Here is a 144,179-nt window from a genome sequence, read left to right on the forward strand (position 1 = left end):
ATGCCAATATCACAGTCGAGGGAATTCCCTTTCTGCTCATGATCACGTGTATCACGAACAAGATATTTAGTGAAATCCATGCATATTCATTATCCAAACTACTCTTTGAGACTGAAAGCCGAGAAGGAATGAAACATCAAACGTGTAGGCTCGCTCGCCTGTTTTTTGTCATCTCGCCTGGGTTCAATAAATTTCATGTCTTCGGGTTTCATTTCTAACCTGTATTTTAACAACTGTGTCTTCCCGTTCTCAGGGAACTAATGTTTGAATCTGACAGTAACTGACCATGTCATTTGAAACAACCGCCTTCTCCCGCACATATTTGTTCGGGTTTCGTTACAGTCTGACTGGGCCGACACAGCTACGCTGATTCATACAGTTTGCATATCGGTTTTTCAATTTATACCTCAATGAACAAAAGAAAATCCACAGTCATTCCTTAAATAATACTACCCTAGTTTTGTCAGAGAGAATGAGTATCATCCCAAACTGGGTTCCACAAAAGATATAGCTTGGGGGAAGTCAAGTGATATCTTGTGGGACATGAACGCTGCAATGAAATTGCACCACAGTGCTCAGTGCTCAGCTAATTAATCGTGACATCCCCTGTGTTAAACTGTTTGTGAATTAGATGAAGTAATTGGCCAACATAGTTCATTCTGGCAACAAGAGATCGATCATTAGAATTCATCAAGAATCCGAACACAGACAAGAACAAAGGCAAGAAAATTGTGTCATTGTTTGAGAACTTCTTTTGAGGAACTCTCTATTTCTTTTCAATACAAAATGCTACTTGTATGTAAGTATTTGTATACCTTCTCACGTTTTTATAAAATATGCATATTACCGTGTGCATCCCATACAACCTCTCACACATGTTCACTTGTATTCACACAAAATTAGACACCCATTACATGCACCACCACACCCCAGGTACACAATAAATTACCCCTTACCTTTAACATGGAAGTGCATTTTTACATGAATCTGCTGTTAGGATATAGTCGCGACATTACCAAGCAGGCACGGGACATTGTTTTAGTATGGAAATTTGGTTGATCTGAGGTTGCTATTTTGACATACACTGTATCAACATTTGTTCAACATCAATGTCATATTATAAGAAATTCATTTCCAAAACCAAAACCTTGTAACAGGAGATGAGCGATACCCCTAAAAGAAAGGTGATGTAAAAAACCCTTCCCGAACCCAAGATGTGGATCCTAAATAATTCTAGTATACATCTGATCAACGTTTCCTTTATCAGGGAGATGTCTGGAGAACCAACCAGCCATAGCAGTACAGCATTGTTATGCTGCCCTCATGAAGTCTACTACATCATTCTGGTGCATTTGCACAACATGAACATGACTTCAAACGATGTAGTCCTGGTCTCATACGCCATACAAATCGCCGTCAACAATGATGAGCTGTGTTCCACCATGAGTTCTGATGCTTGTTATACCATTACACTTCCACTCCTGATGACTTTGAGTATCACAAGAGTCCCTGAAACGGCATGTAGATGCTTACATGACCATCAGAACGGTTAAGATGAAACCTGATGTATCCGTGAACAGTATTGTGTATCTAAGTCTTGATTGCTGAACCTCCGAAGATGCTGCCAATACAATGCTAAGTGTGTCTGACGGTGACGTGGAAGCGAAACTAGGCGTAATACTGAATGTCATGATCAGTGGGCCGTTCAGTCACTTTAGTTCATGTTAACAACAGCTTGCACAGAATCCTCTCATTCCACACTTACACCATGATCAGGAAACAACCAGTAATTCTGCAACAATCCTCCTCTCTTTCGACTTTCTCCAGCCACCCGGCTACCCTCTTGAACTTACCAACATTTGATATGTATATGAAAAGTCAAATGCCGATCAAAAATGAGTCCCAGGAAATTGGCTTCCTCTACAACTTTGATAGGATTGGTACCTAAAAATAGGTCGGGATCTTTATGGTACTTGGACTTCCTTCTAAAATGAATACAGTTGACTTTTGAAAATTCAAAGCCATTTTCAAGTGACCATTTCTGAATTTTATTAAGACATAACTGTAGTTGTCTTTCTATAAGTCTGCATATTTATGCCACGACATGAAATATTGAAGTCTTCCACAAAAAGTGACCCATTAAGTGAGTCATTTAACATTTTGGAGTGATTGAGTGAGTATGGTTTTTACGACGCTTTTACCAATATTCCAACAATATCACGGCAGGGAACACCTGAAATGTGCTTCACACATTGTACCCATGTCGGGAATCGAACCTGTGTCTTTGGCGTGACGAGCGTACACTTTAACCACGAGGCTACCCGACCGCCCCTTTAAAACTTTGGAAAGGCTATTGATCTTTATGCTAAATAAAGTAACAGATAGAATACTGCCCTGTGGGACACCCTGATCCTGATTATAATGGCCAGACACGAACTTGAAACTGTCTGCCTGTTAAAAACTTGGATACAAACTGAGGCAAATGACTTCTCAATAAAAAATCATGTAGATATTTAAGAATACCATGAATCCACGTCGTATCGTATGCTTTTTGAAGATCGAAAAAGATAGATACAGCAAGTTGTTTGTTGACAATGGCACTTTGGCGTACGATTCTAAACATACCAAATGATCAAGGGTATATCTGTTTTTACGGAAATCACATTGAATATTTGTAATGAGGTTGTTGGTTTCCAGGTACCATATTTAACGATTATTTACAATCTGTTTTACAAACGCAGCTTGTTAATGATATTGGTCTATAATTTGATGGATCAGAATGATCCTGTCCAGGTTTAGGTATGACATTATGCCATGATGGAGGAAAATCCCCGAAGTCCAAATCTGATCCCAAATGTCTAAAAGTATCCCAAGACATGACTGAGGTAAATGCTTCAGGAGTTTATAGTGTATATTGTCATCTCCTATCGCAGTATCATGAGCTTGGCCAAGGGCAGTATGTAGCTCATTGAATGAAAACACTTCATTATAAATCTTCATTATTATCTGAGGCAAAATTAATATTTTTCTTTTCATCTTGTTTCTGGTATTTCTGAAATTTTGGAACATAATTTGTTGATGAAGAATGTCTAGTGAGTGTTTCGCCAACTTATTTGCGATATCAGTTTTATTTGTTAGTAGACGATCACCATTTTTGAGGTGCTGAACGCTAGATTTGGAAAGTTTTCCTTTAATCCTTTGAATCCTATTCCACACCTTGGACACAGGTGTTCGGGAATTGATCCTTGAGACATAAATTCTCCATGACACATGTCTATTCTGTTTGAATGTATGTCGTGCTTTAGCATTTGTAATTTTAACATGATTTAAATTATGAACAGTTGGGTTTTCGGGGAAATATGTTTCAGCCTTTTTCAAATTCTATTCATGTAGTATCGAACCATGGTTTTCGTATATGTGGATTTGCAGAGGACTTTGGTATCATTTCATCAGCAATTTCATTCAGTTGTTCCGTGGACAACTTAATAGGGTCAGGAGCATTCCTCAAAATGTCATGTGTTAACTTGTCAGCACAGAGGTTTTGAAATATAGACCAGCTGTTGGCCTTATTAAAATTCCACCGTAATGATGGCAGAAAGTCAGATGGATTATTTGTTTTCAGAATTGTAGAGAAATGGTCGCTTCCACACAAATCATCATGGACCGACCAAGTAAATTCATTTAACAAGTTAGAATCTGATAGCCACAGATCTAACGCAGAATATGTCCTAGTAGCAGAATGTAAATATGTATCGGAACCATCATTAAAAATACATATGTTATTATTTGGGATAAGGAGTTTCCCTTTAGAATTTAGATTGATGCTTCTCCAAAAGGGATTACAACCATTCAGATCACCTATTATGATACAGGGTTTAGGAAGCTGATCATATAGAGATTGTAGTTCAGAATGGTTAAGATAAGAGGAGGGAGGAATATAGAGAGAGCACAGAGTAAATGCAATGTGCAAAGTAAGACTTATTGCATATTCTTGGAGATTGGTATCAAGGGACTGTGAATCACATCCTGTCGCACCAGGATGGAAGATCCTCCAGTGGCTCTAGCACCCGGAGAAGAAAATGAATTATATGAACTGTACTGACGTAAGTCAATTGTCTTTGTTTGCTTGAGATATGTCTCTTGAAGACAAATTGCAGATGGCTTAAAATCCTGTACCAGTAATTGAATTTCATTAAAATTTGTCTTTAGACCTCTGCAATTATACTGAATTAGGGAGTTATAATTGTTCATTTTACTGGTGGTGATAGCACTGGAGATCTACTTTTCCCCGCCAGGCGTGACTTGCTTCTGTTGCGAGCTCGGGGATGGGGGGAGAGATCCATGTCTTCCAGTATCTGAAATGTACTAAAAACCTGCACAGAGTCACGCGAACCCTTTGGCACTCGATCTGACTGTTTTAGATAGTCTACATTTTCACTTGGATTTTTCACAATGGGAGATGAAATTCTTGATGGAGGATCAGTCTGAGATTCAGTCCTCTACAAATCCACACATACAAAAACCATATGGAAAACCATAGCCTCATCTGCATTTGAAGTTGATTTGATAACTGTCTACTTCTCTGTGTTTGCCAAGGTGATGTCAGTGTGACATGCTACAGACTTAACTGATTTGGTAATCGGGCGAAGAAACAACTGCAGAGTATGACATACAAGGTTTTGTAGGGTAGGTTGCATTTAATAAATGTTTGGCTTCATGATAAGTACTACTCTTTTGAATTTTGATTTTGTTTATTTCCTATTCATGCTTCCAGACTGGACATGATTTTGATGAAGACGTATGCTCTCCCAAGCAATTAACACATTTTGGAGATTTCAGACAATCTGAACCTTCATCTGCGACTTCACATCAGAAGCATTTCATGCGATTTCTGCAAGATTATGCACCATGGCCAAACTTTTGACAGTTGTAATTAACATCGAAGTGGATTCTGTATATTTTGTTCCACCTCGATATTACAATAGCCAGCTGGTATGGATTTTGGGTGCTTTGGCTGTGGAAATCAAAGTAGGTAAGTATTTGTGTTAACAGTTCACTTATTTCTCTTAGATGTAAAGCGTTTGACATGTGTTACAACTTGACTTTCTAATTCTGTAACTAGTACGGATTCACTCACGTCAGACAGCCAGTGGTCTCAGTCTCTAATAATGCATTTGCTGCTGTTGAGAGATGTATGCGGTGAAAATGAAACTTCAGAATTCACCAGGTGCTTCTTGGTCAGAAGAGTTGCATATTGTTTAGCCGTTTTACATTTGATCAGAAGAAATCCTGATCTGATCTTTTTATCAGCTTGCACATGCCCGGCGATGCCATCAATTGCTTTTGATGTGGCAAATGGATTTAATCTTGGTGGTTAACGATCAGTTGAAGATACCACCAAAAATCTACTCCACGTATCAGGTGATCTGTATCCTCATCAGAGGACAAACACACATCCAATGCTCTTTTCAAAAATATATTTTGTGCAAATAACATTTATTCACAGGGCTTGGCTAATTGAAAGTACCGGGCCCATCCTACCACCCGTCTAGGGGAAGTAAGGGTCATAGTGGTGTATTGGGCAAAGAAACCCTATTCCTGGAACCAGTGCCATCAACCACAGGATTCCCGTCCTCCGCCGAAACAGTGGCGCAACCCATGGCAAACAGGTTGCCTAATTAGTCGCCTCGTACGACTTATAGAATTATATAATAATCTTGCAACTGGCCAATACGACATTGTTTTTGTTGGTTACACAGCCATGTTGGAATCGTTGGTAACACAATGGCTGATGCTGCAGCTAAACAAATATCGATTACACTTACACTGGTTGTCAGTCCAGATTTGAAGAGGTCACATTAAGATGATGTCGTATTGGTCATACCTGATATACTCATTATCACGGTGACAAAAATCGCCTCACTAGTCTGCCATGGGAATCGACTTAGACCCGCATGTCAGGCAGTGAATAGCAGTGGTCGGGATAGAAAAAATAATACAAACAGGTGGCTTGTAATCATAGTTTATTTATATAGGCAATCAAACTCAAGTAGGGGTTACAACAACAGGTATGTAGGACCTGATAGATAAACACCTGAGTATGGAGCTAATTGACAAACTAACAACTAAACAGGCTGTTCTAACCAATCTCACCGGACGCTAGACAAGACAATGGATATGCTAACGTCTACGTCTGACAGGAATTCACACCTTGAGACAATGAGCTGTGACCAATTAACATAAGCTCTTAATTGGACCAATTAGCGGGGACTCAAAAGGACGGGATAATTACCTCTAAGGGATAATATGTGGATTTAAAAGAACTACAACGCTTTAAGCGTAAATAAGGATTTTACCCAAAATATCTTCCCAAAGTACTGTAAGATACAAATAGGTAGTTCTATGATCTTACAAGTACAAATAACCCTATAATAAAATGTAAGAGCAAGCAGAATAGTCTACGAACTTACAAAAAGGGTATAATAAGGGGTAAGATAAGCAAATGTGGGTATGATAAAAGTTATCGAAACATTTACAGTTCAGAGAAAGTTCAAGATCTCACCAAATCCCGTGAAAGAGTCCTAGGTCTGTCCAGCAGTAAGACAGCAGTGAGCAGCCAGCAGCGTGACCTGAGTCCGCCGAGACGTTACTGATTTACTTAAGATTTGAGTCGGCCTTTGAAAGAAAGAGCCTCTAATTGACCATCACTAATTGGCCACTTAATTAATTAATTAACCAATGGGAGATAAGTCTATTTACGTTGGCTAAGGCTAAACAACCCTGTCTTGTGAATGAGAGTGTGTTTTCTAGAACATGGTTTTTGTAATATAACTAAAATTATATTATGAGTATATACACATATGAACTATGAGCGTATAGGTCATAAATATACACTGATATAAAATATACAACAATAAATATTCAAATGAAATTGGTAGGGACAATAAACAGCGAATACACATGGGCCAAATATGAGTTCAGTGACACAAAATCATGAATTACATACAAAGTTGAAAAGTGACAATAAAAGCAAATACATATGAAGGTAGAGAATACAATTCTCTTTCAAACTGTACAATTACATATAATATTGACTGAGAAAATTGGAAGAGAAATGACGCTAATTAGCACAGCGTCACACTCATGACTATTTATTAAAAGGTGAGGATTCTCTACTCTGCATCCCCTGTAATGAAAGAATCACAGTCAAGCATGTCCTGCTTGACTGTATTGATTTTTCCATTACAAGGATCAATGTTTCAAAGTTTCATCACTGAAGGATCTTTTTAACAATATCAGCTCTCATTCAATCCTTGGATTTTTAAACGAACTAGCATTGTTAAATAATTTTTAAAGTTCATGTTTTGTAATGATTAATTGATATATTTATTGGCAGAATAAATTGGATAACTAAGATTGGATAACTAAGATTGGATAACTAAGATTGGATAACTAAGATTGTTAGTGGCTGTACCTCGAAGGGGGTTGAAGTGTAAAAGGATTGTCCCCTGGAAATGGTACGTAAGTCCACGTCATTCACAGTATATTTATTATTGCGTTATTTATAAAATTCACCCCCCAAAAATGTGACATTTTTTTATGGTTTCCGGAATGTTTCCGGAAGGTATCAGGGCCAGATTCAATGTGGGAAGGTTTCCGGAATATTTCCGGTAAATGGAAACCTTCATTATTTTGCTGTGTGAAGGATGTTGTCATCTCCTTTATCCATGTGTGAAACATAAGCTCCTTTACTCATGGGTAGCTCTACCACATCGTTACGTCCCTTCTCTGCTGCAACCATGACCAGTGCAATCTTCTGCCATCCTCTACTGTTGATGCCCACCATGTCCTGTTAGAGGACATACTTCACCACCTCCACATGTCCTCCCCGACAGGCATAGTGGAGGATGTTGTCAACCTGCATATCCTCGAGTGAGATGTTACCTCCTTTACACACAAGAAACATAACCATTTCTCTATGTCCCTCACCAGCTGCCAACATCACAGGTGTTCTACCAATCTGCTCTCCACAGTTAATGCCCAACCGTCCCTGGGACAAGATGCGTTTCATCCTTGACAGCACCCCAGCGTCAGACGCTATGGAGTTCACAGAACGATGGTGCTGTAAAACAATGGTTTACTCTGTACTCATTTTGGACAACATTTTAAAAGGAACAAGACTGAAGTTGGGGGACAATATTTAATGGCGAGAAAGCAAGGGTCTATGTTTACCGTATATGTTTATTTGGTGTCCACTTAGACAACAACATGGAAACATTTCATAAATGCATGCGGTATTGAATGGTGTGTTGCTGCAAAGCTTTTTTGATAATGGCACATGGAGGACACATACAAATGTCGCTTCCGTTTCTTTAGACATCAAAGGATCGAACATTCCAAAGGAGAATTTGACAAGCCTGAACAGGAACCACATGCACAAAGAGATGAAATGGCTGTAACACACAAGATGTATGATCAAGACTACAGATGAAATCCAACACATGAACATATCTTGGGCTGCAAATCATGCTCACAACGACCAATGCAAAGACAACATCGCTTCTTTATTAGCTCTTCTTTCTCTGTTCCAGAACTCTGGAGAGCTGCTCGAAGATGAAAGCATCAGCCATGGCACTCTTTAATCGGGACTGCATGAACGCATTCTAAACCCCATGACAAGCTAAAAACTTATTAAGGCAATTTGTATCCCAAAAGACTATGATCTTGTAGCGTGTTTGTTGTCCTGTAAGCCACTTTTGGATACTGATCCAGATACCAGTCGTTCTTACTCGCGAACTGTAATTCGAGGACTCTACCGCTTCCAATAGATAGACGGAATCTACTAAGAAAGTGCGTTACCACAGTGGTATATGGTGGTATTCTCTGACAATGTAAATATTTTCATGTAATTATCCTTATGTTATACCTTGTAACTCTCCTATGAGGGAATAGTATATATATATGAACGTATCTTGGGCTGCATATCATGCTGACAACGACCAATGCAAATCCAACATCGCTTCTCAATCAGCTCTTCTTCCTCTGTTCTAGGGTGCCGTTTCACAAAAGCCTCTTAGTGCTACGACCTCCTAAACCACGTCCTTAACCACGTCATAACTTTTAAGGTCGTTTCACAAAGACATACCTCTTAGTTTACACAACGTCGTAAAATCACCCTAAATCACCCGACAGACCTAGGGCTCTCCTAGTGTATACAATATAATACATGCTGTTACAGATATTCATGTAAACCACATCTACTGAACCCAGCCAACTCCAGTGAGGAGGGGTACAATAGGGCCCACACTGATACCCGCAACACCATAGAGAGGGCCTTTGGAGTATGTAAATCAAGATTTAGGTAAGTATATACATGTTATTTGGGGGGTTCTTTATCAAAGTATTCTTGAATGACTAATGTATATTTACAGTAATTACAAATGCAGCGAGTGATGTCAGATTCTGAGACACAAGATATTCTACAGGTGCTTGCACAAATCCTCCGGGTGCCTGTTATTTGAACCTGAAAAATGCATAGCTGTCATCACTGCATGTATGCAGCTTCACAACCTGGCAGTAAGCCTGAGACTTCCAGTTCCCCACGACACACCTGACACTGGTATAGGAGGTGATGAGAACCACACAGCTCATCAGCAGGCCCCTAGTGATGATGGAAATCAAGTCAGGAGACTTCTCATCCAGTCTAGATTTTCAAGTATGACAAAAACACACAATCTATTTAGAATGATTAAAGTTGCTTTTATCATACATTTATTTCAATATTTCTAAAGGTCCATGTATTGAAAGCGTTATGATTGAAGACAGCAAGCTCTTGCTGTCCATAGTTTGCATGAACTGATTTTTTTTCTCTTTGAGCCTCTCCTGCTGAATTTCTCCGAAGGACCTCAGCTCGCACAGAATGCCCTCAAGGATTTGACCTTTCCTGTCTTCATGTAGTCATCCCCTTTATCTGACAAACAGATGATTTATTCCATCCAGTGTGACAACTTTGTTAAGAGGGTCATTCACTGTAGGACACCAGAAAACTATGTCTGAAGGAAATTTTATGTCAAAATTTTAAGAATTATTCAAAATAATAATTGTTAAGTGAAGGTTCATATTATTATTTACCTTGAACTGATTGTGATATTCTATTCCTTATATTTCCACCAGCAGCTCTATAGAATGGGGTGGCTTGATTGTTTGATGCCGCTGTAACATAATTATACATTCCATGTATTTACATTGAAAGGATGGCTGAAAGAGAGTGGTAAGTGGTGTTCAGGAAACACAACTTCCTGTCACTGATTACTGTGAATTAATATTTTCACATTAATATGACTGGTATATGGTCTCTGAACTACGGTGGCCCATACCTGCCACTGCTGAGATCATTTTTCACTGTATGCCTCTATATTTTATCTCACATGTACATTTTTCCGATATTGCTTATTTTAGTGTTTATAAATAGTTTTATGGTTCATCCGCCTATTTGACGAGATTCCCCTTTACCCTTTTGTACATGACACTTAAAGGGGCACTGATCTAACGGACTGGTTGTTGCCTTTGTTATTGTTTTCCCCCCGAGAGTACCCGGATGATACGCAACGCAACTGAGCGTGACCAGAGACTGGGGTACCGTCTGCAAGGACAGCTTAATAAACTTGGAGGCTGGAGGCAATACTTGTTTTACGCATTTGTGAACACTGATTGGTTAACTGTAATCTATAAAGATTTCGACAAAGGGCGCATGTTAATTCATTTCTTCAGCCTAAACAAACAGACAAAAAGAACAAGGGAGCTCATCAGATGTCGTCATTTGGAAATACCCCAGATGGTTATAGTTTAATACTAAAAACAGTAGCCATGCAGTGAAAGCATTTTCGGATTTCGGCTTGCGTCGATAATACGATTACTACTCCCTTGTTGTCATCCACGTTTTCTCGTATAACCCTACACTTGTGTATTTGTCGTCATTCACTTGATGCTCAGTTAATGAATTTATTACAGGTACAATTAGTGGTAGCACCACTTATATTACCTGACAAAGGTTCCCATTTGGCATTTATTGTGTCTGGGGTAATTATTCAATCAAAATCCAGGTTTGAAGTGAGGTGAAATGTGTGTTATGTAATATGCACGTGGCAGCCCAGCAAGAGATGAATGATCAGTTGATTTACTTTTTTTTGTAAATCAACGGATCGTTCCTAGTCATCAAAGGATTAACAGAAAATACGTTGATTGATTAATCACTGTTATCTTGCACAGTGGATATGTCAAGAGTGAGTGTTTACATGTCTAGGTTTACTAAAACAAAGGGAATACACTCATATCATGGCGCGAAGTGCCGATGTAAAAACAACATACTTTGTTCAAAGGGTTAACTGATAATACGTTGATTGATTGATCATTGTTATCTATCACTCAATGGAATTTTTAGGAACCGTGGACGCTATGAAAATAGTTGTCACGTGGGCTTTCTCAGCCGACCATTGAGACTTGACACCTATGTAAAACACCTGAAACAATCCAAGCGATCAGTTGAGAAACGAACACGGGTTATAATATCCCGAAACGATTTATATCTTTTAAAATATTTGATTGTTACAGAGACACGTGACATCGAATAAGTTTCTTTGTACAGCTGCAGACGAGTGGGATATTGTTCCTTTGTGTGGATATTCACGGATACATTCCTCGAACAAGGAAGCTGCCTAAAACGTATACACATAAATTTGGTAGGTTGTAATTATGATATCTGCATTTTGTTTTCCTTCATTTGAACCGATTCGTTCCTGTTTCTCTACGTCTTGGTTGGGAAATTCTTCAATGCGCGATAGACGTTGTTGTCACAGGTCTTTTCCTTTGTAAGCGTGTATATATTACCGTCAATTTGTAAAATGTGATTCTCTCAGGCAATTTATAAAATGTGTAAATATTTCAGTCATTTTGGCTAAAAAATCTGTCCAGATTGATCAAGACGATCAAAAGGGCCTACAAACATCACAACAGATTATTATGTAGGATTAAAAGCCAAACAACTTAGAAATGTACTTTTCAACGTTACATTTTCAGTCTCTTGGTGATGACATTAAACATCAAAATGTTTGGAATTCGTTGTCATAATAATACAGATGGAAATGTTTTTCAGTCACTTTGTAAAATAACTGAATATTTAGACGTTTAATAAATTTGTTACACATTTGACAGTAAAAAAATATACACACTATAAAAAAAAGCATATGCTCAGGTGAAATATATACTTTGTGTTGCAAGTCAAAATAGTGTAAACGAAAATCGCAAAATTACCAAGCAAATGACTTATCAAAACTTCGTCACCATTACCGATGCTACTCACAAAGATACCTACATTTCCTTATTATCTCGAAAACTGTATTTCATTTTGTTGATCATTGTGACCATACGCCCTTATTACTATCCATAAAAGTGACTAATGCGCTTACGAATGGCGCAGCAGAGGTCGCGAACTAGTCTAGATTTCTGCTATACATCCGGGTATTTACTGGGAAAAAACAATAACAAAGGCAACAACCAGTCCCGGGGAATTGCGTTAGATCAGTGCCCCTTTAAGCAGTGTCCTGTTACTGTAAACAGATTAGATTCAAATTCCAAACTGGTGATGTCTATTCAGACTAATGCTTAGTCTTTAAAACTCTATAGTTTTGAAAGAAACAAGTAACTCCATTTAAATTGAAGAGGAACCCCAGTGATCTTGGAGATTCCGAGATGAACCTATTCTATGGCTATCTGGCTGCCACCCAAACCGATCCAAACGGGACCGAAAGCTTGTTGTATGCTATATATGGAAGTGGACCAGAATTATACATTGTATTCCGGACGATTGTGTTCTTGCATTTCTTTTTAAGTCAAGAAAAAAAAGACTTAAAAGGAGAGTTGTTGAATTTAATTATGAAATGTTGCCTTATACTAATCTGGACGTACTACTCATTGTAATAATTTTATGTCATCCTCTATATATTGAACAGCATTGAAAACGCACCACCATGAAAATGGATGTATTTTTATCCGGGCTTAAGTCGTATGAAAACATATAAGTGAATGAGTAATATACGACGTTCTGGACGAAGCATGAAGAAGAACAGCTCGTCAAAACACATTCCTAATTTTTTGGTGAGCGAAATCGCCAAAACGCAACAAATTGCGTGAAGACATGGAAAACGTGTTTTGTTTCACGGGAAGCATGCAGAATAGGGCTATAAAAGACAGACTTTTAAAAGCCACATCACTTGTTGCTGCAGACGTCAAGGGTAACTGACACAAGAAATGCCAAGATTAACAGCAGAGGAACGTGAACGTGCCTTGGGCATGCTTCAAGTTGGTACGTCAAGTAGATTTGTCGCACAACGGTTTCAATGCCATCATTCAACAGTCCCCAGGCTACTGAGCAGAGACCCGAAGACAAGAACCACCAGAGATCGACCACGTCCGGGTCAACGTCGTGTAACTACACCACGTCAGGATCGCCATATTGTCTCCGCTCAGCAGGGCTACGTGCTCGACGTCCATATGTTGGACCCATACTCACTGATCAACATCGAAATGAACGTCTGCGTTGGTCCAAAAGGCATCGTCATTGGACATTGCGGCAGTGGCATGGTGTGCTGTTCTCTGATGAGTCCCGTTTTCATTTACGGAATGCTGACGGTCGACTGCGAGTGTGGCGTCGACGTGGAGAACGTTACCACAATGACTGCGTTGTACAGACAGATCGATGGGGGGAGGGAGTGTCATGGTGTGAGGCGGCATCAGTCATAACCATCGAACAGAGCTCCATGTTTGTCGTAGAAGAGTTAATGCCCTTTACAACAGGAATAACATATTTGCAAATCACGTCATCCCATTCTTTCATCAGCACCAGGATATGCACACCTTCCAGCAAGATAATGCAAGAGCGCACACAGCACAGTACCTAGCGAACAATAATGTGCCTATGCTTCCATGGCCAGCCCTGTCACCCAATCTATCGCCAACTGAACATCTATGGGATTACCTGGGTCAACGCCTCTCACGTCGTCCGCAAGAACCTGAGAGAACTTGAAGATACACTACGTCAAGAGTGGAATCACAAGGGAAAATTCCAATATATACAAAATATACAATTTGTATATATTGTAAATCCAAAAATATACAATTTTGTATATATGGTATATCCAAAAATATACAATTTTGTATATATGGATAGATTTTACCACTGCTTTACTCTGTTCCTTTTTACTGGATTCTCACAATATGTGGTTGATATTGAAAATATTACTAATAATACCGGACAGTATTATTGCATGTGACAAATATACTTTAAAACTATGTTTATTATGACAACTATATTTGGAGTGTTATGAAATAATTGGCATTTATTCATGTTGACAGCATTTTACATAATAAAGAAATAGAAGATTTCAGCAGACTTTTGTAACTGTTAGATATATAATACGTCCGCCTACTGTTTACAAATAAGATGATCTATACATACAAGTAGTTCAGAGTAGTTTTAAACAGTGACGGTAAAATAAATTTATCGTGAATAGCGGCAAATATGAATATATACAATTTAATATATATGTTTCTGTTATGTCATGGTATGTTGATTCTGAATCTAAAATATTGCTTGATATTGTTTGCCAAACAGTTGTATGTACTGTCCATCGTGATACTTCTACTTAAGTATATAAAAAAGGATGTTTGTTTAGACATGCGTTCATTGTAAACAACGCCGTGTTTTCGTTTGCTGGTTAGCTTTTACAGGTCAAAAGCAAAGTTAATCGCATTACTTTCGTGACGCATTTTAGGCCTGTCATACAGTTCCTGAAACAAATATATCCAATACAGCCGATGCAAGTCAATCATATTTGGCAAGACTAGATTACTGCAGTTATATAAACTAGTGTCCAAAAGAAACGATACCACCTGTTTGCAACGACATAAAAGAAAAACTAAATGCAGAAGTTTAGGATTGGTGTTATGCTTTTGAGAAATCCTTTCACAACATCTGTACAAAAATTTCATTTCAATAAAATCTGTACATACAATATGACAAGCCTTTAAAGATGGGTGGGGTCGAAAAATGAACATTTCGTTAGAGCACTGATCACAGAAACAACGGGAAATGTCACACCACACGTCTCAAAGTCAAGTCAGTAGCGGGTATGTCCACCGTGAGCATCAATACATGCCAGAACACGCCTACGGACTGATGACGTCAAACGTCTGATGACGTTGGGAGTGATGCGTTGCCATTCCTCGAGGAGACATCGTTCCAAGTCCTGGACGTTGACTGGAGGCACACGGCGACGTCGGATTTGCCGATCGAGGTGGTCCCATAAGTGCTCGATGGGATTCATGTCCGGTCAACATGCGGGCCATGGCAAAACCTGTACGTTGGCGTTGGCAAGGAAGTTCTGTGTCAATCTTGCTGTGTGTGGCCTTGCATTGTCATGTTGGAAAAGGAGTCCACGATGCTGTTGCTGAATAAAGGGCACCACAACAGGCCGTAGGATGTCATCAAGATAACGCTGTGCATTCAGGTTTCCACGAATTACGACAAGCATCGTTTTGACGTCACCACATATGCCACCCCAAACCATTAACCCTCCACCTCCAAACGGCCGGACCTGCTGGATACAGTTAGGCGCCAAACGTTCACCAAATCGTCGGTATACAAGCTGCCTTCCATCGTTTCTGAAGATGAGGAATCTGCTCTCATCAGAGAACATAACACGTGCCCAGTCCCGCCGTTGCCAACGTCAAACTCGCCTGGCCCAGATCAGTCTGTTGTTCCGGTGTCGAGGCGTCAGGAGCGGTCCGCGGTAGGGATGACGTGGCCGGATACCATACTGCCGTAGTCTCCTGTAGACGGTCTGTCGACTGATCCTGTGTCCCAGTGCTGTAGCCGCCGTGGACGTCGCTGTTACGGTGCGGTTCCTCAGGTGTAATACCCGGATGTAACGATCTTCACGGGGCGTGGTTACTCGTGGTCTTCCACTCCTGGGCCTGTCTGATGTCTGACCTGTCTGACGTAACCGCTGCATCAACCTGGTGATAGTGATGCGTGCGCAGCCAAACCTTCTGGCGACGTCGACGTGTGACGCTCCTTGTTGGACCATTCCAACGGCTCTCTCTCTCTCGATGGCTGTCAAACGTGGCATATCTTGTGTTCTTTTTGTTGCTGTGATATCAACGTGTCTGATCAGCCGTTTTATACAGTTTTTCTGCACGTGCAGAACATGCTAGGGAGGGAAATGTCACTTTCACGAAATTTACGTTTTTTCCCGGAAGTGATCACGTGTTCCCGGTATTTTTTATCGACTATGCTGTGTTAGGGATGTGCACTACGAATTGGCATGTTTTCATACTTGACAATTCACTCAGTAAAAAACAATTTTGAAAATAAGTTGGTATCGTTTCTTTTGGACACTAGTTTATTTTATCAATATAATCAAACAATTGTTTATATTTTTGTAAAATATGTTCATTTCAGAAACTAGATGTTAGTCTAGCCAGCGGTCTAAACTCGCATTAATTTGGTTACACGTTTCATGATTTACAGTATTCGTGAAGAATATGTAACAATTAGCCACAATTAGAGCCTTTGGTAGGAGTATAGGGAATGATAAGTATAGACCTGCTAAGAATTTCATGATATTCATGCTAGCTCAAAAGAAACTTTGATTTATGTTTGTAGTACACCCCAAAAAGAGGGATAACACAAGTGATATATTAAGATGACATACAACTTATACATACTTACGTGTATAAACTACTATCAAACAGTGAGGATAACAGGTGTTTGCATAGAGGTGAGCGTATCCTGCACCACCGGTGGAACAAACACACGCAAAGGCAAGTTAGTTGTTAAACCCGAAAAACACGGCAACAATTGGCACAAGTCAAAACAGAGAATTTCATCGGACATAACTCCATTTGCTACTTCTGTAGTAGTCACCAATCAACCCATTTATACTTCCAAAAATAGCTTTAACCCTTTTAAAGCTTTTGAGAAATTCAACAGTATGGGTTTGGTCTGCCAAGCAAGAAGCACAAATGGGGCATGTTTCGGCCAATGATTAGAGTATTCTTGCAAGTCTAAGGGTCCAACAGGAGTTATTTCTGCGACATGCTATTTCAACACCCAAAATTCAGAGGGATACATATGAAAAGAAAAATTGAAATAATACAACTAAAAATTCCTTCCAGGTGAAGGCTATCACTTGAAATCAAATAAACAAAGCAGATTTTAGTCAATGACACATCTCTTGGTAACACTCAGACACTCGCTACATCTACGACAAAGGCAGCAGTTGCTTGGTCTAATGACGTCGGCACAAGCCCTCCCCCAGAGAGGTCGACTACAACTACGGCTAATTCAGCGCATCCTAACACTGTGTCTTTATAAGGAAGATTCCTTACATGTACACATATATGCTCACTCCCTCATGGCATTCATTCACCTGATGATGGAGTAAGCATATACTCCGAAACGTTGTGTTCATCATAATAAAGAAGTTGACATCCATATATTCTCTTCCTTATGTGAATCACTTCTAAATGCCTTTCAAAGAACTGTATCTTCAGATAGACGATTGTCGGTCCCGATTTAGCCCCCATTGCCCCTGTACGGCCATCTACAATGGCGGTTATCCAAAACGAACGTCTGCTCAGGAGGTCCCCCGGAAGCCGGCCTACCGACACACAACTTGTTCGTGGATGAGTCGACAGTGGGGTTGGGGAGCTCACCTGCAGTATCAACAAACTTTAGGACGTTGGTCAGCAATAGAATCGACCCTTCATATCAACAATCTCAACAATCTCGAATTCAAGGCGGTCAATCTAGCGATCTCTCATTGGGTACTACGATCATCTTACCTGATGATACAGTCCGACAACGCCTCAGTCGTATTGTATATCAACAAGATGGGTTCGACCCAGTCAACTTCCCTGTTGGCTCTGACGATGGACTTTTATCAACTGCATTGGGAATCAACGCCCGAGCTCGACACATTCTGGGAATACGCACTGTCATAGCAGACTCCCTGTCCCGCCCGGATCGACCATCCTCGTCTACACCAAAATACCTTCGAGGAGATTTGGCACCTCTACCGCCACCCAGAGGTCGACTTGTTCACCACCAGGTTCAACACACATCCCCCCAGATTCCTCACTCCATGTCCGGATCCAGAGGCGTGGGAGTGCGACGCTCTGGCCATATCATGGGAGAATCTCAACATCTACGGGTTTTCACCAACAAAGCTTCTACCACGGCATCGACAAAACAGTTACAACTGATTCTAATCGCGCCTTACTAACCAGCTTGCGGCTGGTTCACCGTGTGGGTAGACCACGCAAGGGGAAACTATTATCCACATCCCCTTGCGAAGAGATCTTCTCCATCAACCTCACTCCATCCATCGCTGGACACCCTACATCTATCGCCTGGCTCACTTACTGAAGTCCTTAGCCGCTGAAGGGTACTCAAGGTGAGTAGCGAACACCATCGATGAGCCTCAGTGAGGTTGATGGAGAAGATCTCTTCGCAAGGGGATGTGGATAATAGTTTCCCCTTGCGTGGTCTACCAACACGGTGAACCAGCGGCAAGCTGGTTAGTAAGGCGCGATTAGAATCAGTTGTAACTGTTTTGTCGATGCCGTGGTAGAAGAGTTGTTGGTGAAAACCCGTAGATGTTGAGATTCTCCCATGATATGGCCAGAGCGTCGCACTCCCACGCCTCTGGATCCGGACATGGAGTGAGGAATCTGGGGGGATGTGTGTTGAACCTGGTGGTGAACAAGTCGACCTCTGGGCGGCGGTAGAGGTGCCAAATCTCCTCGAAGGTATTTTGGTGTAGACGAGGATGGTCGATCCGGGCGGGACAGGGAGTCTGCTATGACAGTGCGTATTCCCGGAATGTGTCGAGCTCGGGCGTTGATTCCCAATGCAGTTGATAAAAGTCCATCGTCAGAGCCAACAGGGAAGTTGACTGGGTCGAACCCATCTTGTTGATATACAATACGACTGAGGCGTTGTCGGACTGAATCATCAGGTAAGATGATCGAAGTACCCAATGAGAGATCGCTAGATTGACCGCCTTGAATTCGAGATTGTTGAGATTGTTGATATGAAGGGTCGATTCTATTGCTGACCAACGTCCTGAAGTCTGTTGATACTGCAGGTGAGCTCCCCAACCCACTGTCGACTCATCCACGAACAAGTTGTGTGTCGGTAGGAAGGCTTCCGGGGGAACTCCTGATCAGACGTTCGTTTTTGATAACCGCCATTGTAGATGGCCGTACAGGGGCAATGGGGGCTAAATCGGGACCGACAATCGTCGATCTGAAGATACAGTTCTTTGAAAGGCATTTAGAAGTGATTCACATAAGGAAGAGAATATATGGATGTCAACTTCTTTATTATGATGAACACAACGTTTCGGAGTATATGCTTACTCCATCATCAGGTGAATGAATGCCATGAGGGAGTGAGCATATATGTGTACATGTAAGGAATCTTCCTTATAAAGACACAGTGTTAGGATGCGCTGAATTAGCCGTAGTTGTAGTCGACCTCTCTGGGTGAGGGCTTGTGCCGACGTCATTAGACCAAGCAACTGTTGCCTTTGTCGTAGATGTAGCGAGTGTCTGAGTGTTAATGGTACAAGTCGTTGTATCTTTATCCATCTGTCGGGAGGGACGAACATCTTACCGAGATCGGTGTCGAGAAGTGCTCCAACGAACTGCAGTTGACGTATTTGTTGACAGGGAGTTCGTCGTAGTCTGTGGATCGCTGTTAGACTGTGAAGAACCAGCGGACACGTCTACACGGCACAGACAATGGTTACTTCGACGCCTGCATGGCGTTCTCTTCTCTGGCGAGTCCAGATTTCACCTCAGGAACGAAGACGGACGTAGACGGGTATGGCGTCGCCGTGATGAACGCTGTCACGAACATCGTTTTCTGCGGACTGATGATCGATGGGGCGGCGGAAGTGTAATGGTTTGGTGCGATATGATGTTTTGAACCTCATTTTGTTTATCTTTCAGCAGTTAATCCTGACAGTTATTTGCCTATGAATGTATCTTGGCATGCCAATGAAACATGGTAGACATGATTTGGCCTTTTTAGATAGTGTTTACACTACTATCACTATAAGTTCCAGCTGACCTGATATAACTAGGGAGAGAAGTTCACATGGTCCTGGTATTAGATTGTTGTGTTCAACATGTTCAATGGAAATCAACCTCATAGTCATTTCATAGAATAGGTCTTCAGCAACCCATGCTTGCCGTAAAGGCAACTATGTTTGTCTTGAGAGGCGACTAACGGGATCAGGTGGTCAGACTCACTGACATGGTTGATGCATGTAATTGTATCCCAATTGCGTGGATCGATGCTCATGATGTCAATCACTGGATTGTCTGGTCCAGACTCGATTATTTACAAACCGCCGTCATATAGCTGGAATATTGCTGAGTGAGGCGTTAAACAGTAAACAAACAAACAAAGCATTATCTCCCGATCTATCGCTCATGGAGCCCATGGGACGGCACATGGCACGTCAAGCTCAAATCGCCAACGTTAGAGAGCTCGCACTTGTCCTGCAACGTGAGTGGCGTAGGACCACAAGCTGTTATCGAGACTGACACTGTCCATGAGAAGGCGCTGTGTGGCATGCATTGCAACCAGGGACAGTCATACCCGGTACTGTTGTCTTTGGGTTCCATTTCCTCTACATTAAAACTGTGTACTTTCCAATGACACTTGTCATTACCAACGTGGAACTAAGTTATCTGAGTGTGATTGTAGTATCAGCCAACACCATATCAAATTTGGTATGGCGTCAATTTCACTTTTTACCTCTTGTGCGTTTCAGTATATTTTGGGAATGTCTGCTCTGGTAATTTTTTGTCAACAAAGTTCTTACGTTGACATACACACTAGGGCTCCAGGGGACCCGCAATTACTCGTTTCAGGCGTCTTAACAGGAAATATAAGAGCCGTGTAAACCCCCTCCGTTCAAGATATCAACATGTACACATAACAATATGATAGTTTGGTAAGTGAGTGAGTATGGTTTTACGCCGCTTTTAGCAATATTCCAGCAATATCACGGCGGGGGACACCAGAAATGGGCTTCACACATTGTACCCATGTCGGGAATCGAACCCGGGTCTTCGGCGTGACGATCGAACGCTTTAACCACTAGGCTACCCGACCGCCCCGATAGTTTGGTAAACAATTTTTGTATCGATGGGAATATAAATAACAAACAGCAGATATTGTTGGGTACAGGGAATTCATTGCCGAGTACCATATTAACATTTAATAGACTATTCCCGATTTTGAGTAATTTTGCAAGTCATCGTTCTCCTTTGGAGCGAAACAGACTGAGGAAGGCAACAGAACCTTCAGAGGGCCTTATAGCGCGGTCACCTTAACTGACATTACAATGTGCATTCGCAGGACACTCCCCACCAAACAAAATAGCTTCGGGCAAATACTACAGCTACGTTCATTGTTTGTTGTGTGCGTCTTGCGTCTTGGGGTCTAACCACGTGGAATAGCCCCAAGACATAAACACCTTATTGCATAACGTCCACTTAACAGGTGCGCTGAAGTTTTCTTATCAACAGCCTGCTGCCCCAACCCCGGGCTGTCTGAGGGCACAGGACAAAAGTGGGTGCGGTTTTAGTTGGCTGCATATTTGGTTTTAATATGCGTGAAATTGCTGGTGCCCCTGATATGAATTGGGTGGTTGTAGATTAAACTATACACATAATCATCATAACATATGAACATAAATTTGTCTTTATTATCATTATTTATTATTCGTAGAAGAAAAAAAAGTTTAAAATTAAAATTATTTGGAAGATATAGCCAGATGTTGTTGTTTTTAAATTCGAAATTTGTAAAAAATTGTAAAATTTGTACCGGGAACATTGTATTGTGTATATTATAATTGGCGTTTCTTTACTTTAAGTATACAATGTCAATTAACGCTGCTTTTTCTCATGTGATCATTACAGCTTTGAACCAAAACCAAATGCCAAGTATAATTAACAAGATACGCTTCTTATCCAGGATCGTATTGACGTAAGCCTCTACTCTTTACATCGACGGTTGACACATTCGACTGCCCACTAAATCCATTAACAGATACACGCAGTGCTGTCGCGAGTTCCGAAACATCCGTGACTCACCTGTGCACACCTGTGCGCATGCGCGGTTGTTGATTTACCTGCATGTTTGAAGTGTTGCGGAAAGGAATTCCCGTCTGAGGTGGGGCTTCTTTGAACTGTAACGACAGACACAACTTTTCCATACGTTACACAATCTTTAAGCAAGGTAAGTAAGTACTAATGTTTAAGACGATCTACCTGTATTTACTTTATATTACACCTGGCCCAGGTGACCTATTTGTGTGTTTTGATAATCAGTGTTCGCCATGTCGTATTATTTGCGAAGCGGATCTCCCTGTATCAATATAATTCGCTTGCAGTGTAACCGGTTCTCTTGATGATAACAATTCTGACGAAATAGTATTTGTTTATACTAGATCTTGGTAATTCATAATACAATCGCTTCTTCCATGTTGAAGATTAGCATCAGCGTGTTTAGTAGTAGACAAGTTGGAAATGAAAACAAACCAATATGACACCCTTTTCGATGCCCAAACTTACAGTGTAACGTTGTGGTAAGTTTGTCTTGGGTGTACCCATTATACTTTAATGTTTGGTGTGTTTTTTGATCAACAGGTTCAGAATGTATAATCAGATTATTATTTTTATTGTCAAGACCTCGTCTTTAAACCGAGTCTATGAATGACCTCACTTGCATAGTGGAAAGAATTCCTATAGTGCCCCAACCTGCCTCCCCTTCATTAAACACCTGTTGTGTACATAGGTAATATGATTAAAAAAACCAGGTTGTGAGAACAAAAGGGATTCTTACCCAGAAAATATCCATTTTTGCTAGAGTAAGCAAGATCACGAACATGACGAGGATGCATTTATTGGTACAAGAGTGATTAAGCTTGAACGTAGTCTGTCATCTGGTCATACAGACCCTGAAACAAATATATCCAATACAACCCATGCAAGTCTATAATGTTTGGCAAGTCTAGATCATTGTAGATTACTGCAGTATCTAAAAATGACCAAAGTCTCTGGGCTCCTTTTTATTATATTTTTCTGCAAAATATGTTCATTTCAGAGACTAGATGTTAGTCTAGCTTGAAGTATGTGAAGTAACAGTTGTCCATTTCCTGACTTCAACTCTTACCAATTATATTATGTCATCAATCCCACTTGCCTGGATCGATGCTCATGATGTCAGTCAGTGGATTGCCTATTCCAGACTCGATTATTTACAGACCGCCATCATATAGCTGGAATATTGCTGAGTGCGGTGTTAAACAGCAAACAGTGAGTGTCTAGTCAGCCTAGGTGTTGACAGTCTCACCTCCTTTGAAAAGGTTTTGGCACAAGTGCTTGGAAGTCAAGAAATATAGGCAAACCTACTCTGAAATGATGTTTGCAAACAAACCCCTCCCAGGGACAGGGTTCACCTCCCTTATGGATAGATAACTTGTTGCACACAATCACGTTGGTGAGGGCTGGGCAGGTGCAATACAGGCGCAGGAAGCCAGGCAGGTTACCACATCTTGGGCTGCATGGTGTTTCAGCACTCCTGAAAACTGTCATACCAATCTTCGACAAAACATATTGTGATGCGGTCTAAATGTGTCAGTATGAGGAAATAAATGAGTGTATTTCTTTGTGATTTGTCTATAATGAATGAATTAGAATAATCTTGATACAGCTAATCTCAGAGAAATACTATTTCAAGTATGCCATTATTACCCACCACTCCAACCCTAGAGTAAGCATCACCATGGTTACAAATGCAGCGCCTACTTGTGATGCTACATGGATTTTAGTCTTCTAGAAATAAAGGGGAGTATGAAAGTAGAAGAAAACAAATCTGTCTTTCAATGGCAATATATTGCAATATGTATCAGGAAATATTGCGACACAAATTCCAGGCAATAATTTAGAAAATGAGACATAAATGCCTTATTACTGGTCCTGTCTCCAGTGAAAATTCATCTCTACAAAACCATAACATTAGCTGAACAAAATGAATGTTTTCCCAACAGTGGTATGGAGTTCCACCATTCATCTGCTTTCCTCCCACATCACACAGACTCACTTTGTTATAGCTACAACTGACCGCCTCCATGGTCTAGTGGTACTTGTAGAGCATCAGCCCCAAGAGCCAAGGGTCGGGGTTCGATCCCCGGCTGCGTCATACCAAAAGAGGATACACGATGGTACTTGTTGTTATCCTGTCTGGCGCTTGGCATTATTAAGGGACTAAAACAAGGACTGGTCAGCTCGGACTCAGTATACTGTGTCTGAGTGGGGTATTCATGTTAAACTGCGGCATGGTATCTCATTGGGCTAGCACTATAAAATCGGCATTAAAACAGACTAGTACAAGCAAGCACAGACATGTATGCACGTCGCTATGTAAGTGCAACAATCTTTAACACAATGTCAAACCCTATTTCACCTCACCTATATTAGCATAAAAATATCCGTCATTCCAGTTGCACAGAACTCACTCTTCTAAATAAGTCAATCACACATTTCAGCATGACTACCCCAACGCCCGGAGACAATGCGGAGATCTACCGCACGACATCGAAGCAGGTGCTTGTGACCCGTGACCCGGTCTTCTCCCACCCAGCAATCTATCAGGGTCACTTCATCGGCCCTAAGCCCCACTCCTACATGCCGCTTGCCGTGGTTGTGACCATCCTCAACCCCCTCATTGGGCCCTTCGCCATCTTCTTTGCATGTAAGTATCACCACCATCGCGGGGCTACTTGGGCCAGGCCGTTGTTTTAGTGTAAAAATTGGCCTTGATTTTGAAAAGACAAACTGTTTGGATTAGAATTTTTTATGTTTTGAACATCATTTTGTTTATATTTCAGAAGTTAATCATGACAGTTTTTTGCCTATGAATGTATCTTGGCATGCCAATGAAACATGGTAGACATGATTTGGCCTTTTTAGATAGTGTTTACACTAAAGTTCCAGCTGACCTGACATAACTAGGGAGAGAAGTTCACAATAATCCTGGTATTAGATTGTTGTGTTCAACATGTTCAATGGAAATCAACCTCATAGTCATTACATAGAATAGGTCTTCAGCAACCCATGCTTGCCGTAAAAGGCAACTATGTTTGTCTTGAGAGGCGACTAACGGGATCAGGTGGTCAGACTCACTGACTTGGTTGATGCATGTAATTGTATCCCAATTGCGTGGATCAATGCTCATGATGTCAATCACTGGATTGTCTGGTCCAGATTCGATTATTCACAGACTGCAGTCATATAGCTGGAATAAAGCAGAGTGAGACGTTAAACAACAAATAAACAAACAAAACGAAAGTGGTAAACATGTGAGACCTGGATCATTTCGGGCTTTCTTCCCGCTGTAAGCTGACGCTGCGATATATCTTGAATACTGTTCAAAGTGGTGTCAAACCTAACTCCCTATTCACCCTTGTTCATTAAACTGTTTCTCTTTCAGACATGTCAATCCGAGCTTATGGACAAGGTGACCTGAAGTACTCCAACAAGTGGTCCCAGTACGCCTTCATGATGGGGATGATAACGATAGTGGCGTCCGTCCTCATATACATCACCATCGGTTTCGCACTCAGTCCTATGGGCATAAGGGGAAGCTACTCTCTGTGATTGCTGGATGGAGCGTGAACAGTGTGTATATATTGACAAAGACAACATATTGACGAAATTTATATTTTGCTGTAGATATTGGCTGAAGAAAGTTTCAGGAATCTTGTGACAGTGTAAGATTGTAGTAATTTTATTAAGATACTTGGAAGTAATTATCAAATATAAAATTAAGAATTTGAATGGTGCTCATTTTAACATGACTTGTGGGGATCTATTTGATTAAGTTTGGGGTCAAATAGAATGGTTACAGTGATATCAAGTGATAATGTGGGAAGGCTAGACAAAGCTTGTTTCGACCTGTTAGTTGGTCACAATTTGAACATTTGAGGTGTTTCTGGATGTAGCAAAGGAAATGTGTACATCTTAAAAGTTCTCGTAGTTTTAATGTCAGTCATGAATTGAGTGTTACCATGGTTACTGCAATATATTTTTTAATCAAAATGTAAAAGCAAAAGGATCAGTATGTTCAATATTGTCAATTGCCTGTTTGCTTAGTATTCTTAAAACATGTTTCCTGAAAACTCTGATTATGGACTGTTTTCTTTGGTCAGAAGGCCAAGATGCAGGGAACAAATAAGTAAGAAAATGTCAGTATCCTTAAAATGCTCTTGAAGTTTAGGCACGAACGATATAGCTTCATTCAAACACAGCATAATTTTACTCTGCCAAATTTGACAGATTCATGTCTAAAACAAGGAGATGCTTTGGTCCACACCTGGCCCATGGTAGAATTAATTATTATACTTTGTATTATTTTATTTTTTATCAACATGTATTGTGTAGTTTTCTTATTGACAACATGTTCACATGACTGATCACCAGAAAGTATCTTTCCTATAGTTGGTATGGCTAGCTTGAGATTGGAGCCTCTCAATCATTAAATGACCTTGCCAAACTCCAGATTGTCATGACATTTTGCATACCCCTCCAGCAGTTTAATACAGAATTGCATGCATATTTATCATGTTCATTAGCGAAAATGTTAAACACAGTATTGTACATTAACAACTTTTATATTTTATGTATTTCATCAATACATTTTATTTGCCATGTTTACATTTAGTAATAGTTTTTTGTAAGCCAATATGAAGTTTTACACAGTGCTTTTTATTTCCATGTGTTGATATAATCTTCGTTATCATTATCATATACCACATTTGTCCTCTATCATACGATGTGTCACATTATAATGTATACCTTTTCTTTTTGAAAACTTAAAAATAATTAAGTAAGCAATATTCATGATATTTGTGAGTGTTATTGGAAGATAATTTCTTCTAACCATGGTAACTAACAGCTTTTTAGTGGTTTCCCTAAGATTTGAAAGTTGACTGAAGCATCCTCAGAAAAGTCTTATGAGATCTGTGATAAGCTTCCTTGATGTATTAACTGTCCAAGGCACAGTTACACTGTTTCTTTTTTCCGGTAATTGAAAGTAATTTACCGGTTAAATAGGTCATGCTCCCTATCAGACCAATTGCATGTACAGGTATTGTTAAGTGCTGCTGTTGCAGTGAACCGCTAAGTGTTTTACTGAGCGGTGCCACTGAGTTATTTATAGACAAGTGAATACTTCGAACACATTCCAGATATGCATATGTCCACTTGGGGATAACTGAATTAGATATGTTCATCATGCATGTTGTTTCACCAAAGCGTAAATAGAGAATCTCACCCGAGTGTCTTTTGATATCAAATATATCAACACGAGTTGATAAAAGTGGAAAAATTCCGAGGCTTGCCGAGGATTTTTGCCACTTTTATCAATGAGTGTTGATATATTTGATATCAAAAGACACTTGGGTGAGATTTTATTTATCATCTAACATCATTCTTCCAACTTTTTCAGTTTGTAGACAGTAATAAGCAGTGTCTTAAGTGTAAAAAGTACTGCTAACAGCTGCAGTAGCAGAGCCATTAGTGATGTCATTTGATTTTGACGTCATGGTAACCAATGACGTCACAATGGTCTGCAAAGCATTGTGATGCAATTTCATTGCAGCGATATCTACAGTGTAGATATCGCTTGATCTCACCCAAGCCATATCTCCTGTGGGAGCCAGTTTTGGATGATAAAGTACACTATTCCTTGGCTTTCTTTTTCAGTAGTGGGACCAACGTTTCTATTTCATCGATTGTATCATATTCACGATAATCACTGCATACCGATGTAGCATGTCATGTTTTCACATTCCGTGCCTTCACGATCATTTTGTTAGATCTGTACAAGTCCCATGTAAATGCCAGTGGTAATAGACTGATATTGTAAATAAAACATATCCTTATATAACTCGGTTGTCTTTGTCTATAAGTGTTTGTTGTTTTAACATCGCACTCAGCAATTATTGAGCTATATGATGGCAGTCTGTAAGTAAACGAGTCAAATCCAGTGATTGACATCATGATCATCTACACAATTGGGATACGATGACATGCATCAACCAAGTCCGTGAGCCTGGCCACTTGAACCCATTAGTTGCCTCTTGCGACAAACAGTCGCCTCTTACGACAAGAATGTGTTGCTGAAGACCTATTCTACCCCGGATCTTCACGGGCCGGGCTTCAGTGAGGGCATGATAACCCAACACCAAGGACAAGATGGGACATGATAACCTAGTATTTCCCCAAGTTGTCTTCCCCTAAGTACTCCATGTTCATACTCACCAGCCATTGCTGAGTGCGGCGTTAAACAACAAAAACGCAAACAAACAGTGTAGGCCCATATCGGGCTGTACACGCCATGAAAACATTGGATTGATTTCAGTGTTTATTACAAAAGTTCATGACATATGTACAAGGAACATACAATAAATCTACAAAACATGCAGTAATCTGACAAAGTCCAGGTGATGTCTATTCACCCTCAGCATGCACAACACCAGACAAATACACCTTTAGGACAAGCACATGCATTTTCAACTGGACTCACTTCAAAGCAAACACTTTTCAGAGAGTATTTTTCTACATGGTCAAAACAAGTTTGTTGATTTGTTATTGACACCGAAAGGCAATCAAGGCTGTTCAAGTTACTATGCAACCAAAGTAACATCTCTCTATTATACAATAAGTGGGAATCTGTTCCTGAACAATAACAGAGACCACATCTCATTTAGCTTCATGTTAACTGATGGTATCTGGGTACTGGGTACTGGAACCTACAATTGGCTTCAGTTGTTACCAGAGTAATGTAAAGATGTTTGTAACACTGGAACAGGGAACACGTGTCTGGAAGCAAAACATTCACCTGACACGGTCATTAGGAAACTAAATGCCAGTCTTACAAAATGTTGCAATTGTTTCAAGAAAGTTTTTATATGAAATTTGTTACAAAACAATTTTACAAAAATGAGTAAAAGGAAAGTTCACAAAAATTCTTTCCTTCCATCAAGTTTGTAAACTTAAGAAATAAAAAAATTGCCGGGTCATAGGTGTTCAGACATCACACGTTTTCGGGCGGCCATGTTTATCGCAATTACTCGTGTCATAACAAGGGGTGTGGCGTCACACAGACATTAATCATGAGTAAATACTCAAATGATGGCCCGTTTTTAAAATGAAGTCCTATTTTAAAAGTGAGTGAGATGTTTTACAGTTGTTTGAGTGATCAACAAGAAAATTTCAAATGGTCCTTAAGCATCCGAAAACCCATAAAACGGTGATATTCAAAAGCCATTAGGAATTGAGAAGTAAAACGTTTTGTTCCACTTAAATCCTTTCATAACACCAGTTCAATGAAACTTCTAAGTGATCACTTGAAAAAATATATTTCAAATTTATTAATATTTTACTGAGTTTTTTAACAAAACTGCGCGGTAAACTCAGAAATGCTTTACCACAAATAATACCGATAAAGAAAGGGATCTATATTATAAATAACTTGGCCATCATGCAAAACGAGAGTTGAATCGTGTTGCTCTATCTTCACAGCAGGGAAACAGATCTATAACAGAGAGGCTGGCAAGACAAAGGTGTAAAGGATGTGATTAGGGCTGGGACGGGAACTCGGGACGGGTACTCGGGTCGGGTGGGTACTGAGAAGGACCTGGGTACCCACAGAACTACCCGAACCCATGGTTGGTCATGTGATACCTTGTTTAATGCCAAAAATGTTCTTAAACCAAATGGTTACACTACAAGTCACTAATGTTCCCATTTCTTTCTGACTATGCACCCAGGCTTATATATGTTTGAATAAAGATAAAACTTCAGTCAACATCAGTGTATGCATGACCAGCATCTAAACACATTTTGTCCAGAGCTACAGTCAAACTATTCCCAATCGGACATTTGTACCTATCTCTTGTGACCTACAGCAGGTACCCGGGTAGGGTCGTGGAATAGGTGGGTGGGTACCCAGGTAATACATTTGGACTCGTCCCAGCCCTAGATGTGATGAGAACAACTCGAGTCCCTGAAAGAATCTGCTGGTAAAAGTTCTGTAGCAGATTTTCTTAAATTCTTGTTTCATTGTTAGAAATAATAATCTGTCCTTACAAATAAACATTTCCACATAAATAGAGCTGTGGACTTATTCAGGGACAAGCGTTATCGCAAAATAAATAAATGCAAGCATACACATGAAAACTAAGACAAGAAATGACTTCAAAATGCAAAGCTATGTTTTAGTGTGATGACAAACAGCAAGGTGTTATGTATGTGTCTGTTTAACAGACGTTTGCATCATGCATGTTTTCATCTTCCCGAGGCTAGAGAGTTAACTGACTTTAAAAGTCCAGTTTCCACCCTTGCCGAACTAGGCTGGTATTCATGGGCTCTATCGCAGCGCCACCAGTGGCTATTACGAGCTATGTCCCTTCTGAGCCTCTCCTTTAGACCAATCAGATTCCACCTCTCGTATCACTTGCATTTGCTTGAAACAAAACAGTGGTGCCCAGTCAAGACGATCTGATCGATAATCAAGGTCTATGTTGTGATAAAACAGGTCTTACATCTCGCAATGCGTGAGCACCTTGATTAAAAACATGAAAAGATTTGGAAAATATCTGTTGACAACGAGTTGGCGGTTCACATGCTTTGCAAATCCTGCAATCGACCGAAATCTGCAGGACAGTTTACGAACTGGATTTCGATTTCGATCAACGATTTTGATTGGACTATGCATAGACTCGTTAGTCCAGCCAAAATGTAACTCCAGAATACCAGCAGGTCAGTTAACTCCCTTGCCTTGGGAAGATGGCATGTTTTATAAAGTACACAATTCAAAATGTTGCTGTAATAGTACTGGCATATTATTAACATCCTTGATGATCTTGTTCATAAATGAAATATAGGATATTGACATATTGCAATGATCAGACAGGCTTTAACAGACCTTGAAGTTTAAGGTCCCTCTTGAAATGCCTTGATTTCATTGTAAACCTTGAAAGCCTTAAAAATCACCAAATAGCTTTAAAAGCTTTACATTTGTACAAAATGTCATACACTTGTTTATTAAAGTATCAAAATTCAAGACTTAATACTTTATTTGTTGGTTGTGAAAATAAATCTTGTTGGAAATTTCGTACTGCTTTTCATGTCTGATTAATATATAAAAGCCTTGAAAAGGCCTTGAATTTTGGTGTTCCCATGTCTGTATGAACATTGCATTGCCATCACTCCATGTTCAGCTGGTGCTGGAGGCAATGACTGTGAGGCCCAAAGTGATGAACTTTGTAGAAATCTTAACACTTTGGTGAAACCCACATGAATTAGGTTGATGCAGACAGACGTAGTGTCATCATCAGGCCAAACTGGGATTCAAACCCACAAGTGGATCCTAGCAGCTAAGGGAGGCAACTCATGAAGAAATAACAACTCGATACAAATACAAATGCACGAAATAAGTTTGCTTACAAGACAAGTCTACTGTGTCTGAAGTAGTGCATTATGACATGAGTTGGTGAAATAATACAGCTGTGAAAATCCTTCATAATATTTTGACCAATTATGAACATTATTATTCATATTACTTCAACATATTCTAAATTGTCCAGCTCCTATCATCGCACAAATAGTGGGACTAGGGTCAATCTGTTAAGTCTCTTCTAAACCAAAGGTGGGCTTCTTACCAAACACTAGTACTTGTCAAACACTTAACACCTCACACTAACATATGTCAACTAAAATCACTCCCTGATCTTGGTCTAATCTTGACATAACCACCTGAGCTCTAGACGTGAAACAATCTGAGCTCGATGTGAAACCACCTGAGCTCCAGACCTGAAACCATCTGAGCTCCGGACCTGAAACCATCTGAGCTCCAGACATGAAATCACCTGAGCTCCAGACGAGAAACAATCTGAGCTCCAGACTTGAAACAATCTGAGCTCGATGTGAAACCATCTGAGCTCCAGACCTGAAACCATCTGAGCTCCAGATCTGAAACCATCTGAGCACCAGACATGAAATCACCTGAGCTCCATACATGAAATCACCTGAGCTCCGGACGTCTAACCACCTGAGCTCTAGACATGAAATCGCTTGAGCTCCGGACGTCTAACCACCTGAGCTCTTGACATGAAATCGCCTGAGCTCAAGATGTCTAACCACCTGAGCTCTAGACATGAAATCGCCTGTATCCTAGGAGTTTAACTATCTGTGTTGCAGACTTTCCGCAGAATAAACAAGAATTTGTCCACCGCAATGTTGATTGACTATGATAGTAATCTCCCCATTAAAAGTCTTCAACAGCTTGTTCATACATCCCAGGTAACAGACTGTCATCCAGGACAAGGGACAAGTCATCCAACCTGTGACTGGATGGACCAACACCCAAGACACTATCAGCATTCCATATATACATTCAAGCTGCTGCAATCCACACTGGATAGAATATAAATATGGAATCAAAGAAATATGGATCTAAACCCCAAATTTTACGACCATTCAGATTTTGATTGGTTCCTGAGCTGGGGAGAAGACCTATCCCGACAATTTCTGAAATGCTCTGCTATCCTGAACTATTGAATTTTTCTCAGTCCCATATATCTTGGTCCACTTTTCAAATATTTCTTTATTCATCTACCTTATATTGATTGTCTCCTGAAAACACCTTGCATACAGAGTGATATGCAGAATAAATCAGTTCTCTGCTGATAACATCTTGTAGTCAGAGCTGTAGGTAGAATAAATCAGTTATCTCCTGATAACATCTTGTAATCAGAGTGGTACGCAGAGTTATCTCCTGCTGAAATCTCATTTACAGAGTGGTAGGTGGAACAAATCAGTTGTCGCCGGCAGACATCTTGTACACAGAATGATAGGCATTTCTCAACAAGGCGTAGGGGAAGCATGACTCTAGCAGATCCATTGTCAGGAATGGTGATTCTTGGACAATCTGGAACAAAATATTTTCATTACAGCAGTTTACAGTAAAGAGAAAAACAAACCATAGTTACAACACATGAAACGGTTAAAAAATACTCTTCAAGTTGCCCCTGAATCCCAACAAAGGGAGACAAGCATGGACTGCTGGGGACCTGTTCTGTCTCTGAATACCTACAGGAAATCAAGCATGAGCTACTGGGGACCTGTTCTGACCAGGAATACCTACAGGAAGTCAAGCATCAGGTTCTGACCAGGAATACCTACAGGAAGTCAAGCATGAGGTACTGGGGACCTGTTTTGACCAGGAATACTTACAGAAAATCAAGCATGAGGTACTGGGGACCTGTTCTGACCAGGAATACAAACAGGAAAGCAAGCATGAGGTACTGGGGACCTGTTCTGTCTCTGAATGCCTACAGGAAGTCAAGCATGGGGTACTGGAGACCTGTTCTGACCAGGAATACCTACATGGAGACAAGCATGAGGTACTGGGGACCTGTTCTGACCAGGAATACCTACAGGTAGTCAAGCATGAGGTACTTGGGACCTGCTCTGTCTCTGAATACCTACAGGAAGACAAGCATCAGGTTCTGACCAGGAATACCTATAGGAAATCAAGCATGAGGTACTGGGGACCTGTTCTGACCAGGAATACCTACAGGAAGTCAAGCATCAGGTACTGGGGACCTGTTCTGACCAGGAATACCTACAGGAAGTCAAGCATCAGGTACTGGGGACCTGTTCTGACCAGGAATACCTACAGGAAGTCAAGCATCAGGTACTGGGGACCTGTTCTGACCAGGAATACATACAGGAAGTCAAGCATGAGGTACTGGGGACCTGTTCTGACCAGGAATACATACAGGAAGTCAAGCATGAGGTACTGGGGGCCTGTTCTGACCAGGAATACCTACAGGAAGTCAAGCATGAGGAACTGGGGACCTGTTCTGACCAGGAATACCTACAGGAAGTCAAGCATGAGGTACTGGGGACCTGTTCTGACCAGGAATACATACAGGAAGTCAAGCATGAGGTACTGGGGGCCTGTTCTGACCAGGAATACCTACAGGAAGTCAAGCATGAGGAACTGGGGACCTGTTCTGACCAGGAATACCTACAGGAAGTCAAGCATGAGGTACTGGGGACCTGTTCTGACCAGGAATACATACAGGAAGTCAAGCATGAGGTACTGGGGGCCTGTTCTGACCAGGAATACCTACAGGAAGTCAAGCATGAGGTATTGGGGACCTGTTCTGGCCAGGAATACCAACAGCAAGTCAAGCATGAGGTACTGGGGACCTGTTCTGACCAGGAATACCTACAGGAAGTCAAGCATGAGGTACTGGGGACCTGTTCTGACCAGGAATACCTACAGGAAGTCAAGCATCAGGTACTGGGGACCTGTTCTGACCAGGAATACATACAGGAAGTCAAGCATGAGGTACTGGGGACCTGTTCTGACCAGGAATACCTACAGGAAATCAAGCATGAGGTACTGGGGACCTGTTCTGACCAGGGATACATACAGGAAGTCAAGCATGAGGTACTGGGGACCTGTTCTGACCAGGAATTCCTACAGGAAGTCAAACATGAGGTACTGGGGACCTGTTCTGACCAGGAATTCCTACAGGAAGTCAAGCATGAGGTACTGGGGACCTGTTCTGACCAGGGATACATACAGGAAGTCAAGCATGAGGTACTGAGGGCCTGTTCTGACCAGGAATACCTACAGGAAGTCAAGCATGAGGTATTGGGGGCCTGTTCTGACCAGGAATACATACAGGAAGTCAAGCATGAGTTACTGGGGACCTGTTCTGACAAGGAATACCTACAGGAAGTCAAGCATCAGGTACTGGGGACCTGTTCTGACAAGGAATACCTACAGGAAGTCAAGCATCAGGTACTGGGGACCTGTTCTGACCAGAATACATACAGGAAGTCAAGCATGGGGCACTGGGGACCTGTTCTGACCAGGAATACCTACAGGAAATCAAGCATGAGGTGCTCGGGCCCTGTTCTGACCAGGAATACCTACAGGAAGTCAAGCACGAGGTACTGGGGACCTGTTCTGACCAGGAATTCCTACAGGAAGTCAAGCATGGGGTACTGGAGACCTGTTCTGACCAGGAATACCTACAGGAAGTCAAGCATCAGGTACTGGGGACCTGTTCTGACCAGGAATACCTACAGGAAGTCAAGCATCAGGTACTGGGGACCTGTTCTGACCAGGAATACCTACAGGAAGTCAAGCATCAGGTACTGGGGACCTGTTCTGGCCAGGAATACCAACAGGAAGTCAAGCATGAGGTACTGGGGACCTGTTCTGACCAGGAATACCTACAGGAAGTCAAGCATGAGGTACTGGGAACCTGTTCTGACCAGGAATACCTACATGGAGACAAGCATGAGGTACTGGGGACCTGTTCTGACCAGGAAAACATACTGGAAGTCAAGCATGAGGTACTGGGGACCTGTTCTGACCAGGAATACCTACAGGAAGTCAAGCATGAGGTACTGGGGACCTGTTCTGACCAGGAATACCTACAGGAAATCAAGCATGAGGTACTGGGGACCTGTTCTGTCTCTGAATGCCTACAGGAAGTCAAGCATGGGGTACTGGAGACCTGTTCTGACCAGGAATACCTACATGGAGACAAGCATGAGGTACTGGGGACCTGTTCTGACCAGGAATACCTACAGGAAATCAAGCATGAGGTACTGGGGACCTGTTCTGTCTCTGAATGCCTACAGGAAGTCAAGCATGGGGTACTGGAGACCTGTTCTGACCAGGAATACCTACATGGAGACAAGCATGAGGTACTGGGGACCTGTTCTGACCAGGAATACCTACAGGAAGTCAAGCATCAGGTACTGGGGGCCTGTTCTGACCAGGAATACCTACAGGAAGTCGAGTATCAGGTACTTGGGACCTGTTCTGACCAGGAATACCTACAGGAAGTCAAGCATGAGGTACTGGGGACCTGTTCTGACCAGGAATACCTACAGGAAGTCTAGCATCAGGTACTGGGGACCTGTTGTGACAAGGAATACATACAGGAAGTCCAGCATCAGGTACTGGGGACCTGTTCTGACCAGAATACATACAGGAAATCAAGCATGAGGTACTGGGGACCTGTTCTGACCAGGAATACCTAAAGGAAATCAAGCAGGAGGTACTGGGGACCTGTTCTGACCAGGAATACATACAGGAAGTCAAGCATGGGGTACTGGAGACCTGTTCTGACCAGGAATACCTACATGGAGACAAGCATGAGGTACTGGGGACCTGTTCTGACCAGGAATTCCTACAGGAAGTCAAGCATGAGGTACTGGGGACCTGTTCTGTCTCAGAATACCTACAGGAAGTCAAGCATGAGGTACTGGGGACCGGTTCTGACCAGGAATACATACAGGAAGTCAAGCTTGAGGTACTGGGGACCTGTTCTGTCTCTGAATACCTACAGGAAGTCAAGCATGAGGTACTGGGGACCTGTTCTGACCAGGAATACCTACATGGAGACAAGCATGAGGTACTGGGGACCTGTTCTGACCAGGAATACCTAAAGGAAATCAAGCATGAGGTGTTGGGGACCTGTTCTGACCAGGAATACCTAAAGGAAATCAAGCATGAGGTGTTGGGGACCTGTTCTGACCAGGAATACCTACATGGAGACAAACTTGGGTGCTGGGGACCTAATGATAAGGGAAATGTGGTACATTTGGTCAGTTTTATGGATTCCAAGTATTGAGAGAGATGCACACGGGGTATATAAGGGGTAAGGGTACATACCAGGTCCAGCAGGAGGTAGACCGACTCTCTCTGTTTGATGGACTCCTTGTCCTGCTCCTGGCCCAGACGCAGCAGGCTTGAGGATGCCAGCTGAATCAGACGTCAGAGTGATGCCATCACACAGTGTCAACAACATGTCGTTCGTTCGTTCGTTCGTTTCCTTCATTTGTGAGTGAGCCATGTAACAATGGGAGACACCACACTGGTGATTCAGATTTTCACTGACTTCAACAGACATGATTCAAATCCTATCAGACAATGTAGAACAAGAAAAGAAAGTATTTTCATCTTATAAGGGTCAGGGGATCTGCAAACAGATAAAACAAACAGCTATTGCCTGAAGTGATGCAAAACATGAGATGACAGTGCACAGAGACTTACTGCAAGGAATTCCTTCAGTCTGTCCTCAACGTCTCCGGGGCCGTAGATGGTGAACAGTGCTCCAGCCAGGGAGTTGATGCCCTTGGCTAAGCAGTGGCTGTTGTTTCGGTGGCCTGAGAGACAGATATAGTTCATATCTAACAGTTTAGCTATGCAGTATGACTGTCGACCTAAAAGGCTTAGAACAGGTAAGTACATTTAGACACTGTTGGCAAAAACTATGTGGGCCTCACATATCAGTCTCATCTCTGTCTGGTTGTCCTAAACTACAGGCAAAGTTAAAACTTTTTTGAACAGATTTCGAGAACATGCAATAGATGTGATCCAATAAAAGATTGTTTAAGTCGACGTTACAACTTAAGTGGTCTTCTATCTTAACACATAGTTTGAGATAGGATATTTACAGATTGTTAGAGTCGTGATGCCGGGGTCATCCCTGTCCCCCCCCACTAAAACTTGTAGATAGACATGAAGTGAGAGTTCACTGACCTTCTAAGTGAGCCCTGTACTTGGCTGCATCTCCCTTGGCCAGTTTGGGAATTGACACGGCAATAAACACCATGAGTAGACAGGCCAGCGTGTACTCATCCTCCGCATGCTCTGCAACACAGAGAGTGAGTGAGTGTGTTTGTTTGTTTGTTAATGCCGCAATCACCAATATTCAAGTTATATTATGGCATGACAATTGATGTGTGTAATTGGGATACGATGACATGTGTCAACCAAGTCAGCGAGTCACCAAGTCGTACTTAGGTTATTACAAAATTAATTTACAAAATTTGTTTGTTTTGTTTGATTGTTGTTTAACCCCACACTCAGCAAAATTCCAGCTATAGGAAGGCGGTCTGTAAATTAGCGAGTCTGGACCAGACAATCCAGTGAACATCGATCTAGGAAAAGATGACATGCATCAACCAAGTCAGCAAGCCTGACCATCGATCCCGTTAGTCGCAACTTACGACAAGCATAGTCGCTTCTTACGGCAAGCATGGATTGCAGAAAATCTGTTCTAACCCGGCTCTTCACGGGTAGAACCAATAAAGAACAAAAGTACTTTGACACAGTATTTTAGTAATATCATGGCGGCTTAATATGGGAAGAAGGCCAGAAGTGCTGCAGCTATTTACTTCTTTAGTGAAACCTACAAGCTTTCGTATGACTATGCGATGTAACTCCAATTCAGGGCAAATTTGGAATTCAAACAACAATCATAGGATTCTGGCATGCTTAAGGGATGTAACTCTTTACATAAAATTGTGGCGCCTACAACAAAATGGACACTCAAACAACAAAGGTAGTGTAGTCTCACCTGACTTGAGAGTACGGAGGGCATTGCAGAGGGTGGGATCGACGGCACACGTCAGGCCAGCAGAAGACGCCAACTCGTTGACGACCTACGTATAACATGTATAATTTGTCAGTGATATCATGCTGATGTTCATACACTACTCCACAAGGAAATCCTCCTGTTGTGCTAAGCAGTATGTTGTCCTCGGCCCACAAAACTATCAGGCTATGTCTGTTGTAAGTCTATCATGCCTACGTGAAGTATGCGCATTACGATAGTTACAGCACTACAACTGTTTCATGCAAGTAGCCCCTTACCTTAAGGCTTGAACAAATTAAAGAATTGGGTCTCAGGCAATGGCTTTTGAAAATATAGTGCAGGCGGGCCGTGTATTTTTTCTACTAGTACGTAACCAAATAAACAGCTGTGTAACCAAATAAACAGTTGTGTAAAATCACCCTGTGAAAGGGCCTCCCTACATAAATGTATTCCTTGATGAGTAAAATACTGGAATACAGTCTTTGACTAACGCCGGACTTGGAATATTTAAGGATTTTTTTGCTTGTTTTATATAATGAAAATAAAAACAAAATGTGCAGGAACTTTATGATGATGCGGGCGGTGCCAGAGAACCAAGACTATTATATTTTTTAGCCTAAATAACTAGTTTATATTTCTCTACAATACTATGAACCATAAAGACTCTCCTAATCCCCATAAATGTTTTGTTCAAATTGTTACAGGCACAAAATATTCCAATTTACTTTAATATTCCAATTTACAATGACACAATCTGCCCAAATTCAACAGGTATTCTTTTAAATAAAGTTCATATTTGTCACAAATTTTCATTTTTCAAATACTATTTTGAATAACAAAGGAACATTATTCAAGCTTTGGTCATTGGTCTGGTAGTTTCTGTTGGTGCAACAGTTCCATAATATATACCAAAGTTGATAAGGATGGTAACTTGAAAAAGTAATTCTAGAAAGGACACAGGTGTAGGCATGGGAGGAGTGTCTGGTTACATGAATGTGTGGTGGGAGGTGACAAGTAAAGACTCATGGAAATCAGGAAATTACCAACAAATGTTCATACTGACCCTGAAAATACTTTTGTTGAGAAGAGTTCTTGGGTCAGTGAAAATGGACAGACAGGCGAAATCAGAGAGAGTGAGTGAGTATGGATTTACGCCACTTTAGCAATATTCCAGCAATATCACGGCGGGGTACACCAGAAATGGGTCTCACACAATGTACCCATGTCGGGAATTGAACCCGGGTCTTCGGCGTGACGAGCGATCGCTTTAACCACCAGGCTCCCCGACCGCCCGCAAATGTTCATGGACCCAATACATAAGCTCACACTGACTTTATCAAAATGAGCTAAAACTAAATGAATTTATTTACATTTTCAAATAACAGTTTAAAAAAATTATCTTCTATTAATGTTATTTAAGATGCTGTTATTTTAAGACAACAAATATATGTGAAAAAATAGAATGAACGACTCCATCTGAGCTACATTCTTAAACATTATAATTCTATAGTCCCTCCGATGTGCAGATAATGTAGTGAAACAATGTGACAATGTACTGAAATACACAGCGATGAAGCTATGTAGTGTTTCGGTGAGCTAGTTACTGCGATGTAATATGCAATGATGAAATGTGCATCCTGCTTCTTGTACCCGGAGACAAGTGACAGTACTCTGTCCGGACATCATGGTACAATTTGGACATGGGAATGGCAGGACGGTGGTACCGGGGTACATATAATTCTTGAGAATGCATCTATGCATCGTTGAATCATTTTGTTTTGGTTTGTTTGTTGTTTAACGCCGCACTCAGCAATATTCCAGCTATATGCAGGTGATCTGAAAATAATCAAATCTGGACCAGATAATCCAGTGATTGACATCATGACCATCGATCCACGCAATTGGGATACGATGACATGCTTCAACCAACTCAGTGAGCCTGACCACCCAATCCTATTAGTCGCCTCTTATGACAAGCATAGGCCCCATTTACAGCAAGCTTGGGTTGCTGAAGACCTATTCTACCCCGGATCTTCACGGGTCTTGTTGAATCGTCACACCATGTCTACAAATTACTCAAATATTGTTGATACCCAATGGGGTTAACAGCGTTAAGTGGTATTTTCATCACAACACATTCACAGAAACCCCAAAGCATGGGCTCCCTTGACTCCAATAAAACACATGCTGGACACCAGGTGTCGATGTTTAACATTGTGACATCACACATGTACAGCAATCTTGTCACCAAAGTCCCATTCCACAAAGCGATCACAGTGCTACATTACCATCAGTCAATGTTAGTGTTTGGAAGTTCTAGCATTACTCGCTTGATTCCAATGAAACACAAGCCGGACACCGGGTGTTTGGAAGTTCTAGCATTCCTCGCTTGATTCCAATGAAACACAAGCCGGACACCGGGTGTTTTGAAGTTCTAGCATTACTCCCTTGATTCCAATGAAACACAAGCCGGACACCAGGTGTTTGGAAGTTCTAGCATTACTCGCTTGATTCCAATGAAACACAAGCCGGACACCGGGTGTTTGGAAGTTCTAGCATTCCTCGCTTGATTCCAATGAAACACAAGGCAGACACCAGGTGTTTGGAAGTTCTAGCATTCCTAGCTTGATTCCAATGAAACACAAGCTGGACACCAGGTGTTTGGAAGTTCTAGCATTACAGCTTGAAGATCACTTGGAGGGATATTATCATGAGTAGAGTTTGTCAGTGCTGGAAAAAGCAACTGAGAGTATCACATTGCTTGATTTAAAAATATTGAGTGAGTGAGTTAGATGCAATTCTTTTTCAGCCAGTATTTCAGTTACAGCATGGCTATCAGCTTGCCGTGAGAGAGAAGCCAAACACTGAGGGGATTGTTGTAGAGTAAAGTGCTACATCTCAAGGATAGCATCAGGTTGTAGAATGGTGAGTGATCACAAGCAGGAGAGACTATGTCAGCAGAAAACATATGGAGGTACATATTTAAGCTATATATTTTCCAAGGGGCCAATTGAGTTTTCATGGAGATTTCGTTTGTTTGTTTCTTGTTAAACGTCCCACTCCAGCAATATTCCAGCTATTTGATGGTGATCTGTAAATAATCATGCCTGGACCAGACAATCTAGAGATTTATATCATGAGCATCAATGCACGAAATTGGGATACTGTCACATGCTTCAAGCAAGTCAACGAGTCTGACCACCCAATCCCGTTGGGAAGCTGAAGATCATCTCTAACCTGGATCTTCCTGGATCTCATGGAGATGTAAACATGGTAACCTTTGGTAATAGTGTGACACTAACATCAGAATTGATTAATCACTACACATTCTACTGACATATATAAATAAATATATTTATGATTAACCTGAAACAAGTTTACAAAGATGTCTGGCGACATTTAATGGTATGTCTGCTACACACTGGCTCATAAAAACCTGCAGTCTCCTCGACAAATGGGTCTTTACCAACTCTCAAGGTAGAGGCAGACGGAACAAGAGGCAGACGGAACAAGAGGCAGACGCGACATGAGGCAGACACGACATGAGGCAGACGGAACAAGAGGCAGACATGCCATGAGGCAGACACGACATGAGGCAGACGCGACATGAGGCAGACGCGACATGAGGCAGACGCGACATGAGGCAGACGGAACAAGAGGCAGACATGCCATGAGGCAGACACGACATGAGGCAGACGCGACATGAGGCAGACGCGACATGAAGCAGACGCGACATGAGGCAGACAGACACAGCAGGAGAGGATGATATGAATATGACGTTGATGTTGTAAAATAGCTGCACATACCTTGCTTTTGTCGTGTTTCTATAATCAGAGTGAGTTAGTTGGGTCTGTCACTTACAGTGTCGTGAAAGTTGCAGTGACTAATCATGTGACTACTGGTCTCCACGGTTTAGTGTTGGCTGTGGTCTTCCCACATTTACCCTGGGGATGTCTAGACCCAATGGTGAACTAAAGGGAGTTGTTAGTCTGCTCAGTCCCTGAACCATATTATTTCCCTTTCATCCAGCCCTTACTGTAATGCTATAGCCCTATATGAAGCAAGTCTAGAATCCCCCATCTCACTGGGGCTCCTTTTCAATTTACATGGTTCCATAACAATGATACATTTTCCTAGACCGAGTGTTAGTCTAGTGAGTTGTGTTCTACGCCAATTAAAGAGACGTGACACTGGCTTGAGAAGTTTACCATTAGCGCAGGTGCTGGCAAACCATCGATTTTATTCTGGACAATATAGGATAGGATCATGGCATGTCAACATCTGTAGCGCCTCAGTTGACCTAGCCATCAGCCCTTAGTGACAACAGTTGACAAAATACTGATGGAGACACGGTCGAGATTAGACATGGCCCCAAGTCTACTGACTGGGCCAAGCAGGAATGACAGTCCGTTTCCACCAAAATGCAGTTTTGTACACAACACTGGTCCATAATTAGCTGTATTGATTACAATCCTAGTGTCTACCTGCTGTTGGCATACATGCACAGTCTGACTCATCTCAGTATCATCAATTCCGTATTGGTACCAACAAGTAACTACTTCAAGCACCATTGTAGTCATCAAATCATTAATCTAGTAACACATAGTCAGGTCAAACATTGTTACCATCAAATATACATTTAGTCGTCTTTTATAACGAGCAGATGGTGCATCTATTTAGCCAAATGTCCTCACATTTGTTTGTTTGTTGTTTAAAGCTACATTATTCCAGCTTTGTAACAGAGACCTGAATATAAACGGAACAAAACAATGATTGATATGAAGCGTCCAACACTGTCCGGTACAAACAACCAAGTATGACATCCTGATCCATTTAGTTGTTAAAATGCCGCACTCAGCAGTATTCCAACTATATGAGGCTGGCCTGTAAATAATCGAGTCTGGACCAGACAATCCAGTAACTGACATCATGAGCATCGATCTACATCATTGCAATACAATGACATGCATCAACCAAGTCAAGGAGCCTGTCCCTCCAATCCTGTTAGTTGCCTCTTACGACAAGCATGGGTTGCTGAAGATCATTTCTAAAACGCAAATTCATTGATACGCAAACAACATGACAAAATACATTAAAACTACAGTTAGTCAGTCACCTGCCAGTGAAGTACTTTGAGAGCAGTACATTTAGCCAATTCCAGTCTTTTACCACTGTCTCTAGGCAAATTTGTGATCTTTCTATCTGAGACACTACTTAAAGACACTCACGACATCCAAATAACAACACCAAATGACGGTCCCTAGATCAGGTGAGCTAACAACAGTTATGTGGGGTTGTAAGTTTACTATCATCCTCTACATCTCCAGGGCTCGCATGGCAGTAAACCTACACTCATCCATGGATCCATTCCTGTGGTTATTGCGATCTCAAATTACCTGCCATTGATTTTCATTATCCAATTTGATTGGCTAAGCTACTAAGGCTAACGGACCAATCAGAATTTGAGTTACAAACCAGCCTCAATGATGTGTTGGCCACAGAGGGCAGTCACATTATTTAGGATAGAGTTTGCAAGAAATCAACATTGAAAAACTCACAGGCAAAAGAAAGCCTCAAAAACTTTAGATGGAAAGGACATCTTCATGTCCATTAGTACTGGTGGTGGCTTTGATTTCTAGGCAATAAGAGTTACCTCCCTTACCCATTTCCTTTTTCATTACCTTAAAGATTGATTGGTCGGTAAAATGTAAATGAAAATCAAGGGCAGGTAACTTGAGATCAGGAGAACCACGGTGATGCATGCTGGGGTTAATGTAGCTTTACCGAAATGTGAGCTCTGGAGAAATAGAAGATGGTTTAACGTCATATTATATACAACAGGACTAAATACCATTAGACACATTCATGTTTCTACCCATCACACATGATAGTCACTACCGTTAGATACATTCATCTTTCTACCCATAATACAACAGCCATGTGATAGTAACAAGGTCAAGGTCATGCAAAACTGGAAGAAAACCAAGTTATTCATAAATGACAATGAGAATACGAAATCATAATTTGTAATCAAACTAAAAAACAAAACACTTAAACCAACTAGAATAAAGTCGAGTAATGTTCCACAGTGGTTGAGCAATGAGGATAACTGAAGAGTCAAAGAATACAAAAACCAAACGTCACACTCCAAAACACTCAGTAGGATTTGAACAAACCTGGATTTTCAAAGAGGCAGGCTGCAGCAAGGAATTAAACATTAGAATATACCTTCCCCAAATTTAAAGAATCGATGTTTCTGATTGGCTGGGAGGAAGGCAGGAGGCTACTCAGGCTCCTCACAGTGATAGCCTGTTTGCGGAGCTCTCAAAACTATCGCTGCCACCAGTAAAAGTTCCCCCCTGTGATAGGTGGCTACAACCATGCTTGGAGTTGAACTCACAACCGACTGACCGTGAAGACTGCCGTGACTCGAATACTCTTACCCCTGCTTTATTATTTTCTTTGTTTGTCAATTTGAATCTCTGTTTCATGCCAGCTATCATGTAATAGGTATAGTAAGAGTGTAAGGGGCAAGCTGTTTGATTTTCCATTCGTCTGCAATCTCGACCCAATCTACAGTAATCAAACAAACCAAAAGGTAAATTCATCTTGGAAATATGGTCAGTCGTAAACCTTTTAAAAAATAACTATGATGGCATTCGCAAGGACATAAACAAAAGTATACACGTTACTTCCTTTGGGGGTTAGAGGGCAAATTTCAAGATTCTTGTAACGACCGCGCCCCAACTGGTGGCAGCGATGTTACCGAGAGTGTAACAAAGGTGTCACACACTGCGAAGGAGCTTGGAGGCTACAAGGTCAGGGGGAGTAACTCTGTTGCTACGGAGGTAACACTGCTGCAGCATTTTAAATGTTTTAGCCATTATTTTGAGAAAAAAACTTTCACAGGGTATAGAACTAAGATATATATTTTTATAAATCTTATTACGTATTGTTGAAGTGTTAAAGACATATAAGACGGCCAGGCATCTGTTTCTTGGCTTGAAAGTCCAGATAAAACGGCAATCGTTATTTAAGTAAACACCAAAAGATATTCAAGGCAAAAGTAACTGTAACCATTTTCTTTTTTGATCTAATGAGTTTTTTCAGAAGCACATTAATCAATACTTCAGTTTTTCTTTGAAGATTTAAAGTCTACTGGTGTCTAATTTGATTAAAGACTGGACCGACAGGTCTTCTCAAGATACATAATTATGTTTTTTCCTCCTTGAAAATAAATGGGTAAACGTCTGGGGTTTGACACATTTATACACAATAAAACAGCATCAAGCCTCCTTGGTCTGCCTATACACATGGTGTGTTGTCAGGTCTTAGTGTTCACTACCATGGAATGGAAGTTGCCATTTTGAAACTAGTGTCATAAAGATCGAGAAAGCAGCTTTCTGATTGGATGACGTCGACTTCCTGTTAGTCATTTTCATTGGTTGATCAAAGTTCTTGAAAGGTCGGTCTGATTTGACCTATAAGGGGATGTCTTCAGATCTTTCAGTAGCAGTAGCATAGCGAGAACTAAGATCAGAGTTTAGGCTTATTGGGTACCCTGTAGATTGATCTGAAGTCTATAAAGCCATTCAGTCTGAATCAATATCGCCTTTATTTATCACAAAAACATTTTTACATGATTACAGTTACCACTGCAAGTTAACACAACCATAACTTTCATTTGTGAACTGTCAATGTGACCTGGAAATCATATTGATTCCTTATTTGTTCCTTATCAAGTCCTTATTCCTCTACTGCAGTGATGAAATTCACGGACATTTGATTAGCATCCTCCTCTCAGAAGTTTCTATTGAGAACAATCCAACATCACAATCATTCACTATTCCAGACAAGGAGCGACAGAACTAAAACTATGAACGTAAAATGACAGCTGTCATAATAGCCATAGTTAAATCAGGTGATAGGGAGTCAAAATAAATTGCCCCAAATAAATGTGATAAAGTGTTCCAATAACTCCAGGCACTGAAGGCAGGACAGAGTGAGAAGGATCACCTACCATGGCATCCTTCGTGTTGGGCACGTAATGGTGGAGGTCCTTCACCGAGCCCATCAGGAAGGGGATGCGGTCTCCCAACACCTGAAGAACAACAGCAGTCAGTCAGTGAGAGCAGACTATTGCTTAATTCCACATCAGCCATCTTTAAATAAAAGCCACAAAGCCCTTTCCATAGTCATAAGGTCTTCGGCGTGACGAGCGAACGCTTTAACCACTAGGCTACCCGACCGCCCCCATAGTCATAAGAATTCTCAACTGAAAGGGGGCGGTCGGGTAGCCTAGTGGTTAAAGCGTTCACTCGTCACGCCGAAGACCCGGGTTCGAATCCCGACATGGGTACAATGTGTGAGGCCCATTTCTGGTGTCCCCCGCCGTGATATTGCTGGAATATTGCTAAAAGCGGCGTAAAACCAAACTCACTCACTCACTCAACTGAAAGTGTTAATTGTACGGTTTCGACTATATCATGAGTTTATGAATGGTGATTAGTTGTCTCACTGTGGCAGTGTGGGTTTGAATCCCTGATGGGACTAAAACCAAAAACGTGCTAGAATCTGTACTTTACTAAGAAAGTGTTATCCCAAATATAACATTTGTTATATGTTTATGAATGACTATCAAATAGTGATGATACCAGGTGTTCGCGAAAAGGTGAGCGTACCCTGCCCCACCGGTGGCACCCATCACAAACACAAGCAAAAGTAGGTGAAATTAAATCATTTTGGCAAGAGACGTCAACTAATTGTTTCACGCCATCATCAAAAAGAAAGAAAACGATGTTACATTTCAGTAAAGTTTCAGTCCAATATCACAGGAATATAAAAAAAAGTGATTTTCAAAACCCAAATCTACATCTCATTGTATAGGTTCAATTGTTTTTAACAAAGCATTCCAGATTAGATAAAGCATACACAGTTGGGGCAGCATATAAACGTGTATTGTGCATCGCTGGTACATTGTGAGTATCTACACATTGGGGGGAAAGCCTGACCACCCAATCCTCACAGTCGCCCCTTACGACGAGCAGCTGGTACATTGTGAGTATCTACGCACTGGGGGGCAAGCCTGACCACCCAATCCTCACAGTCTCCCCTTACGACGAGCAGCTGGTACATCGTGAGTATCTACACATTGGGGGGCAAGCCTGACCACCCAATCCTCACTGTCGCCTCTTACGACGAGCAGCTGGTACATCGTGAGTATCTACACATTGGGGGGCAAGCCTGACCACCCAATCCTCACTGTCGCCCCTTACGACGAGCAGCTGGTACATCGTGAGTATCTACTCACTGGGGAGCAAGCCTGACCATCCAATCCTCACAGTCGCCTCTTACGACGAGCAGCTGGTACATCGTGAGTATCTACACATTGGGGAGCAAGCCTGACCATCCAATCCTCACAGTCGCCTCTTACGACGAGCAGCTGGTACATCGTGAGTATCTACTCACTGGGGAGCAAGCCTGACCATCCAATCCTCACAGTCGCCTCTTACGACGAGCAGCTGGTACATCGTGAGTATCTACTCACTGGGGAGCAAGCCTGACCATCCAATCCTCACTGTCGCCTCTTACGACGAGCAGCTGGTACATCGTGAGTATCTACACATTGGGGAGCAAGCCTGACCACCCAATCCTCACTGTCGCCTCTTACGACGAGCAGCTGGTACATCGTGAGTATCTACACATTGGGGAGCAAGCCTGACCACCCAATCCTCACAGTCGCCTCTTACGACGAGCAGCTGGTACATCGTGAGTATCTACGCACTGGGGAGCAAGCCTGACCACCCAATCCTCTCAGTCGCCTCTTACGACGAGCAGCTGGTACATCGTGAGTATCTACATTGGGGAGCAAGCCTGACCACCCAATCCTCACAGTCGCCCCTTACGACGAGCAGCTGGTACATCGTGAGTATCTACATTAGGGAGCAAGCCTGACCACCCAATCCTCACAGTCGCCTCTTACGACGAGCAGGGGATGCTGAAGATCAATTCTAACCCGGATGTTCACAGTGGTGGCGGCAGTGCCCACTTACGTCTCTGAGAGCCTCCTGCGCCAGTCCCCGGAACGCCAGCAGCACGCCGACCATAGTCATCCTCATCAACACAATGTCCACATCTGGGGAAGCACATCAGTCATCAAACACACTTCACTGGTACACAGCCATTACCAAACAATTCTTGAAAATATGCTATTAGAAGGACAACTACCTACAACCAAGAAACTGATCCCAACATAGGAAACTGATTTTAAATTGCTTTGATATAACATATAAATAATTACTTTTAAGCCTTGTATTGTAGAAAAGAAGGAAAACTGATACAAAGTGTATATTTATATTGACAATATGGCATAATAAAGAATATTGTTTTATTCTAGACATTTCATTTTGAATACAGACTTCAAAATTGATTTTAAGGATAGCAATTTTTTTATTAAGTTTATATTTATCACAACCTTTAGAATAACTTCAATATTCATTTGATCCAAAGAAAAAGATACATGCAATTAAATATGTAACTAGTATCAATGTCAAGGACAGACATGACACCGACACGATTGGACAACAGATGTTCATGCAAATGGTTGACATTAGTCATGAGGGATGTAGCACATTTTCAAGACAAGGTTTAATAAGTTAAACATCTTATTATTACAACAGTAAAACATGCGGAAATAGAACATTTCTTTCCTGAATATTATGGCACACACGAAAACACTCATTCATGACTCACTATCAGCTGACAATACATATCTCCTGTGATTTATTATAAACATAAGAAACACCAATGGAAATATTTGAGGAAATCAAATATTAAAATGGTATCGAAAAGAAAGATATGTGTAAATCAATTTCTTATTTTACAACAATAATCCCCTTTCACAATATCACACATCTCTACATGATCAGTCCGGATCTTGTAAAAAGATCTTGTTTTTTTAAGAAAAATAAAGTTTGTTTGTTTGCTGTTTAACGCCACACTCACCAATATTCCAGCTATGTGATGGCGGTCTGTAAATAATCGTGTCTGGTCCAGACAATCCAGTGATTGATATCATGAGCATGGATCTAAGCAATTTGGAGCCAATGACATGCATCTACCAAATCAGTGAGTCTGACCACCCGATCCCGTAGTCGCCAAGCATAGTCGCCTGTTATGATGAGCATAGTCGCCTGTTATGACAAGCATAGTCGCCTGTTATGACAAGCATAGTCGCCTGTTATGACGAGCATAGTCGCCTGTTATGACAAGCATAGTCGCCTGTTATGACAAGCATAGTCGCCTGTTATGACAAGCATAGTCGCCTGTTATGACGAGCATAGTCGCCTGTTATGACAAGCATAGTCGCCTGTTATGACAAGCATAGTCACCTGTTATGACGAGCATAGTCGCCTGTTATGACGAGCATAGTCGCCTGTTATGACGAGCATAGTCGCCTGTTATGACAAGCATAGTCGCCTGTTATGACAAGCATAGTCGCCTGTTATGACAAGCATAGTCGCCTGTTATGACGAGCATAGTCGCCTGTTATGACGAGCATAGCATGGGTTGCTGAAGGATGGGTCGGCCACATTTCAGCTACAGTTATCAGTGACGTGTTCAGTGAGTGAGTGAGTGAACATTGTTTACCCCATCATGTCCTCACTTCTTAATAATGTCTATTTTCATGAGATAAATAACTACAAGTTACTAAATGCAGCCTGAAACAAGAACGGGGAATACGACGGGGAGATTACATGTTGAGTCATGAAAATGTTATTCAATGCTACAAAAATACAAAAAAAAGAATGATAAATAATATTCCATAGCCATGCTCGTAACAAAAATTGGCATTCATAATAAATATTCTGGGACTAAAAACAAAAGGAAAGAGTTGACTTGAACAGCTGAGAACCATGCTAACACCAGCTCCCCTGAACACAGCCTACAGGCTGAAGAGACTACACAGCAATGTGCATATTTAGCTGTCTGGACACACTGTGTCACAACTCAGACACGAGCGCTGAAACTGTCACATGCGCGAACACCTGTACATATCTGATAGAAGTTTCATTTTTAAATTCTTATTTTAAGGCCTGAATAAAATTGCTGTCTGAATGACCTGCCTGTATTTTTCTATGTAGCGAAACAATTGTTATATTTAACAAGATGAAGATATTTTCTGATTCCGTATATGACCGTACGTAAGCCGAATTTTGAAGACCAGAAAAAAGATTCTGTAGAAAGAGGTCGGCTTATGTATGGGTAACACTTTCATCACATTCTTTTTCTGTTGGTAACAAACATTAAGGTGTCAGTAGCGGTAATATGATCCTGGTCGCTGTAAATTACGGTGAGTTGGAAAAGCAGATCTTATGGAAGGGGGCAAATGGAAGTTGTAAGTACGGGATGGACACCGGAACTAATGTAAATATAATTGAATGAAAGTTTGATCAAAATTAAAAAAATAGATTACATAGATTAGTAAGATGAGTCCAGATATACAAGTAAACACTTCTTATTACTGACGGTGTAACGACACGATTAACATGTGCAATTCAATACAGATTTGTTGATAGTCTACAGAGCTCCAGATAAGCTTTTGGTGTTGTGGGTATTTTACCCATGCATTTTAAAATCATTGGGTATCAGTAATTCTATCTGGGTATTCAAATTTCTGTTACCCACTGGTTTTACACATGTGGGTATTTAAGTTAAATATTCATCTAGTCCCTGCAAACTGGTGTCGTGTGGGTTCGAGAGCTTTATAGGACTCAAAAATACCACGATACTTCCACAAGAAAGTGTGATGGCAAATGATCATGATGTAACTGTCATGGTGGAGTTTGGCAAGGTTGACGGAATGCCCGTTTATAATTTCAAAATAAGGTCCTGATTTGCTAATCGAATACGCAGGGTTACTTCACAATATTTTGATGATACGCACAAGTTTTTTTTTTGTAGCGTATCTGTAATGTTCGTTGCGTATTTGATACGCTTGGATTTTGTTTAACTGCATTTATCTGCATTTCTGATGCGTATTTTACGCAGATACGCAGCTTATCTGGAGCTCTGGTCTATTTCCGATGACAGATCATGACGAGACATAGTTTTAGGTTGGGGGTCCGCTTATCTCACATTTTGATACAGATTTCAAGGACTAAGTTAATATTCGGCTTATCAATGAGATCGGCTTATCTACGGTCATATACGGTGGTGGCTTATCTATGAGATCAGCTTATCTACGGTCATATACGGTGGTGGCTTATCTATGAGATCAGCTTATCTACGGTCATATACGGTGGTGGCTTATCTATGAGATCGGCTTTTCTACGGTCATACACGGTGGTGGCTTATCTATGAGATTGGCTTATCTACGGTCATATACGGTGGTGGCTTATCTATGAGATTGGCTTATCTACGGTCATATACGGTGGTGGCTTATCTATGAGATTGGCTTATCTACGGTCATATACGGTGGTGGCTTATCTATGAGATTGGCTTATCTACGGTCATATACGGTGGTGGCTTATCTATGAGAACGGCTTATCTACGGTCATATACAGTGGTGGCTTATCTATGAGAACGGCTTATCTATGGTCTTATACGGTGGTGGCTTATCTATGAGATTGGCTTATCTACGGTCATATACGGTAGTATGTTTTAACCAGTTAGAAGCAGGTAAGAAGAAAAGAAAACTGTGACAGATCTTTGAATAACTATGGCTTGTTTCTGTCAGCTCAATATTTACAGAACACTACATTTTACTGAGTGAAAGTCCCACAATAAAGTTTGTTGTGAGTTTGCCAAATGGAGACTGTACAATCTGACCGTGGTGGCGCTGACGGTGTCTGACGATAACTCACAAGGAGTCATGTTAAAATGCTGACCAGGAAATAATGGAAAACTTAAAGATGCACATTTTAAACAAGGAAGGAAGGATGGTTCGCTGGCGGAAATCAAAAACACCAAACAAATGACAAACGGTTCTTGCTGCCAAAACCTGCTGTCGGACTTACCGCTCGGCGCGTTCTTATGTGATGCTAACGGAGAAAGCAAAACGTGATGTGATGGAGATGAGGATATAGAAGACAACAGGGTAACAGCATGGAAGCAAACAAACATGGGTCTTGGTCTGCATGGTTTACAAATTCTCATAGAATAGATTGTCATAGAATTTCAAAACAAGGGGAGATAAACATAAGGAAATAACAGAGAAAGAAAGATTGAGAGAATGAAAAGAAAAATTAGATAGATTGTTGAAATAGTAAAATGTGAGTGAGTGAGTGATGAGTGAGTGAGTGAGTGAGTGTGTGAAATTTAACGTCACATCGGCAATATTTCAGCCATATCGTGACGAGAGTGAGTGAGTGAGTGGGTGGGTGGGGGCAATGCTGGCTAATTGTTTAGATGGATGAAAGGAATGAAAAGTGAGTGAGTGACTGGCTGGGAGGGAGGGTGGTTGTCTGAATGAGTGCCTGGCTGGGTGAGGTGAAATTGGGTTTAACGTCGCGTCCAAGATTATTGCACTTATATAGCGACGACTGGCTGGGAGGGAGGGTGGTTGTCTGAATGAGTGACTGGCTGGGAGGGAGGGTGGTTGTCTGAATGAGAGATCGGCTGGGAGGGAGGGTAGTTGTCTGAATGAGTGATAGGCTGGGAGGGAGGGTTGTTGTCTGAATGAGAGCTTGTTTGGGAGGGAGGGTGGTTGTCTGAATGAGAGATCGGCTGGGAGGGAGGGTAGTTGTCTGAATGAGTGATAGGCTGGGAGGGAGGGTTGTTGTCTGAATGAGAGCTTGTTTGGGAGGGAGGGTGGTTGTCTGAATGAGAGACTGGCTGGGAGGGAGGGTTGTTGTCTGAATGAGAGCTTGTTTGGGAGGGAGGGTGGTTGTCTGAATGAGAGACTGGCTGGGAGGGAGGGTGGTTGTCTGAATGAGAGACTGGCTTGGAGGGAGGGAGGGTTGTTGTCTGAATGAGTGATAGGCTGGGAGGGAGGGTTGTTGTCTGAATGAGTGATAGGCTGGGAGGGAGGGTGGTTGTCTGAATGAGAGACTGGCTTGGAGGGAGGGTTGTTGTCTGAATGAGAGACTGGCTGGGAGGGAGGGTGGTTGTCTGAATGAGAGACTGGCTTGGAGGGAGGGTGGTTGTCTGAATGAGAGACTGGCTGGGAGGGAGGGTTGTTGTCTGAATGAGAGACTGGCTTGGAGGGAGGGTGGTTGTCTGAATGAGAGACTGGCTGGGAGGGAGGGTTGTTGTCTGAATGAGAGACTGGCTGGGAGGGAGGGTTGTTGTCTGAATGAGAGACTGGCTGGGAGGGAGGGTGGTTGTCTGAATGAGAGACTGGCTGGGAGGGAGGGTTGTTGTCTGAATGAGTGATAGGCTGGGAGGGAGGGTTGTTGTCTGAATGAGAGACTGGCTGGGAGGGAGGGTTGTTGTCTGAATGAGAGATCGGCTGGGAGGGAGGGTTGTTGTCTGAATGAGAGACTGGCTGGGAGGGAGGGTGGTTGTCTGAATGAGAGACTGGCTGGGAGGGAGGGTGGTTGTCTGAATGAGTGATAGGCTGGGAGGGAGGGTTGTTGTCTGAATGAGTGACTGGCTGGGAGGGAGGGTTGTTGTCTGAATGAGTGACTGGCTGGGAGGGAGGGTGGTTGTCTGAATGAGAGATAGGCTGGGAGGGAGGGTTGTTGTCTGAATGAGTGATAGGCTGGGAGGGAGGGTTGTTGTCTGAATGAGTGATAGGCTGGGAGGGAGGGTGGTTGTCTGAATGAGAGACTGGCTTGGAGGGAGGGTGGTTGTCTGAATGAGAGACTGGCTTGGAGGGAGGGAGGGTTGTTGTCTGAATGAGTGATAGGCTGGGAGGGAGGGTTGTTGTCTGAATGAGAGACTGGCTGGGAGGGAGGGTGGGTTGTTGTCTGAATGAGTGACTGGCTGGGGGGGAGGGTGGTTGTCTGAATGAGAGACTGGCTGGGAGGGAGGGTGGGTTGTTGTCTGAATGAGTGACTGGCTGGGAGGGAGGGTGGTTGTCTGAATGAGAGACTGGCTTGGAGGGAGGGAGGGTGGTTGTCTGAATGAGAGACTGGCTGGGAGGGAGGGTGGTTGTCTGAATGAGAGATCGGCTGGGAGGGAGGGTGGTTGTCTGAATGAGAGATCGGCTGGGAGGGAGGGTTGTTGTCTGAATGAGTGACTGGCTTGGAGGGAGGGAGGGTGGTTGTCTGAATGAGAGACTGGCTTGGAGGGAGGGAGGGTGGTTGTCTGAATGAGAGACTGGCTGGGAGGGAGGGTGGTTGTCTGAATGAGAGACTGGCTTGGAGGGAGGGAGGGTTGTTGTCTGAATGAGAGATCGGCTGGGAGGGAGGGTGGTTGTCTGAATGAGAGACTGGCTGGGAGGGAGGGTTGTTGTCTGAATGAGAGACTGGCTGGGAGGGAGGGTGGTTGTCTGAATGAGAGACTGGCTTGGAGGGAGGGAGGGTGGTTGTCTGAATGAGAGACTGGCTGGGAGGGAGGGTTGTTGTCTGAATGAGTGACTGGCTGGGAGGGAGGGTTGTTGTCTGAATGAGAGATCCGCTGGGAGGGAGGGTTGTTGTCTGAATGAGAGATCCGCTTGGAGGGAGGGTGGTTGTCTGAATGAGAGACTGGCTTGGAGGGAGGGTGGTTGTCTGAATGAGAGACTGGCTGGGAGGGAGGGTGGTTGTCTGAATGAGAGACTGGCTTGGAGGGAGGGTGGTTGTCTGAATGAGAGACTGGCTTGGAGGGAGGGAGGGTTGTTGTCTGAATGAGAGACTGGCTGGGAGGGAGGGTTGTTGTCTGAATGAGAGACTGGCTTGGAGGGAGGGTTGTTGTCTGAATGAGAGACTGGCTTGGAGGGAGGGAGGGTTGTTGTCTGAATGAGAGACTGGCTGGGGGGGAGGGTGGTTGTCTGAATGAGTGACTGGCTGGGAGGGAGGGTGGTTGTCTGAATGAGAGACTGGCTGGGAGGGAGGGTGGTTGTCTGAATGAGAGACTGGCTGGGAGGGAGGGTTGTTGTCTGAATGAGAGACTGGCTTGGAGGGAGGGTGGTTGTCTGAATGAGAGACTGGCTGGGAGGGAGGGTGGTTGTCTGAATGAGTGACTGGCTGGGAGGGAGGGTTGTTGTCTGAATGAGTGACTGGCTGGGAGGGAGGGTGGTTGTCTGAATGAGTGATAGGCTGGGAGGGAGGGTTGTTGTCTGAGTGAGAGATCGGCTGGGAGGGAGGGTTGTTGTCTGAATGAGTGACTGGGTGGGAGGGAGGGTGGTTGTCTGAATGAGAGACTGGCTGGGAGGGAGGGTTGTTGTCTGAATGAGTGACTGGGTGGGAGGGAGGGTGGTTGTCTGAATGAGAGACTGGCTGGGAGGGAGGGTTGTTGTCTGAATGAGAGACTGGCTTGGAGGGAGGGAGGGTTGTTGTCTGAATGAGAGACTGGCTTGGAGGGAGGGAGGGTTGTTGTCTGAATGAGAGACTGGCTTGGAGGGAGGGAGGGTTGTTGTCTGAATGAGAGACTGGCTGGGAGGGAGGGTTGTTGTCTGAATGAGTGACTGGCTGGGAGGGAGGGTGGTTGTCTGAATGAGTGATAGGCTGGGAGGGAGGGTGGTTGTCTGAATGAGAGACTGGCTTGGAGGGAGGGAGGGTTGTTGTCTGAATGAGAGACTGGCTGGGAGGGAGGGTTGTTGTCTGAATGAGTGACTGGCTGGGAGGGAGGGTGGTTGTCTGAATGAGTGATAGGCTGGGAGGGAGGGTGGTTGTCTGAATGAGAGACTGGCTTGGAGGGAGGGAGGGTTGTTGTCTGAATGAGAGATCGGCTGGGAGGGAGGGTGGTTGTCTGAATGAGAGACTGGCTGGGAGGGAGGGTTGTTGTCTGAATGAGAGACTGGCTTGGAGGGAGGGAGGGTTGTTGTCTGAATGAGAGACTGGCTTGGAGGGAGGGAGGGTTGTTGTCTGAATGAGAGACTGGCTTGGAGGGAGGGAGGGTTGTTGTCTGAATGAGAGACTGGCTGGGAGGGAGGGTTGTTGTCTGAATGAGTGACTGGCTGGGAGGGAGGGTGGTTGTCTGAATGAGTGACTGGCTGGGAGGGAGGGTGGTTGTCTGAATGAGAGACTGGCTGGGAGGGAGGGAGGGTGGTTGTCTGAATGAGAGATCGGCTGGGAGGGAGGGTTGTTGTCTGAATGAGAGACTGGCTGGGAGGGAGGGTTGTTGTCTGAATGAGAGACTGGCTTGGAGGGAGGGTTGTTGTCTGAATGAGAGACTGGCTTGGAGGGAGGGAGGGTTGTTGTCTGAATGAGAGACTGGCTGGGAGGGAGGGTGGTTGTCTGAATGAGAGACTGGCTTGGAGGGAGGGTTGTTGTCTGAATGAGTGACTGGCTGGGAGGGAGGGTGGTTGTCTGAATGAGTGACTGGCTGGGAGGGAGGGTGGTTGTCTGAATGAGAGACTGGGTGGGAGGGAGGGTGGTTGTCTGAATGAGAGACTGGCTGGGAGGGAGGGTGGTTGTCTGAATGAGTGACTGGCTGGGAGGGAGGGTGGTTGTCTGAATGAGAGACTGGCTGGGAGGGAGGGTGGTTGTCTGAATGAGAGACTGGCTGGGAGGGAGGGTGGTTGTCTGAATGAGTGACTGGCTGGGAGGGAGGGTGGTTGTCTGAATGAGAGACTGGCTGGGAGGGAGGGTTGTTGTCTGAATGAGAGATCCGCTGGGAGGGAGGGTGGTTGTCTGAATGAGTGACTGGCTGGGAGGGAGGGTGGTTGTCTGAATGAGAGACTGGCTGGGAGGGAGGGTGGTTAAGTGGTTTCACTGGGTGGTTGGAAAAGGAGAACAGAAAAACAGAAAATGAAAAAAGGGCAGAAGGAAAAGACATGATATACTGGAGGCAGAGTTGACATGGACAGTGTAAGTCTTCTATAACGCAACAAGTCAGTACAAAACATAACACAGCAAAGGAGCTTGATAGTAACTTTGTTGTATGTATGTGCCTCACATGCTACTAACCAGTACACAATGAAAACTCTATAGTCCAGATCCTGAGGTACTGGACACTACGTTTTGTAAGGTGCACATAATCAGGTCTTGTGACTCATCCAGAACATTGCAGGGATTTAGCTAGGAATCCAAACAAAGACCATTTGGCAACAAATAATTATTCTGCTCAAACCTGTGACTTTTACAAAGCTCATATTTTGTCCCATACAAAGATATATTGACATTGCCTTCAATGCAACAATCTAAAACAAAGCATCAAACCCTCTCCCTCCTCATTGGTCCTGCTACCAGTGAAATACAAGTCTCCTCTACCAAGCTCTAACATTAATTATAACTATAGTACAAGTCTCCTCTACCAAGCTCTAACATTAATTATAACTATAGTACATGAAGAGGGAAAATATGTACTGACATTTGCTGCAGATGCCTAATATCGGCCTCTGCGCAAGTCTAGGAAATCCCTGCAATGCAAGAAGTTCTGGATGATTTTACTGCAATCGTTACACCTAGAATAATGAGATGGCATTGTAATACCACTTTTAACCTCAAAGGAGAAAAAAGATAGAAAATTTTGTTTTGGAAGAAATCTGTTATAATCTTAGTGGAACATACAGAATGAAACGTGACAGAACCAACTGGTGAACGTTACATGTACAGTATCACTAACACAGACAGAGACAAGACAGTGACAGATGGAATCTCAGATATAAGCCCATTCTGTGTACAACTACACTTACCATTTGAGATGTATTTACATGCAATGGTGGACATATCCTTGGTTACTCATGGTTTTGTCTCTTTATTATTATGGACCCATTCGCCAACATAGTTTGATTTCAGTCTGGTTTAAAAGACGAAACGACAAAAATCAAATCAAATTACAAAGATCGTAATTGAGATATCACAGTACTCGGAATGTGAGCTGTCTCAAAGGCAACGTCATGCAGAATATTCACTTCACTCTCACTGTTTTGATATTCATTGAAACGTCTTTTCGTCTTTACTACTGATTGAAGTTAACTTTCTCAGGCCATGCTCACAAGGACATGAGTTTGAATGTGAATCTATGCCAAACTCGCATACAGGACAGGTGTTTTGATTAGTTTTGACAGGGTCCTGGAGAGTTAGAGCTACGAGAGATGGAGATTGTGACATCAGTCTGTCATGAAGCTAAGATGGCGAATGGGTCCACGTGCTCGTGTGCATCATCATAGGATGGAGAGAAGTTGCAATGAATTATCGAGGATGTGTTGGACAATCATCATCTGGACACGTCATCACAGAATATCATCCATACAAACGTGATAGAGGGGGATCTCAACTCCTGGATGTGGTCAGAGGTTACGTATAAAATCTAAATCTGTGTACTCCACTTCGACAAACTACAGGCCATCTTGTGTTCTGATGAGATCTCCTGCTCTTAGGTTTCCATAGAAAACAAGTGAGTGGCATTATATTTCCACATTATTTCAGTTTTATCATCCTGTTTGTTTGTTTGTTTGTCTAACGCCGCACTCAGCAATATTGCAGCTATTGACGGGTCTCTAAATAATTGAGTCTGGACCAGACAATTCAGTGATTGACATAATGAGGTTTGATCTACTCAGTTGGGATACAATGTCATGTGTCGCCCCAAGTCAGCGAGTCCGACCATCCCATTCCGTTATCCGCCACTTATGACAAGCATGGATTGCCGAAGTCCAATTCTATCCTGCATCTTAACATGGGTTTTTCATCATGATGACATGTCAGCTTTATATGGAAGGGAAGACAAACAAAATGCATGTTCATGGCATCTGCCACTCTGGTGAAACAGGTTGCCTTCTGACCAAGGATCATATTCAGGGGAACTTGGGGAAACCTAGATAGCAGATCCTGGCAAGGCTAAGGGAGACAATCCCTCATCACTGGGCTTGACCACAATAAATATGATGGGAAAAGTCACAACACTTTGAACAGGGAATCAATTTCTGGACAGAATGACCTTGAGTGTGACCTTGACCTTGAATGAAACATTGCAAGCAATTTGGACTGTACTGAGAGTAAATAGTTCCTACTTATAGTAACTATGAGCCCAGGGCTTATACCTAGATGACAGTACAGGAACACAGACACAACAGTGTAGAAATAATGTAAAGAGGGAAAGAAAGGGAAGGAGAGAGAGAAGGGAAAGTGACGGTAAAATTCAAGAAAAATTTGAAACATCAAATTTAGAAACTATAAATACTGTTCTTCAAATAAAAGAAATATGCAGGATCTCAAGTTTGGATTCCATCAATGAATTATTTTATCCAAATGTGTTGCTATTTGTTTGCTTTTATCTGAGTTGATCAGTCACTGAAGTCGAGGCTGTGAACTCACTCAAGTCTTAACCAGCTTCTCCAACAGAGAGACTCACAGGAACACATGCACATCCTGCCTCTTGGCGTGACTGATCAACCTTTCTGTTGTCATGACTACAAATTGGACAAACTGACAAAATAATGCAAGCTTCAGTGGCAGTGTTATTTTAATTTTCTGTACTTTTTTAAGATGTTCTTAGGGGAGAGAAGGGTGTCTCAAGTCACAGTCAATATTCTAGCTGTATCACGGCAGCTAGGGAATAACTCAGTGTGAGAACGGTGTACCAGTGGTTGATAGCATGAACAACAATTTTCACTGTCAAGAGTGAATGACACAATTCATTTTACTTTAAAGAAAGTCTCATTACATCATCAAAATCAGAATATAGTTAATCTTATTAATATTAATTACTATGGATCATATCAAATTATTAATCTATGAACAGCACATTATGGAATATTTCAAATTGACGCAAACAACATCCAGTTGACTTTTTCAAAACAAGAAATCGGAAACTAATTCTTGATAATAATATGCAATATGACAGATGAAACATTTTTACCTTAAATAAAACCATTCACTAACAAATGAGTCACAAAATGTTTCAGTCTGCGACTTTAGCCACTAGTCCAAAGCCTGAGCCTAGTAAAATTCTGTTCGGTCTAGAATATCAGGTAATACATGCCATATGATAGCACTTAAATGTACTGAAAATTATGTTAAAAGTTTGGGCTAATGGACTGAAATGGTTTTGTCACAGACTGTTTAATTATCACAATACAGAAGTCAGAATTCTACACTAACATCTCCCAATTCGGAGATGATGAGTGACAATGACATCCAATATTCAACACTGCCACTGAAGCTACACGGATATATTAATGACACAGCCTTACTTGAAACGGGCTTCGTCTCTACATGATGCATAAAGACAAATCACACATGAGCCACTGACAAGAGAGACCTCTACAAATGTTACTTCTAACAGAGCACAGCTACTCCCATTCATCAGTAACTTCGTTAATTTTGGGGTTAAGTATGTGGCTTTCATCTCATTATCTTTCCAAGGACATGTCTATTTTCAGCAACGTTTATTGAATAAATGCTCTCATAAACAAATACACCAACATATATTAGGCCAATGTCAGTTTGAAATGAATATTTGGTAAAGGAGTAATTTGGTAGTAATCCAGAAATTCACTTATCCGGACAATATTGAGAAAATGCAAGAGTCTGGATAAGTGAGGTTCGAATGTAAAAATATATATAGGAAAATGCTGCTTAATTTAGTTGCTCAAGTTATTGAATGCTGGCTTTTAAATCAAGTTGCAGAATTTAGTTCTGCAATGTCTAGAGACAATTGATGCCAAATGTAGAATTGTATAAAAACAAGTCCCTGAACCCTGTTACAGACGAAGGGTGGATACAGAGAGGAGAGCCACATGTTTCTCCAGTCAGTCTACACGTAATTACCAGCGTTATGTCCTGAAAGTGGAATAGCTCTACTGGTCAGCTTAAGTCCTGCACTTTACATGTAGTCACGATTACATGATTCATCTAGATACTTATCCTCATAACACGATGTGTGCTGAATCAGTTCTCCCATAATCACGTTTACCACAACAAGCATCAATCTGGAACCTCTCTCTCGGCCAGACATATCTCCGGAACCCAATACAAGGACATAATCAGAATTTCACTGTGTCAGTGATTTACAAGTGAACCTTGTCAGCAAATTTTGAAAAATACTTCGCTATTCTGTTCAAAATTGGGATTTTTGTAAAGCTCTGATAATAAATATTCTTATTTCCAACATCTGTTTGTTTCTATTTGTTTTTAAACTACTATCATGAATATTGCAAGAGACTTTTTTATGCTCAAGAGCTTAACCTCAAATCAGACAACTTTTATATTTTGCCTTGCACGTTTTGGTGTACTGAACAAGGAAATATGCAAAACAAGAAATAAAATTGGTCTGTTCTAAATTATCATATCAGTATCCCGATGTAAACTTATCGTGAGATCCCTGTATATTACAAATCCATCCATCGTGTTCATCAGTACTCAGTGAAGGTCCTGCAGCTGACACTGACTGGGCCTATTGATCATCTACTCTGAAGATGTTTTATATAGATCTGTAGATAGATACATCCAAATCTTCATCACAGAACACCCCTGATACCCCTATACCCTGCACTTGTATACATACAGCGTTCAGGTCATGTGAAGAATTGGAGATTTAGTACTATCATTCATGTGAAGTTAACATAGAGGATATTTGTCTTTTCTTGTCAAACAACAAGCTTATTGCATCAAGAGATCTCAGAAATTGATATTTTAACTTATTAATTTTGTTAATTTATTATGTTTTTGTTTGTTTAACGCCACACTCAGCAATATTGCAGCTAATGACGGTGGTCTGTAAATAATCGATTATGGACCAGACAATCCAGTGATTGGCATCATGAGCATCAATCTACACAATTGGGATACAATGACATGCATCAACCAAGACAGCGAGCCTGACCACTGATCCCGTTAGTCGCCTCACCTATTTTCTACCTGGATCTTCACAGGTCTAATTTATTATCTATTTTCTTAGCTGAGGCAAACTGAAAATAGTTTTGACATTAAAATTGAGATATCATTGTATGCCAGAACTCCATTCAGTATACATTTTATTTATTTCTAGTAAAATATTAATTAATAGATCTATGTCCAGATAAACATATTTCATCACAAGATACCAAGGTGTATTTTAACAGTGAAGGTGCAGTAGGGTAACCACATTGTAATATATGGAGGGCACAAGCCTAATCTCTTACTTTGCAGTTTCCTAGACAGCTCCCTCATCGTTTCGGGTTTATCAAAGCTGGTCCGGAGCTGGATCAGCACGTCCTTGTTGATGATTACAAGTTTCTGCAACACGAGATATTCAATTGACAGAGAAATCAGTCATGGTGAGTCAGCATTTTGGGAGAGGAGAGCCCAAAGTGGCATTTACCAAATACAACCCATGAGTGAGTGAGTGGTTTTAACGACGCTGTTTGACAGTGTATACTGACAGTGAGTTGAAGCCCTAAGCCATGCAGGTGTTAGACATGTACCACCTGGTGCTGCTGGTGATCACACTCGCAAGAGACTGGTTAATATAACCCCGAGTCCATCACCCTGAGGCAAGGGAGTTAACTGACTATAAAAGTCCAGTTTCCTGGCTTGATCTTAGTGCCACCAGTGGCTATTAAGAGTTATGTCCCTTCTATGTGGAAACTGGACTTTTACAGTCAGTTAATTCCTTTGCCTGGGGAAGATGCACCCAGTCTGGCCACAGTTCAATCTGCACTCACGACAAGCATGAGGTACTGGTGACCTACTTTGACCTGGAATCCCTACAGGGTGATAGAGTACAAGGATCAACCATAGAAGCGTGTACTTTCACCCACTGTTTACTTGACACCGAGCTGGGACCCTACATTAATCTGCTCTCACGACAAGCATAAGGTGTATCTTTCCCCATACGGTGGTACAGTAGTCGACCTGTTTCATTGTGTTACCTTGAGTTCGTCCACCTGGCTGGCGATGTTTAGCATCAGTCTCTCGCCCATGTACTTCATGCCGTACGGCCCAATAAGCTCTGCCAGCGCTCGTAGCTCTGAAATATCATGTGACATGATGACCACAGCAGTATGTACGATGAACATGGCACCATGGTTTGCATGGGGTGTCTCCCAGACAGAACAATACCTGGACTGCACTCATCGTGACTGCCCACTCTATCTGCCTGATGTGACCCCTCCTGCTGAAGGTGCTGGACATTGTGACTGCCCACTCTATCTGCCTGATGTGACCCCTCCTGCTGAGGGTGCTGGACATTGTGACTGCCCACTCTATCTGCCTGATGTGACCCCTCCTGCTGAGGGTGCTGGACATTGTGACTGCCCACTCTATCTGCCTGATGTGACCCCTCCTGCTGAGGGTGCTGGACATTGTGACTGCCCACTCTATCTGCCTGATGTGACCCCTCCTGCTGAGGGTGCTGGACATTGTGACTGCCCACTCTATCTGCCTGATGTGACCCCTCCTGCTGAGGGTGCTGGACATTGTGACTGCCCACTCTATCTGCCTGATCTGACCCCTCCTGCTGAGGGTGCTGGACATTGTGACTGCCCACTCTATCTGCCTGATCTGACCCCTCCTGCTGAGGGTGCTGGACATCGTGACTGCCCACTCTATCTGCCTGATCTGACCCCTCCTGCTGAGGGTGCTGGACATTGTGACTGCCCACTCTATCTGCCTGATCTGACCCCTCCTGCTGAGGGTGCTGGACATCGTGACTGCCCACTCTATCTGCCTGATCTGACCCCTCCTGCTGAGGGTGCTGGACATTGTGACTGCCCACTCTATCTGCCTGATGTGACCCCTCCTGCTGAGGGTGCTGGACATTGTGACTGCCCACTCTATCTGCCTGATGTGACCCCTCCTGCTGAGGGTGCTGAAGGACAGTGATGTGTTTGTTTGTTTAGTGCGGCACTCAGCAATTTTCCAGTTATATGATGGCGGTTTGTAAATAATCAAGTCTAGACCAGACAATCCGGTGATTTATATCATGAGCATTGATCCACGCAATTAGGATACAATGAGATGTATCAGCCAAGTCGGCGAACTTGACCACCCAATCCCGTAAGTCGCCTCTTACGGCAAGCATAGTCTCCTCTTACGGCAAGCATGGGTTCTTCCCCGAATCCCTTCCCGAAACAATCAGTCTCTTACATCAGAGTCGTATCTTGTGACTCCCCGAACACCACCCCACCCCTGATCCCCACCCCTATGCAATCACCCCGGGGTCAGGCTCCTGTACCTGTCAGATCAGCGTACTCCTCAGCAGCAAATGGCGCCGCTCCGTCCGAGGACAAGCTCACAAATGCCTTCTGGCTGGGGGAGTAGACGATCTGGCCGATGTTGACCGTCACCCGGCGCAGGAGAACCTCCAGATACCTGCAGAGCATCGTGGGATATATCAGTACTTCCTCATTAATATGGACAAGGCCGAGAAATTGATTCATAGATTAAAATCTTAAGACACCTCACATCATATTATTGTCCCCTGGTACCCACAGACCAAACTCACTATGAGCACACACTGTTACCCACAGACCAAACTCACTATGAGCACACACTGTTACCCACAGACCAAACTCACTATGAGCACACACTGTTACCCACAGACCAAACTCACTATGAGCACACACTGCAGCTAAAGGGCTTAAACAAAACATAAGAATTGGTTCTCAGGCAATAACTTTCCAAAATATAGTGCGGGCAGGCGGTGGCCTTTTTTTTGTATGTGTGTGTGTGTGTGTGTGTGTGTGTGTGTTCAAACTACTATGTAACCAAATAAACAGCTGTGTAATCAAATAAACAGTTGTGTAACCAAATAAACAGCTGTGTAATCAAATAAAAAGTTGTGTAATCAAATAAACAGCTGTGTAATCAAATAAACAGCTGTGTAATCAAATAAACAGCTGTGTACAATCCACCAGGGAAAGGGCCTCCCTACATAAATGTATTCCCTAATGAGTAAAATACTGGAATACAGTATTTGACTACCGTTGAACTTGGAATATTTAAGGATTTTTTTGTTTGTTTTTATAATGGAAACAAAAACAAAATGTGCAGCGAACTTTATGATGATGGGGGCGGAGCCTGAGAACCACGACTTATTTTTTTTAGCCTAGTGCCACAAAACTTCCATAGAAAAACAGTATGATTATCTCCGAAGTAAGTACCCTTTATATTTCATTCTAAATTCGAAACAGTGATCAGACAGTGATAATAGACGAGAACCCAGCACAGCTGATTTCTACTACAACTGTACAAATGTTGACACGGTACATGTATTTACCAGTTTGTATAGTTGGATGTAACGGTCTTCTCCCCTGTGCTGTCGGTGGCCTGCGTCTGCTGGGGGAGGACATTGTTAAAGACTCGGGCAATGTCGATGTGAACTGAAATGACATCATCCACTCTGTGAATCTGTGAGTTTAACACAGCATTGTGTGTGACTTCATGTTAAGATGAAGGTCATGTAGGTGATAGACAATTACCATTTTGGTGTAACCCATGTGCCTGGCTGTTGTCCATTAGTCAAAGTTGGGAAAATATTGGCTTGAACCCACAATTAGCAGACACTGACAAGCTAAGGGAGGCCACTCTGCACAGCAAGGTACATCACATTAAGCAAATGTCCAACATCAAATCAAATGCAATGGCTGAATTTCCAGACTGAAATGTAAGCAAGATATAGCTATGGTCTCTTGTGTTAGAGACATATTTATATGCATGTTTGTACTCACCATAGTTCTCGATACTCTGGAGGACATTCATGTAGGCTCGCACGCCGTTGAGGAGTTCTGAAGGTTTGGCAATCTCACTGGTCTCTGGGTTGTACATCATCATCCCAACAAGGGCTCTGTGAGTGAGGAGGGAAACAAGCAATGTAGAACTTTGTTACCATGGTTACTGGTCAAATTGAGGGCAGGAAACTAAATTTGAACCACTTCCTGGGGCTGCATGTACAAAGTAGTTTGTTTGTTTGTTTGCTGTTTAACACACTTAGCAATATTCCAGGTACATGACGCAGTCTGTAGATAGTCGAGTCTGGACCAGACAATCCAGTGATTGATATCATGAGCATCGATCCTCACAATTTGAACATAATGACATGCATCAACCAAGTCAGCGAGCCTGACCACTCGATCACGTTAGGAACCTCTTATGACAAGCATGGTTTGCTGAAGACTTATTCAAACCCGGATCTTCACAGGTTACAAGGTAGTAATGATATGTCATAGAGTGAGTGAATGAGTGAGTGTAGTTGTACTATGCTGGCAGCAGTGTTCCAGGTACATCACGGTTGCCTGATGACTGATCACATCACCATTGTGACCACTTGGTCGGCTCTAGGACCCATGCCAAACATAGTGGGGATCTAATCTGCCCTGGGTCCAAGAGGGGCACAAACCAAACAAGCAGAGCTCCAGATAAGCTTTTGGTGTTGTGGGTATTTTACCCATGCATTTTAAAATCATTGGGTATCAGTAATTCTATCTGGGTATTCAAATTTCTGTTACCCACTAGTTTTTACACATGTGGGTATTTAAGTTAAATATTTAAAAACACTATTCATCTAGTCCCTGCAAACTGGTGTCTATGGGTTCGAGAGGACTTTTTATAGGACTAAAAAATACCACGATACTTCCACAAGAAAGTGTGATGGCAAATGATCATGATGTAACTGTCATCGTGGAGTTTGGCAAGGTTGACGGAATGCCCGTATATAATTTAAAAATAGGTTGCTGATTTGCTAATCGAATACGCAGGGTTACTTCACAATATTTTGATGATACGCACAAGTTTTATTTTTGTAGCGTATCTGTAATGTTCGTTGCGTATTTGATACACTTGGATTATATTTTACTGTGTATTTCTGCATTTCTGATGCGTATTTCACGCAGATACGCAGCTTATCTGGAGCTCTGAACAAGTCATTATTGCATATATGTATGTATTTACTTGTTGAATCTCGTCTCGAGATGCTGGAGGAAGAACTCCCTGGGCACGAAGCCGTGTTCCCACACGGTGATGATGTTGCAGTAGTTGAGGGCGTAGCACAGCTCTGTCAGCGCCATGTGTAGCTTGTCCATCCTTGGGGGATCAAACAGGAAATGAATTCTCTAACAAACATGACGACAAATTCTACAGGCTACCATGGTTACTGCACTCACTTAACACCTGGGGTCACCTGGTGAGCAGTGAGTGAGGGACTTAAGGTCCATGTCGCATTTCAGTTACGAAGCCATACAGTGCATTGTGGGTCATGATTAGGATTAGTTTCGAACCATCATGGCAGCATGACAAGGGAGGCAACTCTGTAAGCAAATAGACCAGAGGACAATTGCAGGTCTGATGTTCACAAGGACAATAGTAAGTGAGCGTAGGATTAGTGAGTGAGTGAGTTATAATTTTACGTCGTATCAGCATTATGTCAGCCATATAACGCCAAGCATTGGATTAAGCCTCTTGGACAATATTTCAGTTGTTTCCCAAACCTTTTCCCAAGAATGGCTTGTGCACACTACACACAAGAAATTACAGTATGCAGTTTCCCAGTCCATGTTTATTCCCATTTTCAAGCAAGAAAATATTTACATATTCCACGTCTCGAACACATGACCTCAACAGTGAAATGCTACAATACTTAAAAACAATGCGATCCAACATAGCGTGCAGTTATCTCCCTTTACATGCTCACTGCTTTACTGTGCATCTCGAGTGTTATGGTCATGGTGGCAATAGGAGTAAATGTGCTTGTTTTGCTGTTTGCAAATTTTGTCAATGAAAACATGAAATTTACGATGAAACATCACGACACATAATGATTTATTAATCCAATGGTATTTGTGTACTGTAGGCCAGACAATGTTTCATAGGCAGAGAGTAAGGTTACAAGTGTATTTGTCTCATAAAATAAGCCAGAATTTTGTCCCCGATCTTTGGGTGATTTAGTTTTAAAAATACATAATGTCATGGCAAATATCATAACTGAAAAGAAATTTCAATACAGTGATAAGAAGGCTGAAGACTTTTTATCTCTCACAACTAATGTTCATTTCAAAGCAAGTTCATGGTGAGTTGATGTGATTTGCCAATCAGTCCATACACGATTTCACCGAAATTAATGTAAAAATTAAGTGAAATCTTGGATAAAAGTAACATAGTGGATTACAAATGTAAGTCCAGATATACAATGAACACTTTTATAGCCAGACAGTGTAATAACAGGAATAACTTGCCTAGTTCAGTACACATTTGTTGACATGTTACTTTCGGTGTTGTGTGCTTACGATAACGTGTTTGCATTGTGAAATAAAATCGAAACTTGTTTGCATGTACTATGCACACACTGGTAGTCAAACAGAAGTCAAAGACTGTATTCCAGTATTTTACGCATCTAGGAATACATTTATGTAGGGAGGCCCTTCACAGGTTGATTAGTTTGAAGTTTGAACAACACAAAACAAAAAAGGCTGTCCGCCTGCACTTTATTTTCAAAAGCCATTGCCTGAGAACCAATTCTATTATTTTTAATCCTAATTAACTAATATTGCAAAGACCAATGTCTGTACACAAATGTAACTCCTCATCAAGCCACTACATCACCTGGTAAAGTTCTCCCTGTTTTTGCGGATGCTCTCCTGCCCTGGTTTCTCGGGCTCCTTGATCTCTCGGTTCTTCTTCTCCTTGTTCTTCTTGCGCTGCACGGTGTGGAGGATGGCGGCTGCGCTGTGCTTCGGCAGCAGCTGCACAAACAACCACAAACTCAATCAGGGAATCACAACAACAAAGTCAGGCAAGGGATCGATAATTATTAGATTTTCATCCAAATTTAGTTTATTGCACAAACAACAAATGCAATTTCACTGAAGAGAAGTGGAATTTTTAGACTTTCATCGAAAATTTAAAAATATGTCCAGAGGGAAGCATTATATCAATCATAGTTTAATTATTTGTAAACAAAGTGTTAGAGACGTCTGTGTACATTAACCGTTGATGGATATTTCATCAAGTTTAAGAAAATACTTTAAATAAGCACATTCCAATATTTTTAATATTTGGTAAAAAGGTCACAAAAATGAAATTAGGCTGCTCTTTGTATTAAGGCATGAGGTAATTAAACACAACAATGCCATTGTTCAGGTTCAAGATGGACTTGAGCGCAAACATGTCAGATGCTTGAAAACATTTACGTTGTGAGTCAGCATATAAACATGATAAAGAAAGAAACATACGTAACAATTTACTTCATCTGTCGTTGCTTGGTAACATGTTTGGTATCAAAATGAGAATAAAAGACCTGCATGCACGCAATAGCAGAATTTACTGACGTGAAAAAAATTTCCTGATCAATTTTAGGTTCAGATATGTGCAATAGGATTTGTAAATATTATCAGAACATTTCAACTGATAGCTATGTTAAAAAGTGTGCCTTTTAATTTTTCTTGACTTATTCTTAGGACATTTGTATTTGTATTTTTTTAAGCACATTTAATTGAACGAAAATATGATCTTATTTGATTTTTAACAAAAAACACATTGCTGCAGGAGAAATTGGCCATCCTTACCAGCTAACATCTCATTGTCTGCTACTCACCTTGTAGCTAAGCATGCACTGTTCCTCACAGATCGCAGTGATGACCTGGTTGACCTCCTCCGACATCTCACGCAGGAACCAGTGGGCGTACTGGACGCTGGTCGTCCCGATAGAGTGCCGCTGTAAACAGAAACCGGACATGAATACCACGTACTGGACACTCGTCATCTTGATAGAATGCTGCTGTAAACACAAACTGCACATGAATACCACGTACTGGACACTCGTCATCTTGATAGAATGCTGCTGTAAACACAAACTGTACATGAATACCACGTACTGGACACTCGTCATCTTGATAGAATGCTGCTGTAAACACAAACTGTACATGAATACCACGTACTGGACACTCGTCATCTTGATAGAATGCTGCTGTAAACACAAACTGTACATGAATACCACGTACTGGACACTCGTCATCTTGATAGAATGCTGCTGTAAACACAAACTGCACATGAATACCACGTACTGGACACTCGTCATCTTGATAGAATGCTGCTGTAAACACAAACTGTACATGTATACTACGTACTGGACACTCGTCCTGATAGAGTGCCGCTGTTAACACAAACCGGACATGTATACTACGTATTGGACCCTCGTCGTCCTGATAGAGTGCCGCTGTAAACGCAAGCTGTACATGTATACCATGTACTGGACGCTCGTCATCCTGAAAGAGTGACGATTGGGTTCAACATCACATTCAAGATTATTGCACTTATATAGCGACATACATGCACATGTGTGTGTGGCTGCTTGTACTAGTCCAGACTAATGCTGATTTTATAGTGCCGGCCCACTGAGATACCATGTTGCAGATTAACATAGATACCTCACTAAGGCAGTACTTCTTTTATCCCCTAATGCCAAGCTACATGGAGGTAGGAACGTATGAGGAGACTGACCTCCTCGGGACACAGCGGGTGGGTGGCGTTCATGAAGTGGCCGCAGATCATGGGGAAGATGATGCTGAAGCGGTGCTGGGCCGGGAACTCCATACACTGCTTGAACTGGTGCTCGAACAGGTTCGTGTAGAAGCTGCAACACACAGTATCGGGTCTGAGGAATTCAGTTCAATATTTACATGGGAACTTCTTTAAACATGATTAACCTTACACAAAAAAGTTTAACAAATCATCAGCGATCATCAATAAAGTATACTTTTGGAACGAAGTCAGCTTGTCTGTTATCATCATAATTTCCTGTTGTCTATTCTTAGTTCAAGGAAACATTTCGCTTAGCTTCAAGGTTAAATATCTATTTGTAACAACTTAGCCTCAAACCAAAGTGAAACATTCAAATCGAAAAGAGAAAATTATGACCAAACTTTGTGTGAATGACATGTAGATCTAACCAAATTACTTCAGAGTTGACGTCATTTAATATGTCAGCTATGAAATTACACTACACTGAACATGATGTTGAAAGAATAAAAACAAGGTAATTTTCTTACATTTTTTTAAATTGTTGGAAATTTGGACTGACCAAATATGGGGGGATACTGGTAATGGCAGTTTCAAAGCCCAGCGGAAACACTGCACTGAGATAGAATACTGGTTTTCAGCAACCCATGGCTACTAACGGGATTGGGTTGTCAGGCTCCCTGTCTTGGTTACCGCATCGTCATGTTCATCATCCAATTCATAATGATAGACATGTCCAGCCATTAGAACAGGTCCACCCCATCAGCAGATGTCATACCCCTACCTATAGGAACAATTTGTGTTCTTGTCTTTTGTTTAATGCCACAGTCTGCACTTTTCCAGCTACTTGACGATGGCCTGTAAACAATGGGAGTCCAGACCAGAAAATCCAGTGATTGATATTGTGAACAATGACCCACGTCGCTGGGGTATGATGACATGGATCATTCGAGTCACCGGACCTGACTACCCGATTCCATCTGGTCCCTTTCAAAACCAGAGAAAGTTGGTGAGGACCTATTCTAACCCGGAACCCCATGGGGTCACACCAAGACGACACAACACTTACCAGTATATAGAGAGGTCGCCTGTTTCGTTGAGCAGCTCGTCCAGGGCGTCGACCATCTTGGTGTGGAAGATGACGGTGTTGAGGTGGCGGGCCAGGTCGCGGTGGTCCTTCAGGATCAGCCCCGCTTTACTCATGCTGGTGTACGACTGGAACCAGGCCATACTCATCATGTCAAGAGGACTGTTCCAAAGTTTTAAAATTAAGGGGGTTCTAGGTCTTCTCCTATAGTGTTTGAATTCTACTTATTCTAGGGACACAAAATCTTTCTCATTTAGCAAGGACCCAATGAATCATGCTTAATTTCAAACACTGGTTCCATATGTTAAAAGATAAGTCAGTTCATATCAAAAATATAAACACAAGTGGATTAAAGTTTAAAACTCTGACGCTTGCATTAATGGTTACTGTCTTTGTTTAATGTCACACTCGGCTATATGACAGCAGCCTGTAAATAATGAAATCTGGACAAGACAATTCAGCAATCAACATTGTGAGCAACGGTATCCATGCCATCGGGGTACGCTGACACGCAATCAGCCCAGTCACTGAGTGGATCCCCTGATCTAGTACGTCGCCCAGTCACTGAGTGGATCACCTGATCTAATACGTCCCCCAGTCACTGAGTGGATCCCCTGATCTAATACGTCGCCCAGTCACTGAGTGGACCACCTGATCTAATACGTCGCCCAGTCACTGAGTGGATCCCCTGATCTAATACGTCGCCCAGTCACTGAGTGGACCACCTGATCTAATACGTCGCCCAGTCACTGAGTGGATCACCTGATCTAGTACGTCGCCCAGTCACTGAGTGGATCACCTGATCTAGTACGTCGCCCAGTCACTGAGTGGACCACCTGATCTAATACGTCCCCCAGTCACTGAGTGGATCCCCTGATCTAATACGTCGCCCAGTCACTGAGTGGACCACCTGATCTAATACGTCCCCCAGTCACTGAGTGGATCCCCTGATCTAATACGTCACCCAGTCACTGAGTGGACCACCTGATCTAATACGTCGCCCAGTCACTGAGTGGATCCCCTGATCTAATACGTCGCCCAGTCACTGAGTGGACCACCTGATCTAATACGTCGCCCAGTCACTGAGAGGATCACCTGATCTAGTACGTCGCCCAGTCACTGAGTGGATCACCTGATCTAATACGTCGCCTTGTCACTGAGAGGATCACCTGATCTAGTACGTCGCCCAGTCACTGAGTGGATCACCTGATCTAGTACGTCGCCTTGTCACTGAGTGGATCACCTGATCTAGTACGTCGCCCAGTCACTGAGTGGACCACCTGATCTAATACGTCGCCCAGTCACTGAGTGGATCACCTGATCTAGTACGTCGCCCAGTCACTGAGCCGATCACCTGATCTAGTACGTCGCCTTGTCACTGAGTGGATCACCTGATCTAATACGTCGCCCAGTCACTGAGTGGATCACCTGATCTAGTACGTCGCCCAGTCACTGAGTGGACCACCTGATCTAATACGTCGCCCAGTCACTGAGTGGATCACCTGATCTAGTACGTCGCCCAGTCACTGAGCCGATCACCTGATCTAGTACGTCGCCTTGTCACTGAGTGGATCACCTGATCTAGTACGTCGCCCAGTTACTGAGTGGACCACCTGATCTAATACGTCGCCTTGTCTGACCAGCACAGGTTGTGGGGGACCTAGTCTACTCTATAATGGATGATGGTTACTGAGTATTGCAGACATCCATGTTGAAGGGATGAACTCACCTGCAGCCGAAACCAGTCCAGACGAAGTCCGCGGAAGTCAAACAGCTCATTTTCTTCAACTGATAACATACATAACAACATATTACAGAGTTATGGATCATGAATATTTTGTGGATATTTTAATGAAATTGTGTGCTCAGTCCTCACTACAAAAAACATCCCTCATAAAATTCATCTGTCCTAAATGTTTTTGTTCAGTATATGTAAACATTTCTGACAGTGAAATATGGGGTTTTATAGTGCTCGCACACTGAGATACCATGCCACAGTTTAACATGGATACCCCACTCAGACACTGACTCCGAGCTGACCAGTCCTTGTTTTAGCCTCTTAATGCCGAACACCAGGTAGGGTAACAACAAGTACCATCTTTTAACATCTTTTGGTATGAAGTGGACAGGTATGGAATCACCAGCCTTCTGGTCACTGGACAGACGCTCTATCCACTAGGCCACGGAGGCGGTCAGTAGGCAGGTGGGCCCAGACCAACAGGGTTTCAATGACAAAATAGAAGAACTGACAGCTTCACTTAATAACATGAAAACAAAATTTATACAAAATCAACATTCGCGACACAGCGGATCCAGTGGGGTGAATACAGTTCTCTTTCAAGACACCTTACATCCACCGATCCTGTGTGTTGGTTCACGATGTCAGTTGTGTATAGTGTGCATCACTTCACCATCCTTGACCCACATTTGCTTTAAATTAATGAAAATCTATGTTAAATACGAAGTTAATACTTTCTGGGTTACAAACAGAAGAGTGTGTCCCTGATCTTGCTCACCTTGTTTGACTGACAGGGCAGATATTGTGTTGTAGAAAGACGACAGAATCACAGATTCATCTTCTGGGCACATTGCAAGATTCTGTTACAGACAAAATACGAGGTGAATATGAATCAGAAAATTGAGACTCAGTGCACAGGGGAAGGTATTCATGGTTCGGATCCACTAATTACCACTGGGAATAATTGGCCACCAAAATGAACACCATACAAGACTTCCAACACAAGTATCCCGAGTAAAAAGCTACATGAAAGGGCTACTATCACGGCGATACTATTGTTTGCATTTCCCCATCCATATAAGGTATGTCAGAACATGTGATGATATTGCCATTTCTTGGCAACAAAAAGATCTTGTGTCTAACAGTAAATATTACAGTGAACACAACTTATTCAATTTACTGTATGTGACCATCCATGAGATAAGGGACCTTACGAGTGAAAAATCACATTTTGACTTCTTATTATATTCTAAAACTACAGTATCTTCGGATCGAAAAATACAACCAAGCGTTAGAAATTGCTACTAGTCCTGTAGTGATTGCCAAACTAACCAATAGTTCAGGTGGCATAAGGACCAGTAGAAATTTGCCATTTTTAGCTGATATTTTTGAAACAATGTTTTGATTACATGACAAACCTACGAGGGAAAAACAAGATATTTGTGTACAGACGTCACAGCACAATCATATCCTAGCACCTATAAGATCTCTTTTCTCCTGGTGTCACATTTAATGAATATGATGAAAAAGAGCTTCTTAAAAAACCCAGCTAAAAAAGCATCTAAAGAATGTGCTGATGGACGTTGAACTTAATGAACATAGTAGTACAAACAGTTTCAATCAATAGCTGGACCTGTGACTATGTGAGGTGAACAAGGACTTGCCTGGATGAGCTGATTGAGATAGACCGCGTCGTAGCCCATCAGGTATTGCACATAGTAACGCTGTATCACCTGGTTGTATTTCTTCACCAGCCCTGGCAATGTGTAGAAAACTTTGAAATATTGTTGTATGACCATCAGCTATTTCTACAATCACTGTATTGTTGTAATTAGTTTTAGGAAGCAGCATGTAGTACAGCCTTATGAGGGGCGGTCGGGTAGCCTAGTGGTTAAAGCGTTCGCTCGTGACGCCGACGACCTGGGTTCAATTCCCAACATGGGCACAATGTGTGAGGCCCATTTCAGGTGTCCCCGCCGTGATATTGCTGGAATATTGCTTAAAGCGGCGTAAAACCATACTCACTCACTCACTACAGCCTTAAGGATTGATAGACAGGCTAGTAATGGCCATTTGCTTTTGTCAGTTGGTGGGACAAGATGACCCAACATGAAAGATTGCATCTGTTCCAGGCAAGGGAGGTAACTGACTACAAAAAAACAGTTTCCACACTTGCCGAACTAGGCTGAGTTGTAGTGCCACCAGTGGCGATTACGATAAATGTCTCTTCTGTGTCTCTCTTATTGACCAATCAGATTCAACCTCTCATATCACTTGTATTTGCTACAAACGAAATAGCGGCGCCCACTCAAGATGATCTGATCAATAATCAAGGTCAAAGGTGCAATCACTTGAGCATCTTGATCAAAGTCATGAAAGATTTGGAAAACACCTGTCGATGCCAAGTTGGTTCACATGCTTTGCAATTTTGAGCCTAGTTCGGGAAGAGTGGAAACACACAATGTCACATGGTAGCAGTTGTTTAATTGGTGTATTAAAGTCACAAACTGTTTTGGATCTACTGAATCTTCTCCTCACCTTTCAGTTCCTCCATGTAGAACAACAGTTCCGGGAGCTGTCTGGAAAACAGGAGAAATCAGAACAAATATGACATAAACTATAATTTCAAACACTGCCACATCACTTATGTTGAAATTGCAAATAATGTTTGGATTGTCAGATTATGTCCAGTGTTCTGAATGTGCCTTAATTGTCTGGGTTCTGACTCCTGAATACACACCTGTCGTAGAAGTCCTCCTGGGACAGCTTGATGTTGTGACGTTTTGACGGCGGGTTGACGACATGTCGCAGCAGCCAGTGGATCTCATCCCGGGCCATCGACAGCCCTTGTACCACGAACATGCCCTGAACACAAACACCATGTCAGCTGTAGACTCTATCTCCCCTATAACCTCCCTTACACACAAACATCATGTCAGCCATAGACTCTATCACCCCCTATAATCTCCCTTACACACAAACATCATGTCAGCCATAGACTCTATCACCCCCTATAATCTCCCTTACACACAAACACCATGTCAGCCATAGACTCTATCTCCCCTATAACCTCCCTTACACACAAACATCATGTCAGCCATAGACTCTATCTCCCCTATAACCTCCCTTACACACAAACACCATGTCAGCCATAGACTCTATCACCCCCTATAACCTCCCTTACACACAAACACCATGTCAGCCATAGACTCTATCTCCCCTATAACCTCCCTTACACACAAACATCATGTCAGCCATAGACTCTATCTCCCCTATAATCTCCCTTACACACAAACATCATGTCATCCATAGACTCTATCTCCCCTATAACCTCCCTTACACACAAACATCATGTCAGCCATAGACTCTATCTCCCCTATAACCTCCCTTACACACAAACACCATGTCAGCCATAGACTCTATCTCCCCTATAACCTCCCTTACACACAAACACCATGTCAGCCATAGACTCTATCACCCCCTATAATCTCCCTTACACACAAACATCATGTCAGCCATAGACTCTATCTCCCCTATAACCTCCCTTACACACAAACACCATGTCAGCCATAGACTCTATCACCCCCTATAATCTCCCTTACACACAAACATCATGTCAGCCATAGACTCTATCTCCCCTATAACCTCCCTTACACACAAACACCATGTCAGCCATAGACTCTATCACCCCCTATAACCTCCCTTACACACAAACATCATGTCAGCCATAGACTCTATCTCCCCTATAACCTCCCTTACACACAAACACTATGTCAGCCATAGACTCTATCTCCCCCTTTATACAGACATTGCTAGATACAGTGAACGTTAATGTTCGGTAATAAGATATTGGTGGATTGTGAATGTTTATGTTTGGTAGTGAGACATTGCTAGATACAGAGAACGTTAATGTTTGGTAATAAGACATAGGTGGATAGTGAATGATATGTTCGATAATAAGACATTGGTGGATAGTGAACGTTAATGTTCGGTAATAAGACATAGGTGGATAGTGAACGTTAATGTTCGGTAATAAGACATCGGTGGATAGTGAACGTTAATGTTCAGTAATAAGACATCGGTGGATAGTGAACGTTAATGTTCGGTAATATGACATCGGTGGATAGTGAACGTTAATGTTCGGTAATAAGACATAGGTGGATAGTGAACGTTAATGTTCGGTAATAAGACATTGGTGGATAGTGAACGTTAATGTTCAGTAATAAGACATCGCTGGATAGTGAACGTTAATGTTCGGTTATAAGACATCGGTGGATAGTGAATGTTATGTTCGATAATAAGACATTGGTGGATAGTGAACGTTAATGTTCAGTAATAAGACATCGGTGGATAGTGAACGTTAATGTTCGGTAATAAGACATCGGTGGATAGTGAATGTTATGTTCGATAATAAGACATTGGTGGATAGTGAACGTTAATGTTCAGTAATAAGACATCGGTGGATAGTGAATGTTATGTTCGATAATAAGACATAGGTGGATAGTGAACGTTAATGTTCAGTAATAAGACATCGCTGGATAGTGAACGTTAATGTTCGGTAATAAGACATTGGTGGATAGTGAACGTTAATGTTCGGTAATAAGACATCGGTGGATAGTGAATGTTATGTTCGATAATAAGACATAGGTGGATAGTGAACGTTAATGTTCAGTAATAAGACATCGGTGGATAGTAAATGTTAATGTTCGGTAATAAGACATTGGTGGATAGTGAACGTTAATGTTCGGTAATAAGACATCGGTGGATAGTGAACGTTAATGTTCGGTAATAAGACATCGGTGGATAGTGAACGTTAATGATGGAACTGAGGCATAGCTAGATTCACAGCCTCCACTGTATCATTATTCACCTTTGGCCCCAGCAAGCCAGGCTGGTCTGAAAACACCAGGGACAGTTCTCGCAGCATGGTCCGCAGGAACTTCCGCCGCTCACGGTGCACCGCGGGGCTGAAATCAAAGTAGGAAGTCAAGACCCCGTGGTTACCAGCATTGTGCATGTGATATTGTGTCACATGCACAAATTACATAAGCCACACAGTTTGCATATAGTGAAATGTTAATATCGAATTCTCCCTAAATTAAGGTTTTGTATCGATATTGACATACTATCATGGTTGATCATATTTTCAATATCTGTTTGCATGACTCACTCAGTCCTGTGGTTTAACATGACCTGGGGCCCGTTCCACAAAGCGAGTTTATTGCTACGATGATCGTAAGCCTTCGTTAAAGTATGGGTGTTACTATCAACTTAGAGCTAAGCTCGCTTTGTGGACAGGGCCCTGGGCATGATGCACTGATGCCAAAACCTCAGCCATTATAAATGAACCATGCCATCATAAGTAAGCGTAATTTTTAATCTATGATATCTCAGTGAAACTTCTCAAATTTATCTCAAATTTATATAATCATACATAATTGTAAAGCATGTGATTCTATTAATTGAATTATATGCATTTTTTCCAATTTTTAATCCAATTGTAACTGACAAGTCCCTGCCGAAAATATAATAGTTATAAATAGAACAGGCAGTTGCCAGGCAACACTAGTTCAGGTAGCTGTAGTCGTGTCTTGCCATGTTGTTTACAGAATGGACTCCACGAGTCCTCCTACATGTTTTTCCTGATACACAGCTCACATTTTGTTGTGTAAACAGCTTTTATCAAACTGCATCCCTGTTCACAAAGCAGTAAATGGGTCCCAGGAAGGGGCTGACTGACAACTTTCTGAATTCTGTGGCAAAAATATTTGACTAAAGAGTACCGGTACGTGGAGTTAGTTTTGGAGATCGATGCTCATGATGTTAGTCACTGGATTGTCTGGTAGAATTGACTGACTGATTGCTGTCATGTAGCTGGAGTATTGCTGAGTGTGGCGTTAAACAAAAAACAAGCATCTTGTTGCAGTACTCACGCTGTCTGTAGAGCCAGGGTCTGCAGCTCCTTCACTTCTGTCACCCGCTTGTGCTGGATGTTGTGGCTTAAAAACGTAAATCCTACTATAAACATCTTCCTTCAGATCAGTAGCATTTTTAAATTCTTTAAAGATGGACATATACCTCCCCTTAGATGATTGTCAATAATGACTGTCTGTATGCACTATGCTCCTCCATCAAGAGTCCTGTGGCAAAATGTTATCATATCAGTACCCAATAGTCTTGATAACCAACAAATATCAAATTGTAAAAGGGACTTCAGTCAATGAAATTTCACTGCATATTCTGGATTTCTTGTAATGCAGCCCCCAGGACGTACCCCTTCAGACTGTCGAAGAAGTTGACGACGTAGCTGTGTATGTGCAGCACCTCGTCTCGGCACAGCTGGATGATGTAGGCGGAGCTGAGGGCCGTCTTCCACAGGTCCCACGCCTTCGCCTCCGACACATGTTGGTAACACAACATCAGCCCAACTGAAACACAGACATAAAACCAACTGAAACACAACCAACATAGGCCTGTATGAAACACAACCAACATAGGCCGGCCCGAAACACAACCAACATCAGCCCGACTGAAACACAGCCAACATCAGCCTGACTGAAACACAGCCAACATCAGCCCAACTGATACACAACCAACATCAGCCCGACTGAAACACAACCAACATCAGCTTGACTGAAACACAGCCAACATCAGCCCAACTGATACACAGCCAACATCAGCCCAACTGATACACAACCAACATCAGCCTGACTGAAACACAACCAACATCAGCCCGACTGAAACACAACCAACATCAGCCTGACTGAAACACAGCCAACATCAGCCCGACTGATACACAACCAACATCAGCCCGACTGAAACACAGCCAACATCAGCCCAACTGATACACAGCCAACATCAGCCCAACTGATACACAACCAACATCAGCCCGACTGAAACACAACCAACATCAGCCCGACTGAAACACAACCAACATCAGCCTGACTGAAACACAGCCAACATCAGCCCGACTGATACACAACCAACATCAGCCCGACTGAAACACAACCAACATCAGCCTGACTGAAACACAACCAACATCAGCCGGCCCGAAATACAACCAACATCAGCCCGACTGAAACACAACAAACATCAGCTGGCCCGAAATACAACCAACATCAGCCCGACTGAAACACAACCAACATCAGCCGGCCCGAAATACAACCAACATCAGCCCGACTGAAACACAACAAACATCAGCCGGCCCGAAACACAGCCAACATCAGCCGGCCCGAAATACAACCAACATCAGCCCGACTGAAACACAACCAACATCAGCCAGCCCGAAACACAACCAACATCAGCCCGACTGAAACACAACCAACATCAGCCCAACTGAAACACAACCAACATCAGCCGGCCCGAAATACAACCAACATCAGCCCGACTGAAACACAACCAACATCAGCCCAACTTAAACACAACCAACATCAGCCCAACTGAAACACAACCAACATCAGCCGGCCCGAAATACAACCAACATCAGCCCGACTGAAACACAACAAACATCAGCCCGACTGAAACACAACCAACATCAGCCGGCCCGAAATACAACCAACATCAGCCCGACTGAAACACAACCAACATCAGCCCAACTGAAACACAACCAACATCAGCCCGACTGAAACACAACCAACATCAGCCGTCCCGAAACACAACCAACATCAGCCCAACTTAAACACAACCAACATCAGCCCAACTTAAACACAGCCAACATCAGCCCGACTGAAACACAACCAACATCAGCCCGACTGAAACACAACCAACATCAGCCAGCCCGAAACACAACCAACATCAGCCTGACTGAAACACAACCAACATCAGCCCGACTGAAACACAACCAACATCAGCCCGACTGAAACACAACCAACATCAGCCTGACTGAAACACAACCAACATCAGCCCAACTGAAACACAACCAACATCAGCCCAACTGAAACACAACCAACATCAGCCCGACTGAAACACAACCAACATCAGCCCGACTGAAACACAACCAACATCAGCCGTCCCGAAACACAACCAACATCAGCCCAACTTAAACACAACCAACATCAGCCCAACTTAAACACAGCCAACATCAGCCCGACTGAAACACAACCAACATCAGCCCGACTGAAACACAACCAACATCAGCCAGCCCGAAACACAACCAACATCAGCCTGACTGAAACACAACCAACATCAGCCCGACTGAAACACAACCAACATCAGCCCAACTGAAACACAACCAACATCAGCCCGACTGAAACACAACCAACATCAGCCGTCCCGAAACACAACCAACATCAGCCCAACTTAAACACAACCAACATCAGCCCAACTTAAACACAGCCAACATCAGCCCGACTGAAACACAACAAACATCAGCCCGACTGAAACACAGCCAACATCAGCCCAACTTAAACACAACCAACATCAGCCCGACTGAAACACAGCCAACATCAGCCCGACTGAAACACAGCCAACATCAGCCCGACTGAAACACAACCAACATCAGCCCAACTTAAACACAGCCAACATCAGCCGTCCCGAAACACAACCAACATCAGCCCAACTTAAACACAACAAACATCAGCCCAACTTAAACACAGCCAACATCAGCCGTCCCGAAACACAGCCAACATCAGCCCAACTTAAACACAGCCAACATCAGCCCGACTGAAACACAGCCAACATCAGCCCGACTGAAACACAGCCAACATCAGCCCAACTTAAACACAACCAACATCAGCCCAACTTAAACACAACCAACATCAGCCAGCCCGAAACACAACCAACATCAGCCTGACTGAAACACAACCAACATCAGCCTGACTGAAACACAACCAACATCAGCCTGACTGAAACACAACCAACATCAGCCCGACTGAAACACAACCAACATCAGCCTGACTGAAACACAACCAACATCAGCCCGACTGAAACACAACCAACATCAGCCCGACTGAAACTCCATCTCTCACTCCTTAAAATACAAATACTTCCTACACAATGCTAGTAGGGGTGAAACGATACAGCAAGGTCATGATATGTATCCAGTGTTCGCGGTAGGTTTTTGTACAGTGCGTGCGGAATGAAATAATAAATTTTCAATTCAAATATTTCACGTGTGAAGTTTTTATTTCAATAAAATCAGTAATCAGTACTAGTACAGCTAATAATTATGACCAAGCTTTAACTTACGATCCAGTTTTGATAAAATGAACGTTCAATCATTGATAAAATAAATATGACTGTTGTTAGCACATGCCCATGTGTCGAAGTTTTCTTCCGTCGCTTTGTTTATGATCGTTCATTTACTGACTACAGTATTCCCTCGTTATTGCGCCCTTCAATATAGCGCTAACTCGGTTATAGCGCGCGGTAAAGCATGGCTCCCAAAATTTACAAACATTTTCAATAAACTCAAGTTTTCCAATGACACGATGTTTTCCCCCATCTCAGAAAACATTATCAGCTGATCACCACGATCACGTAACACCGGAAACACCAGTCAATAAATCCGAACAGAAGTACGCAATTTAATCCTGTTATAATAATATCTGGTAATATAAAAAAATGTTCATTGTTTATCTGGACGAATGTTTGCAATATATTTTTTAATTATATTCAAAATTTCATTCAATAATTTCGGCGAAATCGTATGCGAAGTGATCGGTAGATCGCACAACTCACCGTTATTAACAGCAACCACGGTCAGATTACCGCTATTGACGCCTTGAAACGAACTTTAGTTGCAAGAGTATGGATACACATATCATATATGCCGTACCATGACCCGTTAAAAGTCATATTTTAGGCAGTTTGACAATTAAATGTCAAAATAACAATTTCGCAATCAAAATACATGTTGCGCGGGAAGTCCCTACGGTGACTGGTCAAAATCGTTACATACGTCAAAATATATATCCTGCATACAATCTGTACCAAAATGCCATGCTTGTGGTTCCTATAATTTTTTTAAGTATATATGGCGGAAGCTGCAACTAAAATAACACGTCATTGGAATATATTATTCCTGATAAAATAATAATTTCGGATACAATTTCTTCCGACCATTGCATCAAATTTCTTTAGAGTTGTATGACTGGGTACGTTTTAACTGAATCACCGGTAGATTGGGAGGAAACGTGTGCACAGCTGATTGCTATTTCCGGCTTAGTTTACGAGAAAATACACACGGTAATCTTAATCTCTGCATATAAAACAATGCCTTTGAGAGCAGGAAATACATTTTAAATGGTATATCATCATGTCTAGTGATGTTTTATATCAAATTTCATACTTTTATTGACCAAGTTTGTTACAGATATATCTGCTTATTCACCTGAAGGGATTCGATGTGTTTGGTTTTTTAAAGCGCAAATTATACTTGATAAATCGATAAATAAATGTATTGCTTGTAAGCTGGGTTCTGATTGGATGAAACGATCGACTTCCGGGGAATTCCATCTATAGTAACAAATGACGTCCTGTGTCTGAGATAAGTTATTCCGTTTTCCAAAGACCATATGTAGAAATTTAAAGGACGCGATTCAAAGCGCCATCTGGCCACATTCTATTTTTAGCAATGGGAATTTCAAGGTTTTGATTTATTTTCGTCTGAACATCGTAAGCAGGCTATCAGCTTTCAATAGTTTTGTTATTTTATGGTATTAATACAAAATTAAGTATATCACAATCTGTGCGTGCAAAACACGCATGCAAAATATTTTTTGCGTGTTTATATGATTTTAATGCGTGGAAAGCGCAGGTTTCTGTGTTAACGCGAACACTGGTATCACGATACATCTTATCACAAGGAAACATCTCCGCAATAAATATTTCAGAGCAGGATCAAGAGGAAAAAGCTAGCTGTAGCCACATTTTCGAAGCTGCTATTTTTAGTAGTGAACTTATTACAACACATTTTGTGATATCTGACGGAAAAAAACGCTGATGTTGGGGTCATTAAATGAGTAGTAGGTAATTTATTTTAGCAAGTGTGTAGTCTTGCATCGATACAGTAAAAAATGTATCATGCATCGTATTGTCGGAAACTCACGATGTACCGGTGTATCATTTCCCCCCTAAACGTGACAGGGACTACAAGTTCAGTGGACTAAATGCTTCTAGACGCACTCACATATAATCCACCGCTCCATTATGTCCAGCGAATGGTATTCACACTGAATCTGAAACACACAACAAACAGGAATGAAAAACATACTCAGCTGATGTAGTTATTGCAGCAAATAGACTGTGACGATAGTGATGGCTTGTCACAATGTAAGTCACAAATCAAGGAATGTCAGCTTAATACTGAAGACAAGTCTGAAGGAACATATCGGGAGTACCTAGCATTCTCAGTGGCCAATATTCGGCACCTAATATGAAGTAAATGTTGCTAAAACTCCCCAAAGTTCAGTTACAGATACCCTAACTCTATCATAAGTCTTAACTGAATATTTTATAGCTTTGCACATGTGACTTGGTTTGACACTATTGCATATAATGCTGTGTTAGAATACCTTTAAATGCAAGAATATATTATCTTACAATATTTGGGCACATAGTTTAAGATCCTAGACTCTGACAAAGCGAAAATTATAATCAGGATAGTTTGTGAGTCAACCCAAAACAAGTGGATCCTGACAAAACCAAAGGAGGCAACTCAACACAGTGGTAAACTAGATGATAATGGTGATAACCAGTGATTACCCACCATGTCTGTGTTAGGGACAGTGGACATCTTTGAAGGTTCCGACAGGAGGCTAAGGAACTGATGGTTCCGCATCTGTTCTGCGGGGAGGTTCCGTCGAGGGTAGACGTCGTGCAGCGACAGCAGTGCTGGCATCAGGAACTGATCAACCAAAATAAATGTGTCCCATCATTTCAACTTTGCAAGGAACAGATTAAACAGGTCTGTCAAAATTCGCCATTAACATTAAAGGATACATAACATCACTACTTGAAGTTTCAGTGGTCAGCAGTCCTTGTTGAAGTTAAACCCCATTTTACCTCACCTCACATTCACCACATTTCAACTCACATCAAAACAGCATTTCACCGTATCTCACACTAAACAACATTTTACTTCAACTTATGTTAAACCCAATTTCACCTCACCTCACCTTAAACCCCATTTCACTTTACCTCACATTAAACATCATTTCACGATAAACCCCATCTCACCTCAAGATAAACCCCTTTTCACCTCACCTCATGTGCCAACCCATTTCACCTCACCTCACATAAAACCCTATTTCATTTCATGTTAAACCCCATTTCCCTTCACATTAAACCCCATTTCACCCACGTTAAACCCCTTCTCACTTACCTCAAAATAAACCTCATTTCACCTCATGTTAAACCCCATCTCACCTCACCTAACAGTAAACCCTCATTTCACCTCACAATAAACCCCATTCCACCTCACCTCACAGAAAACCTCATTTCACCTCACCTCACAGTAAACCCCATTTCACCTCACCTCACAGTTAACTCCATTTCACCTCACCTCACCTCACAGTAAACCCCATTTCACCTCACCTCACGCTGTGATAAAACTGGAATAATGTTAAAAGCGGCGTTAAACCCAACTCACTCACCTCACGATAAACCCCATCTCACCTCACCTCACCACACGTAACACACGGACAACATGTGCTGCAGTATGTGCAGTGTTTAACTCACCCGGGAATGTGGCACAAACTCCTCCGATAACTTCTTCATGGGCATGTCATAGTCCAGGAACATCTGGCCTAGACGCGGGTACGCAAGGTCACTGAAAGAAACACCAACTGGTTAATTGAGCATTCATAAGCAGGTGAAAAGAGCAGCCTTCATATTGCTTTCTTCAGGTCAATAAAAACAGGCATAGACCTCATAAGTCTACACTTGTTTTAATATATAATAAAGACACAAAGGCAGATTTAGGATATGAAACTTTAATAAACAAGTTTCAAGCGTTCATATTTTCTTTTTATAACAGTCAATAATATAGATATAGATATAGATATCTGATTGTCTTAGGTTTGGGGAATACAATTTCTGGGTAATTCCCATTCTATTTTCAGTAGCTCAAGTCATTAACGTAAATTGTCATCCCTTTAGATCAATATGAATATCTGTCAAATGACACATGATCGCTTCAAGGCTAATATATATGCATCACAGAATAATTTTGTTTAAAGCTGCACTCAGCAACATTTAGGGTATGCGCAAAGAGCCTTTAAATATCCAAGTATGGACCAGACATTGATGATATGATCATTGGGGAACAATGACATGCAATCAACGTGGCCACAGTACCAGACATCCTGGTCCATTAAGTCACCTCGTAGTTGCTGCTGCTGGTTTGTCGTTTAACGCCGCACTCAGCAATATTCCAGCTATATGATGGTGGTCTGTAAATAATCGAGTCTGGACCAGACAATCCAGTGATTGACATCATGAGCATCGATCCACGCAATTGGGATACGATGACATGCATCAACCGAGTCAGCGAGCCTGACCACCCGATCCCGTTAGTCGCATCTTACGACAAGCAAAGTCACCTTTTACGGCAAGCATGGGTTGCTGAAGACCTATTCTCCCCTGGGTCTTCATGGGTCTCGTAGTTGCAGTTGCTGGGTGGGGACTAATTTTAATTGGGAATTCCCATGAATCACGACACTCTCTAATCTAGCTGGTATGGAATCCAGGACCAACATATGATAAACTTTAAAAGAAATCATTACAGTTTACAGTAAGGCTGGAACAATACACCAACTGTGTGATCCGATATGTATCACGATACACCAACTGTGTGATCTGATACGTATCACGATACACCAACTGTGTGATCCAAATGTATCACAATACATCAACTGTGTGATCCGATACGTATCACAATACACCAACTGTGTGATCCGATATGTATCACGATACACCAACTGTGTGATCCGATATGTATCACGATACACCAACTGTGTGATCCGATATGTATCACGATACACCAACTGTGTGATCCGATATGTATCACGATACACCAACTGTGCAATCTAATATATATTACGATACACCAGGTGTGTGATCCGATAAGTATCACGACACCTTGCTCACGATCCGATACATTTTCTGATACTTGCATGTGCACTTATATGTGGTGTGTAAGCCATCTTTTTCATAGACAGGATCGCCAAATACCTGGACCACTAATGATTAACGGTTGGCAGTGTCAGGTATGGCGCAATGGAAAATTTTCAATAATCATTTTCACGAGTAATTAGTGTTTGGTGTAACTTTATTAAAGAATACATTTAAAGGTAAGAATCAGTACATTTTACTTTGTATGTGACTGTGATCAATGCTTGTATCGAGAAGTAAACAATTGTGAGACACCGATGCATCATCCCACTACAAGTATACTGCTCAGCTATGGGCATGTGTGGCTTCTGGTAAACAATAGTATTATCATCCAGGAATAAGAACCAGGTCGATTCAAGACTGTGATAATTATGGCTGTGACGATTCACTGATACCTACGATATCATCAATATTTAGGTACACACGATACTTGAATCGTCAGTTTGTAAGATCGTGATATGCTATAAATAGAACATGAACTAATAGAGTGACCTCCGATCAAGGCAGAAGTAGCATAGCGCCACCTATAAGCATGGCATAACACGAAGATGTTGTAGCTGAGGACGTGCCGACTATCTGTTACATTTTATAGCCATCCCCTCATTTAAAGCTGTTTTGTTCTTGTGGTTTTCTTTGTTAAAGTTTTTGAGATAAAAATAATTATGTATGAAGAAAGAGGTTTAGCAATGTTTAGAGCTGCATTTCAGTGATTTCATAATTTTTTACTGTTTGATGAGGAGTCTTATGATACCAGTAGTATCATCAGTCCGTATCGTGATAGGAATTGTATCACAAGATACCAGGCGATACTCTTCTATAGTGATAATTGACCTGAGTGACATCTACTGCGTTTGCTGGTTAACAAACTTCGTCTGTCTTTAACGAGGGACTACTAATACACCAAACACAGAGATCAAGGCTGTATCATACCCTTTTCCATGCAGGAACTCATGCGCCACATTAAACAGACCCAGCACCGTCTTCCGGTCCTCCACCTTGGACACCAGGATCATGATTGACACGTACGTCGATATCAGGTCCAGGTAGTTCCGTGTCAGGTCAAAGCTGGACGTCTGCGACAAGAAGGGCACTGGTTTAACACGGTTTGGGCCAGTGATGTCACTGCATGTCAGCATAATTAATGATCAAAGTGATGCTTCCCCTTTGGAGAAATCCTAGAGAATGGGTATGGTGTTAAGAAAACAGAGATCATAGCTGGGACAAATCTGAGAGTTGAAGCCATAATCAGCAGATCCTTGAACAGCCAAGGGAAGCAACTCTGCTCTGTGACTTGCATCAATCAGAGGAACATGACAATCAACATGTCATCTTTATGATACATGTACAAAGCCCTGACACAGCCTACCAGTGCCTTCTTCAGGTCATCAAGTTATGTAGTTTTTCAGCATAAGAGACAGAAACGATGCTTGCTCAATGATATTGATACAATTAGAACAGAGCCTGGGAATAGTCTTCTCATATCAAATTTGAAGATTTCCTGTCATCCCAGCATCCCGTGAGCTGATACTTACAATGTCCATGTGTACTTGACAGGCATCAATAGTGGTCAGCAGGTCCACAACATGGTCCTAGGAGAAACAGAACACACTTGAACACATCTTTTTGTTACCATGGTCACAGAACATTGAACTGGGGGAGGGACATCTTCCAAAGGCAAGGGAGATAACTGACTGTAAAAGTCCAGTTTCTACCCTTGCCGAATTAGGCTGGAATTGTGGAGATATATTTTGGCTGGACTAACGAGTCGATGCATAGTCAAATCAAAATTGCGAAACAAAATTGACATTCAGTTCATAAACAACATGATTTCGATTAATGGCGGGATTTGCAAAGAAGTGTACAGTCAACTGGGCGTTGACAGATCATTTCAAAATCTTTTTATGTTTTTAATTAAGGTGGTGTTTTATTGTCAGTTAACGTCCTTCTTTCGGGAAGACAGGCGAGGGAATCCAAAACACACTTAAACACATGTTACTGTCACACATGTAATGCTAGTGTTCAAAGTGTCATCCCAAATGAAGAGAAAATCATAGTTCAATATTCTTAATTATTACCCACAGGGTCAGAAATAAGTGAGTACATAAAACTTGTATGTGCACTGGGGCAATTATAACTTCACACCCGCCAGTGTATTGTTTACATAATCCGAACAGCATTGTTGACACCAATCGATTGTTATTGTGACAAATGGTCGGAATGACGTCACACTAGATAAGAAAAAATGTCATAGCTGAAGAATATTGAAGTCATTCGACAACTGTGGTTTTGAAAGACAGTGGTTGTGATAAGTGCATTTTTCTAAAAGGGAGCTCAAAAATATTAAGAACTAATGGGTAATAAAGAAATGTTTACATTCACATGTGTGTCTTATTGACTTTACGAAACTTGTGTGAGCATTCATGTATTACCAACGCTCTCGTTCACGAAATACAAGAATTCTGACACTCAATTAGTAAATCAGTATAATCAGCTTGTATGTCAATCGCTATATCCTTAATAAGGCCATACCTTCTACTGCCACATGTAAAGGGGGAGGTCGGGTAGCCTTGTGGTAAAAGCATTTGCTCGTCACGCCGAAGACCCGGGTTCGATTCCCGACATGGGTACAAAGTGTGAAGCCCATTTTTGGTGTCCCCTGCCGTGATATTGCTGGAATATTGCTGAAAGCGATGTAAAACCAAACTCACTGACTCACTCCCATGTGTAAAGGTCGCCTACCTTGAAGTCCAGGATGTCCACAAACGTGTAGTAGTACAGAGAGAGGGACTTGGTCACCTCACTTTTCATTGTGTTGACGACATTCAGCTGAAACCAACAACAGTAGACATCATGGGTGTCAATGTGATACAAACAGTGCCATTGCACAGTAGCTCAACTGCAAAAATGTCAATAGTTAACAAACAAAGACAGCCACTACCATGTCATCATAAGGAAAATCATACATCATTGTACATAAAAGTTCAGCTCCCTCTGTCTGGCAATTTCAGAGGAAGAAGTTTAAAGAGGCAATATTCATTTTTGGAAAATTTCACAGTATGGTTAAAATAAGGTCAGAAAATATTGCAACAACCATTATGAATGAGTTGAAACCCACATCTCGGAAAAAAACTACCAAATCTAATAACATATTATAAAAAAATGGTCATGAATAGGCCAATGTGTTTGGAATGGTGGCCAATCCATCTGACAACCGAATCCATTTATAATATTAACAAGCATAGGTTGCTGAGGACCAATATCATGAATATTGTTATTGCACTTAGATAGCATCGTCCATGCACTTGTGCGTGTACTAATGTACGCATGTGTAACTAACTACTAACCTTGTATTATAGTACTAGCCCACTGAGATACCATGTGGCAGTTGAACATACATCACCCACTCAGACACAGTATACTGACTCGGAGTCGACCAGGCCTTGCTTTATGCCCTCATGCTGAGAGTCATGCAGGGTAGCAAGTACTCACATCTTTGGTATGACGCGACTGGGGATCAAACCACCTACCTTTGACTATCTGGGATACCACTAGACCATGGTGTAGTTTTATACATGTTAAAGCATTAAGAATATTGTCAAGTGTTAGAGTTACCTGCCCCTGTTTGATGTCATACTGGGGGAACTTCCTCAGAATGCTCTTGATGGCTGAGTCCATGGTCTTGTCAGACAGGAACGGTGGCTTGTTGTCATTGTTGCCAAGCATCTGCACAAGTAACAAAAGTTAACATTCTGTAACATACTGGAAGGAGTTCATTGATAAATAATCTTCCACTGATCCATCGTACGATGATGCTGACCAAATGTTGTTTTCCCTTGAAAAGTGAAGTAATCTGATCGAAGGTGCTCAATGTAGGGAAAATTATTTGTTTAAGGAGAAGTGTGTCAGGATTCTACTGATTTAGAATGGACATAAAACAATGCAAAAAAGGTATGGCTGTTTTTTAACACTAATCAAAGTCAGAGATTGTTGGTTACAAGTTACATATTGATGACATCTTTTTATCATGTAATACTACATTAGTTCTGAAGACATGTTGGTTAATCATGTTAACAAGAACAATTCTCCAAAACGCACCCGGAGCTAATATAGATTGTGTTTCACTGCAGTCACAAACTGTTCTGAAGACATGTTAGTTTACTCTCAGCCAATTACATTTAGCATTAGATATTTACTTCCTTTTAACATGTTTGATTAAAAGCATTTTCATCTTTTAGTCCCATAATAACAGATAATCCCGTTTAGTTCCTTGTAGATCTTCCATTATTTGTTAGTAGGTATTCTGTTCCTGGTCATTTCACAGGTGAATAATCATGATCATGATGATAATCCAAATAAAGATTAGTTTTCATTTAAGTTAGACCATGCTCATAAATATTTAGTTCCACTGTGCAACAACATTCAAAGTTTAGAATATCAAAGGGTGAGTTTCTTCTAACTATATTCAAATCGTCATCCACGGGACCTACAATATGCCTCTGAGCAACAATACGATATCAGTAAATTCCTTGAATTAACAGAAGCCTGCCACATGGCGCCAGTCTCGGATTTATATGTCCATGCCTAAGACTCCCAAACATTATCAGAGAGGGCCTGGACTCGAGAATACCTGAACCAAGTTAAATGCCTGGTTCATACTAGGGCTGGGAATATACACAAACTGTACAATCCAATAGTATCATGATACATTGCTCACGGTCTGATACGTATCATGATACATTGCTCACGATCTGATACGTATCATGATACATTGCTCATGATCTGATATGTCTCATGATACATTGCTCACGATCTTATACGTATTATGATACATTGCTCACGATCCGATACGTATTATGAAACATTGCTCACAATCTGATACGTATCATGATACATTGCTCACCATGCTCATGATTCAATATGTATCATGATACATTGCTCACGATCAGATATGTATCATGATTCTTGCATGTGCTCTTATCGATGTTGCGTAAGCCAACTTTTTCATAGACAGGGTGGCCAAATACCTGGAACACTGATGATTTACAGTTAGCAGCGACAAGAATGGCGCAATGGATGAAAGTATATATAAGTTTTCCCAACTAATCTTCACTACTACTTAGTGTTTGATGTTACAGTAAGAAAACCAAACATTTAAGGCAAGAATCAATATCTTTCATTTAGTGTGTAACTGTGAGCAATACTTGCATCGAGATCCACCGATCCACCAATGCACATGATGCATCGGTGTATTGTCCTGCTCTTAGCATGACTAGTGCATACCTGGGTACATCATCACATGGACATTATACCTGATATAACTAGTGCATACTGGGGTACATCATCACATGGACATTATACCTGATATAACTAGTGCATACCGGGGTACATCATCACATGGACATTATACCTGATATAACTAGTGCATACCGGGGTACATCATCACATGGACATTATACCTGATATAACTAGTGCATACTGGGGTACATCATCACATGGACATTATACCTGATATAACTAGTGCATACCGGGGTACATCATCACATGGACATTATACCTGATATAACTAGTGCATACTGGGGTACATCATCACATGGACATTATACCTGATATAACTAGTGCATACCGGGGTACATCATCACATGGACATTATACCTGATATAACTAGTGCATACCGGGGTACATCATCACATGGACATTATACCTGATATAACTAGTGCATACTGGGGTACATCATCACATGGACATTATACCTGATATAACTAGTGCATTCCTGGGTACATCATCACATGGACATTATACCTGATATAACTAGTGCATACTGGGGTACATCATCACATGGACATTATACCTGATATAACTAGTGCATACCGGGGTACATCATCACATGGACATTATACCTGATATAACTAGTGCATACTGGGGTACATCATCACATGGACATTATACCTGATATAACTAGTGCATACTGGGGTACATCATCACATGGACATTATACCTGATATAACTAGTGCATACCGGGGTACATCATCACATGGACATTATACCTGATATAACTAGTGCATACCGGGGTACATCATCACATGGACATTATACCTGATATAACTAGTGCATACCGGGGTACATCATCACATGGACATTATACCTGATATAACTAGTGCATACTGGGGTACATCATCACATGGACATTATACCTGATATAACTAGTGCATACCGGGGTACATCATCACATGGACATTATACCTGATATAACTAGTGCATACCGGGGTACATCATCACATGGACATTATACCTGATATAACTAGTGCATACTGGGGTACATCATCACATGGACATTATACCTGATATAACTAGTGCATACCGGGGTACATCATCACATGGACATTACACCTGATATAACTAGTGCATACTGGGTACATCATCACATGGACATTATACCTGATATAACTAGTGCATACCGGGGTACATCATCACATGGACATTATACCTGATATAACTAGTGCATACTGGGGTACATCATCACATGGACATTATACCTGATATAACTAGTGCATACCGGGGTACATCATCACATGGACATTATACCTGATATAACTAGTGCATACCGGGGTACATCATCACATGGACATTATACCTGATATAACTAGTGCATACCAGGGAACATCATCACATGGACATTATACCTGATATAACTAGTGCATACTGGGGTACATCATCACATGGACATTACACCTGATATAACTAGTGCATACCGGGGTACATCATTACATGGACATTATACCTGATATAACTAGTGCATACTGGGGTACATCATCACATGGACATTACACCTGATATAACTAGTGCATACCGGGGTACATCATCACATGGACATTATACCTGATATAACTAGTGCATACCGGGGTACATCATCACATGGACATTATACCTGATATAACTAGTGCATACTGGGGTACATCATCACATGGACATTATACCTGATATAACTAGTGCATACCGGGGTACATCATCACATGGACATTATAACTGATATAACTAGTGCATACCGGGGTACATCATCACATGGACATTACACCTGATATAACTAGTGCATACTGGGGTACATCATCACATGGACATTATAACTGATATAACTAGTGCATACCGGGGTACATCATCACATGGACATTATACCTGATATAACAAGTGCATACCTGGGTACATCATCACATGGACATTACACCTGATATAACTAGTGCATACCTGGGTACATCATCACATGGACATTACACCTGATATAACTAGTGCATACTGGGTACATCATCACATGGACATTATACCTGATATAACTAGTGCATACCGGGGTACATCATCACATGGACATTACACCTGATATAACTAGTGCATACCGGGGTACATCATCACATGGACATTATACCTGATATAACTAGTGCATACTGAGGTAGATCATCACATGGGCATTATACCTGATATAACTAGTGCATACCGGGGTACATCATCACATGGACATTACACCTGATATAACTAGTGCATACCGGGGTACATCATCACATGGACATTATACCTGATATAACTAGTGCATACCGGGGTACATCATCACATGGACATTACACCTGATATAACTAGTGCATACTGGGTACATCATCACATGGACATTACACCTGATATAACTAGTGCATACCGGGGTACATCATCACATGGACATTATACCTGTTATAACTAGTGCATACCGGGGTACATCATCACATGGACATTACACCTGATATAACTATGTGTACAGAGCTCATCATGTACATTTCAAACAACCACCCCGTCCTTACTGTGTGTTCATGATGTTGGAATAACCATAACTCTCCTTTCATGTTTACAAAGCTGATAGTAAATTTAATAGTGATTAAATAAAATGTAAACTTCGACAACATGTGCACAATGCAACAAGAAGTCCCAAGGAAGCAGGTTAAGGCCTACAATAACCAACTAAACATGCTCAACATTGAGTCAATTAGCATGACGAGAGGCAGCTCTAAGTCTGGTACTGCAACACTGATTTAATTTATATATTTATAACATATCAGCATATTATCAAAGTTATGTAGTTTACATTTAGGGTGTAGTGCACTTTACTGGGAGCACTTTACCGGATTTCAGGATCGTAAAGGGGTGCCTAACCGTAATGATGTGGTAAAGCCTTTACTAAAGACTAAGAGGTGTTTGATGGGCAAGTAGTGCCCAACCCTAAAGATCGTGAAGGGGTGTTTCATTGGAAAAGGGATCCAAGGACTAAGGATAGACTTGGGGGTAACATAACCTAACCCTACATGCCCTAAGGATAGAAGAGGCACGCAAGATCTGTGAAATCAAGAGCCTGAGCCAATTTGAGCTAGTAAACCAGAAAATTGCTTTTTTACCTCCATTTGCCTGAAGGATGGCTTTATTAATCACGTAATCAAACAGGTTAGTTTGGCTAATATATTCCTTTTTCTCTTATTATCAGGTTTGGGTGTGACCTGGTGACACTGTGACTAATCGTCTGTTCATGCTAATTGAAATGCAAATTACTGATCCTGGTAAAGAATATATGAGTGTTATCATGCAATACATTCTGTACAAATGCATGTACGTATGTGAGCAAAACTGTACAATTTGTCCAGCGATTCCGATTACAATTAATAAACTACATTCAGCATGTTCAGCCATTCTCTTCAGTTTTAAATAATAACAAATGCTAACAACATGAACAAAGTTGAACTTACTATTAATTTTTACATTGATCCCGGAAATGAATCACATGTCAAAGAATTGCTGGTGCATGTCCCCAGCTGTCAACAAGCCTGCTAGTTTTAGAGAACTTGCAGATTACTCGGTACATTATTATGGCCCAATTATTATTTTGATAATTCTTACCTTTTTTATGTTGTATATTCGTGTGAGCATGCCTATCCCTCGATCGTTGAGGATAGTTAGCTTTTCAGCTAACTTCTGCTGGCTTGGAATCATTGCTCGCGACATTTTGGAGCGTCGTTTACTGGTAATATCCTTCCTTGTGTCAAATAATCGATCACTTCCTCAACATTTGACAGCCATTTTTGTCCAAACCCATTTCCGGTCAAGGGAGATAATTTCTTCCGCACCATTGAAGCGTCCCTAAAATATATTTAGTTCACTTGAGCCAGTGACCAGAAAAAGCCTCACGCTTTAATGATATGAATGAGTAAGGTTTACGCCGCTTTTAGCAATATGCCAGCAATATCAGACAGAAATGGGCTTCACTCATTGATCCCATGTCGTGAATCGAACCCGGGTTTTCAGCGTGACGAGCGAACGCTTTAACCACTCGGCTACCCGACCGCACCTTTAATGATATGAATCACGGTTAAGAGATAGTAAATGTGTTCATGGAATGAAAACGTATGTGAGAATCTAAACTTGAATATGTTGTCCTCCCTATCAATGCGTTTGGAACTGCGGAGCGTTTAAAACAAGAATGTGATAGCTGTAGCCACGAACGTTGTCTGAAAGAATTGATTGATAGTCGTTACTAAGAAGTTGACGGATGACAAAGTGGACACAATTTATGGATAACAACTTCTTTAATACTGTAAAGGCGACGTTTCGGTATAGATCCTTATACATGTATATGTAATGTACTATGGGTCGGACGGCCAGGAATTCTGAATAATCTGAATCAGAATCTGGAGACGCCGCGTGGGGAGCACGAGTCAGGAAAGGGTCCTAGAGACCCATGTTCGCCGTGCCCAAAGAGTGAAGAATGAGGATTGGATGGTGCTCGCTAATGAACAGGTCGCCGTGGTGATATAAGTCGTATACTGATGAACACGGATATAAAAACAACAACATTAGTTCACTCACCAAATGAAAATGAAATACCTAACGACAATCCCTTCGTTGGCGTATCTACAATGAGAGATTTTAAATGGCAAGTCCAACACTGACAGCGGCGACACAACGCGATCCCCAAGGGGGTGGTGTTTGCTCTTGGGGCTGCTTACTTAATTTGGAGAACAAATTTGGAATTTTGAAATGTGCCATGCAAAAGGTGGATTAAATGGAGTTTGTGTGATTTTATAGGTTTAGAATTTTAGGGTTTATTCGCAGCTTGTTTGTTGTACTTTGTTAGATGTGGTCGAGTAGGCCTGTTTTGATTACATATATGCCTGGTGCTTAAAAGGTTTGTAAGTCATTTTGGGTACCGTTGCTAGTGTTATTTGATTGTTGCAGTTTAGTTTGGATTGGAGTGTTGTTCTGTGTTGCTGGTACTGTGTGCAATATAGTATTACGTGTTCAGGAGTTTCTTTTAAGTTGCAGTTGGGGAATTTACCAGTTTGGTGTTTTTTTAATTTGGTGTAGGTGGGATTTTAACTTAGTGTGGCCTGTTTGTAGTTTAGGTATTACTCTGTCAATTTTTGGGGTTTTATGATGGATTTGTTTAGCGGTTTTTGTAGCAGACAGGTGTTTAGTTTGCAGTCAGATTTCTGATAGTTATTTTGCCACTTTTGGAAGATTTTCTCCTTTGTGATACTATTAATTTCGGTTTTTTAATATTGGTAGGTTGATGCTTACTTCTTCTAATTTTAGTACTGATTTGGCTGCTATGTCTGCGTGTTCGTTGCCAAACACAGGCAGCGGTAAATCACTTTTATAAGAAGGCGTACCAGTCGTGGATGTTGACTTTGTGAAACGGACTCTGGTTGGACTATCGACATGTGCTATAGTCTAGCACAGGAACGAGGGCTTGATGTGGCAAGGGTGGGAACACTTCTTTGATAAAGAGGCTAGTGGGCGCTCTTGCCTCGGGAAGATGTAAATACCCGTGTTAGTGGATGTCACCAAGGCGGTAAACGTAGTGGATGTCACCAAGGCGGTAAACGTCTAAGACCTGCACCAGTTCAGGGGATTGCCTAAAAGTCGGGCCAAGTAAAGTCGGGGCGGGCCGTGCCAGCGGGTAATACCAAAAATGGATTGTAGAATAATAAAACGAAACATGCAGATCTAGGCGGATCTCAAATGTCCACAAACGTATTGTTTTGCTCATTTAATTGATTTTGAATCAATATGCATCTCCAACAATGAAAAGTCAGCGTCTTGACTGTGTGTTTTCTTTGATGAGGTCCGACTTGGCCCGGGTTGTCAAAATCAACTTTAAACTAACAGATGTATGATCAAATGTGTTTACATCTATAGACTAGTGTTAAATCTACCTATATACCACTTTATAGTGTCTCAGTTTGCGGTATTTAACGAAAACAAGATGCTCAAAGTGTAGCCCTTTTCCCTCTACATTCTCAACACAGTCTCTATCAGAAATGTTGCGTCCGACTTGGCCCGGGCTGTCAAAATCAATTTAAACCTTACAGATGTATGATTAAATGTGTTTACATCTATAGACTAGTGTTATATCTACCTATATACCACTTTATAGTGTCTCAGTTTGCGGTATTTCTCGTGTTAATTCATTTTTGACATCTCTGATGAAACTACAAGGCCAATGAATTGAATTTTTGCGTGACTAATCACAGCAATGGTGTCTCTAAAATTATGGTATAATTCTGATTCAACTTTAATTATGCCAACCACGGCGGTCCAAATGTCATTTTTGCCCCCCACTGTTTCTGCGTGTATATCCTCAAATTAAATGGTTTCGGACATCTTACATGTCAAGGTTTTCACACTTGCTGAACTGGGCTCGATCGTAGCGCCACCAGTCCCTTCAGTGTCCAATCAGATTCCACCTTTCATATATCACTTTTATTTGCTTCAAACAAAATGACAGCACCCAGTCAAGACGAGCTGATCGATAATCAAGATCTGTATTCTAATAAAACGGGTATTTTGAGTATCTTGATTAAAAGCTTTGGAATATTTGGTCGACACTCAGATGAAGGTATAATCCTTTGCAAACCCTGCAGTCGATCGAAATCCGCACGTTAAAATCAATGTTGTCCACGAACCGGATGTCTAGGTCGTTGCGAGATATTGATTGGACTATGCATAGACTCGTTAGTCCAGCCATCCGCGACCAACGTTGCTCTACTTCATACAAGTAGAGATTGCTGCAGAGCATCAATAGCTCCCCGCAATATAATGTTATGTGCAGAGGAAGGAAGTGTAAGCTATGGGAGGAGAGAATTGGTGTAAAGTACAAATTGGTTGTTATTAATGTAGTTATCTTTGGAAAGCACAATAAAAGAAACAGTGTCTTTAATTGGCCAGCACAAAGAAAACCCAGGCAAGAAAACTGGGCCTGTCAGGCAAAACTTGATATATACCCACTATTAGTACCAATAAAAAAAATCCTATATAGATAACATAACAAATGTCATTCTAAAGCATGCTTTTGCAGAAAATATCAATATTTCTGGTCAAAATGTTGGTTGGGTTAAATAAAGCAAACTTTTAAAATAGTAAACACAAAAAATGTAATGAATCCACTCTAAATATACTTCAGTTCAAATGTAAAAATTCACGCAAACATTAATGGATTCCCATTTATCTAGCAGCAAGTTAGGAACATACAGTTTGGTCACGTTATCTATAAATATTGAAAATTATCTTACATATTGTAAAAACAAAGGCCATAGGTCACTTTTCTCAAAACTTCGTTTAAGTAATCACAAACTAAAAATTGAAAAAATTGTAGATATACAAAAACCCCAACCCCATTTGAACAACGTCTCTGTGAAACATGTGATGTCTCAGAAGATGAACAACATTACGCACTGACTTACATAATACAACCAAGAAAGAGAATCACAAATAATCCCCAATCATGATAAAGAATTTGGTACACTCTGTTAAAAGGAGCAGATTCTTAATAAGTTTACCAACAGTTATCCAGAAACAACTTCCAAGATCTGTTAGCATATCAACAATTACAAACAAATTCCTTGTACATGTATGTACAACATTACCATAGTTTTGCTCAATTCTCATATTGTTTCCATATCATTATAATACACTTGTTTTTTAAATAAAATTGTTATAATGTACCTCCTTTGAGTGTTGAATGTTCCTGTGTTTTTTAATTGTCGTTTATTGTGCATGTATTTTGTAGTTTGTGATTGTGTAATATTGCCACTGTTTCTTCATGGAATGTTCCGCAATACATATCACATCTAAAACATCTTTGTTGTATAATAGTTTCTTACAGTTTTTTACGGGGGCAAAGTTGGCGCAGTCGCCGAAGGCGCTGCAATTCGCTATGCAGAGTTGTGTCCCTTGAGCACGCCAGAAACCTATGACAGTGTGTTTGAATCTCGTTTCGCCCCGATTTTGCTGTCAGCACAAAACCCTTGCTCGTTGGTTTCACCAAAGTCGTAAACGTCTAAGACCTGCATCACTTCAGACTTTCCTCCCACATCAAGCTGACACGGAGTACTATTCAAGACGGCGTTAAACCCAACTACCTCACTCACTCTTGTGTATGGTTGCGTTTGGTTAACTGGGTTTGTGTTGTGATTGCTTCCGGCTTAGATTTGAAATTTGTTTAGAAGAATGTTCAAGCCAAACATCGTGAAGATATCATGCAACCGTATTATCTTTTTGGAAAATAATTGCAAACTACAGACCAACCTGTTGATTTCCTATGTATCCAGAAGCAAAGAACATATACGGGTGTATGATGTCTGCTGGAAGTTAATTTTTTTTGTCAAAGCAATAAACCATGCAGAAACGTAAACCGCCGCATGAAACGGTATGTACCATACATTACATACAGTGAGGTATTTAAAACAATGCTGTGCTAATCCCAGCCCACAAACGAACAAAAAGAGATTAACCAGGTCAGATCCGACTGACGCGGCATTTCAATTTATGGCTTCGGATCAGATTATATACGGGCGAAATATACACACGGAACGTTCAATGACACTGCACATATCTCCCAACCTCAGCGGTGTCATATGCGATATGAGGTCTGACAACAGTTGATCTTCATGGCGGGCAATAGATGTTACCTTTACGATCCGCAATTTCATTTATAGATCCGCAATTTCATTTATAGATCCGAAATTACAGATTAAGCGTATTGCGAAACCAAATAGATCCGAATTTAACAGCTGGGACGCCATTTTGTCACGACATCCTGCTTTGTTTCTTGCTCACTCACTCTTATGCGATATGGGGGTCTTTAGTTAGCGATTTCGGATTCCGGATTTCTGATCAGTTTTGATACGAGAAGATTATTAATCTGAGCATGGTGATTTTTCTTCTCGGATCCTAAAACGTGCATTAGCGACCGGTGAGGTAGACAGTATAAATACGCTTTGCAAGAGCCGTTAAGAAAATAAACAGTCACGTTAATAGGATCATACACGTTAAAAGAGATCGCCCCCCAAAACGGCGACATGTATATGAACGAATCCAGACAATACTGTGAGTGAGTATTGTTTGACGCCGCTTTTTAGCAATATTCAAGCACTATCACAGCAGGGATACCTGAAATGAGCTTCGTGCACCCATGCGGGCAATCGAACCCGGGTATTCGGCATGAGGAGGGAAGGCTTTAACCACTAGGCTACCCGACAGCCCTTCAGACTAGACAAACCAATGACTGATATAATGAGCAAAATGCATAGGGACCGATGACACGCAAATCTAACCTGGAGTTCATAACCCAATTTACTATTGGTCTGGCACAATAATGAAAACCTTGAAATAGGTTAACTGTTGATGCCATGTCAGCACATGTCAAGAACTAGCAGAAAATGGCAGAAATGTCAATATCGGGTATTACCCCGAAGGACACGGATCACTGCTTCTAGACGTCTCTGCATTCCTTGGTCCAGACATTGGATTTGATGTTGAGGAATCCTTTGCCATTCCTGGTGTGAAGCAGTATCTAGTTCATTGATATTCTGCACTGGTGAATCTGTCGCACATATTTCTACACCCAAGAATGTTCCATAGGACCATATGTAAAGTTTTCAGATCCATCTGTCGCTGTAAAATGAATCATGCTGAATTTATGGACATGGAACATTATAACACATAATTATATTATTATTGACGCGGCATGCGAACTGTGGATATGAACAATGCAACCTATGTGCAGTTATGTTTACACAAATGTTTCTGCCCAGTACTCTCCCTTTTTACTTCTTAGGGTATCATTCTTCACGTGCAAAATGTGCAGCATGTGCAATGTTCCCAACACTGTCGATACTATATGATGCGTGACAAAGAGCACCATTGCACAGGCCAACATATTTTGGATCTAAGCATATGTACAGTAAATACATACAGTATTGCCTCAAGTAGCATGTTTACACACTGTTGTGTATATGTACAGTAAATACATACAGTATTGCCTCAAGTAGCATGTTTACACACTGTTGTGTATATGTACAGTAAATACATACAATATTGCCTCAAGTAGCATGTTTACACACTGTTGTCTATATGTACAGTAAATACATACAGTATTGCCTCAAGTAGCATGTTTACACACTGTTGTGTATATGTACAGTAAATACATACAGTATTGCCTCAAGTAGCATGTTTACACACTGTTGTGTATATGTACAGTAAATACATACAATATTGCCTCTAGTAGCATGTTTACACACTGTTGTGTATATGTACAGTAAATAAACTAGTGTCCAAAAGAAACGATACCACCTGTTTGCAACGACATAAAAGAAAACTAAACAATGCAGAAGTTTAGGATTGGTGTTATGCTTTTGAGAAATCCTTTCACAACATCTGTACAAAAATTTCATTCCAATAAAATCTGTACAACCAATATGACAAGCCTTTAAAGATGGGTGGGGTCGAAAAATGAACATTTCGTTAGAGCACTGATCACAGAAACAACGGGAAATGTCACACCAAACGTCTCGAAGTCAAGTCAGTAGCGGGTATGTCCACCGTGAGCATCAATACATGCCAGAACACGCCTACGGACTGATGACGTCAAACGTCTGATGACGTTGGGAGTGATGCGTTGCCATTCCTCGAGGAGACATCGTTCCAAGTCCTGGACGTTGACTGGAGGCACACGGCGACGTCGGATTTGCCGATCGAGGTGGTCCCATAAGTGCTCGATGGGATTCATGTCCGGTCAACATGCGGGCCATGGCAAAACCTGTACGTTGGCGTTGGCAAGGAAGTTCTGTGTCAATCTTGCTGTGTGTGGCCTTGCATTGTCATGTTGGAAAAGGAGTCCACGAGGCTGTTGCTGAATAAAGGGCACCACAAAAGGCCGTAGGATGTCATCAAGATAACGCTGTGCATTCAGGTTTCCACGAATTACGACAAGCATCGTTTTGACGTCACCACACATGCCACCCCAAACCATTAACCCTCCACCTCCAAACGGCCGGACCTGTTGGATACAGTTAGGCGCCAAACGTTCGCCAAATCGTCGGTATACAAGCTGCCGTCCATCGTTTCTGAAGATGAGGAATCTGCTCTCATCAGAGAACATAACACGTGCCCAGTCCCGCCGTTGCCAACGTCGAACTCGCCTGGCCCAGATCAGTCTGTTGTTCCGGTGTCGAGGCGTCAGGAGCGGTCCGCGGTAGGGATGACGTGGCCGGATACCATACTGCCGTAGTCTCCTGTAGACGGTCTGTCGACTGATCCTGTGTCCCATTGCTGTAGCCGCCGTGGACGTCGCTGTTACGGTGCGGTTCCTCAGGTGTAATACCCGGATGTAACGATCTTCACGGGGCGTGGTTACTCGTGGTCTTCCACTCCTGGGCCTGTCTGACGTCTGACCTGTATGACGTAACCGCTGCATCAACCTGGTGATAGTGATGCGTGCGCAGCCCAACCTTCTGGCGACGTCGACGTGTGACGCTCCTTGTTGGACCATTCCAACGGCTCTCTCGCTCTCGATGGCTGTCAAACGTGGCATATCTTGTGTTCTTTTTGTTGCTGTGATATCAACGTGTCTGATCAGCCGTTTTATACAGTTTTTCTGCACGTGCAGAACATGCTAGAGAGGGAAATGTCACTTTCACGAAATTTACGTTTTTTCCCGGAAGTGATCACGTGTTCCCGGTATTTTTTTATCGACTATGCTGTGTTTGGGATGTGCAATACGAATTGGCATGTTTTCATACTTCACAATTCACTTAGTAAAAAACAATTTTGAAAATAAGTTGGTATCGTTTCTTTTGGACACTAGTTTATTATGAACAGGTTTCATCGTAGTATCCTAAGCAAGTTACGCTTCGGCACATTACCCTTAGAAGTTGAAATTGGTAGATTTGCTAAACCTATCACGCCTTTACAGGATAGAATTTGTAAATTATGAAATGATAAAGCTGTAGAAGATACATTTTCTCATTAACTGTCCATGTATGTATGTATGTATGTATGTATGTATGTATGTATGTATGTATGTATGTATGTATGTATGTACACTACTGTCTAGAAGTTCATTCCCCTAACACGCGTTGAGAACGCGTGTAACACGCATGTGACACGGATGTGCAACGGGTGTGCAGCGCGTGTAACACGGGACCGAGTTCCAGTTGAAGTTGACAAATTGATCAAATGAATAGTGAGATAAAACAAACCAGTGAGATGTGAAATTTGAGTTAATGAGCGGCCATTGAGCTGTGTTCACCAGACCGTAAATACAAGGTCGGCCCGTCTTAATTAGTGTTCGGTTGCTAGACTTTTATGGCATGAACCATTCCACTAGGGTCCAGTCTAGCCATTGTGGCTAGCCGACAGTAGAACAGTAGTGAATTTAGATGCGAGTTTATTGCTAGGGGAACCCCCGTGTTGACACGATTGTCGCGGGTTGGTAAATGTTCGCCATTAATAAAATGATTGTTTGTGGATTGCGAACATATTCATTTGCCCACATGAGTCATTCCACTTGATTGCAAATATAACGTTTTTCGTTCGCCAAATTTATGCTTTAGACAGTACAATTAAAGCGTGGGTGGGGGTCAAGCGTGGGAAGGCACGGCGTCGGCTGGCAAGCCTGTGTGGCTAGAAGTCTAGCGGCGGTATCCTTGTACTAGTCTCTTGGTCAGCTTCTCTTCCTGGGGGTCGGGATTCTGGTAGAGACTCTTGGCAAGGAGGGCGGCGGTATTGGCGACGAAGTGGTTAGAGGTCGGTACGCCACTACTCTGGAAGAAGTGGTACAAGTCTGTGTAGTTTGTGATGTCGTACTCGATGTCCTGTCCCCCCTTCTTGTGCACCATGACGAAAGGGACTCCTTGTTTGGCGTAGAGCTGTTCCTTTGGGGTGTTGACCTGGTCAGCCTGGAGATCCGGCCGGGCCTGGTAGTGGTTGATCAGAATGTCTGACTTTTCCACCAGTAAATAAAGTTCTTTGGTATGACCTCTTTTATCCCTGCTGACGTTATCCTAATGTTCAATTTCAGTCTGGCTCACCAAGCGTAAGAAAGCATTGTACATGTTTTGATAAACCACACTGATGCAATTAAGCAAATGAATATTTGCTGTGGGCAAATATCTATTTTCTATATATATTTGGGGATTGCCTTAAAGTCGGGCCAAGAAAAGTCGGGCCGGGCCGGGCCAGCGGGTAATACTAAAAATGGATTGCAGAATAATAAAACGAAACGCGCATATCTAGGCAGATCTCAAATGTCCACAAACGTATAGTTTTGCTCATTTAATTGAGTTTGAATAAAAATGCACCTTCAACAATGTTATTAACTGATAATTATGACTACATACCGTGAGTCTCGTAGAAAAGTCAGCGTCTTGACTGTGTATTCTTTGATTAGAATGCTTCTCACCGACCTTAGCGTGTAGGGGTGTGATGTCCTGGGCAGGAAACGACAGTGTTTTGACTACTCTTCTTTCATTAATTAACGTGTTAAGGTAATTTACCTTTACTAATTCGTGTTAAACCAACACAGGATGTTTTCTGGAAGTGGATATTCGCGAATGTCAAAAGACTGACACGACACGTGTTAATAACTGTCCAAGCAGTTCTAAAGTTCCTAACATTATTTATATCTAAAGACTGGTATTATATCTAATTATTTACCACTTTATTGTCTCATATTTTAGTAGTTAAAGAACACAGAGCTCAAAGTGAAGCCTTTTTCACTCGACATTCTCAACATAGTCTCTATCAGAAGTGTTTCGCTTGTGTTGGGTCCGACTTGGCCCGGGCGGTCATAATCAACTTTAAACGCACAGATGTATCTTCAAATGTGATTAAATCTATAGACCAGTGTTATATCTACCTATACACCACTTTATAATGTCACAGATCGCAGTATTTATAGACAACAAGGGGCTCAAAGTGAAGCCCTTTTCCCTCTACATTCTCAACATAGTCTCTATCAGAAGTGTTTGGCTTGTGTTGGGTCCGACTTGGCCCGGGCGGTCAAAATCAACTTTAAACAGACACATGTATCTTCAAATGTGCTTAAAGCTATAGATTGGTGTTATATCTACCTATACACCAATTAATAATGTCCAGGTGTAGCGCATTTAAAGAAATCTGCGCCGTTAGAGTGAAGCATTTTTACTGTATTTTCTTAATAAAATCCAAGTCAGAAATGTTCGGTCCGACCTGGCCCGGGCTGTTAAAATCAACTTAAACTTCACAGATGTATCTTCAAATGTGATTAAATCTATAGATTAGTGTTATATCTACCTATACACCACTTTATAATGTCACAGATCGCAGTATTTATAGAAAACAAGGGGCTCAACGTGAAGCCCTTTTCCCTCTACATTCTCAACATAGTCTCTATCAGAAGTGTTTGGCTTGTGTTGGGTCCGACTTGGCCCGGGCGGTCAAAATCAACTTTAAACAGACAGATGTATCTTCAAATGTGCTTAAAGCTATAGATTGGTGTTATATCTACCTATACACCAATTAATAATGTCCAGGTGTAGCGCATTTAAAGAAATCTGCGCCGTTAGAGTGAAGCATTTTTACTGTATTTTCTTAATAAAATCCAAGTCAGAAATGTTCGGTCCGACCTGGCCCGGGCTGTTAAAATCAACTTAAACCTCACAGATGTATCTTCAAATGTGATTAAATCTATAGATTAGTGTTATATCTACCTATACACCACTTTATAATGTCACAGATCGCAGTATTTATAGAAAACAAGGGGCTCAAAGTGAAGCCCTTTTCCCTCTACATTCTCAACATAGTCTCTATCAGAAGTGTTAGGCTTGTGTTGGGTCCGACTTGCACGGGCTGTCAAAGTCAACAGATGTATCAAATGTATTAACATGTATACAAAGTGAAGCATTGTTTCGCCTTAGCCAAAATTCACCATAACCTTATAGATTTAAACGTTGTATATATATGTTATTTTAACTGTAACCTTTTGATTGAAATCCTATTCTTTTGTAAAGGAAAATAACTTACACGTTTAGAGGCCTCCCAATCGTAAATCCTTGGTAGAAAACGATTGACAAGGTAGACGTTACCCATAAAATCGTGTCTACCTTGTCATCCGTCAACTTCAACAAAGAGAAAACAAATGTTTCAACTGTTAGATGCATGGACGTAACACATCCTTCGATCACTGTAGTGGTCAGTTTACTGACCCGGTGTGTTGACATTTGTCATCAGCAGGTTGTCAGTTACTGACCATACCAAACCACACCACGTGTTTGTGTCTACGTAAACATACCAATTGTGTTTTTTAGATCACAGACCCCTACGTATGAAATGAGTCCTTTAAAATTGAAAGAAACGCCGGAAAGGATTATTCCAAATAATGAGATACTGGCAGGCTGCGTAGACGGGGCGTAGTTGTTGGCATCTAATTGTGTCACTATTAGTACGATGCATGTACTACATGCCATTCCACTTCCCGTTATTAGTTATACAATATTAATAATTCCAAAATAAGTGAGTAAATGCTTTTGACTTCCCCATTCTCGAGATTAATCTAAGCTTGTATACCTTGTTTGATCTCATTGTAGTGTAAGTTTTGCAGCTATGTTGCTGAATAAATTGTAACTTAAGCTGTTTATTCCAACAACAGATAACGTGTGTTGAAGTCTTGGCATGTTTATATGGTGTCATAAGCTATGATCTTTAGTCAAACGTGTTTTGAATTTATAAGAAATGTAAAAAACACTATTTCAAGACTCACACATGTTCCTTTTTTATGCTGATTCAGAAAACGCAACATTCATATTCATATTCATTGTAATGTGAATTTTAAACATGTGTTTTAACTTTCTCAATTATGTTTTGCCATTTTACGCAATATTTGTTCTTACATCAGGTGTAGACACTTACGGTTTCTTTCCCGAACGCAAATAATAATCTCAGACGATAACTAAACTGTAACTAGGAATATACCGATGCGGGTTGAGAATGCATTTACAAAACTGATTCACATGTACTCATAAAACAAAGGCATAATATTTCCAATTGAGAGTTATTCGTAACGTACTACTGGTTAACACATGTGAACACATCTCAATGTTGAAGATTATCGTGAACTGTTAGTATTTGTACTTACATCTGAGGTACCACTTAGGGACCAGGTTTTCGTACCTTAACATATGCACATGTACATCTTTTTTTGCAAGAAAAACACTTCCTGCACCCGAACTTGAGTTGATAACATTAATGTTTGGTTTCACAGTTCAAGCATCGTCTCAAAATACGCTAATTTGATTATTCGATTATACTGGAGAAACGTTTTTGCCTTACTTCAAGTCTTGTGTCTCATTGCGTCCGTATATGCACGTTAAGTGTGGTATTAATCCAAATTACACCTGTACCCAGCTTGCTTAATTGCCCCTTGCTTAATTGCAATCAAGTAGGTGTTGCGTAATCAATCAACCATTTGCCCTTAATTAGCTGTCTTGAGCTGTAGTTCATAGCAGACCGTTTCATTGATAACTTATGCATTTGGTGTGGCTAATTAACAAAACCCATTTATTTTCTTTTGAACTTACGTTAACATGTTTGTCCTAAAATGCTTCCAGAATACTTTTGTAAGCTATGATAGTGTCGTGTCCCTCGCAAATACGAAATAAAGTTATAACATATCGCCATATTGGTATGAAAGATACTATTCCATAAAACATACTATCACTGGCCACTGACAAACATTAGCAGTATTAGAATAAGTTAGTGAGTGAGTGAGTACGGTTTTACGCCGCTTTCAGCAATATTCCAGCAATATCACGGCGGGGGACACCAGAAATGGGCTTCACACATTGTACCCATGTTGGGAATCGAACCCGGGTCTTCGGCGTGACGAGCGAACGCTTTAACCACTAGGCGACCCGACCGCCCTATTAGAATAAGAAACATAATTAAATACAGTATGACGTATAAGCATACAGAAAACTAAGAGAGCCCAAATTACTTCAGTTTCTGTACTGTACTTGGGTTTACCTCCTTTTGCATCCTGCGTATCATTCTACCCGTCGGATCGACTTGAACCGGGTGGTTAATCATCTTAAACATCACGACTGTAAAAACAAAGTTCCTAGATATATATAGAACTTTAATTTACGGCGTCTTTTAACCATCACGGCCATAATACTGAGTGGTCCAAGTCAGGTTCAGGAGAAGTGTGTTTTCACAGTACGAGCTTTGTCGGAAATGGCTGCTCGGAGATGCAGCATGTATTCTCGCGGTATGGCAGATTACAACTGTCTCAGATAGTCCTGTTTTCCTAAACACACAGATAATAGAAGCATTAAGCAGGGTTGAGGGAGAGGTTTATCCTGAAATCCAAAGTGTCTCACCTTACCTTCTCCAAGTGTTACCCTATATAAGTGACGAGGTAGCGCACTGACATCTGACAAACAGGACAGCTAAACAAGCAATACACCATAGGCATATTCCTCGACTTCTCTAAAGCTTTCGATATGGTATGGCACCACGGGCTAATACAACAACTAAAAAAAAATAGGACTAAAAGGCCAAATAATAAACTTCATCCAAGATTTCCTAAACAATCGCAAAATTACCGTGGGTATAGACCATACGCTATCGGACCAGTGTCCCCTAGAAAATGGCACTCCCCAGGGCAGCATTCTCAGCCCAACCCTATTCAATATAATGATAAATGATCTATTCGAGGGCTTATCCCCTAAACTAAACACTTCAAAATTCGCGGATGATGGAGCCCTATGGATCCGCACTAAAAGCATTAAAATGGCAGAAAACTTAATCCAAAAATCTCTAAATAAAATACAACAATGGGCAGACAAATGGGGCTTCTCCCTTAACTCAGATAAAACAACAGGAGTAGTATTCAAACATAAAAACATGAAACCTGCCTACCCAAACCTCCAGCTAAACAACCAAACAATCAAATTCCAAAAACAAACCAAATTCTTAGGACTTATTTTCGATCAACACCTCACCTGGGAGGCTCACGTCCAAAACCTAAAAACTAGATGCAGCAAAGACCTTAACACATTAAGATGTCTCACCGGCTCTAACTGGGGAGCCTCCAAAGATACCCTCCTCTCACTATATACAACACTAATTAGATCAAAACTAGACTACGGCTGCGCCATATACAATACCCTAAACCACTCTCTATCTAAAAAACTTGACTCAATCCAATACCAAGCCCTTAAACTAATTACACGCACCCAACATGGCACCTCCTACACCTCACTTCAGGCCCTTACAGGAGAAATGCCACTAAATCTACGTAGGGAACATCTTAGCCTTAATTTCTGGGCCGCGTCCCAAACAAACCCTCTCATCCAAAACCTAATTAACCAAAACATTAGCCCAAGAAACCAAGCTCTAGCTCGCAAACACCCCTTACTCACCCCAATATCCCAAAGAATAACTAACTACCTCAATGAACACCAAACTCAAAATCTTAAACAAAACTGCAAAAAATCAAATATCTTCACCCCTAAACTCAAAATACCCCAAATAGACACAACGCTAACTAACCAAATAAATAAACAAACCGACCCAAACATAGCTAAAACAACCACACTTTCATACATACACGAAAATTGGCCAAATTGGTGTCACATATACACGGACGGATCTTCAGACCCGATCTCCAAACACACAGGTTTCGGAGTCCATACCACACAACCAGTTATATCCACACAATCTTACCGACTCCCAAACAACCAATCAATATTCACGGCAGAACTTATGGGCATGGCCTCAGCCCTGCATAACCAACAATCAAAAAACCACAAAAAAATCCTAATTCTCACTGACTCGCTTAGTGGACTACAAGCCCTCCAAAACAAAAATACCAAAAAACGACCTAAATTAATAAACCAAATACTTAAAAGCTCCAACGACCTAACAAAAGCAGGCAAACAAATAACCTTCTTGTGGATCCCCGCCCACGCAGGAATTTACGGCAACGAAAGCGCCGATAAAGCAGCTAAATTATCTCTCAAAATACCAGAAATAAGCCTAAACCTACCCATCTCAAAATCAGAAATTAAAAGTGTAAACAAACAAAAAATAACCAAAAAATGGCATAATCAATATCAAAACTCAAATAGCCAAATCAAAAAAGTGCTCAGAAAACCACTAGCCAAACCTAAAATCCTTCACCCCTCTAAAAAAATTGACAGATTAATTACAAAACTCCAAACAGGACACACGAACCTAAATAACCACCTAAAACAACTTAAAAGACACACCACAGGCAACTGCCCCCACTGCAAACAACCCGAAACCACAGAACACGCACTCATCCACTGCACCCACTACCAAACACACAGAACCACACTACAAACCAACCTCAATCTAAATAAGGTTCCCACTCTAGATGAAATACTAAACCCTCAAAATAAACTAGAAAACTTCAAGGCCCTAGGCGTATTCCTAATCAAAACAGGCCTAATTAAGCGCATCTAAAAACTAATTAATCTACCAACCCAAAATCCAATAAACATACAAATACCCACCTCACCCAGCTCCCTTAGTTCCCTCCTCCATCCACCTCGGCATTTATTCCAAATTTTAAAATTTCAAAAATCGATATAAGCTATCCCTAAAAGCCCCCTCTTGTGTTGCACACACCACTTTCACCCTTCTCGGAATACACTAAATGGTCTGGCCAGGCCCGTGTGCGAAATACGCTGCAGTCGGAAAGCGCACGTTAAATCTTCTATATCAGTCAGTCAGTCAGCACTGACATCACATGCCTCCCCCATGGAAACTCAATCAGCTAAACCTAATCTAACCGATGACGAAGATTTCTCCACTACTGAGGAAACAATAGACACTACTCCAACTAAAACAAACCAAACTCCCCAACCAGCCAACACCCAAAACCTAAATAACCTCACCTTACTCCTAGCATACATGTATAGTCAAAACTCACCAAAAGCTAGCATGAAATCCTTCTACAAAGTAGCTTTCAATCTAAAATTAACCGATCTCCCCTTCTTCCTCTTTAACCTCCATCTAAAAGAACTCACCGAATAAAATAAAAAATAAAAAATAAATCACCAATCACCCGAACCCAATATTCGAAGGACTAAATATTTTTCAGTGGAACGCCAACGGACTCACCTCCCACGGCCATGAACTAAAAACTAAATTTAAACTAAATAAAGGCCCTCACATTGCTTGTATACAGGAAACCAAATTCTCAAAAAAATCCAAATTCACACTACCTAACTACAACTCAGTTAGAACTGACAGAGCTAAACCGAAAACAAGAAGAGCCGCAGGAGGACTCAGGGAAGATATAAATTACGAAGAAATAAAAATAGACACGCCAAACCTAGAAGCCAACGGCATTAAAATCACATTAAATAACCGAAACATAAACATCATAAATATTTACCACTGGGCGGAACAAAAAGTCCAACCTGAGGATCTAAACAAACTACTCCAAATAAGCGATAAATCTACTATATTCCTAGGAGACTTTAACGCTCACCATCCTACATGGAGCATAGATGATAAAATAGATAATCATGGCAAATTAATCTCCGAATGGATAGAAACAAACGACCTAGTACTCCTTAATAGCAACCAACCCACGAGGTACGATAAGATAAACCAAAAAATGTCGGCTATCGACCTAACCATATGCACCGCAGATCTAGCCCAAAGTACTCAATGGGAAGTGCACGACGTCCCGCTAGGTAGTGACCACTTCCCCATAAACATAACCATAGGAAATACAAACGTACCAATCCAAACAGAAAACCAAGAACCAAAATTCCATTACAATAAAGCTAACTGGGACCAATTCCAAGATATCTGCAACGAAGCTAACTTAAACGAAATAGAAAATAATGATCCAGAAACCTATTGTAAAAACCTAACAGACTATATAATAAACGCAGCCAAAACCTCCATCCCCTTCAAAACATCTAAGACAGGCAAACCGACGGTACCATGGTGGAATGAGGAAATAGAACAGACTAGACGAAAACGTAAATCAGCCTTCAATAAAGCAAAACGCGACTACAAATATTTAAACATAGCCCACGAACTAAACCACCAGGTTCAAAAACTAGTCCAAATAGCCAAAAGTAGAGACTGGAAAAAATTCTGCGAAGGTATAAATAACCGTACAGATGCCAGAATGGTCTGGCGCAAAATCCACGCCATTAGAGGCTTAAAACGACATAAAAAAAACCCCTAACATTGACAACTCAACCAACCCCGCCCAAAAAGCAAATAATCTCGCCAACCACTTTTCGGCCGTTAGCAGTAACACCAACTTCAGTAAAAAATTCCAAGATAAACTTAAAACAGAAAACAAACCCACAAAAGAACCAAACAATAACAATCTAGAAATAAATCAACCCTACACAATGGAGGAGCTCCTCTACGTAATCCAAAACAGGAAAAAGGGCATAGCCCCATGATTCGACCTAACTTCTTACCAAATAATTAAAAAACTCCCCCTAAAACTACTCCAGGCACTACTCAAACTATACAATCTCATCTACCTAAACGGACAGGTTCCTACTCCCTGGAAACAGGCCCTAGTCATACCAATCCCTAAACCTAATAAACCAGCTAATCAAGCTAACTCATATAGACCAATATCCCTAACTTCAAACTTATGTAAAGTAATGGAATCAATGGCTAAAAATAGATTACAACATTACTTAACCCAAAATAACATCATAAACCCAGATCAAAGCGGTTTCACTCCTGGCCGCTCAACCCTAGATAACCTCGCCCGACTAGAACAAGATATTAAGACAGGACAACTAAATAAACAATATACCACAGGCATCTTCTTAGACTTCTCTAAAGCCTTCGACATGGTATGGCACGATGGGCTAATACAAAAACTTAAAAAAATAGGACTCAAAGGTCAGATAATAAACTACATCCAGGACTTCCTAAACAATCGTAAAATAACCGTGGGTATAGACCAAACTCTATCGGACCAATGTCCCCTAGAAAATGGTACTCCACAGGGCAGTATCCTCAGCCCCACCCTCTTCAATATAATGATAAACGATCTATTCGAGGGCCTATCCCCTAAAGTAAACACATCAAAATTCGCGGATGATGGAGCCATCTGGATCCGCACTAAAAGCATGAACATGGTCCAAAATTTACTCCAAAAATCTCTTAATAAAATACAACAATGGGCTGACAAATGGGGCTTCTCCCTTAACTCAGAAAAAACAACAGGAATAGTATTCAAACATAAAAACATGAAACCCGCCTCCCCAATCCTCCAGCTAAACAATCAAACAATCAAATTTCAAAAACAAACCAAATTCTTAGGACTTATTTTCGATGAACATCTCACCTGGGATGCTCACATCCAAAACCTAACAACTAAATGCAGTAAAGACCTTAACACCCTAAGATGCCTAACTGGCTCTAACTGGGGAGCATCCAAAGATACCCTCCTCTCTCTCTACATATCACTAATTAGATCAAAACTAGACTACGGCTGCGCCATATACAACACCCTAAACAACTCTCTATCTAAAAAACTTGACTCAATACAATATCAGGCTCTCAAACTAATTACACGCACCCAACATGGCACCTCCTACACCTCACTTCAGGCCTTAACAGGAGAAATGCCAGTAAGTCTACGCAGGGAACAGCTAAGCTTAAATTTCTGGGCCGCGTCCCAATCAAACCCTCTCATCCCAAACTTAATAAACCAAAACATCAGCCCCAAAAACCAAGCTCTAGCTCGTAAACACCCCTTACTTACCCCAATATCCCAAAGAATAACAAACTACCTAAATGAACACCAAATTAAAAATCTTAAACAAAACTGCAAACAATCAAATATCTTCACCCCTAAACTTAAAATACCCAAAATAGACACAACACTAGCTAGCCAAATAAATAAACAAACCGACCCAAACATAGCTAAAACTACCACACTAGCATACATACACGAAAATTGGCCAAATTGGTGTCACATTTACACGGACGGATCCTCAGATCCGACCTCCAAACACACAGGTTCCGGAGTCCATACCACACAACCAACTAAAACCACACAATCCTTCCGACTCCCAAACAACCAATCAATATTCACGGCAGAACTAATGGGCATGGCCTCAGCCCTCCATAATCAAGAATCCAAAAACCACAAAAAAATCCTAATACTTACCGACTCCCTAAGTGGACTACAAGCCCTCCAAAACAAAAATACCAAAAACCGACCTAAATTAATAAATCAAATACTTAAAAGCTCCAACGACCTAACTAAGGCAGGCAAACAATTAACCTTCTTGTGGATACCCGCCCACGTAGGAATATACGGTAATGAAAACGCCGATAAAGCAGCTAAATTATCCCTCAAAATCCCAGAAATAAGCTTAAACTTACCCATCTCAAAATCAGAAATTAAAAGTGTAAACAAGCAAAAAATCACAAAAAAATGGCATAACCTATATCTAAACTCAAATAGCCAAATCAAAAAAGTGCTCAGCAAACCACTAACCAAACCAAAAATTCTCCATCCATCCAAAAAAATCGACAGAGCAATCACTAAACTCCAAACAGGACACACCAACCTAAATAACCACCTAAAAAAAATTAAAAAACACACTACAGGTAACTGCCCACACTGCAAACAACCAGAAACCCCAGAACACGCACTCATCCACTGCACACACTACCTAACACATCGAACCGCATTACAAACCACCCTCAGTCTAAACAAGGCTCTAACTCTAGAAGCAATACTAAACCCACAAAATAAACTAGAAAACTTCAAGGCCTTAGGCGTATTCTTAATAAAAACGGAACTAATAAAACGCATCTAAAAACACAATAACCTACCAAATCAAAATCACATAAACAAACAAACATCCACCATACCCAGCTCCCTTAGTTCTCCTCCCCAATCCCATCGGCATCTATTCCAAATCTCAAAATTCCTAAATTCTATATAAGCAACCCCTAAAACCCCCCTCTTGAGTTGCACAGACCACCTTCGCCCCTTTCGGAAACACATTAAATGGCCTGGCCGGGCCCGTGTGCGAAATACGCATCAGTCGGAAAGCGCACGTTAAATCTCCAAAGTAAGTAAGTAAGTAAGCACTGACATTAATAGCTTTTCTAATCCACCCCGCCGTTATTTTTAAGTTTATAGAATATACTATTAACTAGCATATCAGCCTAACTGATTCTATACCATTTTAAGTCTATACACGAGTTACTTCCCTTAGACTAGGTTTCTTACAGCTCCACAACACTACTGCTAAAACTTCTTTCTCCCTTTCATCCACCTTTACTGTATTTCTTTCTTCTTTTACCCCCCTAATTTATATTTTTTGGGGCCAACCGATTACTTATTTATTTCCCACTATTGTTTGTTATTGTTTAACCCGTCTGGCCCCGACTGCGAAATAGCCGACGGCTGAAGCGGTCGTAAAATCCACTAATACTACTACTACTGACATCCTGTTCCAAATATCACGATCAGAAATGACTGCAATACTCGTTGGCGACTCTTTGGTCAAATATCTTGGACGGTACACTGAGAGAGAAGACATAGTTACGAGATCTCTGTCAGGAGCCAGGGTGGCTGACGTCCCCGATCTCCTCTGGGACATTGAGAGGTTTAAGGTAGGAGACGTCTTCATATCATATATTTAAGCAGTTAAAGGAAGTAACATTTTGCACATTATGAGGACTGTTCCACGCACGCACGCATGAAGATTAAGTCATCATAAACTCACCCCAATGATAATTGAAACCGGTTTGGATAGTTGATACAGACACTGTGTGATAAAACATATTTCCAAAAACCTACCTTACGTTTGGGTTTCAGTGAAAGATACATCTGAAGTGACCGTTATTTTAACATTGTTTTCAGTTCGTCATTGTCCATGTTGGGATAAATGACTTGGCTTACATGCCCAGAGCGCCGAGACAGGTCTTGGACGACTTCATCAAGCTGCTCGGCTGTTTAAGGGAACGGAACCCACGGTATGTCATATCATCTCCTGTCATACACAATCCAATATTTGCATGTAAATTACCGGCTTTTGAGCTGACTTCGCAATGCATCATCACACATAGTCCATAACGTCAGATGACAACATAGTATCAGAGACCATATACCGGTATATGGTCTCCGATAGTATAATAGGTTCGACCGATTTGTTTGACGTGACCGCCGCGTCGGCAAAAGTACTGTTTTGGGGGTAAATAACGATTTTTATGTTTTTACAGAGCTGTGGTATTCCTTTCCGGAGTCACCCCGAGGGATCGGAACCGGTGGCGCCAGGGCCAGGGCATTTCAAACCACGATGCCCTGAACATAAAAGCCTACGCCCTAAACAAAGGTCTAAAACACCTTTGTGAAGCGGAGCGACTCACGTATGTTGGACACCCTGAATTTATGTCTTCTGGCATAGTGCGGAAGGACTTTCTCGCGCATGATGGCCTACATTTACGTCCAGCAGGTCAAAAACAGCTGGCATCAGACCTGATCCGTGCTCTTGCTGTGGTATGTTTTTTTAAAAGAATTATTGTTTCATAGTATTTTTCTTTCCAATAGTTTGAATATTTACTGTATTAATGCACCACAAGGTCATGAAGTGGCCATAAAATTTCCGAGTGCTGTGATGGGATTCAAACCATGCACCTTCCAACCCGAGCTCGGACGCTTTGTTCACATGACCAAAGAGGTTAACACCCATCCTCCTGTTCACTGCCGAACTTTCTCATCTATCATCTATCATCTACTTTTTTTAATCAACTTTCGGCTCATACATTTAGTATAATACTTACACTGGTACCTAATCCGTTTTTGTACAAATAGTAACAACAATGTGGCACCAATACAATGTTAGAATGTTATTTTTTAAGTTAGCATCCGTTTTCTGTTTTTTTCACAGGTTCAGCATACACCCGTAAAGAACGCCCATTCGCAAATTCAAGTACGTCCCACCTTCAAACGCATTTAATATTAATTTTGCCTTAGGTATATTTCCTTTTCATATCAAACTGAACAAATCTGAACATCAATAGAATCGTCCATGATGACAATGCCGTCTACAATAATGTGTTCCTTTTTAACCAGACGACTCACCCACTCAAGACTCCCTCTCGCCCACTCAAGACTACCAGTCACCCAGACAAGACGACGACTCCCCCAACCACGCCTTCGGAGTGGGTTTTGTCGTACGCCCATGCCTGTTCAGAAAAACCTGCAGGTGTCCCAGGCCCACCCCCTCCTCCATTGGACATAGCTTCAGAGGTAAGCATTGGATAAAGAATATAAAGTCATGCATTATACATATTCATTACATTAACTTGTTGTAGTCTTTGCAACCGTCTTACCATCGTTATTTAATGCAGGTCGACTTTCCACCCCTACAAAAGGCAGCATGGCTTTCACGGGACAAGATGGCAAACAAGGTGAAGCATATAATTGCAACCTTCTCTCAAAAATTAAATTCTTGCTTGCTGCTAAATAATTGTATTGTTAATACGAAAACCATATTTTCTTCATTTCATTAATTTCCAGAGAATGATAACAGACTCTCCCTTTAATGTACATTTGTTTATAATAACCATGAGTTGTTTTCTTTTTCAAGTCCCAATTGACAGCCTCCGCGCCAAAAGAGGAGAACCGGCCAGTGAAGGTAAGATATTTGCGCTACATAACCCAGAAACATCCCTTCCGTTATTTTTAATACTCCGGTTCGTTCCTTGGGGAATGCATACTTCTTTGTATTCTTTATTAATATAAGTCTCTCCTTAATAAATATATATTTGTTTTATAAAACCAAGCGTTTCTTATCTTTTCCAGTCCCAATTGACAGCCTCCATCCCCAAAACGGAGAACCTTTCAAGGAAGGTAAGTTAATAGCAGTACAAAAACTAGAAACATTTCTTCCGTTATTGTTTATAAGAAAAGTATCTGATTCTCTCCTTTATTAAAGAGTATATATTTGTTTTGTGAAACCACTTGTTCTTCTTTTGCAGTCTGGATTGACAGCCTCCATCACCAAAGAGGAGAAGTGGTCCGTGAAGGTGAGATATTAGTACTACCTAAACTAAAAACATTCTTTCCGTTATTTTGAATTAAAAAAATATCTGATTCTCTCCCTAATGTGTATATATTTGTTTTGTGAAACCACTTGTTCTTCTTTTGCAGTCTGAATTGACAGCCTCCATACCTCAAAAGGAGAAGCGGTGCGTGAAGGTGAGATATTAGTACTACCTTAACTAGAAACATTCTTTCCGTTATTTTGAACCTAAAAAAATATCTGATTATAGGTATAGTATAGTATATAGTATAGGTAGATATAACTCTATAGATGTAAACACATTTGAAGATACATCTGTGTGTTTAAAGTTGATTTTGACCGCCCGGGCCAAGTCGGACCCAACACAAGCCAAACACTTCTGATAGAGACTATGTTGAGAATGTAGAGGGAAAAGGGCTTCACTTTGAGCCCCTTGTTGTCTATAAATACTGCAATCTGTGACATTATAAAGTGGTGTATAGGTAGATATAATACTTATCTATAGATGTGAATCCATTTGATGATACATCTGTGAGGTTTAAGCTGATTTTAACAGCCCGGGCCAGGTCGGACCGAACATTTCTGACTTGGATTTTTTTAAGAAAATACAGTAAAAATGCTTCACTTAAACGGCGCAGATTTCTTTAAATGCGCTACACCTGGACATTATAAATTGGTGTATAGGTAGATATAACACTAATCTATAGATTTAAGCACATTTGAAGATACATCTGCGTGTTTAAAGTTAATTTTGACCGTCCGGGCCAAGTCGGAGCGAACTGTGTGACTGTTGAGAGTATAGGGAGAAGAGGTCTACTTTAACCAACGTGTCTGATTCTATAAATACGGCGATCTGTGACGTTATAAAGTGGTGTATATGTAGATATAACACTAATCTATAGAGGTAATCACATTTGAAGATACATCTGTCTGTTTAAAGTTGATTTTGACAGCCCGGGCCAAGTCGGAGCGAACTGTGTGACTGTTGAGAGTATAGGGAGAAGAGGTCTACTTTAACCAACGTGTCTGCTTTAAATACGATGAACAGTGACGTTATAAAGTGGTATTGACTTAGATATAGTACGTTCCTATAATATAAACGCTATGCCGACAGATGGAAATTCGTATCACGATAGCTAGAAGTATTTGATACGTGTCAAATCCTATTTCGTTTAACGATTGCTCTTTTACATGTTACCTAGCACAGCGACGCTAACACATAGCTCCACTTTCTAGTTTTTAAGTGATTTACTCCGAATTACTTAACTATGTTGCACGTTTTGGATTGGTGATTGTTCAGTAGTGTCATGTGTGTATGTTGCATCAATAATATGCAGATATTCATCAGTATTCATTTGTATTTTTGTGCTGATGATAGACATTAAGCTCCAGTGCCCAATTAAATGGCACCCGTTGTCATAGGTCAACAGTTTGGTGATTTAATAAAGTTCAATTATTATTGATTATTGATGAGTTGTAAGGATTTATCGACAAATTAAATGGTTCATTTGCACCACTATTAATAATCTAGTTGAACGTCGAATGTCACAGAAAATGTAGTTTGATAAGAGCAAAAATCACAGGAACATTATTTGTAATAAGGATATTGATCATAACAGGTTTGAGATAATCGTCTTTGATTCTTTATCTGGCAGTGGCTGTCGTGTCTTGGTCACGTGACGACAGTTCTACTCAGTCATTCAGTAGGCCGCAATAGGTCAAATCTTTGTTTTATCCTCGGACAATACACCCTTGAGGGTCCGATTTTCTCCAAGGAACCACTTTTACCATTATTCAAGCCACTTGAGAATATGGAGAGGCAAGTGAGGGCATTACCCACTTGGCTGTCCATTAAAATTGCACCATGCATGCAGAAAACCGAACCCGGGTCGAAGGAGAAACAAGTAGAGGCTTTATCCACTTAGCTACCCACCTCCCTTTATGAAACAAAAAGATCAGGACGCATGAGGTACAAGTCCGAGTCACGTGATTATGAAAACCAAACATCGCTACGACAGCGGCCTACTGTAGATAAGATTACCACCCAGCTCCAGTTCTGTTCTTTGTGACGAATCCGACAAGACGCCATGATCTGTTTTGCTGTTTTTGTGGTATTTTTGGGTGCAGCAAATGCCATTGTATGTATTCCTGAGTTGTGTGAAGGGGTGAAGCAAGTTCCCCTCAACTGTGCCGGTTCTGTCATCAAGGGAGGGGGATTCTGTAGCTGCACTGATGTCTGTGCTAAGGTATACAAAGGATCTTTCACTCACTCACACTTTCATGTTTTCAATCTTCACTCATGTCTGGGGCGTGTTACGAACTTATACATTTTCTTTGTTTCATAGCATGATAAATGAACATAGATAAATTTCTCATAGTTTTTGTGCAATCAAATGTCATTAATTTACAAACTTTGTTACCATTTGGGTTGTGGTAGAAATATTTATTTAGGTATTTTGCTCTTAAATCATTATAACTGGACATACACATAAAAAGTGATATTCATCTTTAATACAATCAGTTTTACAAATCTTACAAAGTCTATGTTCTCTTGCAATACCTTTTTGTCACATACTAAGATGTACGCCATTTTAAATCTGCCCATGGCGTCTCACCACGTATTCGTTGTGAATTGTGCGAGCATTAAAAATATTGTTACAGCTGCTATAAACTATCCAAATTGTATCCATATACTACTTTCCTTGTCTTACTCTGGGGTCATGATATGATAATAATATTGACTGGTGTTCATTGTACGTATTATTCCATTATCTCAAGGTCTATATAATTTTGTGAATATGAAGTTTTGCCAGATTGGTAAACTAGTTGTAAGTGCGTTCGCTTATCTGTCAGAAGGCCAAGGTGAGACTCCAAATATTGACCTAGATTCTATTTTGGGAAGCCTGCTCTCGGTGTCCTTTTCAAGTTATCGCTGCGTAACATTGGCTCACTCACTCACTCTTGGAGGCTAACGTAAACTGACTCACTCACTCTTGGAAGCTTACGTAAACTAACGCCTTTCAAAGATATCGCTGCGTAACAGTGGCGCACTCACTCACTGTTGGAGGCGAATGTAAACTCACTCACTCACTGTTGGAAGCTAACGTAAACTCACTCACTCTACATCCAGATGGAGGGAGAGACGTGTCAGGCCAGGTATATGCACGGGATTATACCTGCCGGGTCATGTGACACAGGCTTGGTTTGCAAGGAGGGTCAAATGATGGCGTTTGGCGCGGGCACCTGTGTCAAGGCCACGTCAAAGAGTAGGTTGGGTGTTGGGATCTCCGTTTCAGTGTGCACGTGGTGGAGTGTGTGTCATGTCAACCCCAATGCGAATAAAGCCCTGCCGTATGTGCTTGTTAAGTCCCTTACATCACTCAATCAGACAAAGTGATAAGTTGCCTGTGTATCTTATCGGCTATGCTTGGCTAACCCCAATCGACAAGAAGCTTTTATTTCAAATATATTCAAAGAAATTGGTTGAAAGTTTGAAGGTTTTGTAGTGAAATTACTTCTATTTGGGGTAGGCAGGGGGTGGGATGAGTGGGTCAGGCATTGGGTCGGGGAGGGTGGGTGTGGTTTATAGGCTCGGTAGTGGTGGGTAGATGTCAAGAAACACCAAGATCTTTGCCGTGTACTTATCCACCTGTTAGCTTTACATATGTCAATGGTGGCGTACTTGCATGGAGTGGTCAGCCTGACGCTGTGTCTCCCATGCTGTGTTACAGGTGGAGGGGGAGACGTGTCAGGCCACGTTGATGTTTGGGAGCCCTTCTATTGGCCAGTGTGATGCTGGCCTCCAGTGTAAAGCCGGGGACAACGGGATCATGAATTTCTTTGGCAGAGGAACATGTGTGAACACCACCAAAACCAAACGTATGCAGGCTTGCTTCAGAGTATATGTGTATGCTTGTCCTGCTTACTTTTGTGTTAGTATTTGTTTAGTATGTTGCTTTGTTGGTTAACTCGGCACTCAGCAATATTCTAGATATCTGCCGACGGCCTTTAAATAATCGAATCTGGACAATCCAGTGATTGATATTGTGAGCAACGTCCCACGCCGTAAGGATGACATGCATTCAACCACGTCGCCCTGTACGACAAGGATAGGCTACTGGGGATATATTCTAATGCGGGTATTTGCACTTATTGTAATGTATATCGGTTTCAATATTTATTCTGGTGTCATCTGTACACAAGACCATAAACGTGAACCAGAGGAAATCACTGCCTGGTACGAAAATGACCAACTTGACACTCTTATAAACGAATATATGTGCTATGCGTGACCTTGACCTGGCCAACGATTTCTTTTTTTACGCAGTTGTATAGTTATTGAAAATATTTTTTTTTTGTTCTATGTTTGTGACTATACTGTTTAGCTATTTTTTTTATAATTTTTTTTCCGTATTTTCACCTGCAGACATAGCACCTGACCATGCAATGTTTTTATTTTCCTTCCCCCAATCCATGTGGCGTCAGGCAGTGCTTGTCAATGTCTGACTCGGTTTAGTGTTATCTGAAGCCATAACGTGACTTTCTAGGATCCACGAAGACCAAATGTCAGCAGATGAGGATGTCGGCGATGATAACCATGATTGTTTACGCCAGCAAGTGGACGCCAGACTGTGACGCCGATGGTAACTTCACACCCCAGCAGTGCGACTTCTCGGGTGAGACAACGCTTGTAGTCTAATAAGGTATAGGTTTCTAAATAGAGTCCCAGCTGTGTTTTTCACGCGGTTCACCTGCTCATTGAAACACTATGTCTTATGTGACAACTCACGCGTGTGATTATCTTGCTCCAGTATCAATTACGTGTAGTTTATTCCTTTGTTTCAACAAGGTATCGACGGCTTTGTCGATTTGAAACGATTAAAAGACTTTACCCTAAATATGTTCGTGAGATGTGTTCTTCTAGTAGTAAATAATATATTCATTTTATTGAATTTATGAAACGCGTATCAAAAATACAACACACCACCGGCTGTCAGTCCGGAATATGAGACGCTGAACAGCCTTCGCAACATCAGTAGAACACACACACTCATGTAATACTCCCTGTGTTTCTATGCACTGAAGAAGGGACTAAGCAGTTATACAATGACCCACTGCTCCACTTATCTGTACAACAAATGTCAGACGACGTCTCTGACGAACCAAGACAGTGTTGATGTATGTAGATGCCTAGTTTCCAACTGAACGTTCATTTGGCTAGCTGGACAAGTTTCACGTGCTGTGATTTATCAGCAAAGACTGCGCTCCTTAAGAGCTTAAGCATAACCATTCACTATCCATTCATTATTCTGTTTTCACTGATACAAGCACACATGTTTTGACATTTGTCATGCGTTTTCTTCTTGTCAAGCAGTAAAAATTGGTATACGGATGATATATAAAAGCAGGTACGAATATGAAATTATAAATGTTACTAATAATAGTCATCATCATCTGCATCATCATCAACATCTTCAACATCATTAACATCATCACCCTCAACAAAGATACTAATCATTTCACCACGTGTTGCAGGTCACTGTTTCTGTGTGGACGCCATGGGAGTTATGCAAGGAAGCAAGGTCCTCGGTAAGGTCGACTGTCCCTCCAACTAACCCCACAGTGTACAATGTAGGAATAAACATTTCTTATTTCTGTTTCACTTATTTTTTTACAACCATAGCCATGTTAAAAATCTTGTGGAAGAAAGTCAGCTCATGTTCACCTCCAAAAATATCAATAACAGCACATCTGGTCTCAAGCATCGAGGCATAAACCCAAAGACGTATTCGTGTGATTCGTGTACTAAAATCTACTATCCCAGACATCTAGCCTCTAGACCAGCACTGTTTGGGACATCTACACGTGTACACAGGGGTTTAATCGGGAACGCCTAAACCTGGTGGAATTCACTACAGGAATGGTGAGGTCTGGATTAATAACCTTTCAGTGTATACTATTCATTTAAGGGGCGTGGTCGAGCGCATGCATGCATACAATATGTCTGACGAAGACCATAACAACCCTTCTTAAATCATCTTAGAATGATCATGGAGACAATGTGCTGACAACAAATCTTCCGCGACAATGTGACGTCATTTTGACGTCACTTCACGAGGCAACAGGCTAAACTTTTCAGCAGTCGCTCTCACGCCGCTAAAAATGGGCGCAATTGTTTTTAACTGTAATATTGCTTGTGACAACATTTAGTAGACAGATAACATCGTTATAGATACATATGTTTAAAAATTTTTTAAAAGAGATGGTAGATCTACAAGTGGTTTCCTAAACATCATTTGCAAAAAGTGTTGTAATGTCCAAAGCACAACGTTATCACAACGTTAATTTGCAACGTTGTTGTTACGTTGTGGAATAACGTTGTCATAGAGATACGCGATTACGTTCTGAAAATTTTAGTATTAAGAGATGAAAATTTAAATGCCGAATATATAGAAAGGTAATGCATTACTGCCTTGGTATTCTGACAAATTCATGTTGATTTTGATGAAGCAGTTCTATTCCTTTATGACTATCGAGAAGCAAGCTCTATAACGTTTCACCGACGTTTCAGAAACGAAGCTACAAAACGTTGTGTGATGTCCAATGCACAACGTTTTCACAACGTGAATGTGCAACCTTGTTTTAACGTTGTGAAATAACGTTGCACGTTGACGTTATAACAACGTTGTGACAAAGTAATATCACGACGTTACCAATCCACAACCTTTCCACAACGTTGTGACAACGTTGTGTGTTAGCTGGGGAGAGACTATGAGAGTTAGGAGCCGGTTTGAACAGTAATTCAGTTATATCCCCGCTTGGAAGCATGATGCTGGAGGAACGTCCAAAGTGATGCAGGTCTTCACCATTTCGATGAAAGCCCAGAGCATGAGTATGGTGCTGACAGATCTAGACATGAACTCAGGTCGAATCGGGTTTGAACCCAGAGGTTTCTGGCCTGCCTAAGGTAGGTAACTGTGTTCAGCAAACTGCGGCTGGGCCACCGTTGCCTCTGGACAGATGTTACAGGGCATGTAAACTCATCATAGTAACAATGCAGGTTTTAATACTTTAGGGCAATCTTTATTAAAATGCTTGACCAAAATTCAATTTGAAAAACGGAAATAGTGTAAAACAGACAATAAAAATGACAGGCGAATCGTTCCCCAAAACGAAAAACGGAATTTCCTTTATTGGGGATAAAACTGTTCCGTCTGACGGTGTCTGCTTGTTTCCACCTCGGATTATTAAATCGCATTACGTGGCTTTTTCTGTCTTCCGTTTGATTATCATGTCCACAACTTAGTTCAGCGTATGCCGTATTAGTAACAACAGTGAATATGCCTTCAAGTGTCCACTCAAAGAATTAATCCCTGACAGGCATTCGTTGTGTGGAACAGGACCGAGGGCAGCAGAATGTTTATGGTACCTAAACATGAGTTCACTCATAGAAAGTTAATTATATACATTACTTGTTATTTTGATGATTCACCATGTGAAGATCAATGGTCCTTTCATACACGTTTTATTTTTTAGGATAAAAATAAACTTATAGTATCATAGAAAATCCCGTTTCAAAATTGTTTTGACAAACGTAGAAATTATGGATGCAAAGTTGCGTTTACACTGAGGAAGGATGTGAATAGATACAGTACCATAATGGATACAGTAACATCACGGATAGTGTAACATCACGGATAGTGTAACATCACAGACATATCAACTTACAGTTACATGATATCTGAAGTAACATCTAGAATGAATGTAAAATCATCTGTATAATATAAAACAGCCTCCGAGGTTTTGGTTGCTAAATCCAAGAAAAAAACAGAATAAAATAAGAAAATATCGACATACCCTATAGTGAAACGATACAGTGTATCGTGGTATGAAAGGAATTAGCTCAAAGCGTGCGAGAGAAAAAAACATGTGCAGCATGGACAAGCTGGAGTCATTCCATGATAAACTGAACAACTTCTCATCACCTGCCCCGGTAGCTGTGTGGGAAAACAGTGGGTTACAAAACTTAACACGATGTGAGGTGGCAGGTTCCAATCAAGTCATGGAATTTTCATGTTAAAACAAATTGGGACTTTTAACCAATCATCAAAAAGAATTGTGTTCACGGCAAGTTTATAGGGGAGAAGGCAAGTTTATAACTTGATTGTAAAACCTAGGTATTACAGTTGTAATGTTTGCCCCGGGCATTGGTGATAATGCCTGTCGTGGACGTTTCAAGAACCTTCTGTTACTGTGGTGTGACGTCATCAGTGCTTTATAATACAGTAACAACATAGACTCAATAAATTAGCAGAAACAGTTACGTCATTCACCGACAACATCAAAGACACAATAACTTGGTATTATACACAGTAACATCATAGATACACCCAGTAACATCGGGAAGATCCAACCAGTCAGGAAATACTTGCAGCAAGTACATACACTGGGACATTCACTGAATGAGCCTTTCAATTTGACACAATCACTCAGTAGGCTGCGATAAGTCAAAAGTTTCTTTTGTTTGTGGAGAAGCAACCCTACACAGTCGTGGCCAACTCGCCTCATCTGGAACAAGACGAAGGTCAAAAGTTGTTGAAAGGATATATTAGCCTTACAGGCGTGGGGAACTGAACTTGGAACCCTTTAGCTCGGCGAGCGAACACTGTAGCTACTAGGCTATCCAGTAACACTTCATCATGCATGTGGGAATTCGAACCAAGGTCTAAGGCGAGCCGAGGAGAGGCTTTACCCGCTTGGCTACCCAGATGTTGAGATTCGCCTCCCGGTTGTACGGAGTTCTCTGCTGATAGCCGGAGCAGATTTGAATCTATTGCGCAGTGCAATGAATGTCATGAGACGACCTTGTCCAGGTGTCGTGTATGTATGCCTGCAACGCCAAGATCACATTGCATATCCACCCGTTTGACGGTACGGTACTTGTCCAACAGTCGAGAAGTTAAACATCTATTTACTCATTTATACATTCGGGCAACTTGGCATATTGACGCTCCCCCCTCCCCCAACACCCCCCCCCCCCCCCCCCCCCCCATCTCCCCCCCCCCCCCCCCCACACACACACACCACACGCACGCACGCACGCACGCACACACACACGCACGCACACACTCACTGCTTACTTATCATACAATGTGTCAGAAATATTTTTAGCGTGTGCCTGGCTCGGTTGCATAAGTGATTGTGAGTTCCCCTATAGGCACTTAAATCAATATAGATTCTATTTTGAGAGGTCTTTTCTTTGAGTCATTCTCTTGAGACTTTTGAATCACAAGGGCATACGTATACATTCACTCATTCACTTACTATTTCACTCATTTATTCACTTACTATTTCACTCATTCATTCACATACTATTTCACTCATTCATTCACTTACTATTTCACTCATTCATTCACATACTATTTCACTCATTCATTCACATACTATTTCACTCATTCTTTCACATACTATTTCACTCATTCATTCACTTACTATTTCACTCATTCATTCACATACTATTTCACTCATTTATTCACTTACTATTTCACTCATTCATTCACATACTATTTCACTCATTCATTCACTTACTATTTCACTCATTTATTCACTTACTATTTTACTCATTCATTCACTTACTATTTCACTCATTCATTCACTTACTATTTCACTCATTCATTCACTTACTATTTCACTCATTTATTCACTTACTATTTCACTCATTTATTCACTTACTATTTCACTCATTCATTCACATACTATTTCACTCATTCATTCACATACTATTTCAATCATTCGTTCACTTACTATTTCACTCATTCATTCACTTACTATTTCAATCATTCATTCACATACTATTTCACTCATTTATTCACATACTATTTCACTCATTCATTCACTTACTATTTCACTCATTCATTCACTTACTATTTCAATCATTCATTCACTTACTATTTCACTCATTCATTCACTTACTATTTCAATCATTCATTCACTTACTATTTCACTCATTCATTCAATCATAACAGTGACCATAAAGAAGCGTTTCAAATCTCACTCACTCACTCACTCTTGGAACCTAATGTAAACTCACTCACTCACTGTTGGAAGCTAACGTAAACTCATTCACTCACTGTTGGAAGCTAACGTAAACTCACTCACTCTACATCCAGATGGAGGGAGAGACGTGTCAGGCCAGGTATATGCACGGGATTATACCTGCCGGGTCATGTGACACAGGCTTGGTCTGCAAGGAGGGTCAAATGATGGCGTATGGCGCGGGCACCTGTGTCAAGGCCACGTCAAAGAGTAGGTTGGATGTTGGGATCTCCGTTTCAGTGTGCACGTGGTGTAGTGTGTGTCATGTCAACCCCAATGCGAACACTGGCCCTGCCACATGTGCTCGTAAATTCTCTCACATCACCTAGTCAGTTATTCCCATGGATGTCATAGAACTTACTTTGGGCTAACCTCATTCGAAAGCAAATTTATTTTATTTGAAATCATCTTTATATTTAACTTGTATTTTCCGCATGCTTGTCGAGGGCGGGATAGGGGCTTGGTCGGAGTTGTTGGGAGAGGTTCAATCTCATTAAAATCAGATCTTAGTTCTCGCTACCACTAAACAAAGATCCCATCCCATTACGGGTCACGTCAGACCGACCTTGCGCGAACTTTGACCGACCAATGGAATGACCAATCAGAAGGCAGCTTTCTCGTGCTTTACGGCACTAATTTCAAATTGGCGACTACGCTTCGAAACATATTTTGACAAATTCTCGATTACAAATTTGAAACCTGAACAAAAGGACATTCTGGAATGGCTAATAGATGGTCTAGATTGTATCGATTTAGTCGTTAAACCCGTAACTATCGTTCGGAATATCCCGTGTTAATGTTTTCGAGGTTGTATGATTAGAAATCCCATTCCGATTGTCACCTTCATGATCTGGTAAGTGACGCTCTGATTGGTCGGATGAAAGTTCTTTCTGACGTGACCCCTAATGGGATGTCCTCAGATCTTTGTTTAGCTGTAGCGAGAACTAAGGTCTGATTTTAATGAGATTGGGAGAGGTTTGTAAGGTTGGCTTTGCAAACTATTCCTATCTTAGCTTTGTGTATAAAACTGAATATAGTTTTGTTTTGGACTACGATTATGTATATCTTGTTGCAACTATATTTAGCTATTTAATAGACATGGTCATACGTATATATATTTGTATATATTTACATCTGCACATTTGTCACTTGGTGATGAGGATGTAAGGGTCTCACAGGCCAGAGACAGAGATTGGTAGTCCCAACACTGTTTGATCCATTTCGTTTAGCTAGGCCTGTCAACACCATGCCGGTGCTCGTGAGTTTCATAGACTTCATTATAATGCCTCAAAGTGAGATTGACCTATTTGAGAGCAGAATTGCAAACCCCATATGAGCCCGTATACCGTCAGTAAAAATCCAAGATGGTTGTTACTGAACCAATATGAGACCGTATGCCGTCAGTAACAGCCGTTTTGGATTTTCCAACACCCACCTCACATATATCACATGAACATCCTGAAAATTCTGGTCGTTACTCGACACTGTTTTGTGTTTTAATATCGTTAATTTTTATGTGCAAGGACGTTTTTGGTTTTTGGATCACGTTCGTGACTTAAGATTAAATAAAGTTAAAATTATCAACAAGGTTTGAAGAGTAGTCTCCCTTTGACCCTTAACGTCTTAGGTTGTACGCGTTAAGTTTTGAGTTTTAAGATTTTACATGACATGTGCGACAAAGAAACCAAATAGTGGAAACTTTTCGGCACAAAAAATTCGTTATCGTGTCTAAAGGTGCCGTATACGGTGTCATAGGTAAGCTCGCCCAATATTTAGAAAGTCGTGAAAATATCAACTTTCAATTTGTCAGGCTACACAGCGAAACTAATGTGTTCAATGAGTACAATGTGTACATTCGTGGTGTACTCTGGAATACTGCAAAACAAGCGGCATAAAACTCTAGTCACTTAGACACTCTGTGCCAGCTGCAGTTCTTGCCGTTGCGTTCCTTTTACCGCTTGTATATTTTGGTTCATAAAGGCTAAGAATAGTATGTCTATCTACTCAAGTTTGTTTGTTTGTTGTTTAACGCCGCACCCAGCAATATTCCAGCTAGACGGCGGCGGTCTGTAAATAATTGAGTCTGGACAAAACAATCCTGTGATTGCCATCATGAGCATCGATCCACCCGATCCAGTTAGTCGCCTCTTACAAAAAGCATTGTCACCTTTTACGGCAAGCATCTTCTATTCCTGATCTAAACGGTTCCTATCTACACAAGACTAATGAGTAGACTATGGAGTAGATGATACAAGATGCGAGTAGATATGTGCCAGAGCATACAAGCACATTGCAGTACACTTGGTTTGGGTCAAAAAGTGGATTTGTCGGTTTGCTGCGTAATGCTACAAGAAAACCAAGCAGGAAAGAAACGTGTACCGCAAGCAGCTGTCGGAGTCCTGGTCTGCATTGCTTATCAACGTACACATGCCTATCCCACGTTGGCAGTAGGCCACTTCAATGAAACCTGCAGTCTAACTGCAACCATACCATTCGGAGACTTCATTATAAATGTAGTTGGCGGAATTTAATAAATTTGAGCACTAAGAATATTATTTCCTTTACTGACATATTGCTGTGGCGTTAAAACAAACAGAACTAAAAAAAGATTTGCATCAAACACATAGACCGAAAGCCCAAATCCTTCCTTGCTCCGCCTACCCCGTAGTACAAAAGACGTGTCGAGGACAGGATCCAGTATTTGACACGACGATGATACGTCTAGCAGCGTTCCTGACGGCCGTAGTGACGGCGGGAGCTTATGTGTGTACCCCTGACATGTGTGTGGGGATAGAGAAGGCCCCTCTTACATGCCCGGGGTCGGTCATCAAGGGCGGCGGGTTCTGCGGATGTACCGACTCCTGTGCCAAGGTATAGTGGGGATGATTGTGTGGGTTGCTTAAACGCAGCCTTCATCACGAATTCTATAACATGACATTGAAGAATATATGATTCTGATTGGGCAAAGCGGGATTAAAGGAGGTATCAAAATCCATACTGGTTTCAAACACGACAACAGAACAAAGGTTGCTTCAGAGATGAAAGTATTGTCATTTGTAGATTTCAAAAAAGCTTAGATAGAAATTTTTTTTTGTTCAGTTTTGTTTACTTTCTTCATTACTGAGCTCGGCACAGAGATATATAATAAATGACATTATGGTGTAGCGTAGGGTGGGGGATATATACTGAACCAAATTAAAAACTTCACAATTCTAAAATTTTAACATTTTGACCAGTTAACATTGTGGGCCCTTATTGTGTATTTAAACAGTAATGGCCACGTATTGTCTTCAGATAACACCCGTTTTTGTGCAGGTGAATCGATCAAAATCATGTGCACAGCACTATAGAGGCAAAAGTGGTTTTTCACGTGCAACTGGTCACGTGGTCATAATACCGCAAGTGTTTTCAGCCATACTTGTTAGCAGTCATTAACAAAAAAAGAAAAACACAAAAAAACAAAAGTCTTTACGGCCATTTGTCATGCCACGCCTTTCAAATGTGCAACGTGAACGTGCCATTGGCATGTTGCAGACGGGAACGTCCGTAGCTGAAGTCGCAAGGACGATGGGTTGTAGTCGAAGGACTGTTTATGATTTACAGACGTGTCTACAGCAAACGGGTACCACCACTGATCGCCCTCGGCCAGGTCGACTACGTGTGACGTCACATGCAGAGGATCGTCAGATTGTCTTACGTCACCTCCGTAACCGATTTTTGACGGCTACATCAACCAGAAATGAACTGTTTAGGGGTAGACTGAGTGCGCAAACTGTTCGAAACCGTCTGAGAACTGCTCACCTTCAAGCACGACGGCCATACTGCGGGCCGATTCTAACTCAATTAGACAGACGTCAACGTCAATTGTGGGCACAGCGACACTTACGATGGACTCAGAGGAATTGGAATCAAGTCGTCTTTCAGTGATGAATCCCGATTTAATCTTCGATTTGCTGATGGTAGGGCGAGGGTGTGGAGGCGCCGCCATGAACGTTACGCCCAGTGTTGTGTACAGGTGTTGACAGATTTCGAGGCGGAAGTGTCATGGTGTGGGGTGCTTTCTGTGGCAATGCACGTTCCAGGCTTCTTGTCATCCGTGGCAACCTCAACGCTGCTGCTTACCGCGACCAGGTACTGGCACCAGAACTTCTGCCTTTTATGGCAGCACATGGACCCGGTTTGATCTTCCAACACGACAATGCCAGACCCCACACAGCAATTTTGACAAGGAAATTCCTTCAGAATGCGGGAGTCAACGTCATGGACTGGCCGTCAAGGTCTCCCGACCTCAATCCCATCGAACACGTCTGGGATGCTCTTGGCAGAAGTCTGCGCACTCTCCAGAACCAACCACAGAATTTGCAAGATCTTGTCACCATTTTGCAGCAACAATTGCGTCGTCTTCCCAATCATGTGTTCACAAGCATCACAAGGTCCATGCGGAGGCGTTGTGTGGCAGTTGTCAACGCACATGGTGGCCATACACGCTACTGAACTTGTGTGCAATCAGATTCTCGTGCTTGGGACTTATGATTTAAACTGTTGATGTTATTACCGAATACCGTAGGTGCTTGAAACAAATTATGGTTACCACCGTTAATTAAAATCCTTCTTTGGACATTAATGATTCAAAATTACCTTCTCTGATACATTTGTCCGTTGTATATCATATATGGGATTACTTTTAAAAATGTGAAGTTTTTAATTTGACTCAGTATATATTACAATAAGAGCTCAGCTCAACACATACTTGCAATATAAACTCAGTGTATGAAAACGTGACAAAATCTGAACGCAGACAAAACACTTGCTTCAAAACATAACATACCTTATAACATACCTTATATAAATATAAGGTATGTTATAAGGCATGTTATGTTATGAAGCAAAATATCATGATACCATGAGGCAATTGCTGAAGAATCTTGACGTTGGTCGACTTGATCTTGAATGTTGGTTGTATGGCTGAAAGTTGACAAACTCACATGATTACATGAATATTGCCAGTTAACGTTGACGATTATTGTCACTTCTTTGAGGGGCATTTAGAAGTTGGAGTACTAAGTAAGAATAATATATATGTATGATCAACTTTTTTATTACAATTATGAACGACGTTTTGGTGTAGGTTCTAACACCGTCATCATAACACCGGGACCGGGTGGCCAATGTGTTCCCGGTGAGGAGACCTGCTCTGTCACCTGCACATAGGCAGGACGTCGGACGGCGATTCTTCATCCACGTATATGTGGTGGTGGTGGAATGGGGTTTAACGTCGCGTTCAAGATTATTGCACTTATATAGCGACGTGCATGTACGTGTGTGTGTTTGTGTGGCTGCTTGTACTAGTCCGGACTGATGCCGATTTATAGTGCTAGCTCACTGAGATACCATGCCGCAGTTTAACATGAATACCCCACTCAGACACAGTATACTGACTCCGAGCCGACCAGTCCTTGTTTTAGCCCCTTAATGCCGAGCGCCAGACAGGGTAACAACAAGTACCATCTTTTAACGTCTTTTGGTATGACGCGGCCGGGGATCGAACCCCGGACTTTCTGCTCTCCGGGCGGACGCTCTACCTCTAGACCACGGAGGCGGTCTTCCACGTATATGTACATTCATTAGATCCGATGACGTGAGGAAGTGTTAATTGCCATTTATAAAAAGCGCTGGAGAATACGAGTCTTGCCCCGAGGGGGTTCATTATTAGAAGGGATACGCCGACTGTTTTTTCTGTATAGACAGACAAAAGGAGATGAAACTGATATTGCCAGAGAAAATTGAGGACGATTTCGTCAAATTCAAAAAGTGATTAGTAACGGGGTATGAAACATAGGTCTACCACAATGATCCCGAGTCAAAACCTCAATCCATGGAATGGCATCATTCCACTTCTCCGGCACCAAAGAAATTGCTCTTCAAGATCTGTGAAGAAAGTGAGGACCACTGTATTTCAGGGATGCAAAGGGTGTGATCCTTGTTGATTACTTAGAAAGTCAAAAGACAATTACTGGTGCCTAGTATGATGATTTGCTTTATCGCATGAGAGATTCTGTCAAAGAAAGGCGGCGCGGAATGCTGACTGCTGTTGTACACCTTCATGACAATGCCTCTTCTCACATCTTTAGACTTGAAATGGCTGCTGTGCGACAATGTGGGGTCGAAGGGCTTACCAACCCTCCATACTCGCCAGACCTGGCACCAAGTGATTTCCACCTGTTTCCAAAACTGAAAGAACACCTTCGTGGAAAGCGCATTGACGACAACGCTGACCTCAAAGATGCCGTGAATGGTTGTTTAAGGGTAGCTTCAGAAAACTTCTACCTGACAGGAATTGAAAAGCTTCACTATCGATATGAGAAGTGTATTGAAAAGCAGGGAGATTATGTTAAAAAAATAAAATTGAAAACACTTTCACAATTGTAGGTTTTGTTTGTTGAAAGTTGAAATCTGTAGAAACTGCCAATTAGGACTGATTGAGGATGGATTTCATGTTTTATTAGTACGTAATAAGTATGAACATCTTAGAGAAAGGCATTTTTCGAAATTTAACAATATGCATGAAAAGAAGATGTTAATGATCAGTCTTTAAAAATCCAACAACTCTGCTGTTATACGCTCAATAGCCATATTGTTGAAATATCTTCTCTCTCAGATAGCTTCTGTATACCATGTATACCACGTGACTAAACAAATGAAACTACAATGTCAGCCGTACACGGGAAATGTGGCCGTAAATACCGAATAAAATGTCTGTCTCTCTGAATTGTCGTTAACGACCAGCATCCTGATGCCACTGACATACCTGTTTCCCCATCCAGGTGGAGGGAGACGCGTGCACGAAATCCCCCTTCTTGCAGGGGATAATCCCCTACGACCACTGTGACTCCGGCCTCGAGTGTCAGTCCGCCAATGATGGGATGTGGGAAATTTTTGGGAAAGGCAAATGTTTGAAGGTCACAAAAAGCAAACGTTTTGTTTTATCAGGTAAGCAAATGTAAAAGATGAACTCTTCCCTGTCCCAAATGAGTGGACGCGTCTGACAATCCTTTGATCAGGTGTTACTTTTTCAAGATTGTAGTCTACATATACGTATGCTCATGTAGCAACCGTACTCAACTACACTGGCTCCAGATCGTTAAGGACCCATGAAGATCCGGGGTAGAACACGTATTCAGCAACCCATGCTTGCCGTAAAAAGTGATTATGCTTGTCGTAAGAAGCGACTAACGGGATCGGGTAGTCAGGCTCGCTGACTTGGTTGATGCATATCATCGATCCCAATTGCGTAGATTGATGTCCATGATGTCAATCACTGGATTGTCTGGTCCCGACTTGATTATTTACAGACCGCCGTCATATAGCTGGGATATTGCTGAGTGCGGCGTTAAACAACAAACCAACCAACCAGATCGTAAAGCGCATGGAGCTGCAAATACATGTGCTGCTGACCAGGGAACGTTATGGTATTGATCCACACAACATCAGCGAGCTGATACAGCACCATCAACCAGTGAGATCACTTTGACCTAGTACCAGAGAGAAGTGACCCGTGAAAATCTGGGTTAGAATTGGTCTTCAGCAACCCCTGCTTGTCATAAGAGGCCACTAGCGGGATCGGGTTGTCAGCCTCGCTGACTTGGTTGATGCATGTCATCGTTTCCCAACTGCGGGGATCGATGCTCACTGGATTGTCTGGTCCAGACTCGATTATTTACGGACCGCCGTCACATAGCTGGAATATTGCTGTGTGCGGCGTAAAACAACAAACAAAACAGACCAGAGCTAAGTCATTTGGCGGCCGACATTTTGAAGAGGCCGGTCATATACATTGGGACAGCATTGCCATGGACGTCAAGTGTGCCAACGACATCAATGAAATCAATGGACAAATAAACACATATGTTCCAATCCACCTGATGGCTCTCACTGATTCGCTTGTAAAAGCTCCTTCGACAGCTTTTGGGGTGACAATAGTCTCGCTATATACCGAAAATAATCGACTCATCTTCAGACACCACAGAGACTGAAAGTACCAGCAACGATCCAACGATGACACGCAATAATTTAAGTCACATAGTCTGACATCCAATCCCCAATTCGTCGGGTCGTACAAACATTGGCGCTGCACTGTGAAAATTATGTTCAGATTCTAAACACATACCTCAACACGTTCTTTGTCTCATAAATTTGACGCGGTTAGATCTAAACATGTTTAGGGTCTAAATATGCGAACGCCTTGTCTTTCTATGGGGTTTAACATAGTATTCAATATTATTGCTCTTGAATAGCGACGTGCATGCACGTGTGAATGTGTGGCTACTTGTACTAGTCTGGACTAATGCCTATTCTGTAGTGCTGGCCCACTGAGATACCATGCGGCAGTTTAACATGAATTTCACTCAGACACAGTATTCGGACTCCGAGCCGACCAGTCCTTGTTTTATCACCCTAATGCTGAGTAAACGTTTTAATGTCCTTTGGTACGACGCGGCCGGGAATCGAACCCCCGACATTCCGCTCTTCGGACTGACGCTATATCCACTAGGCCACGGAGTCAGTCTAATATTGTATCCAAGTTCGTTGGAAGTTGTGGTGGCATATACATTACGTAAGAGCCTTTGACTCTAATCTGCAATCTAATCTCAATATATATTAATGGCCGATAATTGAATTTTATAGGATTGAATTGACTTTGCATGTGTTTGTGACTGATGCCACCGGTGGGGCAGGATACGCTCATCTTTTCGCCCACATCTTGTATCATCACTATTTGAAAATCGTTCATAAATACTTAAGGATTGACTGTGGATTATTTTCAAACGTTTGCACATCAGTTCTTCGATTAATACCGCAATGAACCGAAGAAAATCCCTACTGTCAATCCTTCATATTCAATTCGACAACGAAAACATGTGTTATCTACAATAGTTTAACCAAAAATAGTTGTATATGTCAAAGCAGACATGACGCGATTGATAAACCTTCCAGGTGTAGGAATACATACTGTGGCGTGACATGTATAAGGTGATTGTTTAATTAATGCACATAACTTGACACGCCAACAAAGTCAGTAGCCAATCAACGGAGAGTAGAATCAAAACAAAGTCCATAGGACCTGTCAACCAAGGCAAGAGGCGAGAAGAACTGCAACAGTCAGACTGTAACGAACCGAATGAAATATGTCCGGGAGTAGGCGGCTGTTTCAAATGGCGGCCAGTTACCGCCAGATTCAAACATTAGTTCCCTGAGAACGGAAAGACACAGATGGAAAAACGCGGGTGAGAAATGAAACCCGAAGACATGAAATTTGTGAAACCCAGACGAGCGAGCCTGCACGTTTGCTGTTTCATTCCTTCTCGGCCTTCGGTCTTAAAGGGTTTTATGGACAATGAAAATGCATGAATTTCACCAAAGGTCCTATGCATGACGATACAGTTGAGCAGAAAGGGAATTTCCTCGACTGTAATATTTGGATTCCCCAACATTCCGTAGTAATACATTTTTTTGTTTACTTTCATTGGGAATTATACAATGACCATATTTGGTGCTGGGTGCAGAATAAAACGGCTCCACTAATGGTGGTTGTATTTAACACTGCAGTAATTGAGCTTCAAGAACGCAGTAAGCGAATCTTCACCAGGCAGAGCTCGACCCACGACATCTTTGTTAGTTGTATGTTGTTTTACGTTTTATGACGGGAACCTGAAAATAATGGAGACTGGACCAGACCGTAAACGCCATCAACAACGTCACCGAGCCTGACCGCTCCATCCGCGCCGCCGCCTCGTGCGACAATCAACTTGCTATGGACGTTTCTAACCCGGAATGCCAATAACGGTATATGGTCCATACCGGCCAGGCGCTCTTTTGTTACCGGGAAAGAAACTCTCAGGTCTTTAATTAGCCCGAGGAATGTCTTCTTTTTGCAGTTAGTCTGTAACTGTTACACTTATACAGATCTTATACATTGCCAGTGTTTAAAATACCCGCCTGCCTGAGAGTCCGAGACGGCCTGTTTTGCCGACGGACGGTCAGTTTTGAAATGTTTTGAGTTAAAGTTACTAAGATGATCACACCCATATATTGAGAACTAACATTTAGCAGTACTATTCACATTTAAACCATGGCTCCTTTGTCTTTCACCGTGGTCTAACAAACTGAATTGTTAGTTAAACACCCCCTATCATTTGTCTTGATGATAGAACAATTTCATGAAAAATGTTTGTCGCCAGCGGGATTCGAACCCGCGAAGTCCGCACTGAAGGCTAACGAATGTAGTCTTCTGCCACGGCGACATGGGGAAAGGGTATGAAATTAACAACTAAATATTTACTTACATAAGTACCAATTGCTTATCCCTTTATGAACTGCGAAATGTGTTTTATGCAATTTTTATACAGTATGTTACTCTATGCATTCTAGTATTTATACAGTACTTGTGATTTTGTACTTTTCGTTCAACGAAACGAACAGATAGAAAAGAAATTACTATTATCATGATCAGGGCTATATTTGCTCATAATAGGCCCATCAACATGGGCAAGTAATATTGAGTTGATTGATAATGTGCTCGAGTTGGTCCAAGACGAATGGTATACTTGCCCCGGGACGTGCATTTCATAACCCAAAACGGCAAAGTGCGAGATGCACCTGCGAAAGGCTCGGGGAACGACTCACACAGTGTTCTCACAGTTGACCATAGAGTTCCTGAATATCTTTCAAAATACCTTTAACAAAACAATGGTTTTTTAAGCATTTTATGTGCCATAAATGTTGGACATGGTTTAAGTATGTTAGACCACTCTGACCCCAGTGTCTAATCGTTGAAATGGTTGTTTAAACCACGAGGCGCTGCGCCACTTCAACGATTAGACACTGGGACCTCGTGGTCTAACCCATATATTACCCTTTAGTTAATGTTTTCGTTAGTCTTGAAAATTCATTTTATCTGGTCTAGTAACATTGTAACATTGCCAGTCCGGTTGTCTGACTGAAACTTGGGGGGATTCTATACACTGAGTCATTGCGTTCGCAAAGTCGTGTTCGAAAGACTAAAACCAAATTTGCTTTGACCGTTTTTCATAGGGTTATATCAATACCAAATGTTAAGAAAGTGCTATTATTCCCAGGTATTACCACGTGTGAGAGGATGAAGATCAAGGCCATGACGTCACAGGTTACATACTCGGACAAGTGGACGCCAAAGTGCGACGCCAACGGGGCCTTTGAGCCCATGCAGTGCGACGTAGCAGGTACGGCAGAACGACGTCAGTCTATAACAGCACCTACATTGACGCTGTTATCCTTATATAGTAAATTATTGCATGAAGGGAGTTAGATCGTTTGGTTTAACGACGCTATAAATAGTGTTTCAGTTATCTAACGACGTGTCAACTTAATTTGGGAGACATCTTAGTGCCGTAGGTCGGAGATGTTTCCCACTTCGTTGACACCGACGTGTCGTACCAAGCCTCAGAACCAAATCTCACAACCTACACGGGGAATCAGTCTTTGAAATTCACGCTGCCCACTTGCTGAGGACAAGTACAAATCAATAATAATAGTCCTCAGAGACAGCAGCATTTGAGGGCAAAAGTCTCAATGCTTGAATTTTGCAACAAATTTGAACTGAATAAAACTTACAGAAAATCTAATCATAGTAAACTACAAACTCTGAGAAAGTAGACACAATTTATGGATAACTTCTTTAAAACTGTAAAGGCTACGTTTCGGTATAGATCCTTACACGGTTGTCAAGCAGGACTTCTCTGAGGACCAGTGAATTACTGGGGTTTACAGTAGTCCTCTGGACTAATCTTAAAATAATCTAATTTCTTAAGCTGGGAATTGAGGCGGCTTTGGAAACCTCTGACTCCTATGCGTGGAAAATGGTTTACTAAAAGATATTATTGACTTGAAAACATTAATCGATCTTGACATATGTCGCTATCTGCACAATATTTTGCAATGAAAGTATAATGACAGTTTTTGTGGTGACTGCCACACTCCACAATATTCCAGCTATATAACGGTAAAAAATCGTCTTAGGTTCAGACAACACAGCGACTGAAAGCACCAGTTGTCATCCACGTGATCGGGGTAATTGCACAAGTTCGCCAAGCTTGTGTTTCTAGGTTTGGGAGAACCATCCCCGTGCTCGTGGGTTTCACCAAAGTGGTAAACATCTGAGACCTGCATCACTTCGGGCTTTCCTCCCACATTATGCTGATGCGTCGTGATATACTAGTAACTTGAATACTGTTCAAAGCAACGTTAACCCCAACTCACTCAGTCATTCACGTGACACTCATTCACGTGTCTGGCTGCCCTATCAACAGATTAGTCGGCTTGTACAAACATTGGGTAAATATATTTTTATTTCCCCATAATATGAAGATTTCAGCATATAGTATGACCTGTTATTACACACGAGTTGTCTCAATAGTTGTGGACAGCAACAGTAGCAGTATATATATCATTGTTATAACAGCGACGCCCACTTTCTTCTTGTGCAACATATGGTGAGAATCATCTGATGCCAAACATAGAAATGTAACTTTGATTCACACTGAGCAGGTATACCCCAAGCACTAGAGATAAGAATTGGTCATCTTCATCTTCATCTTCCCACAGTTCAAATATGTTAACACGTTAATCACAAACTCTTTTCAAAAGGTGTCTGTTTCCTGGGGATTGATTTGACATGACATAAACACAAGCTAAACGATATCATCGGCAAATGTGCCACATTGGCCGTCTTTAGACTGTAAAGAGGACGGCCATATGGAAGTAAGTCTAGCAATGTCAGCAAAGTGAAGTAATCCGGCAAGTTTCCGTCACCTCTGTGCAGTACCGGATCTGATGGCATCTACCCGAGGGAAGGGAGTAAATTGATGTGGAAACTGGACTTTCACAGTCAGATAACTCCCTTGCCTCGGCAAGATGGAGATGCATCTAAACAGTGATGCTCTGGTCCAGAGTTCTCTTTCTGTTGAAACAGGGACAAGTGTTTATAAACAATATCGAGACCTGTAGGCACTTTCACCCGAGAAACTACAATATCCTACATGACGGTGTTCGTAATCAACACACACTGACAAAATTCTCAAGGTATGCATTGACAGTTTCGACAGTAATTTCGTTTGAATGTTTCAGGTCGTTGCTTCTGCGTTAACTCGGATGGTCAGATTCAAGGTAGCAGGGTCGATGGAAAGGTCACCTGCCCAAGCATTTGAACCCACCGAGTCGCACTTAGAGTGCGCGATACTTGATACGGAGCAATGATATCCAGGGTCATTTGAATTTTTCGACAATTTCAATTAAAATGACCTCGACATGAATCAATTAAAAGTGTACTCAAAGGTATGCAATTGTTAATATGTTAATATGACATCATTATTAATTACAGAAAGAGAGAGAGAGAGAGAGAGAGAGAGAGAGAGAGAGAGAGAGAGAGAGAGAGAGAGAGAGAGAGAGAGATTTATTTTGTTGATTTGGCTTTTAGGTTGATGGTGATTTTTGTGTGTGGGTATATACGACCTCGAAGGCCAGTTTTCACCAGGAAGATACCTTAAGGTTTTTGTGTTGTTTAATGGCTTAAGGAGCGTTTGTAATGTTAGGTGTGTGTTCATGTCCAGTGTGCTCTGAAGCATCATTCTGCATCGTTTG

The 144,179-nt window shown here is 41.6% G+C and overlaps 4 protein-coding genes across 13 annotated transcripts; 3 read left to right on the forward strand and 1 right to left on the reverse strand.

Annotated features, from left to right (window-relative positions):
- The first annotated feature begins 22,218 nt into the window (after positions 1 to 22,218).
- LOC124143137 lies at positions 22,219 to 27,349 on the forward strand. 2 transcript variants are annotated; one of them, XM_046511965.2, is made up of 3 exons: positions 22,219 to 22,375; positions 24,687 to 24,892; positions 25,631 to 27,349. In XM_046511965.2, exons 2-3 carry the CDS (start codon positions 24,688 to 24,690, stop codon positions 25,795 to 25,797), a joined length of 372 nt encoding a protein of 123 aa, XP_046367921.1. In that variant the 5' UTR covers positions 22,219 to 22,375; position 24,687; the 3' UTR covers positions 25,798 to 27,349. The 2 variants fall into 2 exon arrangements, with proteins under 2 accessions (XP_046367921.1, XP_046367922.1); XM_046511966.2 differs by having other exon boundaries at positions 22,226 to 22,379.
- A 3,965-nt stretch (positions 27,350 to 31,314) lies between these two features.
- On the reverse strand, positions 31,315 to 97,115 carry LOC124143141 (nck-associated protein 1-like). Of its 8 annotated transcripts, none has more exons than XM_048394886.1 (36): positions 96,922 to 97,115; positions 91,633 to 91,743; positions 90,760 to 90,846; positions 89,553 to 89,609; positions 88,951 to 89,093; positions 86,587 to 86,677; positions 85,616 to 85,753; positions 85,037 to 85,085; positions 80,183 to 80,336; positions 79,842 to 79,907; positions 78,779 to 78,875; positions 76,649 to 76,773; positions 76,447 to 76,487; positions 75,573 to 75,664; positions 74,687 to 74,768; positions 73,900 to 73,958; positions 72,153 to 72,298; positions 71,066 to 71,198; positions 70,161 to 70,280; positions 69,170 to 69,309; positions 67,523 to 67,654; positions 66,304 to 66,419; positions 65,853 to 65,955; positions 64,809 to 64,945; positions 63,505 to 63,602; positions 62,776 to 62,869; positions 60,847 to 60,864; positions 52,640 to 52,663; positions 48,674 to 48,756; positions 46,642 to 46,722; positions 42,428 to 42,445; positions 38,604 to 38,688; positions 37,784 to 37,894; positions 37,295 to 37,407; positions 36,914 to 37,003; positions 31,315 to 33,133 (listed from the first exon to the last, which is right to left on the reverse strand). In XM_048394886.1, exons 1-36 carry the CDS (start codon positions 97,024 to 97,026, stop codon positions 33,020 to 33,022), a joined length of 3,453 nt encoding a protein of 1,150 aa, XP_048250843.1. In that variant the 5' UTR covers positions 97,027 to 97,115; the 3' UTR covers positions 31,315 to 33,019. The 8 variants fall into 8 exon arrangements, with proteins under 8 accessions (XP_048250843.1, XP_048250842.1, XP_048250844.1 ...); XM_048394885.1 differs by lacking the exon at positions 42,428 to 42,445 and adding an exon at positions 44,798 to 44,818; XM_048394887.1 differs by lacking the exons at positions 42,428 to 42,445; positions 60,847 to 60,864 and adding an exon at positions 44,798 to 44,818.
- A 25,328-nt stretch (positions 97,116 to 122,443) lies between these two features.
- LOC124143203 (saxiphilin-like) lies at positions 122,444 to 126,066 on the forward strand. 2 transcript variants are annotated; one of them, XM_048394915.1, is made up of 4 exons: positions 122,444 to 122,656; positions 123,541 to 123,676; positions 124,958 to 125,086; positions 125,946 to 126,066. In XM_048394915.1, exons 1-4 carry the CDS (start codon positions 122,498 to 122,500, stop codon positions 126,023 to 126,025), a joined length of 504 nt encoding a protein of 167 aa, XP_048250872.1. In that variant the 5' UTR covers positions 122,444 to 122,497; the 3' UTR covers positions 126,026 to 126,066. The 2 variants fall into 2 exon arrangements, with proteins under 2 accessions (XP_048250872.1, XP_046368042.2); XM_046512086.2 differs by lacking the exon at positions 123,541 to 123,676 and adding an exon at positions 124,142 to 124,289 and having other exon boundaries at positions 122,445 to 122,656.
- Positions 126,067 to 133,167: 7,101 nt separating this feature from the next.
- On the forward strand, positions 133,168 to 143,896 carry LOC124143223. Its single transcript, XM_046512103.2, has 4 exons — positions 133,168 to 133,376; positions 137,330 to 137,495; positions 141,641 to 141,763; positions 143,667 to 143,896. Exons 1-4 carry the CDS (start codon positions 133,218 to 133,220, stop codon positions 143,744 to 143,746), a joined length of 528 nt encoding a protein of 175 aa, XP_046368059.2. The 5' UTR covers positions 133,168 to 133,217; the 3' UTR covers positions 143,747 to 143,896.
- The last annotated feature ends 283 nt before the right edge of the window (positions 143,897 to 144,179 follow it).

This window comes from Haliotis rufescens, unplaced genomic scaffold (genome assembly GCF_023055435.1).
Source record: "Haliotis rufescens isolate VD_foot unplaced genomic scaffold, xgHalRufe1.0.p SCAF_131, whole genome shotgun sequence".
NCBI classification, from domain to species: domain Eukaryota; kingdom Metazoa; phylum Mollusca; class Gastropoda; order Lepetellida; family Haliotidae; genus Haliotis; species Haliotis rufescens.

What these genes read in the sequence shown, in the direction of transcription:
- LOC124143137 (XM_046511965.2), top strand. Translation starts at nt 24,688, where the DNA reads ATGACTACCCCAACGCCCGGAGACAATGCGGAGATCTACCGCACGACA. An exon ending in CTTCGCCATCTTCTTTGCAT is followed by an intron (nt 24,893 to 25,630) that starts GTAAGTATCACC and finishes TTTCTCTTTCAG; the next exon opens with ACATGTCAATCCGAGCTTAT.
- LOC124143141 (XM_048394885.1), bottom strand. Translation starts at nt 97,026, where the DNA reads ATGTCGCGAGCAATGATTCCAAGCCAGCAGAAGTTAGCTGAAAAGCTA. An exon ending in CTGTCCCTAACACAGACATG is followed by an intron (nt 85,086 to 85,615) that starts GTGGGTAATCAC and finishes TGTGTGTTTCAG; the next exon opens with ATTCAGTGTGAATACCATTC. An exon ending in AATGGAGCGGTGGATTATAT is followed by an intron (nt 80,337 to 85,036) that starts GTGAGTGCGTCT and finishes TCTGTGTTTCAG; the next exon opens with TTGGGCTGATGTTGTGTTAC.
- LOC124143203 (XM_046512086.2), top strand. Translation starts at nt 122,498, where the DNA reads ATGATCTGTTTTGCTGTTTTTGTGGTATTTTTGGGTGCAGCAAATGCC. An exon ending in GCACTGATGTCTGTGCTAAG is followed by an intron (nt 122,657 to 124,141) that starts GTATACAAAGGA and finishes GCTGTGTTACAG; the next exon opens with GTGGAGGGGGAGACGTGTCA. An exon ending in GAACACCACCAAAACCAAAC is followed by an intron (nt 124,290 to 124,957) that starts GTATGCAGGCTT and finishes GTGACTTTCTAG; the next exon opens with GATCCACGAAGACCAAATGT.
- LOC124143223 (XM_046512103.2), top strand. Translation starts at nt 133,218, where the DNA reads ATGATACGTCTAGCAGCGTTCCTGACGGCCGTAGTGACGGCGGGAGCT. An exon ending in CAAACGTTTTGTTTTATCAG is followed by an intron (nt 137,496 to 141,640) that starts GTAAGCAAATGT and finishes TATTATTCCCAG; the next exon opens with GTATTACCACGTGTGAGAGG. An exon ending in CATGCAGTGCGACGTAGCAG is followed by an intron (nt 141,764 to 143,666) that starts GTACGGCAGAAC and finishes TGAATGTTTCAG; the next exon opens with GTCGTTGCTTCTGCGTTAAC.